This window comes from Medicago sativa, chromosome 6 (assembly GCF_051527215.1).
Source record: "Medicago sativa cultivar Bolivia chromosome 6, Bolivia_mono, whole genome shotgun sequence".
Classification (NCBI taxonomy): Eukaryota; Viridiplantae; Streptophyta; class Magnoliopsida; order Fabales; family Fabaceae; genus Medicago; species Medicago sativa.
Window position 1 is genome coordinate 81,318,288 of NC_140754.1, and position 136,213 is coordinate 81,454,500.

The 136,213-nt window shown below is 33.8% G+C and overlaps 9 protein-coding genes and 1 pseudogene across 28 annotated transcripts; 4 read left to right on the top strand and 6 right to left on the bottom strand.

Moving 5' to 3' along the window:
- The first annotated feature begins 1,723 nt into the window (after positions 1-1,723).
- Positions 1,724-5,519, top strand: LOC146917321 (purple acid phosphatase 17-like). Its single transcript, XM_085719120.1, has 8 exons — positions 1,724-1,972; positions 2,274-2,518; positions 2,850-3,006; positions 3,301-3,408; positions 3,513-3,637; positions 4,299-4,427; positions 4,524-4,591; positions 5,087-5,519. The coding sequence occupies exons 2-8, from the start codon at positions 2,324-2,326 to the stop codon at positions 5,298-5,300; spliced, it is 996 nt and encodes a 331-aa protein (XP_085575246.1). The 5' UTR covers positions 1,724-1,972; positions 2,274-2,323; the 3' UTR covers positions 5,301-5,519.
- Positions 5,520-14,532: 9,013 nt separating this feature from the next.
- On the top strand, positions 14,533-18,944 carry LOC146917322 (type IV inositol polyphosphate 5-phosphatase 9-like). 5 transcript variants are annotated; one of them, XR_015015554.1, is made up of 9 exons: positions 14,533-14,642; positions 15,142-15,284; positions 15,398-15,505; positions 16,080-16,419; positions 16,735-16,919; positions 17,398-17,506; positions 17,593-17,744; positions 17,861-18,005; positions 18,383-18,944. XR_015015554.1 is itself a non-coding variant. In XM_085719128.1 (9 exons), exons 2-8 carry the CDS (start codon positions 15,145-15,147, stop codon positions 17,969-17,971), a joined length of 1,080 nt encoding a protein of 359 aa, XP_085575254.1. In that variant the 5' UTR covers positions 14,533-14,642; positions 15,142-15,144; the 3' UTR covers positions 17,972-18,005; positions 18,383-18,833. The 5 variants fall into 5 exon arrangements, 3 of the variants coding, with proteins under 3 accessions (XP_085575254.1, XP_085575252.1, XP_085575253.1); XM_085719128.1 differs by having other exon boundaries at positions 17,926-18,005; positions 18,383-18,833; XM_085719126.1 differs by lacking the exon at positions 17,861-18,005.
- A 72-nt stretch (positions 18,945-19,016) lies between these two features.
- On the bottom strand, positions 19,017-36,765 carry SEH1H (Transducin/WD40 repeat-like superfamily protein). 3 transcript variants are annotated; one of them, XM_085719131.1, is made up of 8 exons: positions 36,408-36,676; positions 21,397-21,508; positions 21,158-21,258; positions 20,888-20,965; positions 20,614-20,769; positions 20,090-20,202; positions 19,471-19,597; positions 19,017-19,367 (listed from the first exon to the last, which is right to left on the bottom strand). In XM_085719131.1, the coding sequence occupies exons 1-8, from the start codon at positions 36,570-36,572 to the stop codon at positions 19,236-19,238; spliced, it is 984 nt and encodes a 327-aa protein (XP_085575257.1). In that variant the 5' UTR covers positions 36,573-36,676; the 3' UTR covers positions 19,017-19,235. The 3 variants fall into 3 exon arrangements, with proteins under 3 accessions (XP_085575257.1, XP_085575256.1, XP_085575255.1); XM_085719130.1 differs by lacking the exons at positions 19,017-19,367; positions 19,471-19,597; positions 20,090-20,202; ... (2 more) ...; positions 21,158-21,258; positions 21,397-21,508 and adding exons at positions 32,047-32,367; positions 32,470-32,596; positions 33,047-33,159; ... (2 more) ...; positions 34,147-34,247; positions 34,385-34,496 and having other exon boundaries at positions 36,408-36,765; XM_085719129.1 differs by lacking the exons at positions 19,017-19,367; positions 19,471-19,597; positions 20,090-20,202; ... (2 more) ...; positions 21,158-21,258; positions 21,397-21,508 and adding exons at positions 32,047-32,367; positions 32,470-32,596; positions 33,047-33,159; ... (2 more) ...; positions 34,147-34,247; positions 34,385-34,568 and having other exon boundaries at positions 36,408-36,672.
- On the top strand, positions 27,058-31,769 carry LOC146917324 (type IV inositol polyphosphate 5-phosphatase 9-like). 4 transcript variants are annotated; one of them, XR_015015553.1, is made up of 9 exons: positions 27,058-27,414; positions 27,927-28,069; positions 28,182-28,289; positions 28,814-29,153; positions 29,485-29,669; positions 30,297-30,405; positions 30,492-30,643; positions 30,727-30,870; positions 31,292-31,769. XR_015015553.1 is itself a non-coding variant. In XM_085719125.1 (9 exons), the coding sequence occupies exons 2-9, from the start codon at positions 27,930-27,932 to the stop codon at positions 31,295-31,297; spliced, it is 1,119 nt and encodes a 372-aa protein (XP_085575251.1). In that variant the 5' UTR covers positions 27,058-27,414; positions 27,927-27,929; the 3' UTR covers positions 31,298-31,431. The 4 variants fall into 4 exon arrangements, 3 of the variants coding, with proteins under 3 accessions (XP_085575251.1, XP_085575250.1, XP_085575249.1); XM_085719125.1 differs by having other exon boundaries at positions 30,792-30,870; positions 31,292-31,431; XM_085719124.1 differs by lacking the exon at positions 30,727-30,870.
- Positions 36,766-38,345: 1,580 nt separating the features above from the next.
- LOC146917325 (uncharacterized) lies at positions 38,346-44,193 on the bottom strand. 5 transcript variants are annotated; one of them, XM_085719136.1, is made up of 9 exons: positions 42,698-44,193; positions 42,554-42,606; positions 42,133-42,461; positions 41,487-41,541; positions 41,351-41,388; positions 41,107-41,249; positions 39,635-39,868; positions 39,268-39,552; positions 38,346-38,901 (listed from the first exon to the last, which is right to left on the bottom strand). In XM_085719136.1, the coding sequence occupies exons 1-3, from the start codon at positions 44,049-44,051 to the stop codon at positions 42,150-42,152; spliced, it is 1,719 nt and encodes a 572-aa protein (XP_085575262.1). In that variant the 5' UTR covers positions 44,052-44,193; the 3' UTR covers positions 38,346-38,901; positions 39,268-39,552; positions 39,635-39,868; positions 41,107-41,249; positions 41,351-41,388; positions 41,487-41,541; positions 42,133-42,149. The 5 variants fall into 5 exon arrangements, with proteins under 5 accessions (XP_085575262.1, XP_085575261.1, XP_085575259.1 ...); XM_085719135.1 differs by having other exon boundaries at positions 42,133-44,193; XM_085719133.1 differs by adding an exon at positions 39,017-39,151 and having other exon boundaries at positions 41,351-41,541; positions 42,133-44,193.
- Positions 44,194-45,838: 1,645 nt separating this feature from the next.
- On the bottom strand, positions 45,839-52,225 carry LOC146917326 (uncharacterized). 5 transcript variants are annotated; one of them, XR_015015557.1, is made up of 14 exons: positions 52,041-52,221; positions 51,862-51,964; positions 50,658-50,737; positions 49,595-49,924; positions 49,270-49,346; positions 48,495-48,537; positions 48,357-48,419; positions 47,231-47,302; positions 47,049-47,158; positions 46,869-46,940; positions 46,693-46,764; positions 46,563-46,594; positions 46,369-46,460; positions 45,839-46,160 (listed from the first exon to the last, which is right to left on the bottom strand). XR_015015557.1 is itself a non-coding variant. In XM_085719137.1 (14 exons), exons 1-13 carry the CDS (start codon positions 52,128-52,130, stop codon positions 46,400-46,402), a joined length of 1,167 nt encoding a protein of 388 aa, XP_085575263.1. In that variant the 5' UTR covers positions 52,131-52,222; the 3' UTR covers positions 45,839-46,160; positions 46,369-46,399. The 5 variants fall into 5 exon arrangements, 4 of the variants coding, with proteins under 4 accessions (XP_085575263.1, XP_085575264.1, XP_085575265.1 ...); XM_085719137.1 differs by having other exon boundaries at positions 47,049-47,120; positions 52,041-52,222; XM_085719138.1 differs by lacking the exon at positions 46,869-46,940 and having other exon boundaries at positions 47,049-47,120; positions 52,041-52,225.
- Positions 52,226-57,000: 4,775 nt separating this feature from the next.
- On the top strand, positions 57,001-61,730 carry LOC146917327 (cysteine--tRNA ligase 2, cytoplasmic-like). Of its 2 annotated transcripts, none has more exons than XM_085719142.1 (8): positions 57,001-57,346; positions 57,819-57,882; positions 58,355-58,516; positions 58,839-59,009; positions 59,090-59,371; positions 59,452-59,577; positions 60,862-61,020; positions 61,136-61,730. In XM_085719142.1, exons 1-8 carry the CDS (start codon positions 57,078-57,080, stop codon positions 61,484-61,486), a joined length of 1,584 nt encoding a protein of 527 aa, XP_085575268.1. In that variant the 5' UTR covers positions 57,001-57,077; the 3' UTR covers positions 61,487-61,730. The 2 variants fall into 2 exon arrangements, with proteins under 2 accessions (XP_085575268.1, XP_085575267.1); XM_085719141.1 differs by having other exon boundaries at positions 57,002-57,346; positions 60,721-61,020.
- A 15,875-nt stretch (positions 61,731-77,605) lies between these two features.
- LOC146917328 (uncharacterized) lies at positions 77,606-81,045 on the bottom strand. The gene has a single exon (XM_085719143.1). It carries the CDS (start codon positions 80,769-80,771, stop codon positions 77,739-77,741), a length of 3,033 nt encoding a protein of 1,010 aa, XP_085575269.1. The 5' UTR covers positions 80,772-81,045; the 3' UTR covers positions 77,606-77,738.
- Positions 81,046-126,002: 44,957 nt separating this feature from the next.
- Positions 126,003-127,055, bottom strand: LOC146917329 (cysteine--tRNA ligase 2, cytoplasmic-like). Its single transcript, XM_085719145.1, has 2 exons — positions 126,769-127,055; positions 126,003-126,645 (listed from the first exon to the last, which is right to left on the bottom strand). Exons 1-2 carry the CDS (start codon positions 126,934-126,936, stop codon positions 126,295-126,297), a joined length of 519 nt encoding a protein of 172 aa, XP_085575271.1. The 5' UTR covers positions 126,937-127,055; the 3' UTR covers positions 126,003-126,294.
- Positions 127,056-128,736: 1,681 nt separating this feature from the next.
- Positions 128,737-130,365, bottom strand: LOC146917330 (disease resistance protein RPV1-like; annotated as a pseudogene). Its single transcript, XR_015016662.1, has 4 exons — positions 130,362-130,365; positions 129,108-130,287; positions 128,796-128,934; positions 128,737-128,749 (listed from the first exon to the last, which is right to left on the bottom strand). The product of XR_015016662.1 is annotated as a disease resistance protein RPV1-like (transcript).
- Positions 130,366-136,213: the final 5,848 nt, after the last annotated feature.

The window sequence follows — 136,213 nt, forward strand, 5'->3', positions numbered from 1 at the left end:
ACCATTCAAAACCATCACCAATCACAAAAATAACATTTATCTTTCTCTCTTTTTTCTCCATAATTACAATAATTTGGTGTTCTAAGAAATGTCTTGTAAATATCAATTGATATTGATCCCTTCTTCAATATAAGATATCGCATATAAACATCGTGTTCTAAAGGTTCGATTTCTCACCCCTATTTGCCTTCAATTTTATATTGTTCCTATGAAACATTTATAAGTATCATAATCATTTACATTACAATTTCCACCATATTTTTTGCAAGATCATATGTATTCGAGAGAAGAGATTATTGGAGGTTAGAATTAGATGATAGTTTTTAAATGTTCCAAGAGTTCATGTGATGGCTCAAATATCATATCAAACTTTTTTTTTTTTGAAAGAAAGAATATCAAACTTTCTTATCTACTAGACATTGGAATCCTTAATTATGATTTATACGAGTATTTAACAATATTATTTTCTGACAAGTAGAAATGTTTCTTATACTGAAATTTAAAACATGTGCATTAGTGCATGCATGCACATATTATAATTATGAGTAATGATATTTTGACATCCATTTGATGACAACTTTGTTGACAACGTTGTTTTTCTCACTTCTTATTGGTCAAAAACAATGGAGAGAGAAAAAGGAAGAGAGAGGATAACAACATCATGTGAGTATGAGAGAGAAAGTTGTCCAAAAATTGTCAAAAAGTGGTTGTCAAAATATCATTTCTCTATAATTATTCCCTCCGCAATTGTGACCAATCATTTGACAACAAAAGGTAAGAGTTGTTAATCTTGCTTGATTATGCTACCCAATAATGTCCTGGTACATTTGATTTTTAATATATACTGAGAAACAAGAGTTGGGAACAAAAGAAAAACAATGTTTATATTTATATACTTCTTTATTTATTTTTAAATAATCTAGTGTCTGAGGCTCACACATTTTGAATGTGAAAAAATGCAGAGTACAAGGTTCAAACCTCGACCCTTGTATAATATTGTTCTTGTAGCTATCAACTGAGTTGTGCTTCTATTTATAAGACCTCTTGATATTTTTTAAACAAATTGAGAAAATTTAATTAATTTTATTAGGGGAAGAAAATTTGATTGCGTAATTAGTGTGTATAATTTGTGTTAACTATTATTAAATTACCTTTGTATAAATACATTTATGGTTTATTTTACATATTACAAAACAAAACTTGTAGCAATACAAGACAAATTGGTAGCATTACATAGTCACATATTAAAAAACAAATAAATATTCCAAAATTGTCTAAAGTGTATTTTTTTTTTTCAATAGTTCAATGGCTAGAATTTTATTTTAGTGTAAATAAGTGAAAAATTTAAAGTTTAAACTTCGACTCTTACATATACAATGCAGTGTCTCTGTCAACCAAAAATAAGTGTATTTTTTATTAGTACCTAAGAAACCAAGTATTATGTAGAAGTAGGAGAACATTACACTCTGCAGCGGCAGAACAAGTATAATTGAATTGATATAAGAATATTCTAATACATATTCCTTCAATAAACTTTACCATGCCTAAAATGAAAAAGAATATGCTGTAGCATTTAGCATATGCCTCCTAAATGAACCGTAACACATACAACTGCACCCATAATATCCACTAGTTTTCATTTATTGCAACTTTTGTTTGTGAAACAGAGAATATTGTGTGAAACCCATCACTATTTCTCTTTCATTTCTGACATATTTTAGCCAATTGCAAAATTAACTGACACATAAAAAACATATGTGTGAGTTTCATTCAAATCTCATAAATTATTTACAATTTTTTCCTATTTCAGAAAACTATATTTCTTCTTTAAATGTCGTAAAGATAACACTAATATTTTAAAAACCGGATCGAACCAGATGCTTAAACATAGAACCCACCATTCTGTTTTTCGTTGTTGAATGTTGATTGATCTCGATTGTAGCGCATTCTAGTTGAACTAGATTGATACGCGGTTAGTTCTAACAGTTTTTATTTTTTTCATTTACTTATTTACATTTATATTTTTTATTTATTTGTCATTTAACGTAAACGTGATTGAATTAATTGAACCATGATCTAGATATCTAATTCTGACATCTGATTCGATCTTCGGTTCGGTTTTTAAAAATTGAGTAACATATACAATTCCTTTTCAAAATACTAGTTTATATTAGTTTTTTAAAATCTATAACAATATTTTACACTTTCACTTTATTACTATATCATATCATTATACATGCACATTATATATAACATTGTCTTATTGATTATAGGAGACACACCAACAAGTTTGAATCAAGTGCTATCAACATCCACTAGAGCAATGGCAAGTTTCAGTGCAAAATCCATGACAATGTTCTTTCTCTTCACAATTATCTTTGGTTTTGGATTTCTTCATGCATCTGCAGAATTGCAAAGATTTACACACACACCAAAAACTGATGGTTCTCTTAATTTCTTGGTTGTTGGTGACTGGGGAAGGAGAGGTGAATACAATCAATCCGACGTTGCTTTCCAGGTTCGATTATTTTTTTTTCTTATCTTCGATTTAATTTATATCATGTGTGTATCAAAATTAAACTGCGAGTTTCATTCGAGCATATGAATATATAATGTTTGATAAACAACGTAACAAAATATAAGCAAAAATGAAACCAAGTGTATCTGATCAAATTTTTTGATCAGATACATAGATACACGTACTTTTTTTGCGTATGTTTGTTACCGAGGAGTATTAAATAAGTTGTTGTCGTATAAGCTATTTTTATAAGTTATGATCATTCATTCATATTCATAATCACTTTTTGTACAAAATAAAAACTTACAAAATGAAATTTCTTTGGTTACAGATGGGAGTAGTTGGAGAGAAGCTTGACATTGATTTTGTTGTTTCAACTGGTGACAATTTCTATGATGATGGCTTAACTGGTGAACATGATCCTAATTTTGAGGAATCATTCTCCAAAATTTACACAGCAAAAAGCCTGCAAAAGCAATGGTACAGTGGTAAGTTCCTAAATTAAACTCATCAATGATAGATAATAGGTTCTAAATTGTAATTCCGTTCTATGAAACACAGACACCAGACACGACACTAACAGTGACACGTGTCAGATATCAGACACGACTTCATCTGAAGTGTTGGTGCAGTTAAAAAGCAGCCGCAATTACAGTTGTAAAAACCTTCAAATCTTTACATCGTTGCTGCAATTGTATACCGCAATTCAGAACTTTTTCTGTAATTGGTATTCTTGATTATAAATTACAAATGTAATAACATGGTTAATGTTTTGCATGCAGTGTTGGGAAACCATGACTACAGGGGTGATGTAGAAGCTCAATTGAGCCCATTCCTTAGACAAATTGATAGTAGGTGGCTTTGTTTAAGGTCTTTCATTGTAGATTCAGGTATTTTCTTGTTCATAGTCAATATTTTCTTTGTTGCATGTTATTGAAATGCTTAAAAATCATGTTCATGTTCATCTTTAATGTATATTTTTGTTCTTGTGTAGAGCTGGTTGAGATTTTCTTTGTTGACACAACCCCTTTTGTTGAAGAATATTTTACTGCACCAGAACACCATTATGATTGGAATGGAATTAACCCACCGAAGAATTATCTTGCCAATTTGCTAAAGGTATGAATAGATTGCTTTTTCACATCTAAATTTTTCTTGGTATTCATATTAATGTAGCGCTGACACTTTAGATTAAATGTGAGTATAGTGTTTGACATGTGTCAGTGTCGGACACCGACCCAACACAGACACACATATAGTGGGTCACATATAGTTATATTCAATTTCTTCTATTTTTCAAAATATTATTATTAGTATCATTGCAATTGTCGTTTTAAGGATCCATATTAGTGTCGGTGCTTCATAAACTCGTATTATTCTACATTGTGGAGCAGGGCATATGATATCCAAATTTGAGTTTGACAGTGTTTCTGAAGCATCATTCTAATTTGCAAAGTTTTATATTTCAATTGGACTCAAGCTAACAGCATTGGTTCCTAGTTTACTTTGTTATGGCATTTTATTACATCAATTGAGTAAAAATGGTAGATGGTGCATTCATCTGGCATTAGTGGTAGATTATGAATTATTGGTACATGACATAGGCATTAGACATGTCACTGACGCGTAGACACTAAAGTTACTTAAATGTAATGACATGAGTTAGTGTTGTGACACTGACACGAGTCGGACACCAGACACACCTTTAATCCAAAATGTCGATTCTATATAGTTAGATTAGATCATATAGATAACAATATTTTGGATTATTATGTTCCAGGATGTAGAAATTGCATTGAGAGAATCAAGAGCAAAGTGGAAGATTGTTGTTGGTCACCATGCAATTAGAAGTGTTGGTCATCATGGTGATACTAAAGAACTTGTTAACCTGCTTCTTCCAATTCTTCAGGTAAAGATAAAACTAAGATTAAGATGAATGAATAACATGATCCTCCATTTCTCTATTCTTATTTTAAATACTGATGAATTTACTATCAAATTTCAGGCAAATCATGTTGATTTTTACATGAATGGGCATGATCATTGTCTTGAACATATCAGTGATACAAACAGGTAAACCTTAAATGAAAGCATATAAAGTTTAATTTAATTTTGATCAATCAATTATAGATCATCTTGTGCATGATATTTTAAAGTACCTAGGAACAAAATTAAATAATTTTTTTAAATTTGACAATTATGATCGATCAATAATGTAAACTCTTTATATATTGACGATTCATATGAACAAAGACCATGTTTGGATATAAGTGCTTATGTATAAATTATTTCTATAATAGAAGATAAAATAAAATCAAACCATTTACATATACACTTAGCCGTATATGTATTTGATGGATGAATATGGATCTGGTGGATCATATTGGCACCCATATGCGGCTATAAGTTGTTTTTGTACACTCTCCCAAATAGTCTCACTCTCACAAGTCTCCATGTCAATATATAAACTCAAATAAGCCGGTCCAAACAAAGCCTAAATTCGTAAAATATTTATACAAAAACAAAATTTATATATTTGTCTAATATAGGAGCTTGTTTTGTCTGCAGTCCTCTTCAATTCCTGGTTAGTGGGGCAGGATCAAAGGCATGGAGAGGAGACGTTCGAGACACTACCGGAAACGATGTAAATTTCTTCTATGATGGACAAGGTTTCATGTCTGTTCAATTGACTGGAACAGATGCAAACATTGTGTTCTATGATGTTACTGGCAATGTTTTGCACAAAATCGCTTCATCAAAGCAGCTACATTCTTCCATATAAAGTCTAAAACATGTATAAGATAGAGAGAAAATGAGATTAAAAAGGTTTTGGGGACTATAGGATTGGTTTTCAAATTCAAGTCACCAATTCTTGAATACATTACTATAACTTTTATATATATTTCTATTGCTTAGGATTTTCATGATTTGAAATATTGAACTTCTATTTCTTGGTATATTGTATTTTGTAAATATGTTGAATGGATGAGTTTTACTAGAAGTTCATGTGTTCTGTTATGGATTTTAGAATTATAAGCGTGTGTGTGTGTATTTTGAATCAAATTGGCATAACAATCACTATGTCAAGAAGTTTCGTCATAATCTTGGTGTTCTAAATTTTGTATAGATCAAATCAAAATTTAAATATATATCATTATTTTAGATGAGATGAGGTATCATTATTCTTCTTTGGAAAGTAATTACATGGTCACATTTGAACCATCTGAATACCAGAAAGTAAAACATATTGTGTTTGTGTTCACATTGTTCACTTGAAAATGAAAATAAAGTGGAAAATTTGTAATTTAAAATAAAAATCTTTTGCGCATTTGTGAGGTCAAAAGAGCAACTATCTTTTTTTAGGGATGAATATGTTTTATGGTCGAGGTGTTGAGGTATTTGGCAGAAAAGTTATTGGCGCTTGTGATGGAGTGTGGGGAAGCATCACACGAGATGGATCACTGTTCGATTAATCTTATAGGGACTTGATTAGTTGTTGAATCACTATCGATGATGGATTGAGATTTCCATGTTGAGTTCGAAAGGAGTCAGGAATAAGTTTAGGGGGGACAAATTTATAAATTATAACTTAGTAAGCAAAAGATTAATTTTCAAATGCATAACTAATAAAAGAATTTTAAGAAATTATAAGATAGACCAAAGTTAATATTGTCAAACAAATATAAAAAATTTCTTCTAATAAATTAATCTACATGTTTGTTTTATATTTTACTTGGTTAAAATGATTTTATGTGGCATTTACCAAGGTCTTTTGATAGCCAAGGAACATAGATTTCATTGTTTGAAGTGTTTTTCATCATTTGTTGTCTCATATTAAGTTGTTCTGTCTTTCGTTGTATGTTATTCGCTGGCAACAAATTTATCATAAAGATAATCAAGTGTCTAGCCTTTCTAAGTATGGTCTTGGTCAATTTGCGATATGCTGCCTTTGCTCATCCAATTAAGTTTGAATTTCATTTCCTAGAGGTTTTTAGTTTGCTTTGAGCCTATTGCTCCTTTTGTTCACCAAAAAATTCTCAAAAAGACCCAATATATAATATCTTACAAAGTACACAAAAAATATAGACTAAAATTTATAATAACATACTAGTATAAAAAAAATTAGTCTCCGTAAACTTAACTAAATTGGTAAAGACAATGTATAATATATACAAGGTTCGGGGTTTAAGCCCAAAACCCTGAACACCACCAAAACGTATAAAAAAAATTAAAAAAAAAATCTTAAGGAGGATCGTGACCTCGGTTGATCTCTCTTCTAACTTCATCGCTAGACTTCTAGACCCTAGCCAACTACCTTACAGTATATTTTTTTTATCTTTCTCAGTTATTCTTTATCATATAAACAAGTATCTCATGTTGTGTAAACAAATCTTTTGAGCTAAGCAGGATCGTGCAACTTTAACTTTGCTACAATCTCGTAGTTGTATTTGAATTCAAGACAAACGGTTAAGTTGAAAGTGATTGCAATATTAAACTATGTGATGTTTCAATACATAAATATATATTATTTTTATCCATAATTAACGATGAGATTTTTTTTTTTTTGAGAAGTCCCACAAAGTAGTACTGTAATTAATATCTAATTCAACATTTATAGATGGTTGTTGTGCTTTCAAAAGTCGAATTAAAATGCTGGCAGAATTGTCAGATATATGGTTGTGATCAGACCCCAGGTGAGACTCCATGTTGTAATGTATAGAACTTATGTGGAAGTAGAACATTTCCAAATACAACGAAGCCTATGAGCTACAGTATAGACCATAGCATAACAAATTAACATGTGGTGACAATGACCTAAGTGCAAACTTCATAATATTTTTTTATTTGAACCTCGGACCTTGCATATTTTATGCATTGTTTTAACCAACTGAGCTAAGTTCACGAAGATCAAACTTCATAATATAATATAAGAGAGAGAGAGAGAAAACTGCACCTAGCGTTTAATTTTTTTTTGACAAATGCACCTAACGTTTAATAAATATAGAATATATATTAGCTATTTTAAAAACGGTTACAAAATAGAAAAATAGAGAAAAGGAAATATACACTATACAAAATATGTATGAGTATATATGGTAAGATGATGAGTTTACAGTGTCTTCGTAAAAATGCACTATTGTAGATGCTACACGTCATCAAACGGTTAGACATTATTACCAATTTGTGATCATAATATGACATGACCATAGATGGAGTTTTCCCTACACCATGTTATTGCACTTGATATTGTAATTATTTTTCTATTTTAGCTATGAAATTGAAGGCCGAGGAGCTCTTGAGTGGACAAGACACTAATATAGGTAATGGGTCAAGTTTGTGTTTCTTCCATCTTGTCAAAGTTGATTATGAGTGATATTTCATGTTTTATTGATGTCTAATTTTTTAAAATGTGTCAATTGATAATATTTTTAAGAGAAATGCTAAAATATCCATCGAGTGTTTGTTAAGGAAACGAATATAGAAATATTGTGTTAGAAAATGGTGAAAAATTGTATATTCAACTTTTTAAATAAGTAAAAATGTAGTGTGTTGATACCTTAAAACAATTAACAACGTAGAATAAGATAAACTATCTGAATGAGTTTTCAAAAAGGAATAAAACATAAACATTTCCTTTAAAAAAAAAACATATTATCCGTTTACTATTTTACACTTACTACCATCTCTTACTAACTATGATATATTTACATTCATCTTACACTTAATAGACCATGCTTTCATACTAGTTCTTACTTATGTTTTCTCACTATATTTTTCATATTCATGAACTAAGCATATATCTTTACATTCCTTATACTAATGTTGCCTAGTTGCTTAATTACACAACTAGAAATCTTGACATCTTATCATTTGCTCGTGGTTTGACACCTCTTATTTGCGTCAATGATAACACATTAGCATAATTTATTTTTATTGAACCACGTCAAATAAAATTCTAAGACTTGTAACCAAACCAAATATATGTACCAATATATAAAAAATTATGCATGTGTCGATAGAACAAATATCAGTTGAAAATGACAAAGTTGAGGAGGACTTAGTACTAGTAGTTCAACAACTTGATGCACTTGGAATAATAAATTCTCTCTTTAACCTATCTAGAAAAGAAAGTATAATTATTATATAAGTATGATATGAATCTGATGATTACAAGTCGTTATAGCTATAAGAAAAGGGTTTTAGTGATTGTGTCATTTCCCATAATCAAGACTTCCCCTTTGTCTTTTATATGAAGAAGATGTGTATGGTCGGTCCATATAATTCAATTCTATCATATATGGATTTATTTTAATATAAATATCAAAATAGAGCTCTTAGTGTGACATTTGTACTTAGAACATTCGATGGCTAGAGCAATACGAGACTATAATAATGTATCATGTTCAATAATTTAGTATTATATACTTTATCATTAAATTAGAAGCAATAATCTACACCTAACATTGAAGGACTCACACTTTTCATGTTAGAGCAATCACTTTTAATTTTTTTTTTAGGCAGTCACATTAAGTCTTAACAAAATGGAAACCCGTGATCTATAGTATATAATAGAGGTTATATACATTGTTTTTAAGCAACAAATTTCTTGTCCCAAGAGGAAGGACAATGATATCAAAATTATAAGATGGTCAATAAATTATGATTAAAAGTTGAAAGGGAAAAGTATCTTTTTTTTTTTTTTTTTGGTATTTTACCATGTACAAACTCAAAACATTGATATTTAGAATAGAACTTTATTGCAAAATTTCTACTTAATCTAACATAGATTTCACATTGAATATTTTGTTTATAAAAATCTAGCATCTGGGGTGGGAGGGAATCCTAATTAACCTGTTCATAAATTTTGTTAAGATCAATTCTTAATTTAAACTCTATAGTCATCTTAGAAACATAGGTTGTTAATGTTGATCAAGTAATAACTACACCACTTTTTAATGAAAACTTAACTGTTTTAGTTACTTAACGTCTTAACCAATGCTTCTAGAACACTATTAGCATTCTCAAACCTTTCCTTTTCACGATGTAGACACGGTGGTGGGTGGTGCGATGATCTGCGTTTTGCCATCTACACCACTACGACACCAGTTCTTCCGGTGGATGTGTCGGTGGTTCGTGGTGGGGGTTAGATCTCGTTCTGTGCGTTATGCATGTATGTTCAGATTCGAGATGAGTTAAGTGGGGTTCACGTTCGTGGGCTTTGCTGGTTCGCGATCCGACGACAGTGGACTTTGAGGAGGTGGTGTCCATCGCTTCCAGTTGTCTTCATAATGGTGGATCTGGTTTGGTTTTGAACGGCGACCGTCTCTTCGTGTACAGTGTGGATTGACAGTGGGTTTAGATATATCTGAGTCACTCTGTGTGGCTATGGATTGTTGCGTTCTTTGAGCTCGGATCCCGGTTTTCCGGGTTTGAGTTGTTGATTGAAATTGTTGTTTGTTCCTTCCACGATCTAGATTTCGATTGGTACTTTTTCTGATACAAGACCTACGCGTCATGGTCGTCCAGATCTGGTGAAAGATTTGGTTTGTTGCGTGCGAGGTTTATTTGGCTCAAAAGAGCGTCAAAGCTTGTTGTATTTTGAATGGGGGTAGTGGTACGAGAACCTATCTGTGTTGGCGTATGCTTCATTCACTTTTACAAATGAGAACACTCACCAAACATATATTTGTTTGCTATTTAGTTTTGCGTCCGTACACAAGTTCGCTTGGTACGTAGTGCATGTGTTATGTGGATCTTTGTATTGAAGTCTCTTTAATCATCTGTTTGGGTTGCTTCTACAATCACTTTTGTTATAGTTAGACGTTACACTTTATTCTCGTTCGGATTGTTTGCTATGGGATTTGTCTGGTCAGGTCTTTAACCCTAGATCTTTGTATTTTTGTCTTTTTTTAATATATTTAGGGTTGCAAACGGTTTACCATCTGCCCTTATGCTTAAGAAAAAAATATTTAGCATTCTCCATGATTAATTTGGATATTTATTCGGCATTTTCCTTAATGCATTTTTTTTTCAAATACAGAAATGGATTCTCCCTCGGATTCAATGAATATGAGATTTGTGTGTTTTTTTTTTTTTTTTGATTACATGATTTGTGTTCTTCTGTTCGAATTGTGCGTGTTTCTTGAATAAATTAGTACTCCCTCCGTTTCAAAATGAGTGTCACTTTAGCCAAAAAAATTTGTTTCAAAATGAATGTCGCTTTACATTTCCAATACAACTTTAATTTTTTTCTTTCAACTTTACCCTCTCAAACTTTTCTCTCACACAATTTTCAATGCAACTTTAAATTTGTCTTTTTCTAATAAAGTAAGGACAGTTTAGTAAAAGCGTTATATCCAATGATTATTTCATTCCATTTCTTAATCTGTGTGCCAAAGCCTAAAGCGACACTCATTTTGAAACGGAGGGAGTATGATTTAAGGATCTTAAATCTAAAACCAAACATATGTTTGACCAATCAAAACCAAACACATCATTAATCATATCATCATAAATTATGATTTGTGGTTTTTGCTTTTTGTCTACATTAGTTTGAAGATTTTAAAAGTAAAACCACATTAATCATTGACCATCTCGTCATACATGAAACTCCGTATGTCATGGTTTGGCAAATGTAAAATAAATTAATATTAATATTAATATGCTTAATCTATAAGTACTTTTCGGCTTAATCATAGCTTTAGCATGAGCCTATGCATTACTTGCTACCATTCAAATTCAAATGGGATTTTATCTTTAGGATGAATTTGATCATTTTCTGGGGTATGAGGTATGAATATTTATGCTAGCTTGCACATGGGTCAGAATTGAAAGGAGTGTAATGAAAATTGACCAACAAATCGATGTAAAACGCCAAATAGAGTCTAGTTCCACTGGCCATGGGCAGGGCCGGCCTTGAGGGGGTGCAAACAGCTCAACCGAGCTGGGCCTCCCCCAAGGATGGGCCTCAAAAAAAAATTATACCCAGTAGTATACTATCCTGCAATAAAGGGGGTGCAAACAGCGCATGACTTTTGATTGTTTTGTGCAGGTTTAATTTTCCTCTTGCTTTTGGTGTTAGGTGGGGATTCCTCATGTATACGGTAGTTATTTTCATCTATGGGTGTACCGCATATATACGGCACGTTGTATTTATCTTTTAAAAAATATAAATAGAGCATTGCTCTTTTAAAAAAAATACGTTTTGATTTTATCACTGGCCTCTTTTCATTCCCAGAGCCGAGCCTCCGAATTCTCAGGGACGGCCCTGGCCATGGGTGTGGCTGAGTGAGTGAAAACATTGGAAAAGTTTACCACCGCCACATAGTTTTGATATAAAAAAATGTACTTTGACATATAGGAACATGATTAAACTTGCAATTGGTTTCATCATTTCATGGTAGCAAATAAGCTCAAAGTTTTATTATTGGTGTTTAATCTTCGAATTCCTTTCAAATTCACACCAATGTTCCATCTCATGTATCGACAAAACAATCATTTGAAGATATGATAAAGTTGCGGAGGACTTTGTAGTTTCCTTTAGGTTTTGTCTGCGAGTTTGGAGGGAAAAGGAGGGGAGGAGTGCAAAAAAAGAGTAAGTAGAATAAATGGATGACGTTGAGATGAGGAGGCTTTAGAAGTTCGATTTTTTCATAATACAAAACCCTCCTCATTTTATGGAACTCAAAAATTGTATTGAATGAGTGTTTTGGATGGTTTACATGAATTATTCAAATTTAATCTATGTAATTATAATATTCTTAAAATTAAAAATACAAGTTATTTGCCTTTTGTGCGTTTGGTTGGTATGGAATGAAAGAAACAACTGGTTATTTAATAATTCTCACACATCAATTCTAGAACTTATGGATAAAGTTAAGTTTTATTCTTACTAGTAGTTGAATTGAAAGGAGTGTAATGAAAACCAACACATCCATGTTAACGTCAAATAATCACTAGATTCTAGTTCTCCATTGGCCATAGGTGTGGCTATGTGAGTTTAAAAAAATGGTATGAAAGTGAGTATGAATTTGAACCGACATTAGTTTAAAATAAACTCTCTCGATCTTATAATAGATGACCTGTTTTCGTTGGTTGGAAAAGACCACGGGATGGGTGGGTTAAACTTAACTGTGATGGAGCATACAAAGATTCGTCAGGTCTTGTTGGTTGTGGTGGACTCTTTCGAAACTCAGATGGCAGATGGATTAAAGGCTACTCGCAAAAAATTGGAACCTGTGACACTCTCTGTGCTGAAATGTGGGGAATGTACTTGGGAATGCAGCTTGTTTGGAGACAAGGTTTCAACAATCTTCAAGTGGAAAGTAACTCAAAAACTTTGGTTGACATGATCACAATGAAAGTTAAAATTAATGGGAACCCACCCACCTTGATACACCGCATACAAGACCTTTTAAAGTTGAACTGACAGGTGCATTTCAATGATACCTGACGGGAGGGAAATAGAAGTGCTGATTGGATGGCTAATTTTAGCTTCTCTTTGGACTCTTTTAACATTCATGTTATGGAGACTCCTCCTAGTGGGATCTTAAATCTCATTTTTGATGACTTTGCTGGGGCTTGCATGTCTAGAAATATTCGTGTAACTTATTAGTGTTTTTTCGTTTTTGGGCATAAGCCCTTTTTTTATTACCAAAAAAAAAAAGGATAAACTGTTTTGACAATGTATGTTATTGACTTAACATACTTTGATTATATTTTTCTACTAACATATAAAGATAAATAATATCATATAAGATGTTGTTGGATTCGTCTCGATGAATATTTTTCAAATATTAAATTTTCATAATTTTTACTAGCAGAGAATCAAAGATAAAAAAATATGCATTGATATGTGTGACTTAATATATGTCACTTAATATAAAACGGATTTGAGTATTGGAAAGTTTGCCACCGCTACATATGTTAAAATGTAACTTGACATTGTAACATGATTGAACTTGCAATTGGTTTCATCATTTCATGCTAGCAAATAAAACCAGTGGAACATGGGACTTGAAAATATTGATTTGGCTTCTTATAAAGGTAACTCCCAAATAGACTTCAATGAAAGTGACGTAGGTTCAAAGTATACTATATATTAGACTATATTTGGAAAAATGGTCTAATCAAATTCTTAATTCAATAATCCAGCCAATTTCATTTTGGAAAAATAGTCTAATCAAATTCTTAATTCAATTATCCATCCAATTTCATTTAAGCAAAATAAAGAAAAACTTCTTCAGAAAAATAGAGTTACATATAATTTTATAGTAGAAATACAAAAGTAATTCAACTTTTTTATCTAAAAGAATTGAACTTTCTAAATTTCCCATTAAATTAAATAAAACGTGTGTAAAAACTTTAAATCAGAATTTATTTTGAAGAGGGGGGAATATATCATAAAACAATCTATGCAAAAGCCTAAATTTAAGAATTGTAGGTGAAACTCTTTCTTTAACCTTAGACATATCATTTTCTGACATTAATCTCATTTTTTCTCTCTCATTTTTTCTTCCATATTTATCTACATTTTTCCATGTTATCTTTTCATTTTTAACCTAAAGTAACTCTCATATTTTATCTCTCATCTTTTTCTCCATATTTTTCTAAATTTTTCCACATTATCTTTTCATTTTTACCTTAAAGTCATTCGTAGTTAGAGAATCTAAATTTATTGAATAATTGAATGCTATGTCAAATAATAACACATTGTCATTCCATAGTTTATACTATCATGTCAAAATTATTTCACTTTGATAAAAGCATAGAAGTGTAAAATAATTTTACACAAAACAAGAAATATTCAAACAAGCATAACACAAAAATATTCCTCCATAGACCAAACAAGCATATGAAAAAAGACATCAGGTTTTTTCTGTTTGTCCCTAGCTAGATAGCTAGACCCTATAACTTGTCATAAAAAATTGTCAATCAATAAAAATGCAATCATGATACTCATTTGCATGTGCCTATAAATCCCTTTCCTCCTCCACTGATCCATTCCTCTTGATATCTTGTGCAAGTCTCTTTCTTCCTGGCCATTCTTTAGTTTGGTATTTACATTTTTTATACTATAGTAGAAAACCACTGGTGAGGAAGTAAAGATTGTTATTAACAACAAGTAAGTATCTCTTTTCTTCTATCTGTCTCTTTAGGTAGTCTTTACATGATTCGGATCTTCTTCCACGATGCAGCGATGTAGGTAAAAGAAAAATGGATGCGTCGCTGTAGAATGAAAGAAGATCCGAATCCGTCTTTTCAATGTTAACTTCTTCCTCTTTCTATTTTGGTTTTTATTTATATATCACTATTTTTAAAACTAGACCGAACCGGTCAGTTCAACCGTTTGAACAACTAACTGGCTAGTTAGACGGTTGATTTGGTCACGGTTACATGTGGTCTAGTTGAACCGAATTGGACCAAAGTTGAACCGGATTAAACCGGTTCAACTTGCTTCAACCGGTTATCATTTTTTTACATTCTTTTTTTTTTTTTAATACGCATTTATTTATTTGTCATCTGGTTAAATCACGATTGAACCATGAGTCGGAGGTCTCATCGGTTCGGTCTAACATTACTATATAAATGCATCATGATTCATGAGTGTATTTTGTCCAAAGATCATGCAGGGCTTCAAGCTAAGTGAGAGCAAGGTCCTAAGGAAGATATTAAGCAGGAACTCATCTCAGACCAAGCAGGAAACTATTAGTTTGAATCAAGCATCTGAAAACTCAACAAGACAATTCTATCATCAAAACAAAAAGTATGAGACCATATAATATCATACATTCTTTTGAACAATTGTTTATGTAACTTTTTGTAGTATATTTTTATTACCTTGATAGTAAGTATGATATGGATATTATTTTGATTTAGGATCTTTGTTGGTTCCTGGAATATTGGAGGCATTGCACCACCTCAGAATTTGAACATTGAAGATTGGCTTGACACACAAAATGATTCTGCAGATATTTATGTTCTGGGGTAAAATTTTCTTCTATTACTTTACATTATTTGTAAGAATCAACTTCATAGACACTAAATTGTTGTAAGATTGATACCTTTAACTATTAAATCATATACAAGTCCTTATGCATCTCCGACAAAATCTTAACCCTTAGATTAATCTAATATCTCAAACAGTTGGATTAACGGTTGAGAAATCAATACACTCATCCGATTCCAATAAATCTCAACCGTTAGATTAATCTGGTGATTAAGATTTGGTTGGAGACTCAGAGGATTATTTTTTTTTTTTTGACAAACGGAGACTCAAAGAGGATAGAAGCCTATAAAGTCCCTCCTATTCACCACAATCATTGACTAGCGATTTAGATTTGACGTAGTCACAAATCTCACCGTTTACATAGTCAACACATGATGACCGTAGGACTAAGATCAGACGATCCATATTTCAAGTTCAGTATTTTAGTGTTTAAAAAAAATCAAAATTAGTTTATTTTATACATCATCCGATCTCAATCCATCGATGCTTTGAATTCATGAATGCGTTAATTTGTTTAGTTTAGTAGTATTTGATGTGATAAACTTGTAGCAGGTTCCAAGAAATTGTACCTCTAAATGCAGCAAATGTATTAGGTCCTCAAAACAAGAAAATTTCCATGAAGTGGAATTCCCTCATTGGGGCAACCCTTAACAATAAAAGACCTATGAAGGTAGTTGAAGAAGATAAAAAGGCAGAACCTCAAAAGATATATCCTTTGAAGGAACAAACCTGTGAAGAGGTTGAAAATGTTGATGATTTTCAATGCATCATAAGTAGACAATTGGTGGGAATGTTCATTACTATTTGGGCAAGATGTGACCTTAATCAATCTATCAAGCACTTGAATGTCTCATCTGTTGGATGTGGAGTCATGGGTTGCTTGGCGAACAAGGTCAGTTTTGGCATAGCATATAAAAATTAATGTTTTAAGAACTGAATCGAAACCAACAATTCAACCGATTAAATCGTGAATTGGTATTGTCTACGGTTTGGTTATTTGAGTAGTTTGATCGCAGTTTCATTCTGGTATGATCATGATTTAGAAGTCTCGCAAGCTCGATTAAGTTTTTAAAACATTGAGAGAAATAGAAAGCATTTTTTTTTATTTTATTTTGGTTTTTTTGAATAAGTTAAGTTTTAAGAATTTATTTGCTAATTTTGAAATTTGAAAATAATTCTTAAATTTTTTGTTGATCTTAAAATGCAGGGTTCAATATCAATTAGATTTTTCTTGCATGAAACAAGCTTCTGCTTTATATGCAGTCATCTAGCTTCAGGTGGGAAAGAAGAAGACAAGAGACAAAGAAATGTTAATGCAGCTGATATTTTGTCCCAAACAAAATTCCCTGCTGGTCCTCTGCATGATATGCCTCAAAAAATTATTGATCATGAGTAAGATATATATTTCAATTATATGTACAACTTTAATCATGCACAATTTCATATATTAAATTATACAAAATTAAAAGATATCATTTAGAAATTAAGGAATAAGCCACTAACTAGATGATATGTGTTTGATTACAATTACAATGAAAACTAACACTTTTATTATGTTGTGTATGTAAATATTTTCATTTCCCTTAATCCCCCTAGTTGTTGCATTTATATGGTTTCAAAGATTTTTTATTTATTAATTATGACTTGCATACTAAAATTACTTGGTGAATATTTGGATTGATGGGTAAGTTTGACCAAATCACGGCCGTGATTTTGACAAAGCTACACTTTAAAATTTTAACAAATTTTGTGTCCATGTGATTTTGCTAAACTCACCGACAATTTAAACATGCACTTAGACCATTATAAAAGTTTAGTGAATTTCATTTCATAGAACTTCATCTGAAATTTTGTACTTGGTAACATGCAGCCGAGTTGTGTGGCTAGGAGACTTGAACTACAGGATAGATATGTCACACTCTGCAACACAATCATTGATCAAGAAAAGAGAATGTGAAACCTTATTGAAACATGATCAAGTATGGTTTATAAGTTATGTTCTTGCATAGTAATATTTTTAGATGGGGCAGTGTTCATGATTTAAAACTCTTTCCAAATTATATAGCTGAAGATGGAGCTGAAAGAGGGTCATGTATTCCAGGGTTGGCATGAAGGATCTATAGAATTTCCACCTACATACAAATACCTACCAGATTCTGATGATTACATAAATTGTAATCAGCAGCACATGAGCAAAAAGAGACGTTCCCCAGCATGGTAATCATAGCAACATATTTTCAATATATGCATTTTTTTATCAGCTTTAACTTAGTGTATAACCAAAAAAAAAGAGTCTAACTTAGGTTTGAAGGCATTATCATTTTGCCTAGCAGTAATCGTCCCTGAAATACCAAGGTTTGAGTAAAGGTTCAGAAGCTCTCCTTTAAATCTCCAACAGGTTGATCTACTTTCAAAGACACATAGCCTGTTTGGAGTCGCAGTAGGAATGGCCTGACTAACGGTGGCTTCCAAGTGAAAGTGAGTTGTCGCCATAGTTTGTTGCTTTTCCGAACACATGCCAAGTGTATGTTTGATTCTGAGTTCTCTCAACCAAACAATCAAAGCTAGATACATGTTTTGTAAAGCTACATTTTTGTAACATAAATGCTTGCAAATTTTCTCATATGAATCATCTGTATATACGCCACTAACAATCCATTGAAGGCTTGAAGAAGAGCTTTTTCGCCTTTACTCGAACATTTGTATTTTTATTAAAATCGTGCTTAACGAGGGAAAAATAAAATAGATTACCCTCCACAGTGTAACCAAACACATAATAAACAAATTCCTACTACAAATGCTTTCATTTGAACTAGTACACAAGGATATACTCTAATCACATGAAAGTACTGCAGGTGTGATAGAATAATATGGTTTGGAAAGGGAATGAGGCAAATTCAATACAACAGGAGTGAGTCAAAACTTTCAGATCATAGACCAGTACAAGCAATGTTCACAGCGGATATCAAGGTGGCAGCAACGAATTATAAATGATTCAAAGTACTACAAAGGCATTTCATCCAAGAGATTTTAGTTCTCATTGTATACCATTCTTGAAAGAGGTTTTAGAATCCAAGAAAGGCATGTATATGGTAGCTGAAATCTTTGAGTGATGTGATTCTTTTGCCTTTAAGGATAAACATTAGTATTTGTGTTTTCCCACTTCTTGTACAAGAGAATGCATAGGGAAGCAGCAGAAAGAATGATTTGCTCTACTTTTTTGAGAGGGTTGTCGTGATTTATGAAGCATTCCCCTCAAATTGTTACTTGGTGATGCATGATATTAGAACATCAAATTCATCAAAATTTAATATCCTTATGTAGTATTAAAATGTAAGAAGTTCTGGTATCAGAACAATAAAGAGCATATTAAAAAGTTAGTGGTAATGCTTAGAAACTGCAGAAACTTATACGAAAGTTGTTCGGCTGAGCAAGCTCAAACAGAAATAAATATCAATAGCTACCCTACTGTTGCAAAAGCAAAGCGTGTTATTTCAATATCACGTTGCAGAAAATCTTAACATGTCATTAGAGAAGTGAAAGTTATCTTCATCGTATCTTTCATGTAACAGGAGAATGTTGTCAATCTAGCCTACAACAAAATAAATACAAGTCTTCCTATTCAATAATTAATACCGGTGGTGGGGAAAATCCATGCCAGCTTACTACTTACAACAAACAATGGCTGCATGCAACAGGAGTAGGTGGCTAAGAAGTAGGTTCAAATGCAGCTTGTTGATGCCAAACGCCGTTGAGATTAGACTGCCATAACCGGACCATTCCATCGTTACCTGTAGTAGCCAACGTCATTCCACTCATATCCCACTCCATTTGCCACACCTAAACAACATTTAATGAAAATTTAATTCAAGCATCTATATGATGTTTGAAAGAAGACAACGTGAAAAGTAGACCTAAACCAAAAAAATAGTCAGAATCATACCGCGCCTTCATGACCAGATAACACTGCAACTCTATCTACTGGAAGTCTCCCATTATGATCAGGATTCAATCCTAGTCGCCATATTGCAATTCCTTTGTGAGTTGCAACAGCTATGATCTCATAGGGTCTACAAGAAATTCATATTAGTAAGTAACAACTCGTCTTTCTTAGACTACATAAAAATATAGTGCTAGAGTTAATTACAGCCTATGCAGTGCATAACTGCATACTTCCTTGTGTTAATGTGTAATTGGTTTTACAATGACAAAAATTTATTTAAACAGAATTGATTTTGTAAAATAGATTTTGGCGAAAAGTGAGTTGAATATAAACTGGTTTATGTGTAGATACATTCATATAAACGTGGGTGAAACAATAAATTTGAGGGTAAAAATTACTTGATTGTAAAGGCAAAAGTTCAAAATTCTAGCTTCAAATTAGAACTAATCCAGGAGGCAAAATTAGATTTACACCCCTAGAATCCATTTTGCGTCCACTTAACTGACACGAAATCATGTCTACACAGCAGTACAACATTTTGATGCCGGCAGCAATGCCATATAAGGAAGGGAAACTAATAGATATGACAGAAATGTTTCTAACTTTATGCAAATTTTACCTGCCAATATTTGGTGCCCATGCGACGGCATAAACCTGATCACCCTTGTCCTCGGGCAGTGATAATTCTGCCACGGGAAGCCATCTTTGATGAGCTTGGTCAAACTCCCATACCTGCGCAAAAAACGTACTATACGTCAGAGATGTGGAAATAACCCAAACCTAGAAAGAGAACGATGTGGAGAACATTCTTTGGCGATTTTTCAGACTATTGTTTCAAACTATTTGCAAAATCAGAATTAAACATAGATGGCGAGAAAATAGCCATACCAAGGAAATTTAAGATATGCGGCTCAAATAAAATTGAAATAAACAGTGTTATCAATCACAGATTGCAGAAAATAGCGATTTGTTCGGGACTCTGCTACACTATAGTGCTATAATGCCGCTATAGTTGCTATGGAACAACACTTTGTACTAAATAGCATATTATGGAACAATAGCGATTTGTTTAAATTCCCCTACGACGTAGCCACTACTTGACAACACTGGAAATAACAGAGACAAAATTTGGACTAGGGTTACCTTGGAAGAATTAAGCTCTGGCGTATTTGAATTGAAACCTACAAGGAAGCTGGATTCCTGGCTTCCACCCTTTTGTGGATTCAAAGTTATGGACGCAGAGAGACACAAAGCCTTTCCAAATGAAGACACTGATTCAATAACATTTTGAAATTCAGCCTACAAAGAAAGAACAGAATGAAAAATAAAAATATGTTAGTTTATTGTAAGAAGAACATTAAGTACTCCTATCACATTTCATGAATTGGGGAGAGAAGGTAGAAGAAGCCAGTTTCACCTGAAGTTGCCAGTTTGTCAGTTCCAAAGGATCCAAGAGCTCAAAAACTCTCATGTGACCATCTGAATATGCAGCAACCTTCGGTGTTCATAAAAATGTAAATCAGTGTAAATCAATAGTATTTACTTTCAAGCATTCTTACAGGATTTCATAAGCACATAGATGAAAAATGTTACAATGAACCAAATGTATGTTATTACTAATGAGTAATGGTCATTGGCCACATTTGAAATTCAGCTTTTTTAATAAATAAAAACTTCAAAAACTAACCATTTTCAAACGAGCCGAAGAGATTCCAAATTGAACATCAAGAACTTTGCTTGCACTGCTTCCTAAGGTTTTGCGAACTTTCCACTGAAGAGGCTGTGAATCTATATAAACAATTTCAAAAATTAGGTTTTCAGCATTGACCGAATAAAACCTATGAAAAGCTGTGAGCTTTTAACCGAAATTTTAATGAGGAAAATGTAAAACAAGACAAGAAGATGAAGAAACCGAATCAATGATACCTTCCACGATCTCTTCCAACAATGAAACAATTCCATCGGTGGAAATACATGCAACTGCATCACCATACTCTGGAGGAAGCCAAACTATCTTCAGGATGTTTCCTTCATGAACCTTCACAGTTTCAGGGGAGAAAAACATAAATGTAAAAATCACCAAGAGAAGCACAAGAGACTTAGGCCCTGTTTGGATAAACAGCTTAATCAAGCGCTTATAGCATAAGCACTTATCATATAAGGCCTGTTTGTTGCAACTTTGTTCTTAGAAAAAACACTTTTTGTAGGTATTTTTTAAACACTAACATCATTTGACTAGAAAAGATCCGTAGGTAACTGTCACTTTCTCATGAGCTTATAGCTTATTTTTACTAACTTATTGCGTTTTTCGATAACCTAATTCAATAGCTTAAAGCTTAAAGCTTATCATCTTTTATCGCAATTTTAACCCTATAATCTTAATTCAAAAAAAATAAAAATATTATTTAAATATATATCTTTTATATCATTTCATATTTATAAGCTAGTTCAACAACTAATTTTATCAAACACTACAAATTCAATCAACTAGTTTATCCTCTATAAGTTCATCCCATGTAAGCTAACATATTAGTTATTCACTATTTTTTTTACCAGACACACGAAGAGCTTATAAAAATATTTTAAAAACAACTCAACAATTTGAAGTTGTTTGTTCTCGAATAGTTATGTAGCACGGATACGGACACGGACACGGAGACAACTCGGACACACCGACACCGCTAACAATTTGAGAAAATAACATAATTCAATGTAATTATATGCGTCCGACACATGTCCAACACCGGGACAAGCCTAATCCTGAATGTGTTTCATATTCAGAAGTGTTTATGCTAGCAAGAACGGTGCAGATTTTGAAAGGGGGTTAGGTTATTTGGTGAGGAGTCAGCAAGAATGGACAACAGAAAAACAAAATGGTTCAACCCGGCCCGATCGAATATTTTATGAAGTTTCTTTTTCCATTTTTTTAAATAATTCTTTTCTGATTGGTTTTTTTTATTTATTTTTTAATCTAACAACTAAAGTACTAACATTTGTCATTGCAAAAAATTGAAGAGGAGTGAATTTTAAGAAAGCAATGATATTGTTACGCTAAATTGAAGAGGATAAAAGCAAACCTGATAATTTATTTAGACTAATTAGGTCACGCTAAAAAAATATGATATTGTTTGATCGTGTTTTTATAGTCTAGTACTAGTACGTGCTAAAATACGGGCTAACCTCGTTGACAAAAACATGTCTTAAAGCATCTACAATGGGAGAGTCTTAAACATTTAAAACCTGGTATCTAATAGGTACCCCCATTGTGGGGAAAAAATTGAGGGTCTTAAAAGATGCAAGATCTAAATTAAGACCTCATTTTTAAATGGACCCACATCACATTTTTATTAAAATAATAATTAAAAAATGTATTAAAATAGATAGTGTATTAAATAAATAATATTGGTGGGACCCAATTAGACCTTTTGTTAGAGGGTCTCCATTGGAGTGGTTGAGTACCTATTAGGTACGATTATTAAAAAATTATTAAAAAGTGATGTGTCAATGTGGGACTCATTTAAGACCTCAAAGATGAGAGTCTCCATTGTGAATGCTCTTAGCTCTCTGATTTTTAAGGAAAATGGATTCTGTTCACGTATGTAAACATGAATTACATTAGATGAGATATTAAGGGGAGCTGCCTATGAGGAGCTCCAAGAATACTCTAAAATGACTAAGGTGAAAATACAATGTGTAGGCTAGAATGAATGAATCCCTCTTTCTTTCTAAGTGCCATCTTTTATAGTCATCACTTTCTTGACCTAATGGGCCTCTCTATGGATGTTCAGGCCCATTAGCAGAGTTGGCTACTCATTCTCCGTGCATTTCATCCGTACATGACACATGGAGCTGGAGTACGTGCAGCCTACGTCACTTGTCTGTGCAGGACGCATGGCACACCATGAAACACTTCTTATGAGGACCACAACTTTCACTTGGACAGTAACATGAGGAAGAAGTGGACCTCTAGTTGACCTGAAGAGTAGAGTTGAGCTAGGCATGCTGAAGGGACGAACTGAGCTGGTCATGCTGAAGAGACGAGCTGAGCTGGTCATGCTGAAGGGAAGAACTGAGCTGAGTTCAACATGCTGAAGGGACGAGCTGAGCTGAGCATGCTGAAGGGACGAGCTGAGCTGGTCATGCTGAAGGGACGAGCTGAGCCGAGCTGAACATGCTGAAGGGACGAGCTGAGCTGAACATGCTGAAGGGACGAGCTGAGCTGGCCATGCTGAAGGGCATAGCTGAGCTGGACATGGTGAAGGGTGGAGCTTTCTTGACCTGAACACTCAAGTTGAGCTGGATATGTTGAATAGTCAATGTATAGTAAAGTTCATGTGGTATGGTCCTCTATACCAGTCCACAGCCCACCAAGCGTCAAGCCTGTTAAGGCGTAGACGTTTGTTCTTCGTAAAGTCAACCTGCATCAGTCCAGACCCTAATTATCAGAAGTTGGATTGAGAGATAGATCAAGTCTTGTAAAAAATTCTCACCAGACGATTGATTATGCAAATTTTGCTTTAAAAAAAATTACAATACTGTGTATTTTGCTTTGTAGTTACATAGTAAGTGGGTTGGAATAGAACATACCGCTAACACAACTTTAGACGCATGCCAAACTAGACTTGATTAATAAAAAAATCATGTTTCAAACCAACAAAAAGACTTGTTATAAAATAAAGTTTTTAATGATTACTTCTTTTTTTTAAGAAATCTATTTAACTAAAAACATCGTGTTTCATAGCATAAAAAAACCATTTTAGGCCTGCTTTCATATAGGTAAATTTTGGTTGTATATGTTTAAGAATGTGAAAATGCTAAGTACCTTCATTATCAAAAATATTTCTAACCTGCTTCTTTTGATTTTTGAAATTCAAATGATCAATGTGTAAAAGTGTGTTAGAAAGTAGAGTTAAAAGTGTGTTTTTCAGGGTAACTCATGTTTACTTATTTTGAGACGGAGAGAGTCATGATTTGGTACACAAGTGATCAAATAACTCAAGGCATAGTCATGATTGAAATCCATTATAGAGAAAGTCAAACAACATTTCTGTAGAAACAATAGCAGTCTTTAAAGTATTTTTTGTTTTTGAGAAATGTGTAGACGATCCATGAAAGCTATTAGTAAGCAGATAGACTAAGCATATAAAAATCAAATAATTACATGACAATTTAACAAATAGTATAAATCAAGTCATCTAGAGAGATTTAGAATAAAATAGTCTATATACTAATTACAGGTACATCATTTTTAAGGCACAATAATGATTCCATAAGTTATGCAATGATATCAAAATCTACCTCATCGGCTTATTGAGAACATTACTAATCAAAATGCATGTTTACTTGAATAGTAAGCATCCGATACATGAGCAATGGAGAACTTCTTTTTCCACACTGCCTCAATAACTTGTGAGGAAAATCACATTTTACAAGTTACAACCATGACCTCTAATTCACAATGTTAGGAAAACATATGTTCATCAAATACAGTTCTCTGTTACAAACTATATAAATGCTCAAAATTGGCAGAGCTGCTGAAGCTATGCACGTTGCTAGTTATACCGGAACGAACATGAGAGCAATAAGTTGCTGTTAAACATTTGTAACTTGTACGAAGCTTCCATAATCTTCTGATTGGTTGTCTAAGTTTCCTCAGGGGATATATAGTCTATAAATTCTTCATGTCTGCAAATCAAATTGAGAAGAATGAAGTAAGAAGCAAAAAATATTGCAAAAAACGCTGTTGATTCACAATTTGACAGCAAGGCATAGAAACCTAGTCACCATGCCTAATGTCAAATGTATTATGTGTGAACAAAACCTTGAAAAACCTTGAAAGTGAGTCTGAATCTGAACTGACATTAGTTAAAAATATATTGGAAAAGTTTACCAACACTACATATAGTTTATGTCAAAATGTAACTTGACATAGTAACATGATTGAACTTGCAATTGTTTTCATCATTTCATGCTAGCAAATATAGGACTAGTGGAACATGAGACTTCAAAGCAAATATTGATTTGGCTTCTTATAAAGGTAACTCCCATATAGACTTTCATGAAAGTGACGTAGGTTCAAAGTATACTATAGCAGATCATTTATATGACTATATTTTCTGGGTCTTAAATTATACGACGTTTTGGTCTTTTCATACATATTAAGAAATGTAATTAATTTTGTATTTTTTTTAAGGAAATTAATTTTGTATATTATGAGTTGTTTTACAATTTAAAAATTGAAAAAAGAAAGTAATTATTAGTTAAGGATATAATAGAAAAAATAACATTAATGCGTCATTGATAATTTTTTTTTTGAGAAATATTTTATTGGTATTGTAAAACGACATATAATCTGGGAGAAATTTCCAAAACGACATATAATTTTGTTTCTTTTAGTCAAAAAAAAAATGTTAAGCTATATTTTTGAGGGAAAAAAAAAGTTAAACTATTCATAATTTTTAAATAAAATTAGTATCTATAGGACAAGGATTCTCTAACATTAAAGAGCAAAAATCACCTGCATTTCTTTCTATCATTCATCTCATCTCTTCTCTCATCTTTTTCTCCATATTTTTCTACATTTTTCCACGTTATCTTTTCATTTTTAACCTAAAGTAACTCTCATATTTTCTCTCTCATCTTTTTCTCCATATTTCTCTGCTTTGTTTGGATCCGAAAAGAAAGTGTAAGGAGAGAAAGTAAAAGGAAAGATTGTTTAAGGAAAGAAAGTAAGAAGAAACTGAGTAAAAAGTAAGATGATTTATTGATTGTTTGGTTTGAGTGAAAGTGAATAGAAAGTGAAAGGAGAGAAAGAATTTTATTTTGTAAATGACAATATTGTCCCTACATAAATTATACCATATATTAATTTGAATACTATAAATTTTCTTAAAAATAAATAATAAATACATATCATAACACATATGTATATTATATATAGATAACAAGTATATATTATATACATTTATATATTTATTATATATTTGTATATATTATAAGATAGGTAAGGTTACGTTTAAAAAATAGTACTATTAAAGTGCAGGTTTTTTTTTTGTCTTTTTATTGAAATCCTTGCTTCCCGAGACTTTCTCTACAATTTGGAGGTGATCAACTTTATACGTGGGACCCACCAAAAAGCAATCCTTCCTTCACTGTTTGCGGAACAACCAAACGATGGAAAGATTAATTTCTGTGAACTTTCCTTGCTATCACAATCCGTCCGCTCTACTTTCTGCGGTACCAAACAGCCTCTAAATTTTTCCACATTATCTTTTCATTTTTAACTTAAATCACGTGTAGTTAGAGAATCTAAATATACTGAATAATTGAATGCTATGTCAAATAGTGTATACTACCACGTCATAATTATTTCACTTTGATAAAAGCATAGTAGTGTGTCCCTTGAGCATAGCTCGGTTGGTAGGACAATGCATTATTATATGCAGGGGTCAGGGTTCGAACCCCGGACACCCCACTTATTCACCTTATAAGGTGAATTCTAGCCACTAGGCTACCTGACAAAAAAAAAAAGCATAGTAGTGTAAAACAAGATATATTCAAACAAGCATATGACAAAACTATTCCTCCATAGACCAAACAAAACAAGCATATGAAACATCAGGTTTTTTCTGTTTGTCCCTAGCTAGATAGCTAGTCCTCCATAGACCAAACAAAACAAGCATATGAAACATCAGGTTTTTTCTGTTTGTCCCTAGCTAGATAGCTAGACCCTGTAACTAGTCATAAAAAATTGTCAATCAATTCAAATTCAATCATCATACTCAGTTGCATGTGCCTATAAATCCTTTTCCTCCTCCACTGATCCATTCCTCTTGATATCTTGTGCAATTCTCTTTCTTCCTGGACATTCTTTAGTTTGGTATATACATTTTTTACACTATAGTAGAAAACCCCTGGTGAGGAAGTAAAGATTGCTATTAACAAGTAAGTATATCTTTTCTTCTATCTGTCTAATTTAGGTAGTCTTTGCATGATTCGGATCTTCTCCCACGATGTAGCGATTCAGAAAGAAAAAAGAAAAAAAAAAGTGAATGTGCCGCTACAGCGTGAAAGAAGATTTGAATCTGTCTATTTAGTGTTAACTTCTTCCTCTTTCTATTTTGGTTTTTATTTGTATATCAGTGTTTTTAAAAACTAGACCGAACCAGCCAGTTCAACTGTTTGAACAAATAATTGGCTAGTTCGACAGTTGATTTGATTTCAGTTACATTCGGTCTAATTGAACCGAATTTGACCAAAATTGAACCAGATTAAACCGGTTAAATTTGCTTCGACCGGTTATCATTTTTTTTACGTTCTTTTTATTTTTTAATACGCATTTATTTATTTGTTATCTGGTTAAATCATGATTGAACCATGAGTCGGAGGTCTCATCGGCTCGGTCTAACATTACTATATAAATGCATCATGATTCATGAGTGTATTTTGTCCAAAAGATCATGCAGGGCATCAAACTAAGTGAGAGCAAGGTCCTAAGGAAGATACTAAGCAGGAACTCATCTGAGACCAAGGAGGAAACCACTAGTTTGAATCAAGCATCTGAAAACTCAACAAGACAATTCTATCATCAAAACAAAAAGTATTTGTCCATATGACAGTAAAAATTCTTTTGAACAATTGTGTGTGTAGCTTTGTCTAATTTACTACCACAAAAGCAACACTGATATGATATGTTTATAATTTTGAATTAGGATCTTTGTTGGTTCCTGGAATGTTGGAGGCATTGCACCACCTCAGAATTTGAACATTGAAGATTGGCTTGACACACAAAATGATTCTGCAGATATTTATGTTTTGGGGTAAAATTTTCTTCTATTACTTTACATTGTTTTTAAGAATCAACTTCATAGACACTAAATTGTTGTAAGATTAATCTAACATCTCCAACAAATCCTAACCCTTAGATTACTCTAATATCTCAAACAGTTGGACTAACGGTTGAGAGATCAATACACTCATCCAATTCCAATAAATCTCAACCGTTAGATTAATCTGGTGATTAAGATTTGGTTGGAGGCTCAAAGAAGATTGAAGCCTATAAAGTCCCTCCTTTTCACTACAATCATTGACTAGGGATTTAAATTTGATGTAGTCACAAATCTCACCGTTTACATGGTTAACACATTGATGACCGTAAGACTTTCAAGTACAGTATTTTATAGTTTAAAAAAAAAAAATCAAAATTAGTTTATTTTATACATCATCCGATCTTGATCCAACAAGCATCGATGTTTTGACTTCATGAATACGTGAATTTGTTACCACGGAAAATCCAAATGCGTTGATTAGTTTAGTAGTATTTGATGTGATAAACTTGTAGCAGGTTCCAAGAAATTGTACCTCTAAATGCAGCAAATGTATTAGGTCCTCGGAACAAGAAAATTTCCCTGAAGTGGAATTCCCTTATTGGGGCAACCCTTAACAATAAAAGACCAATAAAGATAGTTGAAGAAGATAAAAAGGCAGAACCTCAAAAGATATATCCTTTGAAGGAACAAACTTGTGAAGAGGTTGAAAATGTTAATGATTTTCAATGCATCATAAGTAGACAATTGGTGGGAATGTTCATTACTATTTGGGTAAGATGTGATCTTTATCAATCTGTCAAGCACTTGAATGTCTCATCTGTTGGTTGTGGAGTCATGGGTTGCTTGGCGAACAAGGTTAGTTTTGGCATAGCATATAGAAACTAATGTTTTAAAAACTGAATTGAAACTAACAATTCAACCGATTAAATCGTGAATTGATATTGTCTACGGTTTGGTTATTTGAGCAGTTCGATCGCATTTTCATTCCGATTCAATCGTGTTTTAGATGTCTTACAAGCTCGACGTCTGATTAAGTTTTTAAAACATTGAGAGAAATAGAAAGCATTTTTTTTTATTTTTTTTGTTTTATTTTTGTTTTTATAAATAAGTTAAGGTTTGAGAATTTAGTTGCTAGTTTTGAAATTTGAAATGAATTTTAAAATCTTTTGTTGATCTTAAAATGCAGGGTTCAATATCAATTAGATTTTACTTGCATGAAACAAGCTTCTGCTTTATATGCAGCCATCTAGCTTCAGGTGGGAAAGAAGAAGACAAAAGACACAGAAATGTTAATGCAGCTGATATTTTGTCACAAACAAGCTTCCCTGCTGATCCTCTGCATGATCTGCCTCACAAAATTATTGACCATGAGTAAGATATATATTTGAATTATATACACAATCTGATATATTGGATTATGTAAAATTTGAAAAATATCATTTAAATTGAAGGAATATGTCACTAACTAGAATAAATTTGGTTGATTACAATAAAATATTTTCATTTCACTTAATCATCTAGTTTTGTTGAATTTACTGTTGCAAAGTATTTTCTGTGATAACAAAATCTTCCAAGCTGTGACCTTTTTATGATTGTGACATGCATACTAAAATCACACAATAACAATGAAGCATGGATACGGACACTGACATGCTGACATCTCTAATCTATATCTATAACTCAGTGTGATTATATGTGTCGGTGTCGTGTCGGTGTCGGACACGACACGTGTCCGACATTGGGGCACGCCTAATCCGAAGAGTGTTTGTGCTTCATAAATCAGCAAATAGTTGAGTTGACGGTGAGTTTGGCCGAATCATGGACTGCCATCCTAATTTTGACAAAAACTATACTTTAGAGTTTCAATAAAATCGTGTCGCTATAATTTTTCTAAACTCAGATTTAAACATTCACTTAAATCATTATAAAAGTTTAATAAACATTTGATTTGAATATTTCATAGAACTTCATCATAAATGGGTACTTGGTAACATGCAGCCGAGTTGTATGGCTAGGAGACTTAAACTACAGGATAGATATGTCACACTCTGCAACACAATCATTGATCAAGAAAAGAGAATGGGAAACCTTGTTGAAACGTGATCAAGTAAGGTTTATAAGTTTTGTTCTTGCATAGCAATATTTTTAGATGAGGCTGTGTTCATGATTTAAAACTCTTTCCAAATTATATAGCTGAAGATGGAGCTAAAAGAGGGTCATGTATTCCAAGGTTGGCATGAAGGATCTATAGAATTTCCACCTACTTACAAATACCTTCCAAATTCTGATGATTACATAGGTTGTAATCAGCAGCACATGAGCAAAAAGAGACGTTCCCCAGCATGGTAATATATTTTCAATATATGCATTTTTTTTAATCAGCTTCAGTCTAACTTAGGTTTGAAGGCATTATCATTTTGCCTAGCAGTAATCGTTCCTGAAATACCAAGGTTTGAGTAAAGGTTCAGAAGCTCTCCTTTAAATCTCCAACAGGTTGATCTACATTCAAAGACACATACCTGTTTGGATTCACAGTAGGAATGGCCTGACGAACGGTACCTTCCAAGTGAAAGTGAGTTGTCCCCGTAGTTTGTTACTTTTCCGAACACTTGCTAAGTGTATGTTTGATTCTGAGTTCTCTCACAGCCAAAAAATCGAAGCTAGATACATGTTTTGTAACTTAAATGCTTGCAAATTTTCTCATACGATTTTTTTCATGTACCAATTGGATTGTCTTCTGTATATACACCACTAACAATCCATTGAAAGCTTGAAGAAGAGCTTTTGCCTTTACTCATACTTGTGTGTTTCAGGAAGAAACAATAATCTAATATTTGTATTTTTATTAAAATCACGTTTAACGAGGGCAAAATAAAATATATTACCCTCCACTGTGAAACCAAACACATAATGAACAAATTCATACTTCAAATGCTTTCATTTCAACTATTAACACAATGATATACTCTAACCACAAGAAAGTACTGTTGTAGGTGTGATAGAATAATATGGTTTGGAAAGGGAATGACGCAAATTCAATACAACAGGAGTGAGTCAAAACTTTCTGATCATAGACCAGTACAAGCAAAGTTCACAGCCGATATCAAGGTGGCAGCAACGAATTGTAAATGATTCAAAGTACTACAAAGGCATTTCATCCAAGATATTTTAGTTCTCATTGTATATCATTCTTGAAAGAGGTTTTAGGATCCAAGAAAGGCATGTATATGGTAGCTGAAATCTTTGAGTGATGTGATTCTTGAAAGAGGTTTTAGAATCCAAGAAAGGCATGTAATTGCTTGAGGTTTTAGTATTTGTGTTTTCCCACTTCTTGTACAAGAGAATACATAGGGAAGCAGCAGAAAGAATGATTTGCTCTACTTTTTTGAGAGGGTTGTCGTGATTTATGAAGCATTCCCCTCAAATTGTTACTTGGTGATGCATGATATCAGAACATCAAATTCATCAAAATTTAATATCCTAATGTATTATTAAAATGTAAGAAGTTCTGGTATCAGAACAATAAAGAGCATATTAAAAAAGTTAGCCTATATAAAAATTGTTCGGCCGAGCAAGCTCAATCAGACTTCAATGCGAATTGTTAAACACCACAAACAGAAATAAGATAGATATCAATAGCTCCTCTGCTGTTGCAAAAGCAAAGCGTGTTGTTTCAATATCACATTGCGGAAAATCTTGTCATTAGAAAAGTGAAAGTATGGTTTGTGTGAACGTCAAGGGATTGCAATTGTCGACAACCACAACGAGTGAAAAGTTATCTTCATATCTTTCATGTAACAGGAGAATGTTGTCAATCTAACCTATAACAAAATAAATACAAGTCTTCCTAATCAATAATTAACACTGGTGCTGAGGAAAATCCATGCCAGCTTACTACTTACAACATCCGTTGGCTCCATGTAACAGGAGTAGGTGGCTAAGAAGTAGGTTCAAATGCAGCTTGTTGATGCCATACGCCGTTGAGATTAGACTGCCATAATCGGACCATTCCATCGTTACCTGTAGTAGCCAACGTCATTCCACTCATATCCCACTCCATTTGCCACACCTAAACAACATTTAATGAAACTTTAGTTCAAGCATCTATATGATGTTTGAAAAAAAACAACATGAAAAGTAAACTTGAGCCAAAAAATAGTCAGAATCATACCGCGCCTTCATGACCAGATAACACTGCAACTCTATCCACTGGAAGTCTCCCGTTATGATCAGGATTCAATCCTAGGTTCCATATTGCAATTCCCTTGTGAGTTGCGACAGCGATGATCTCATAGGGTCTACAAGAAATTCGTACTAGTAAGTAACAACTCATCTTTCTTAAACTACATTACAGCCTATGTAGTGCATAACTGCAGACTTGTGTTACTATGTATTTTGTTTTACAGTGACAAAAAATGATTTAAGCAGGATTGATTTTATAAAATTGATTTTGGCTAAAAGTGAGTTGAATATAAAGTGGTTTATGTGAAAGTGGGTAAAACAATAAATTTGAGGGTAAAAATTAATTGATTGTAAATGCAAAAGTTCAAAATTCTAGCTTTCAAATTAGAATCAGTCCGGGAGGCAAAACCAAACTTACACCCCTAGAATCTATTTTGCCTCCACTTAACTGACACGAAATCATGTATACACAGCAGTACAACATTTTGATGCCAGTAGCAATGCTATATAAGGAAGTAAAACTAATAAATGTGACTGAAATGTTTCCAAAATTATGCAAATTTTACCTGCCAATATTTGGTGCCCATGCGACGGCATAAACCTGATCACCCTTGTCCTCGGGCAATGATAATTCTGCCACGGGAAGCCATCTTTGATGAGCCTGGTCAAACTCCCATACCTGCACCAAAAAAGTACTGTACGTCGGAGATGTGGAAATAGAATCGCCCAAACCCAGAATGAGAACGATGTGGAGAACATTATTTGGGTGTTAAGAGACTGAAGTATTCCCTATTGTTTCAGACTGTAACATTTGCAAGTTCAGACTTAACATAGATGGAGAAACAATTCTAGAAGATAATAACCATGCCACGGAAACTTAAAATAATGCGGCTCAAATCAAAATGAAATAACCGGTGTTATCAATCGCGGATTGCGGAAAATAGCGGTTTGTTCGAATTCTTCTACACTATAGTGCTATAATGCCGCTATAGTTGCTATTAAACAACACTTTATACTAAATAGCGTATTGCGGAACAATTGTGATTTGTTTAAATTCCGGTACGATGTAGGCGCTATTTGACAACACTGGAAATAACAGAGACAAAATTTGGACTGCGGTTACCTTGGAAGAATTAAGCTCTGGTGTATTTGAATTGAAACCTACAAGGAAGCAGGATTCCTGGCTTCCACCCTTTTGTGGATTCAAAGTTATGGATGCAGAGAGACACAAAGCCTTTCCAAATGAAGACACTGATTCAATAACGTTTTGAAATTCAGCCTACAAAGAAAGAACAGAACGAAAAGTAATAATATGTTAGTTTGTTGTAAGAAGAACATTAAGTATCCAATTTCATGAACTGGAGAGAGAAGGTAGAAGAAGCCAGTTTCACCTGAAGCTGCCAGTTTGTCAGTTCCAAAGGATCCAAGAGCTCAAAAACTCGCATATGACCATCTGAATATGCAGCAACCTTTGGTGTTCATAAAAATGTAAACCGGTGTAAATCAATAGTATTTACTTTCAAGCATTCTTACAGGATTTCATGTGAAAAGCATGCACACATAGATGAAAAATGTTATGATGAATCCAATATAAGTTATTACTAATGGTTATTGGCCACATTTTAAATTCAGTTTTTTTAAAAAAATAAAAACTTCAAAAACTAACCATTTTCAAACGAGATGAAGAGATTCCAAATTGAACATCAAGAACTTTGCTCGCACTGCTTCCTAAGGTTTTGCGAACTTTCCACTGAAGAGGCTGCGAATCTATATAAGCAAATTTAAAATTTTGGTTTTCAGCATTGACTGAATAAAAAACTTAGGAAAAGCTGTGAGCTTTAAACTGAAACGTTAATGAAAATGTAAAACACGACAAGAAAATGAAGAAACTGAATCAATAATACCTTCCACGATCTCTTCCAACAGTGAAACAATTCCATCAGTGGAAATACATGCAACTGCATCACCATACTCTGGAGGAAGCCAAACTATCTTCAGGATGTTTACTTCATGAACCTTCGCAGTTTCAGGGGGGGAAAACATAAATAAAATCTCCGAGAGAAGCATAAGAGATGAGCCACTTAGGCCCTGTTTGGATAAACAGCTTAATCAAGCGCTTATAGCATAAGAACTTATCATATAAGGCCTGTTTGTTGCAACTTTGTTCTTAGAAAAATCATTTTTTGTAGAAAAACATAATCACTTTTGGAAGTTTTTATCCATTCGTCACAGCTTGTTTAAAAAGAATGAGAATATGAAAAGCAATCTAAAGACTGCTTCAATCAAGAAACTGTTTTAGTATCTTCTCTTGAAAATCATTCTTGGTGCGTATTTTTTGAAAAGGTGAATTTTACTACAGTGTACAAACAACAGAAGAAGCATCTGATTTTATTAAAAATCTCTAAATAATAATCTATAAATTATTGAACTTTTAAATCACTTTTTCATATTTTGTAACAAACGGGCCAAAGTTCTTATGTATGAGCTATTTATATAATATAAGAGCTTATAGAAATAAGCTGAAAACAACTTACGGACATGCCATAAGTTGTTTGACTCTCAATCAGTTTCACGAGTACTTATGCAAGTAGATAAGCTCAAATAAGTCTGTGGAGCGGGTAGCTCAATTGTTTCGACCTAAGTGTTGAAGGAAATAAAAAAAAAACTAACATAACAGCTAATTACTATTATTTGCCTATCAAAAAAACTAAAATAAGTCCATCAAAACAGTCCCTTAAAATGAAAAATAAATACTTATGTAATTGAATATTCAAAAGTTCTTATATATAAGCTATTTTCATAATATGAGAGTCGGGTTATAGATATATAATAAGCTGTTTTCACTCAATCAGTGTCACAAGTTCATACCGGTATATAAGCTCAGATAAGTCCACCCAAACATGCCATTAAAATGAAAAATAAAGACTTATGGAGTTGAATCACTAGCATCAATATAAGCCATAAATTGTTATCATATAAGCTATCCTAGAGAGCTTATGAAAATTAGCTGAAACAGCTCTTATCACATAAGTACTTATGATAAGCTATTTTTATAACAAAGATAAAATAAAGTCAAACCATTATCATTTGAGCTATAAATTGCTTTCATAAGCTATCATGAAGAGCTTACGGAAATAAGCTGATAAATATTTTCACATAGGGTCTGTTTGGCAAGGCACTTTTTTGAGCCTATAGCTTATAACTTATGCCTTATAAGCTCATTTGACTAGAAAAGACCCGTTAGGTAACCGTCACTGTCTTATGAACTTATAGCTTATTTTCACTAACTTATAGCTTATTTTCACTAACTTATAGTGTTTTTCTATAACCTAATTCAATAGTTTATACCTTAAAGCTTATCATCTTTTATCTAAATTTTTACCTTATAATCTTAATTGAAAAAAAAAATCAAATATTACTTAAATGTATATTTTTTATGTCATTTGATATTTATAAGCTAGTTCAACAGCTAATTTTATTACAAATTCAATCAACTAATTTATCCACTGTAAGTTCATGCCCTAGAAGCGATTTTATCCACTATAAGTTCATCCCCTAGAAGCTAGCATATTAGTTATCAGTTATTTTTTACCAGACAGATATAAGCTATAAGTTGTTTTCATAAGTTATCACGAAGAGCTTATAAAAATAGTTTAAAAACAACTTAGGTGCATGTAGCATGGATATGGACACGAACACCGGACACACGCCGACACAGCTAACAATTTGAGAAAATCACATAATTTAGTGTAATTCAAAGTGTTTATGCAGGTAGATAAGCTCAAATAAGAAAAATTAAGTATGCCCTTAAAACAAAAACAAAATGCTTACAAAGTTCACAATTCACATTCACTAGTATCAATGCAATTATAAGAAAACCAATTTTATCAAGAAAAAAAAGAGAATTGAGTTGAATATGAAAGTAACCTTAGATTTGAAAGCAGAGCGAAGAGAGTTAGAAGAAGAAGGAGGATCCCCAAAATCGAATATTTGAAAAGTGCCATCAGTGGAACCAGTAGCGAGTCTCGTAGAAGAGTAATTCCATGATGAACAAGTAGTGCCATTATCAAGACTCAACAATTCCTTCGCCATGGTGAAGAACAAATTTCAAATGAAGTTATTAGGGTGGTGGTTGAAGAGGGTTCGCAGGTTGGAGGCTGAACAGTGCAGATTTTGAAAAGGGTGTTTTGGGTTGAACACTTGAACTGAAGTTAGGATTTTTTGCTAATAAATGGGTCAACCCGGCCCGAGAATATTTTACGGGAGCTTCGTTTTACATATATATATATATATATTTTGAAAATTTAGTAAGGGTCTGTTTGTTACGGATTAAAATAAAAGTGATTTTGACATAAAATAATTTAGAGATTATTTTTTAGAGATTTTGTGAAAAATCAGAATCTATTTTACGTTTGTTTACCGTAATAAAAATCATTTTTTTTAAAACAAATAATCTAGTTTGTTTGGATCCAACTATATAAAAGGGATTTTTTGTTACAAAATTAGTTCAATATTTTAAATCATATTTTCTCTCTCCTCTAAAAAAAATCTATTTTTTGAGAAGTTGCTCTTAACAGCTTCTCATTTGAAGCTGTTTTTAGATTATTTTTAGATTCTGATTTTTTTAAAAATCTGTAACAAATGGATGCAAAACCCTTAAAAGTGATTATTTTTTTAAAAAAAGTGATTTTTTTTTTAAAAAAGCTATAACAAACGGGCTCTAAATCATCCTATAAATATTTATAAGTTCGTTTTTAGTCTCTATGAAAAAAATCAATCTTTTTAATTCAGTAACATTTTTCTTAGGGTATGTTTGTTTCTTGGTTACAAAATTTATTCCCAGATTAACATCCATAAAGAATATTAATGATGGGAATCCTTTTTCAAGGAATTTTTTTTTTTTTTTATGGTGGCCGGGGTTCGAACCTCGGACCTTGCATATTTTATGCATTGTTCATACCAACTGAGCTAAGCTCACGAGGAATGTTTAAGAAAAGTATTTGGATAACAATTTAAGTTCCTCGGAATAATCTTTTTAAAATGTATATCAATTATAATTATAATTATTTTAAATATTTATAAAAATTAGGGTTCATCGTTTGTATAAATGGATGTTCATTTTCCTAATTAGATAATACAATATGTACCAAATAACCGAGGAGTGAAGTTTCCCATGCTGACCACTCGGGAATAAAAGCACTGTCTTCATGGGAAAAAAGTATTCCTGGGTATAATTTTTTCCTAAGAATATATATATTATTTTCCTTTGTAACAAACATGGGTATAATTGTTTCCAACCTCCCATTCCTAGGAATAAGTTTTACAACCCTCAAACAAACGCACCCTTAGGATTTTAGGGATAAAAAATGTTCAGGAAAATTTTTATGAAGATTAAAAATGTTGATGGAAAATTTCACATAGATTAAAATGTGTGATTTTTTGTATAGAATAAAAACAAAATTTTAATAATTCTCGTCTTATCATGGATTCTTGAAAATTTATCCATTAAGACTGTTTTGTCCCCAATTTTAGCAATTTAGAGTGTTTTTCTCGATCTAGATTGGTAAATATGAAGAGGAGTAATTTAAGTTCGATGAATATGTGAAAGCATCTTAGAAAATATAAGTTAAAAGGGTGTTGTCCACACTCCACTCTAGAGTAAGTCATACTTATTGTATGAGACGGAGAGAGTTGTATTTTGTTAGATAAGTGATCAAATATCTCAAGGCATAATCATGATTGAAATCATTATAGAGAAAGTCAAACAGCACTTCTGTAGAAACAATAGCAAGCATTTTTTGTTTTTGGGAAATATGTGGTGACGATCTATGAAAGCTATTAGTAAGCAGATAGACTAAGCATAGAAAATCAAATAATTACATAACAAATAGTATTAATCAAGTAACATAGAGAGATTCAGAATTAAATAGTCTATATACTAATGACAAATACATTATTTTTAAGCCGCGATAACGATTCCATAAGTTATGCAATGATATCAAAATCTACTTCATCAGCTTATTGAGAACATTAATCAAATGCATGTTCACTTGAATAGTAAGCATCCGATACATAGAGCAATGGAGAACTTCTTTTTCCACACTGCCTCAATAACTTGTGAGGAAAATCAAGAGTTACAAGTTAAAACCATGACTGCCAATTCACAATGTTAGGAAAGCAGATGTTCTTCAAATGCAGTTCTCTTTACAAACTATATAAATGCTCAAAATTGGCACAGCTGTTGAAGCTATACTTGTTGCTAGTTATACCGGAACGAACATGAGAGCAATAAGATGCTGTTAATCATCATCAGAAGACAATTTTTGCTTCTTCCGTTTGTAATTTGTAAGAAGCTTCCGTAATCTTGTGATTGGTTGTCCAAGTTTCCTCGGGGGATAGATAGTCTATAAATTTTTCAATTCTGCAAATCAAATTGAGAAGAATGAAGTAAGAAGAAAAAAATATTGCAAAAAAAGTTGTTGATTCACAAATTTAACAGCAGGACATAGACAACTAACTGGCTAAAGTCAACATACCTAATGTCAAATGTATTATGTTATAAGTGAACATCAGGAAGAAATTTCAAAATTTTGTCAAAAAAAAAAAAAGGAAGAAATTCCAAAGAATAGCAGTGACTAGGTTGCAAACAAAATAAACTTCCTCAAACACCCCTAAAATAGGAACAAAACAAAGTCTAAAGGGAATTATAAAATTATTCCAATGCAGTTCAAACTTAAACCATACAATCATGACAATAGCATATGAACATAAAACCGGGATCACATACTTCTGTTAATGCATTGCTGATTTTGTTCTTGTTCTGAATAAGTTTAAACTCTCCTCATAAATTTCTGTCAAGTTAAGTATTTAACATCTTGGATTGAACAAAGGATGGCACATTCTTGACCAGACACCGCCAACCAATCTTTATAATATTATTATTAACAACTTTCACTCCAAAACACTTGCCATTTCTGTAGGAATTGAGACATTGAGGAAAGAAGCCAAATGGCCCTTGTCAGCATATATGCTGCTTTGACAAGTTTTTAATCGCTTTCTTCTTGGTGAGTAACTGCAAAAATGGACCTAATTAAATTTTTGTTCAAAAACTACAATCAGGAATTGGGCCAAAAGCTGAAATGATGGATTTTCACCTTTCCTCAATGCATTTCAGCTTCTTCCCTCAAATAAGGACCTTGTTGCTCAAACTGCATGGTAAGAGCATCACATCATCAGAGGGTCTTGGGGTGCATAGCCAGTAATCAGTGAAGAACCAATCCAGCAGAATGGTAAGAGGGCAGGTTATACTCGGCAACATTAGATACTTTATCCAAGGGACCAATTTTACCGGCTGTGCAATCAAGATATCTCTGTGACTAACATATTTCCTGGTAGTAAAAGACGTAAATATTAGATAACTTGAAAAAGAATAGGGCAAAGATAAAATAAACATTGTCAATTTCTACTGGCTTGTTGCACTATTAATTATTGAATTATGCTAGCAACACACTCTCTAATTGGCTGAAAATCAAATGAGACCCACTAAATCTATGCGGGGCCAACATGATTTAGTGGGACCCATTTGAATTTTGATCAATTAGAGAGTCTGTGGTAAAAAAAGTTGTGTTAGAGAGTGTGTTGTTAACTCCTCTTAATTATTTATTCGACCAAATAACAAAAGGTTACTTGCATCCTATTCAAATAGCAGAAACACAGTAATACACTGGAAATGAATAAGGATCAAAGTTGTGTCAATGTTAAAAATATTAACGGCAAATATTAACAAAAAGTCAAAAACACACTTCAACGATATAAAGGTCATTGCAGTCCAACTTTTCTGACAGACGGAAAAGAAGCATTTGTCAAACATTCTAACTAGTTCAACATTAACCACTATATTTGAAATCAAGACAAAAGTAATTGGACCTCATTGTATCTTCTTACATTACCTCTAGAGACCAATTCATGAATAAGTTTCTCTACTTAATATTCTTATTTTGTTTTTCAGAAGAGCTAGAATTACTTTCTCGAAATTTTTTAGCATTTCAGAAGCAGACATTTTACAACCTTTTAAAGCATGGCCATTGCTTCATTGGTCGTGGTGTCATATCTTGACAGTCAGGGATTTATAAAACCCTAGTTCCTTCGGAACACAACAAACACAATGACAAATCCATTGACAACAATTGTCATTATTATTATACTGACATATATTGGTTAAAAATTGCAATTATTTAGCTCAACCATTTAATATTTCTTAAAATGTCCTAGCTCTCTTTTCTCGATTGAATGGTGGATACACTACTATAGATTGCCCATAAGTGTAAAATGAGTCCCAGATCTTCATAAGCAAGTATATGAGCACTGTAAGATGAAACTGAAATCAATCTTAAACTTTGATTTGCATTATATCACTACAGAAAAAGGAAATAGCAGCCATGGGGAGCTGATACTGATAGCTCATGTAACATGGTATTTACGTGTGCTACTAAGCTTAATATCATAGATACTGTCCCTGCCTTTCCCTCTTCCCTGGTCTATAAGGCCTATTACATAATAAAAGGAAAAGGATACAACAGTTTTAATACTATGTATTTTGAACTCTAAAGTAAGAACCAAAAAGTACCTTTCATCGGAAAAAAAATTGCATATGCTGCACTAGTACTTCATTCCTGGCAGTCCGTTGCACAAAGGTGATAATCATAAATTAAAGGCCGAACTGGGTGAATAGCCAGACAGTGCATATACATCATTTCCATTGTTGCTTTTCTGCATTTGTCAAACAGATACTTATAAATATGAAGCTATTATGAAAGGTTAAGCAATGTCAAAAGAAATGATGATCTGAAATTAGATGTAGTATGTCGAACCCCAAGCATGTGTTGACTAACTGATGTCTGCAGAGCTCCTGCGCAAGATGCGAACTCCTTCAGAAAACTTTCATCATTTAAATAATGGAAGACTTTAACAGCTCAAATAGATAACAAAATATTAAGTTTTGCCTGCCTTGTGTTCAATTTGTGCTGCATTCTTCACAGTTATCTAGATCTGGAAAAATCACCTACATTCAATAACAGGTTGCTGTCAGAATTGAACGCAGCAAAAACGCAGGATGCTTGAATCATACCAGAAAAAGAAAAAAAAAAAAAAAAAAAAAGGATTTATAGAGCCAAATTAATAATAAAAAAATTGATTTGAGAAAGTAGGAAGGACTCAGTGGCAAGGCATATAACATATAGCTTAAACATCATTGTAAAAACAGTCATTGGATCCTATCAAGAAATGTATAGTTTTGTTACAAAAGATAAATCAAATGCAAAGGAGGGACTTATAATTTCAATCTACAATTGACGAAGTGCGCAATTTTCCTATCAAAATGGTTCATTTCAAAAAAATTGTTGCAGGTCTTTTAAGTTACATTACATTTGAGGCCAAACTTTATGTGCAGAGATGGACCACTCATTTGACATCAACTATAACTGGAATAAACTTATGTGTCCCTACATGTTCGTTAACTGCATTAAGCATGTATGGAAAATCTCAGTACGGTATTTAGTATGACAAGTTGACAACATCCTTCAATCAGAAGAAGCATAGAAAATCATGTGCACTATATATTCCAACTTCATACATAAAATCAGTAAGTACTTACAATAACAAATTCCTCTGCTAACAATTGGCTGCAGCAAGGCACTTGTAGTCAAGATGCTCACTTTTGCAAAGTGCGGCTAGGTATTTGAGAACACGAGGAGGTGGATTAATGTCACGAATCACATTAACAAACTTCCATTCATACGAGTTGCTCCCAGATTTGAACACAGCATTGAAAAGTATTGTGTAAGTTACAATATCAGGAACCAAATTTTTCATATGCATTTCTCTGAAAAGGTTTATTGCTTCGTCTATCCTTTCACTCTTGCAATATCCATCAATCATGATAGTATAACACATAACGTCAGGTTCCAAACCCCTTTTAATCATCTGGTTAAATAAGAAAACTGCCTCGTCAAGATGTTGCTTTTTCCATAAAGCATCTAACAAAATACTATAAGTTATAGTATCTGGGGGTGGACCTTTAACATGCATCTCGTTAAGAAGCCTCCATGCATTCGAGATTCTCCCAGATCTGCACAAGCCATCAATAAGACAACTATAAGTTACAATATGAGGAACCAAATTCTTAAGATGCATATCTCTCAATAGATTCATGGCCTCACCCATTCTTCGACCCGTGCAACACCCATGAATCAAAATGGTATAACTCCAAACATCAGGTGTCAAGCCACTTTCAACCAGTTGATTAAATAACAAAATCGCTTGGTCAAGACGCTTGCTTTTACACAAACCATCTAACAAGATACAACAAGTAACAATGTCTGGTGTCAAACCACTCCTATGCATTGTCTTTACAATCTCCCAAGCATTTGAGACTTCACCAGATTTACACAAGCAGTCAATCAAAGTATTAAAAGTAACAATGTTCGGAACCACACCCTCACGACACATTTCATCAAAAACTCTCACAGCATCACGCACTCTCCCAACCTTACAATATCCATGAATAAAAACATTATAAGTCCAAACATCAGGCTTAAAACCCCACTCACCAATCACATCAAACAACTCCCTCGCCATATCCACATTCCCCTTCAAACAATACCCACCCATCAAAGCAGTACATGTTACAATATTCGGCTCATAGCCTCTTTTCACCATCTCATCAAACACCTCATGCGCTTCCACCAACATCCCATTTTTACACAACCCATCAATCAAAACAGTAAAAACATAAACACTAACATCCAAACCCCTTCTAATCATCTCATCCACCAATCCAAAACCCTCCAAAAATTTCCCCACACCACACAATCCCCGTATCAACGATCCATACGTAAACTCATTCGGACAAACCCCATTACCCACCATCTCATTATAAAACTCAAAACCCTCATCAACAAATCCATTTCTACACAAACAATCAATCACAATACTATACATAACAACATTCCCTTTCACAAAAAAACCATCTTTTTCCTTTTCTTTCTCCTTCTCGATTATTCTCAACAAATTCACAGCTTCATTCACCCTCCCATTTTCACATAACCCATTAATCAAAATCCCATAACTAACCTCATTCAAACTAAACCCATTATTCACAACCTCGTCATGAAACTCCAATGCTTTCAAAACACCACCATTAACACATAAACCTTTAAAAACAGTGTTTAATGCAACAGTATCTAAACCATAACCGCGTTTAAGAATCTTACCGAATATCGAAAACGCAAAAGAGACATGACCCAGATGGAAAAAACAAGTGATAATAATAGTGAGAGTGATAATACAAGGTGTAATGAAGTTATTGTATTCGTTTTGGTTGAAAAGTGCAATGGCGGTTGAATGTTGATTGGTTTTCATTAAGCAGGTAAGGTGTTTGTTGAAATGCGTGAGAGAGGAATGAGAACGAAAAGAGTTTATGAAGCGAGGGATTGAAGAGGTTTTTGCAGCGGTTGAACGATGGAAGAGTGTTGTGTGGCGTAATAACATTCTCTTCATGTTTTGGTGAAACATGAAGAGAATGGAGAACGGTTTTATGTTATGTGTAGTTGAAGAAGGAAGAGGATGAAGATGAGTTTGAATGATTCGGCGGCGGGGTGGGGACTTGGAAGGTCTCGGTGTCCATGGCTGGTTTGGGTTTTTTTCACAGCTTATTTTCAACTTAGTCACTCAAGTATTGCAAATTTTTTTAAAAAATTTACCCATTTATTTTTAGTAAATCTTTTACCTTTTCTTTCTGATTTTTTGCAAGAGATTTTTTATTATTTTTTTTTAACAATAAAGCTAGTTTTATTCAAATGTTGAAATAATAAGAGTACAGTTAAATTGACTATTTGTTCGGATATTCCTCATCCATATTTTGAAAGTCAAGTACATGTTATCAATGCACATCGAAATTTCAGAAGTCAAAAGTGCGTTAAGAAATCAAACTCTTAATACCAACGACCAAACTTAATTCTTCCACCTATGATCAATGGTGAAGAATAATGAAAGATGCATCGTTTTTGATTGCATTCATCCTCGGGAAAAAAATTGTTATTGGTGTTTGCTTATTTCGACCATAGGTAGTTTTTGGATGACTGATTCAACCACATATTGACAAGTTATTTGTAAGGACGAGAGAATGTTAAATTTGGTGATAACCACAATAAGCTCTACTAAAAAAATGGTATCGACACAAGAAAATCATAAAAACTTCAACACAATTATCAAATCTCAAACCATGAAGTGGTGGACTGATCAAAACACCATTTCCATGACGGCCTTCTAGGAGGACGCTTGGAGGTGCTTTCTTCATTGAAGTTGTGATCACATAAGTTAGGCAGGTATAGAGGCAATGGGGCTGATCAACCGGCAAGAGACTTCTAACAATGAGGTTGACACATGGAGCACAAGAAACAATGGTTGTCGACGAAAGAACTAGGTGGAACGGTTACCAGGGCTGGATGTGGGTTGACAAGACACAATGGTTGTTGTCACAAGAACTAGGTGGAACAAATTAACATAGTTTTTGATAGATAGACAAAATGACAATATTTATTGAAATTTGACACACACAAGTGGAGAAGTCGGACTTCAAACTTCAATCATGACGTTTGACCTAATCATTTCTACATTTTTACCGGTTAAACTATGATTTGTTGACAAATTAACACAAATGTAACCGCTACAAATGATTTTATCACAAAAATCATTACAAGCTACTCAATGCGATATATGAGATAAAACTTATATTTTGAAAAATAGCATGTAAAGAACAAATCTAAATTTCATTTTAGATTTGAATTTTAGTCATTTAGTTGTTCGCTGAATAAAAGATCAAACAATCTATGGTTTAAGTCCTATTATAAATTTGATTCAGTTAAGTCATTTCTGTATGATAAGGAAAATACAAAAAGAAAAGTAGAGAGACGTGGATGATAGTTTGAGGCTCTTAAATTCAGACAACAAAGTTTTATATCCCTCCTCTTAATTTCTATCTTCTAGTTATGCAATTAGGAGCAACTTTTTTCGGAAAAAACCACACAGATTCCAGAAAAATGCCCTTCCGGACAGAAAAAATGCGTAATTGTGTTTTCGTCCGAAAATACACATCCAAACGGCAAAAAATATTGTACCTTGTTTGGATGTATGCTTCCAAAGTGACCTTGGAGTGTGAAAAGTGGCTTCCATACAATTATAGTCTCATGCCCACATGGATTAATTCCTCTTAAAATAGGTCCTCATGACTGGAGGTCAATTACTAATATATTGTCATTTTGTTTCATATTCTTATCAATGCAACCCATATTGCAAGCACATTCAACAAAAGTAACATGAAGCGCTACTAAGCATATTTTCGATTGCGCGACAGTTTTATCATTCTTATGTCCCAATGCAGTTAACATGAGAAGCTACAATTTACAGTTTTAGCTCGAACTTGCAGGAGTTAGGCTTTACTTCCCTGCGATATCAAACATACTATAAAAAACAAAAAATTGTTTCCTTGGGAATTTGAGATAAATCCAAAATAACCAGATGTAAAGGAAAAGTGCAAGACACAGAGCCACTCAGTAATGTGACGAAGGAGCCATAAAAAATGACCAAAAAGTTGAGCATTCTTCCTCCAACTCATTCACTATCCTGCAAACAAAACATGAGAGGTTTTATTGGGAACAACCGATGAATGAGAGATAGCGGTGAAATGTGCGTAAGCGAAAATTTTCAATTTGCATTATATTTAATTCACTCTACTAGAGTCAATTGAAATACTATCATGTAAACGTGTTGATGTTTTACAGAACATAAATCTTAATGTGATTAATGCTTGTGTTGGACATAAAATAGCTACCTTCAGCAACGACATCATTAGCTTAAGAGCTCTATTCAGGAATTCCGAAATACATCCTATTGGCTAACTTCCTCATGTCCGTTGTTTCAATCCTGATATATGAATCAACAGATAAAGAATTAGAAACAAAGCAAAATTAAATATACCCTCAATCCTATACCCTGATAAAAAGTACTACAAAAATCAATGCTAACCTTTCGGCATCGGCATCAACGTCATCATCCGACTAAAATAAAAATAAACTAAATTACTCATCAATTATATCACAAAAAAGTTTCCTTCAAAATTTTAAAAAAGAACAGTAATAAAATCAACTATACTCACAGGAATTTCAGCCTCGTCGTCAGTTGGTTCGTCGGGGTCACCTGGAAAAGTATCAACGCCAGAAGCCGTGTCCTATGAGAGGTTGTGAAAATTGACATACGAATCATGATCTATATCACCAAGGTTTTCTTCAAAACTTTAAAAAGAAACATAGCAATAAAATCAACTATACTCACAGGAATTTCAGCCTCGTCCTCGGTTGGTTGGATGGGTTCGGCAGGAAAAGTATCAATGCCAGAAGCCATGTCCTACGAGAGGTTGTGAAAATTGACATATGAAGCATGATCTATATCACAAAAAGGTTTCCTTCAAAATTTTAAAAAAAGAAGCATAGTAATAAAATCAAATATGCTCACAAGAATTTCAGCCTCGTCCTCAGTTGGTTGGATGGGGTCGGCAGGAAAAGTATCAATGCCCGAAGTCATGTCCTATGAGAGGTTGTGAAAATTGACATATGAAGCATGATCTATATCACAAAAAGGTTTCCTTCAAAATTTAAAAAAAAAAGAAGCATAGTAATAAAATCAAATATACTCACAGGAATTTCAGCCTCATGCTCAGTTGATTGGTTGGGGTCGGCAGGAAAAGTATCAACGCCAGAAGCCGTGTCCTATGAGAGGTTGTGAAAATTGACATGCAAAGCATGAGAAATTGACTTGTTGTACACCAAATTTAAGTTGAAAGTCGAGATAGAATTCCACCAGGTATAAATTTTGATAGGAAACTCTAAAAAAACCATCCTATCTACACAAGAAACACCTTCTCTGTAGATATGATAGACTTAAATTGTGCATGGAGGAGAGTAAAATCAAACAGTCATGCCATTAAATATCTTAATTTCCTTTCTTTATTGTTTTTTTTATTTTCCTGAGTCCCCAGACTTTTCTTTTCTTTTTTAATAATAAAATTTAAGCTCATTAAAAAAACAGTTACGCCACGATCTGGTGTGATATCTATTACCATGAATCTAAATAAAAATTTGCAAATTTATATAAAAATTGTAATCAAGAGCTTTTTCTCTCAGTCACCTACAAACAGGTGTGTGTAACAATCAGAGGAGTTTAACTGAAATAGACAATGCCTCATCCCACAAAAAAGTAGAAGAAAAATGATTTCTTTCATTTAACAACCATCATCATGTTCACATTGGACAAGATATAATTGGAAATATAATCATCAGAGAGAAATCGCGGTAATTCCAATAAAAGAAAGATAGTAGAGTTTGCGAGGAGAAGATCCTTAAGTATTGATAAAGAAGGGTCAACAAGAATGCGGATGATCCAACAGTTATAGATCAATGGAGATTTAAAATTAACTTGTTCATTTTTAAACTTAATACATCCAAGATATCATGGTTTTGGTTGTTACATGTAATGTAACAGACCCGAACTAATAAAAAAGGCATTTGTTGTTACAATTTTTGTCTGCATCATGTTGCCAAAAGTACTACAACATGGAACAAACATGTTAAAAATGAATATTTACCGTCTAGAGTAAGAAAAACGTAAAAAGTGCTGTAAAATAATTTAAACAAAAAATATTAGCCTAGATGGTCAACACAGATAGCTCAAAGGGGAATATGTTTTATGGAATTCAATGCAGAATTATGAAATTTGTTGATCTTATTATAGATAATCAATCTAATGGTGCAGTGAGTGGTTTACCTCAAAAATAGTTTTAGCTTCATCATTAAATATTCTGCAAAGAATTTCATAACTCTTCTCCATCTGCATATGAGAACGGAAAAATTAATTTGTGCATAGAATTTCATAACACTTACAATTTTGCAGGGGGGTACATACCATTGGATCAACTTTAGAAGGTGACGTGGCTGATATGATATATCTGTAACAGACATATTTCATCCGTCAACAAAACGAAGACTAAACATAAAAAGGGAGGGGAAAAGTAATATAATAGAAAAATCTAGAAAGTTATTAGGATGATATCTTGATAGATAACCTGGGCTAAAACCAAATATTATGAGAATTATGAAAGTAGAAAATAGGAGAGTTTATGAAAGTAGAAAATAGGAGAGTTTATGCAAGTAGAAAATAGAAACAGTTACAGGACCTGCAAAGATCCTTAAATTTTTATTTTGAGAATCAAGATACAGCAATAACTCTAACCATAATATTGTTCTTACTTCAAGTTCATGTATAATCATCACATATACCAACTAACATTACCATTACAAATTTATAAATTGAAATTAGAATTGAAACAGTGATTGACATGTCGAGGATTTGTGCAAATAACCACGTGATGCTAGGGTAAACATAGCCTTATATATAAGTCTATTACACATAGAATATAGATATATATGCGGATTCATAATGAAACTAATGAATCGTCTCTTCTTGTAGACATATATGTGGTTCAGGAATACCTGCTCAAAAGCAGAGAAATATTTTCTGGAATGCATTAAGGTTGAAATACAATTAAATTAATAAGGCTTATACAAAAGCAGTTAGGGATATAACATACTTTTTTCCCTTCCATTCATATCAAACTTGACATGTACATTTCGTAAGAGATAAAAAATTCAATGATGGCATACATCTCTGAAAATATTACCTTAGTTTACTAGTGTAAAAATTCATAGCTGATATGTTCGCCCTTTGAACAGTTAGCACGACAGCACCCATGCAGTTCTACAAAAAAAGTTAAAATAATATCAAAGATCATATTAGATGGGTCATTAAACTCAAGCCTGTAAAAAAATCAATAAATTGAACAGTATAAATCAATCACTTAAATGAAATTAGTTTCTTCAAAGATCACAAATTCATAATTCAACAATTCATCATCTTTTCCTAGACTATAAGTTGTGTCCTTTGCAACATAATAATTCTCTATTACCATCAAAAGTCAGAATGAGTTTAGAAAAACAATTAAGCACCTTTTGGGCGATAAACTCAATAAGTTCCATTAGAAGCTTTCCCAATCCTTTCCCCTGGACACGAGGCTCGAGCTGTAGTTCATACACATAAAGTACTGGTACCTCTTCTTCCAAAACAAAGCGGTAATGTACAAATCCAACCAAGGGACCACTATCTTCTTGACGACTAGTTGAAGGATCTTCCTCAGTCAACACTGTTGTCATCTCGTCAGCATTTGCATTAGTAACCTCGTGCACAAATATATAGCGTGCTTCAGGATCAACCATTTCTCTACGCTTCACCTTTTCTTCCTCTTGCCACTCAGATCCATATGGCCCTTCCATGTTAAGCTGTAGATTTAGACAAGTTAATTTTTTTTGTTAGCCCGCCCATTTCAATGATTAAGCTAACACAGGCCTACCAAGAACATAAAAAAGGAGGACAGCTGTTCTGATTTATGATAGTATAAACAAATAAAAGGTGGCCAATGCTCGCCCTCGTGATAAAAACAAAATTCAAAGCTTTGATTAACTAATTGTCTGATTCTTCTTTCTCTTACAATGAAGGTGAATTTTTGGAAAAGAGCACAAACCAAATAGGACAATCATGAACAATGGGGAAAAACGATAGATATCTCTCGTGACTCATGACTATACAGGAAACCCAACTCTACACAAACAGATAAATAAACGCAGACAAGAACAGACAATGGAATTTGACCAATTGTGCCTAAATCTCAGACAACAGAATGACTGTTGTACTTTTCCAATAATGTAATGCTGGAGGCTACATATCACAAAACTGTGTTTAAATACCACCCATTAAATTACAAGTGTTTACCCCTAAACTGTACCAAGGGGTATTTGCTGCCACACTTGCAACCGTCATAGTCATAACCCTATGAATGATCGATGCTCAAAGTCATGACCTCTCAATCCGCGACGTTGCACTTTCAGATCCACTCACTATGCTCAAGCGTCTGCCCACTTATCCGTTAATTTGAGCCATACTCAACAAATATAACTGTAGCATTTGTTTAAGCTTGTATACATTTCAGTTAAGTAACTCTAGTATTATTTTTACCTTAAGAAGTCTCTGAATATATTGCGTAACAGGAGAGGAAAGGTTAGTGCCATGTCCTGACTTTAAACACACGGAGAGACCTGGAAATAAGGTAAAACTTAGGCACATTGAAGGAACAAACAAGAAGTTAAATATAAACATCAATATCATCACATTACCATAGCTATGTTGAAATATTAACGATTATTATAGCCTTATAAACTATAGGTTACTATCACTGCTTACTCCTGTAATTAATAATGTAGTAAGTAGAAGTTGGGTGTAGCTTAATTTTGGGGGAAAACCTTTTTAATAAGCAAATATCATACACAAATTTAGATTAATTCTAAGTAGATAGAAAATCAGACTCAGTTAAATTTGTTTATTGAATTAGCGGTTTGTTACAGTTCAGTTAGAAAATTAGACACTCGTCATTTTAGGCTCTGGTTGGCAAGACCAAACTGCTATCTTTTGACGGATAGTTTGTAGCATGTAAGTTTGTATAACTCTTTGGTAATGGTCATTGTCTCACGATCATATAGTATTTTTTTCACGAGTTTATAGCATTTTTTGAGATGCTACATCAAGTACCATTTGAGCTCATACTTTATAATTTTTTCCTCTCATTTTTACCTTCATTATCTCAATTTTAAAATATTAAAATTATTAATTCTTTTTTAACTCATTTTAAAATATTAATTAAAAATATCATTTTATATTTATCAATTAAGTTAAACGCGATTGTCATAAAAAAAAAACCTAAGTTAAATGTTAATTTTACCAAACACTTCAAATTCAGTTAATTTACCCCCTATCAGTCAGCTTATCAGTTATCTGCTATTTTTTACCAAATAGTAACAAAGTCTTAGGTCCTGTCTGGATTAGCTTATTTGAGTTTATCTATTGGCTTAAGCACTTGTGATACTATTTTGAAGAACTTGTGGAAACAGCTTATGACATGTTTATAATTTGTTTCCAGCTTATTTTCATAAGCTCCTCATGATAGCTTATGAAAACAACTTATAGATTATACAATATCTTATGTTATAGAAATAGCTTATTCATAATTCATAAGCGTTATATGATAAGCCATGATCAGTGTTTATGCTATAAGCCATGCGAAATAAGCTGTTTATCCAAACAGAGGCTAAATGCGTAACTAACTGCTGAGTGAGAAAATAACATAACTAATCTAACTACATTTAACAAACTCAAAAGCGGTTACCGTTGATTTCGAAGCGGCGATAATCGGGAAAAGAATCGAGGTGATCCTTTATGCTATAAGCTGCTTTGATGAGTTGTTCATTTGCGTTCTTCTTTGCGAGAAGCTGAAAAACGGAACGGTTTTGTTTGAATTCAAAAACACTCGTGAATGAAGAAAGTTTGAGGAATTTTTGAACTTACTTCGCTGCGTGTTAACCTTCTCTCTGTTACGACGGCGTTGTTGTGAGTTGCATTGGTTCCACGGTCACGTTGGAGCGTCTCCGAGTTCATTGCTGGTGAGTGTGGATCACTTTTTCATTTTTTTTAGAAGACTAAACTCTTTTTCTTTACTTAAATAGTTGAAGTTCACAAAAAAAAAAAAAGTTAAAATTCACCAAACTTTAGGTGTCATAAAAATAACAATTTTTTTGCTCAAAAATAAATTAACAATTTTTTGAATAATAGTCACTTTGCTCCCTCAATGTGTAACGAGTAGTCACAATAGTTCTTATTCTTAATGTATCAAAATTTCAAAATAGTTTTTGATTGTGCATTTTGTTACGCTAAAATAATCTTTGAATACTCACAATAATTTTTTATGTATTAATGAAGCATTTTAATATCAAGGACTATATTGACTAACGAAGTGCACAATTAAGGATTATTTTGAAATTTTGATATATTGAAGGATTATTGTGGCTACTCCTTACACATTCATGGACTAAAATGACTATTAACCTTTTTTTCTTTCTTTCAATTAACTTGATGGCTAGAATTCACCGTAAAAGGTGAATAAAGAGTGATGTTCAGGGTTCGAACTCTACTCCCTGTATATTACAATGTGTTGTATTTATCAAGTAAGTTATGCTCACATGATAATAAACTAACAATTTAATTTACATGTAACACTATTTTATGTGCATTTTCGCATTTTTCTTTTTAAATTCAAAGATTGTGATTAATGGTAAAATGATATGTCTTATGTACAAAAAAAAAATGTTTTAAGTTTGGAGGTTTTGTGTTCGAGCTATGAAGTAGGTATATGTAAAAAAAAATCGACGTAAAGGTGTTTACCGTTTCAGAATCGGTAAAATGATGAAACACTCATTGTCACAACCCTAATCATCGATGCACCTAAAAACTAATCACGGTTAAACCATCATCATAACACTGCTCCGTCCTCCGATTATCTCAAGTTATATTTTTCCTCTCTAATTCCAGCCACAAAATATGATTTTGAGTTCACGACGTTGTGGTGTCATGTGTTGTTCGTTTGCTCGTGGATTGCTCGATTCACGCTCCTTGTGACCCTTTTGTTTTTCATATCATTCACGAAATCTTCATCTGTTATAATCGAACTCCTAATATAATTGGTTGTTTGTCTCCCATGAATTTTATTTCTTACTTTGTTTTTATCTGCATCGGTACTGGTTCATATATTTCTTGCCCGTTTAAAACAATCCAATTTGAAGAATTTGTTTACACTCTTTTAGTAACTCTAGTGTAATGGAGGGAATTAAAAACATTCTCATTTTGAAATGATGCTTAGTGGTTGATAGAATTGGGAGAAGTGGTGGTTTAGCTATGCTTTGGAGGAGGCAAAAAACTTGCAATGTTGTTAATTATTGTCAACACTTTATTACAGTGATTGTTCATGACAACGAGTCCAATCCTTGAGGCAAATTATTATGTTTACATAAAATAACATTCTAAATTTAGAATTCTTGGCTCGTTAAGCAAAGATTTTCTAGACGCAAGATGGCTATAAGAATGTAAGTATTTTCCATGCAACTCAATTAGAAATGGATAAGTTTTGATGAAAATGTGTCTTACTATGACATCTTGTTGTTTATGCTAGAGGTCTTAAACAATGAGACATTTTCTCCCTTTGCTTATTTATTTTGTGCCGGTGGTCTAACTCCAATGCTTCATCGCACCCAAACTAGTGGAAACATTCGTGGAGTTAAGGTTTATCATGGAGCTCCCACCATTAGCCATATTTTGTTTGCATATGACAATTTTCACTCTTGTAGAGCTAATGTGGGTGAGGCCAAAAAAATTATTTAGGCTTCTAAATGATAAAGCCATATATAAAAGAATTAGTTAGGTTTCTAAATGATAAAGCCAAAAAAATTGGCTTTTTAGAATGTCACACATTTCCTACGTACTCATACGATTTTTTTTTTTTTTTTAAGGATCATACGAAATTAGTTAAGCTTTTAAATGATAATGCCAAAATATTTAATTAATTGACGTTTTAGAGCTTAGCGGAAAAAATGGCTTTTACAACGTGACAAATTAAGAAGATCATGCATTTAAAAAAGATAGTTATAAAATTTTGCTGGAGCATCGTTTTTATATAGGAAAAACTTAGGTCCAATTCTTTAGTTGTTTTTCGTATGATTCTTAACTAAATTCACCATGATTTTCTCAAATCCATAATTTTCTCGAAGTTTGTTATATCAAAAAATATGTATTTTTATTTAAGAACCATACGAAAACACCAATATCTTGTTACATTATATATTGTTATATATTTTTGAAGAATATATTGTTATATATATTTTTTGAAACAATATCGTTATGTTTATTTAAAAAAAAAATATTGTTGTGTTATATATGTTAGGAGATATGTTGATTTAGGCCCCGTTTGGATTGGCTTATTTTGAGCTTATATGGGCTTATCTACTCCCATAAGCCTTTTTGAAAGGTGTTTGGGTAAATAAATAAAAATAGCTTATCGTAGTTTCATAAGCTGTTTATGCCATATTTTAATAAGCCTAAATTTTCAGCTTACCCTCCGGCTTAACAAGGAGCTTATGAATTTATGTAACCTCCTTCGATTCTCTCTAGAACCACTTTTTCAAAACATATATTTTAATTATAATGTTATTATCTTTGGCGGTGCATGAATAACAAAATTGCTATATACTTATCTTACTAAAGTAACACACGTAACTTTTGGTCAAAAAAAAAAAAGTAACACACGTAACTAAGTTTTTTTTTTTAAGGAAGATTTTTATTATTTTTTTGTTACGTAACAAAATGAAACTGAATAAAAAAAAACAAACTTAACTTATCTTTTTTGGTAACAAACTGTATTTTAATATCTATATATTTTTTTAAGGAGGAATATTGATTATACTATATATATATATATATATATATATATATATATATTTTATATTATTCCCTCAAAAAAATTAATATATTATAATATTGTTTTTTACAACTTGATTAATTTTACCAAATTTTTTTTTATAATTGTGGTTCGATTCTTTGATTTTTTTGTTAAATTAAAAATATTTAAAATTTCAATAATTGCTTATGTAATGTCACATCCAAACACTTCAATTTATGTAAGTACTTTTTAGTGTACATATCCAAACGTAAATAGCTTATTGAGTATAAGAGCTTATGATGTAAGCTCTAGTGCCATAAGCTCTAATGCTATAAGCATCAATATAAGTTGTTTATCCAAATGGGGCCTTAATATAAAATTTCAAATTGTATAACTTAAAATTAAAACTGAAAACACGACAAAATAAGAATAAAATAATTAACAATTCTCATTGCAGAGATCTAGTTTTCTAGTGAGAGAAACTCCAACTCCTCTCTAAACTTTCTTTCAACTTCGTTCATCGATGAGGGGTAGTTTTAGGTCATTTTTTTGACCTATAATCACCCCTCTACATCTTTTTTCCCCTTTTCTTTCAATATAAATAAGTGGTATTCACATATATCAAGTTTTTGCTTGTGTTTTAATTTTTATTTTTATTTTGTCGTCTAAGTGCGGCGTTGTGTTGTTTGTTGTCTTGTGCGGCGTTTTGATTTCACGTCTTGTCGCGATATTCGTTTAGTTCCTATTGAAAGATCGACATCAGTGAATTACAAATTCAACCAATGATTTGGGCGTCAATGTTGCAGATCCGAAGAATGGGTATTTCGGTGATTTAGGTTTTATCGTATTATTTGTCGGCATTGGGTGTTGTGAGTTTGTTCGCAGATTCACCCTTTACGTTTTTAGCGATGTTTGCATCTGATGTAATCTATCAATTTGAATGAATGAATATCATTTTGTGAATGAATGAATATCATTTTGTTTTTGTCAAAAAAAAAATAAAAAATAAAATAAATACTCTATAAATGATAAATAAAAAATAAAATAAATACCCTATAAACGATATACATAAAAAGGAAATCCAATATGATAAAATTGATAGGAAATTTTTTTTAAAAGTACATGAATTTTTTAAGGTATCAACATTAAAGTAGCGTTTTTATTAAATATATTTTTATTTTATATGCAAATTAGTCATATTAAAAGATTAAAAAAGATCTAGACAAAAAAAAAAAGATCAAAAAAGATGACCGTAAAAAAAAAGAAAGAGAGAATTAGTTAGGCTTCTAAATGCTAAAAAAGAAAGAGAGAATTAGTTAGGCTTCTACAAAGAAAGAGATTATCATGGCTCTTAAGGGTTTGTTTGGATTGTGCTTATTTTGAGCTTATGAAGAGAGAATTAGTTAGGCTTCTACAAAGAAAGAGATTATCATGGCTCTTAAGGGTTTGTTTGGATTGTGCTTATTTTGAGCTTATGAAAAAGAGCTTTTATATTAATTCATAAGATCTTATTATCGAAAATTGTATATTCATAAGTTGTTTTTTCATAAACTACCTTAACAAACTTATAAATAATACATTCATTCTTATTTATTTGCATAAGCTACTTTACATAAGCTCTAAATAAGGCAATCCAAACAGACTTCTAAATGATAAAGCTAAAAAATTAATTAATTAGTATTTTAGAGCTTATCGGGAAAAAAAAATTGGCTTTTAGATTGTGACAAATTACGAAGATCATGCGTTCATAAAAGATAGTTATTTTGCTGGAGTAACCATTTTTATATATTGTTATATATTTTTCGAAGAATGTATTGTTGTTTATATATTGTTACATCATATATATTTTTGAACAATATATTGTTATATTCCTTAAAAAAAAAAACAATATATTGTTATGTTATTATGTTAGTAGATACATTGATTTAATAAAATTTAAAATTGTTTAAAATTAAAACAGAAAAAAGAGTATAAAAACCGAAAGAAAACAAAATTGAGAGACACATAACATCCAAAGTCCAAACCCAACTCTTTCTCTTGCTCTCTCGTCGCAACCCTATTGCCGGCCGAACACGTTCTCGACTGAATACAAGTTATTTTCTCGATTAACTTAAACTATGGGGTGTTTTCTTTCTAAAGTTGATAAACCACAACCCTTTGCTTCTACCGACTCAAATAACGGCGGCGATAAGCGAAGCGAACCTCCTGATAATGGTGTAGTCAATACAACAACTTTGAAGTTATACAATTCCATGAAGAACAAGATGGAGAAATTTAAATCTAACGTAGACGGTAAGGTTTCCATGTATGTCTGTGGAGTCACAGCTTATGATTACAGTCATCTCGGTCATGCACGTGCCGCCGTTTCTTTTGATATCCTCGTTAGGTATCCAATCTCTCTCTTTTTCTTTCTTTTCTCTGATTCTTAGTTTTTTTTTTTTTTTAATGGAAGATTTGGGGTTGAGGGTTTTTGTCCAAATACTATTATTGTTATTGCACCGTGAAGATAAAAACATAATAATAACAATAGCTTGCGGCACAAGCAATCTAGTTAGAGGGCTTTTAGGTCTTTTTGCTTCTCTGTTATATATATGGTTTATGAGGGGGTAACTTTGGCATAACTGGTAAAGTTGTTGCCATGTGACCGTAAGGCTACGGGTTAAGTCCTGGACTGTTGCGTAAAACCGAATGGTGGGACCCCTTCCCGGACTATGCGTATGTGAGAGCTTTAGTGCATCTGATTGCCCTTTTTTAGTTATTATGTAATTCTAGATATTTGAAACATAAATTTTTTGTTGTTTGTACTTTGCTTAGTTGTTGTCGTTGTTTGTACTTTGTTTGATTGTGAAAACATGCAGGTACCTTAAACATTTGGGTAATGAGGTGACATATGTGCGGAATTTCACTGATATTGATGACAAGGTAAGACCCTAACTTGCTGCTGTAATTATTATTATTATTATTATTATTATTATTTTTTTGAAGAAGCTAAATTAGCCCCCACTCAAACTGACACCGAGGAGAATCGAACTTGATAGCTTAAGGTTTTGTTTGCGAGTTTGGAGGGGAAGGGAGGGGTGGGATTTGAAAAAAAAAGAAGGAGCAATTGGAAGAAATAGAGTACATTGGGAGGGGAAGGGAGGGCTTTGGTGGGTTAATTTTTCTTCATAATACAAAACCCTCTTCATTTGGGAAACTCAAAAATTGTATTGGAGGAAGGTTTTGAAGGGTTTATATGAATTCTTCAAATTTATTCTATGTTGTTATAATATTCTTAATATTAAAAATATATGAATCATAAGCATTAGTTTATCATTCTCTAAAAAAACACTCTTTTTAAAAATATCAGTCCTTTTGAATTTATTCTATGTTGCTAATATCACCATTACTGCAGATAATTAAACGAGCAAATGAGAAAGGTGTGGATCCTTTGGAGTTAAGCAGACATTTTTGCGATGAATATAATGTTGATATGTCTGATCTTATGTGTGAGAGACCGACGAAGGAGCCTCGTGTCTCTGACCACATTGATGAGATAAAAGACATGATAACCAAGGTTTTACTCTTCCATTTTGATTGCCTTCTTTTGATTTTGTTCGAAAATTTAGAGGAATTGCTGAAGTGAAAATATTTTTTTCTGCATCACTTTCATTTCAATAGAATGCCAATGTTGACAGTGCATTTATAATTTGTTAATTACCTGATGACTGCGACAGATAAATGTGAAGGCCACTTTTTTATGAAATGATATGTATATTCTATGATGTGTCATGTACATTTTGTTAATGGACTTATATTGTACTCTGCTCATTGCTCTAGTGTGGCATGTTTTCCTTTAGTTTGAAGGAATTAATTAAGATCATTAAGGTACTTTTCAGATTATCAACAATGACTATGCTTACGGGGTTGACGGAGATGTTTTCTATTCTGTTGAGAAATTTCCAAATTACGGCGCGCTGTCTAGGCGAAGGCTAGAACATAATAGAGCTGGGGAACGAGTTGCTGTTGACTCAAGAAAGCGTCACCCATCTGATTTTGCGTTGTGGAAGGTGCGAGAACCCTTGCCAGTTTTGTTAACATATTCTCAGTTATAATTGGGATATTACTCATTTCATGATAATAATTGCAGGCTGCTAAGCCAGGAGAGCCCAGCTGGGACAGTCCATGGGGTCCCGGAAGGCCTGGATGGCACATTGAATGCAGTGCAATGAGTGCGTGTTATTTATCTCATAAATTTGATATTCATGGTGGTGGAATTGATTTGATCTTTCCTCATCATGAAAATGAGATTGCTCAAAGCCGGGCTGCTGACAAAGAGAGTGACATCAAGTATTGGTTGCACAACGGGCATGTGACTAACAACAATGAGAAGATGTCGAAATCCTTGGGCAATTTTTTCACAGTTCGCGAGGTTAGACCGTGAAATACTTTTTGATATTCATGTTTTAACAAGTGTTGTCAAATTTTCACACGATTTTGTTTCTATTGCAGATCACTGAACTTTACCATCCACTTGCTTTGAGACATTTCTTGATTAGCACTCATTATAGAGCTTCAATAAATTACTCCATCGCACAGCTGGAGACTTCGTCTGATGCTATATATTATATATTTCAGGTATGCAGCCTCTTATAATCTGTTTCACAAATTCTGCTTCGTTTTTATATGGAGATGTGTTCATCGAAATGTTAACAGCCAATGTGTATTTTCTGCTACACATAATTTCTAGAGACAAAATATTTGCTTATACTCTATGACCAAAATTGTTTTCACTTTCTGTATATCTGGCCTTGTTTCAATTCAGACTATCTTACATAATTTCTAGAGACAAGATATTTGCTTATACTCTAAGTTCTGATTTGGATCCATGGCAGAAGCAATGTCAGCAGCCATGTCTGCTGCCAAATATGGGCCATTGGATTGGCTAATTCATTGGATTAGGAATAATAATAATAATAATAATATTAAAAAATGGAATTACCCTTAGTAACTTATTCGGCACAACTTTCTTTTTTCTTAGTAAATTTATTACATTTTTTTTTTTGTGTTAACCCTCCGGTTGCTAGGGAAAGGGACCATAGTATCCCGGAGTTTGGCTGGGAGGTAAGTATTAGTGCAACACTTGTTCAAAAAAAAGAATTAGTGCTGGCGTGATTATAAATTTGTATTACTTTTTTTTTTCTTCTTAACAGAGATAAATTTGTACTTCAATATCGGCTAATCCATTATATTCACAGATGAGTAGTGCTGGCGTGAATATAAATTTGCTAAGATTTGTCAAAAAATATTAATTTCCTAAGAAAAAAAGAAAGTGGCGCTGAATAAATGAGCACGCTGGGATGGAAAAATTGTATTGTACGTGTATATAATAATTAATAAGGGTAGGTTCCATTTTTATTATTTTTTAGTATTGTTCATAATCTAATGAATTAGCCAATCCAGTGGCCCGTATTTTGCTGCAAAAACGGCTGCTGACATTGCCGTTGCCGAGGATCCGAATCCAATTAAACGAAGAAAAATGTACTATTACGCAAACCTGAGTCTTTGCCGAAAGAACAAACAATCTTTACTCCATCACAGTCTTGTTATTGTTTGGATCTATTTATCTAAACATTAAAAGCTACAGATACCTTACAGTATTGAAGCTTTATTTTTTATTTTTTTCGATACAGAAATGCTTTATTGATATCGCTAGAGAAATTGTTTTTAGCTATTATGATGTACTTGAATTTAAGAAGGATTTTGTTATTTGTTTGTTAGACTCTTGAAGATTGTAGAGACGCTTTATCTTCACCTCTACAAGAAGACACTGAGAAGAAAGATCAAATTAATGTTGCTGCCGAAAATTGTATTAAGAAGTTGAAAGATGAGTTTCAAACAAAAATGAATGATGATTTGCAGACACAAGCAATACTAACTGGTGCTCTCCTAGAGGCCTTGAAATTCATGAACCGTACTTTGCAATACAAACAATCCATATTGAAAGTTGAGATTCTTGAGAATGAAGTTAGAGAAGTTTTGAAAGTACTTGGATTATTGCCCTCTTTGTCCTATGCCGAGGTAACACGTTTTACTTAAGTGAACTTGTCTGTCGTGCATTTAATCTTTAGAGATGCCTATTCTTTCGGAAAGCCATCACGAAAAGGAAGGATAATAATTTTTATTGGTGCATCAGGTTCTGCAGCAGTTGAAAGATAAGGCGTTGAAGAGAGCAGGTTTGACAGAAAAGGAAGTGCTACAGTTGATTGAAGAAAGAAAGCAAGCTAGGATTAATAAGGATTATGCCAAAAGTGATAGCATTAGAACTGATCTAACTGCAAAGGGTATTTCACTTGAGGATGTCGACAACGAAATGATTTGGAGGCCATGCATCCCGAGTAAACCACTTGTTGCACAAGCTGTTTCGACAGACAACAAGGTACCTGAAGTAGAAGAAAAGCTATCAACACTTGCGGTGAGTCAAAAGGTAGAGGAAATACCTGCTGATCGAGAAGGGAAGGGATCACATGCATCATCATCAACATGAAGGTTGCATTAATACCCCTGTATAGCTATATGATTAATATAGAACTATGTCATAACTTATCATTGCTATAACCCTAAGCTTCAAGATTGTAGATAAATTTGAGGTTACCACCAGTTTTATTCTTTCTTTTTTTGTTAGTATTTTTGAAGTCCTAACTCAGGGTTAGTTTTACTGGCTGTGACAATTATATGGATAGTTTCCGCCTTCATTTACGTGAAATTTCATTTTCTAGTTTGCGCTTTTATTTACATGAAATTTCAAAAAGCAATAGTCACAGGAAACCTAAACTTATGTATACAAATCAATATAACCTTCAACTTTACTGTATTGTTTGTTACAGTGAGGAGGAAATTGTTGAGTTTAGAGTAGGGATTGGAAAGGTTAGTTGATTCGTTGGTCCGATTTAAGGTTGTACATTTTTTCCCACATGTTCTTTTAGATTTGAGATGTGTCAAATGTCAAATTTGAATTTATCTTTTAAGTTGGATTTGAAACTTTGAGACTTTATTTGAGAGTTTGGAGGGGAGGTGAAGGAAGGGCTTTGGGGGGATAAAAATATAGGAGAAAATTGAGATATCTTTCACATTTTTTGGAAGAGTGCTTAATTAATGCTTATGATTAATATATTTTTAATTTTAAGAATATTATAACAAGATATATTAAAGATATATTAAATTTGAAGAATTCATATAAGCCCTCCAAAACCCTTCTCCAGTACAATTTTTTAGTTCCCCTAGATTAGGAGGGTTTCATATTTTGATGAAAAATAAGTCCCCAAAGCCTCTCCTCCCAATATCTTCTATTTATTCCACTTACTCCTTCCTTTTTTATTTTTCCCAAATTCTCCCCTCCATTCCCCTTCAAACTCGCAAACAAAGTCTGAGAGTATGACCCTTCGTTGGACCCAATTTTTCATAAACCAAGAATTTAAAATTTTTATTTTTTGGAGGTCGATTTATCTATGATGAGGTATGTTATTTGAACTTTTAGTAAACTTAGGGGCCGTTTGGTGCACATAGGATATAATAAAATTATCCTATCATATTTAAATCTTTTTCCTATCATATTTAAATCTTTTGCTTCGTACAACAATAGGAAATGATAAATTAAACCTATTGTCTTTCCTATCATATTGACTCTGTAATTTTAATCTTGAGTTTATGCTGAATTAACAACCTTATAGCATAAACCTATGTCACACGCACGCGTATTTTTTCTATTCAACCCATCTTCGACTCCCAGCAACCATTGAACTTCACTCTCACTATCGTCCATTCTCTGTAATCTTCACAATTTGTGTTCCTAATTTTGAGTACCTTTCAATTTTCTCCAAAAATTAAGTATCATGTGTTCATAATCTTCCACTCCCAAAATTATTCTCCTAATTCATCGTTGCTTCAGTTTGCTTCTCGATTGGAATTTTTTAAAGGTATACTCCCTCCGGTCACATTTATAAGCAAAAAACACCTTTTTAGGTTCATTGAATAATTAATGTATCCGGTCACATTTATATGTTAGATACATTAGTTATTCAATGTACCTAGGGCTGGAAATGAGCCGAGTCGAGTCGAACCTGTCTGAGCTCGACTCGACTCGATAAGAATTGGTTCGGCTCAAAACTCGACTCGAGTTCAAAACGAACCTTTTTTTAAGCTCGAGTTCGGCTCGTTTAAAGTTCACGAACCACTCGGTTCGGCTCGTTAGGTTCAACTCGTCCACTCAAATTGGATACTTCCAAAGCTTCTTTTTTTTCTCAAGGAAAAAATAACAAAATATAACTAAAATAAAACTATGAAGGTAGAAAGGTAGTAACACACTAACACTTACTACCGTCGTGCATATCATGCCTTACAATATAATCATCATGCACCTCTTATATATATATATATAATCTTCCTCTCTAATATTTGCAAAACTTCCGATGTGGGACTATTTTTGTGCACATGTTTGTTTAAAAGTCTTCTAATGTATTAACTTTTTTCCTCTATTATTACAATTTATCATTGATTTTTAATCAAATTAATAATAATTTCTATAAGAAAAGCACATAATTATTAGAAGAAGCTTTACATATATTATATAAAAACATACAAAATAATATTTTATATATATCGAGCTGGTTCATGAACCAAACGAGTCGAACCATACTCAACTCAAGTTCAACTCATTTATTTAACGAGCTTAATTTTCAACTCAAATTCGGCTCATTTGGTTCATGAACCAAGTTCAACGAACCAATTATCGAATCGAGTATCGAACTATTTTCGAGTTGGTTCGGTTCATTGCCAGCCCCAAATGTACCTAAAAAGTTGTTTTTTGCTTATAAATGTGACCGGAGGGAGTACGCAATATTTGTTTGTCCTGATTGCTTCCTAATTTTTGTTGTTTGTTTATTTTCTACGGAAAGATTGTTTTTTCTAATGTTACAATTCTCAGAATACTTATAGGTAAATATGGATGCAATCCTCTTTCTTATCTTATCATATGTGCACCAAACACATGACATACTACACATTTATCATGTTATTATCCTATATTTATCTAGCTTTTTATCATATCTTCTTTCTATACTATCATCGCACTAAATAGACCCTTTTGAGACAACCAAAAAATATACAAAAATGTAGTTATTAACACGAAAAAGAACAATATCGAAAGAAAGTAAAAACACAATAGTATGAGAGAGAGTTGTTTAAAAAATTGTAAAAAAAAAAAGTTGTACAACTAGCATTTTTTTTATATAAAATGGGATGACTATAGGGCTGGAAATGAGCCGAGTCAAGTCGAACATGCCTGAACTCGACTCGACTCGATAAGAATTGGTTCAGCTCGAAACTCAGCTCGAGTTTGACACGAACTATTTTTTCAGCTCAAGTTTGGCTCGTTTAAAGTTCACGAATAGTTCGGTTCGGCTCGTTAGATTCAATTCGTTTTCTTTAATCGCATTACTCAAAAGTCAAAAAATTTTGTTTAGATCAATTTCTGTTCAAAAATTACTTATTTTCACCAATATTGTCATGTTTAGATCAATTTCTACAAAAGCATATTATCATGTTTAGATCAAATTATTCACACGGATGCAATTTCTACATAAAACCATTGCTTATTTCCACCAACATTCATTCCTACCTTCTTTTTATCCATTATCATTGATTAACTTAGATCACTCAAAATAAAATGAAGAAAGTAATGAAATGGAAAGAAAATATTATGAAGAGATTATAAATTAGAGGTAGAGCAAAACTTTACCTATGAATTCAAGCGACCAGTGAAACCAGAAAATGAAAAGAAACTGTTGGAACATTAGTGCGATGTTGGAAAATAAATTGGAAGATTAAACACGAAGTAATTATACTTTGATCTAATGTTGTGTGAATTGAAAAAATAGAATGTGGGGTCCCACATAAAATAGAACTCATACATTAGTAGTGTTTAAATTGCGGTATTTAATTTTAAATATTTAATAATGATAAAAATAATAGTAATTATTATTTTTATTCGAGAATATCACTTCCCATAAATTTAGCTTATGGTGGTTGTGATAAGAATAAGAATTTAATTAAATTTCTTATATTTCCTTCATTCAAATCCAATAGTTTGTTTCCTCCACTTTTGTGGATTTGTTTCTTTTGATCCTATCCACAAGTGTTGTTGAATTGATTAATGGATAAACTCCATTTTAATCTTATCCACAAGTGTTGTCGGAAACTCTTTCTCTCTTCTCCCTTTCTTGACTTGTGTTGACGAGTCTTTCTTCTCTTCATCTTTTTTTTTTTTCTTTCTGTCCTTTTGGAATTAAGAGTGTTCTTAAGACCATAGTCCCTTTTTCGATTTAATGTCCCTTCGGAATTAAGAACGGTCTTAAAAACATAGTCCCTTCGATAATATAAGTCCCTTCAGGAATAAAGAGTACTATTAAGATCATAGTCCCTTTTTGGAATAATAATGTTCCGTCGGAATTAAGAATGATCTTAAAAGTATATAAATATTCTTTCAATATTTTTCTAATTGAGGAGAAATTAAAAAGTGGAAATGGTGATATCACCATATTTGAGTGGTCGTAGTGCCATATAGATACTTTGGAGAAATTAAAATTAGAATGGTGGTAACACCATATTTGAGTGGTCTCAGCACCATAACAGAGTGGTAACAATATCATATTAAAGTGGTTTCAGTATTAAAGAGTGGTCTTAGTACCATATTCGAGGGTGTAATTCTCAAACGGTTTTCTACAGTGCAGTAGTTAATCGCATAGTTGTAGCTGAACTTGTTTTATCCTGGAGGCGGCGTGGTTGATAGTCTGCCTTGCACAATTTTGGGCAGTGCCACGAAACGTCTTAAAGAGAGCGACTTGGTCGTGACTCAACCTAGTAACAACTTCGGTAGATAATAGAATTTGGAAATCCAAATTCAACAGTTTGGAAATCTATAAACAACAATTTTAAGACGTTTCGATCTGCTATGTCTAATGAAGAAATTACTTATTGAGATTTAGTTATCCCAAAATATAACAAGGATAAATCAAGCTATAGAAATACATCTTTCGACTGAAACAATGAAGTGCTTGTTGTTATAACAACAACACTAAGAAATTCACATACGCAAGTGAATAAGAACTCCAACAGTACCTGATTATCATTGATAATGATAAAACTGACAAGTTTGTTACGGGAAAAAAGTGTTGGATCGAAAAAGAAAAATAATAAACTGATGATGGTTGCTTGCAATGGATTCGGTTATTACTTTAAGTGGAAACGGCAAATCCTGTGATCAAGTATTTAAAATCTTTGTACAGTGCGTTGGCAAAAGAAAAAGATGCTAGCTTCTAAATTTGAAGGTTGAGTGTACACGTTAGAAACATGTTGTGCCTGCTTTACCAAATCCAACTCCAATTCGAGCACAGGAACTCATTTTCTTTGGTAAATTAAAGCATTAGCATATCTTTACGATTTTAACTATAAACTCGAGCACTCAATTATTGTAGGATTTTGATCTTATAAGAACAGTCGAGTGACTTGTACACCATGCATTCTTGTGGAGAAAGATTGCAAGGTTCAAATTAAAATTCTCCTTCTATTTTATTAGTTGTGTGATTTTAATATTTGACATGTGAACAAACTTTTAATTTTAAACTTGAGTAATTTGTACTTAATTCCAACGTTATATGATTAGACAATTTTATTTATTCCAGTCAAGATTAATGAGCCAAAAGTTCATATAAATCAGAATTTAGAGAATATGAATCTCTAGACATAATAAATTATGATATGTGTGAATTTGATGGCACATAAATTAGAAATGATAAAATGATATTTTTATCATATTTATTGATGACTATGACTGCGAATTTTGAAAAATAAAATTGATATGTTTGATATGTTCAATTTTTATAACGAAAATTGAAATTTATAGAGTACCCAATTCTAAGAACAAAAATTCTAATTAATTTTTTTTTGAAGAAAAGACAATCCAACTTGTCTTATTTTTGAACTTGAGATTGTATGGACTATATTTTGACTCTGAATCCCAAGAGAGTTGAACTCACTATTAGAGTCTATGAATGTGTATTCATTGGGTATGCTATAAATAACAAAACATATAGGTTTATGACCTAAATGTTAAAGTGATCATAGAATTAAAAGATGCTGATTTCTATGAAAATATTTACCCCTTTAGCTAAAGAATAGTGGGGGCACTAGCGGGGGCTCTAATGGGAGCACGACATTAGTGGGGGTTGTTTTATCTTGGTTTTCGGGTGTCAAACATTGATTACGTTTGAACCTTTTAAACCGGTGATATCTTATTTTTTCTTGGGAAGGGAAAAAGTAAGCAAAACCCTTGAGAATCGAGGTCCGGGAGTTGTTTTCGCTACGGGAAGGTGTTAGGCACCCATAACGACTATAGTATCCTATAGGAACCGTCTTTACTTTCTACGCGCGCGCTTTATTTTTAAATGCTATTTGAAAATATTTATTTAAACCTAAAGGTATTCTAAGTGAAGAATTGGAGGGAGAAGAATGTGTTTGGATTTTTATTTTAGTTGAATTGAAGGAATTTTGTTCCTTGCCTACGTACCCGTTTAAGGGATCAAATCCACTGTAGTTCTCTTCCAAAAATGTTTTTGTTTTTGTTGGTTGATTTTCAGTTTGAAAATGGGATTTTGAAGAATGAGAGAGAGAGGCCTCAAGGGCATGAGATTATGAAATTGTGAGGTTGAATTAGTCATTTGCAAAAGAAGTCAAGTATGATTATTTTTCATTGAGATTTGATTAAGAAAATGAAAAGGAAAATCAATGGGGTTTTGACCCCAAGGTTTATTTGGAAAATGGTTTGAGTGAAGTTTGTTCATGTTTTTTTTGGAAAAAAAATTGATTTTTATAAGTATGAATCCTAGGCATTCATCTAAACATACAATCCTAAACATACATCTAAACATGCATATTCTAGCTATATACCTAAAGTGATGTGTGTGCATGTGTCGGTGCTTGTGTCGGTGTACATCATTAGAGTCCATTGTCCTTATTACATCATTGGCCTAGATACATTCTATGGCCTCTTTGCCAAGAAATTAAAAGCATAGGAATATTACAAAATTCCTAAGTGTTACATTCTAACTTTGGTACAAATTAAATTGCAAGAAAAATAGAGATGAATATGGGATGAAATGGAGATGCTTATGATGAATATGAAACATGAAATGAAAAGGTTAGTAGCATAAGGCAATATCAAAAGGAATAAAGCAAGAAAGACACTATAACATAAAGGATGGAAAACAAACCAAAATAAAGGCAAAATGAGTGCAAACATGACTAAAAATTGTTCATAAAGTGCAAGGTCCATGTGACCTATAATTCTCACATTCCAATACACTTTTAAAGGTTTAGAATCAAATTTTGGAATGGGAACTTAGGCAACATGACTAACTTGACATTTTAGAAACAAACCTAAGCACATTTACATTATTTATTTACATAAGTGACTTGTAAACTAAGTAACCTACCAAGATTCACAATTATGCAACAATATCAAACACAAACAGCAGCTAAAACCCTATGAAATCAAGTGGTATAGGTCACGAATATTCATCAAGCAATTTGGGTTAAAATCAAGCAAATTTCATTCATTTTTAGCACAAAATACCTCAAAATAGTAAGAAAATTAGCCACATTATGTTCATCAATTTTTTAATATGCAAGATTATCACAAGAACACCACAAAGTTATCAAGAAATGTGTATGAAAATTTTTAGAATTCTTAAGGCATTTTTAGACACAAAACATATAAAATTTCACAATTTTTAACCAAAATAGTAAACAATTGTCAAGAAAAATATCACACACTTTTTTAACCAAGATTCAACATATGACAAAATCACAAAAATATCAAGAAAATGATTAAGAACACATAGGAATTTTTTAGGAATTTTTAAAGGATTTTTTAGGCTAAAAAGTGCAAGAAAATTACTAATTCTAACAAGAATAGCAAAAAAATGCTTCAAATATTTTTCTCAGGCTGCAGCACAAAAAATGTCACAAAAATGTTAAGAAAAATATCAAGAAACACATATGAAAAATTCTAGGATTTTTATGAACAATTTTGGACAAACAGAGGTGTAAAAAACAAGATCCAGTGGTGCACATAGCAGAAAATAAGCAAAAACGAAAGATCTGTGAAGAACAGACGTCCAGGCCCAAACAGAGATGGATCCTGGATCATCCAAACGCACCAGGGGCGTTGGATTGATCCAGCCCCTCTTAAACCTAGATCTGATGGTCCAAAGGCCAGGGGAACACGCTACTATGGTGTACGCGCGCGCGTGGGATGCACTGGCATGGTATAAAAACGAATTTTAGAGAGAAGTCACACAAAACACACATACATTTCTCTCTCTAGGTTATCCTAGAGAGAGAAGCTCTGCGAACAACAAGACGAGGAAGACGATCGGAGCTTGCTCCGGTGCGGTGGTTCGCCGGCGGCGCCACCGTACCGGAGCATTTTTTTTAACGTTTTTCAAGTTTCTTTATACCAAAATAACCGTCTCATCTTCCTCGTCCCCATTCTGGCCTTGGATTTTCGAGGAGCATACTCAAATGTCCTAGATCTAAACTTCTAACTTCTGGACATTTCAAACGAAAAAATGAACGGTAGGAGATAAGAGTCAATACCTTTCGTTCGTTTGGACTGGCAATTTCCTTCTCCTTCTTTGTGATTCACGAATCCTTCTTTCTTCTTCTCCTTTGCACTTCTGAGTAACCGAATTGGTTACAAGCTTGTAACGAACTCAGGTTGTGATTTCTTGATTCGAGCTTGTGATGTGCTTGCGTTTGATTCGTGATTAGAATTGAACTCAGATTTTGTGATTTTGATGCTGGAATTTGAGTTTGAATTCGCGAATTGTTGTTGTTGATGAACAATTTGCGAATTGATTCGCAATTGATGTGATTTCTGGTGTTTTCGTGGATTTTGTGACGTGAATTGTTGATGATGACTCTGTATTGATGCTGGATTGGAATCTGAGAAAGTTTGTTAGGGTTCTTGGATGATGAAGTTCTTGATGAACTTCGATGTGTTCATCCCTTTTTTCTGTGTTTGATCTGTTTTGGCAGGAGAGAGAACCGTGATTGTGTTTGTGATGAGTTGGAATCTAATGAATGGATCTGTGATGAGTTGGCCTGTGAGTCAGCTTTTATAGCTGATGACTGTAATGCCTGGACCAATAACAAACTGCCATGTGGCGTAACTAACTTTTGGACAAATAAAAGACTGACATGTGGCACTGGACTATGACTTGGACAAAAATGGACTAAAATGCAATTTTTAGGAATTTAGGACTAAAAAATAAAATAAAAGGAATTAAAATTGGTAATTGGAAAATAACGTAAAGTGAAACGATTAAAATTGACAAAACGGACTAAAACGAACCAATGGCCTAAATGAGGTACTTTAAAGTAACCTCTCTCAGCCGAAATTTCGTGTGAAATGACCAAAATGCCCCTGGGGCTAAAACGACTAAAAAAGACTCAAATGCAATTTTAAAATGATTTTTTTAACAAGGGATTAAAGCAAGAACTTATACAAGCAAAATTAAAAGACTCAGAGACAAAAATTTTTTAGAATTTAAACAGGGCTTTAACACATGAAAAGACTAAAATGCCCCTAGGGGCAAAACTGACTCAAAATGACTTCAAATGCAATTTTTGAACTGGATTTTGACATGGAATTGAAATGAGGACTTATTCAAACTACTTGAAAGGACTCAACCAAATTTTTAAAAGACTGAAAGAAATTTTAACACAGGAAATGACTAAAATGCCCCTAGGGGCTAAAATGACTAAAAAATGACTCAACTGATATTTTTGAAATGAATTTTGACATGAGATTGAAACAAGGAAAGACTCAAACAATTTTCAAGGATTAAAATGAGTTGGTTGCAGGAAATGACTAAAATACCCTTCTATGTGAATTTTGCAAATAATATTGAAATAAAATGCAAGGAAAGATGTAATTGATCAGAGACAGATCAAATGACTTATAATGCAGGAAAAGAAGGATTGAATAAGTATTTTTAGGTCCAAAATTAGGGTATAACAGCTGCCCCTATTTAAGTTTCTTTGTCCGGAGGGTCAAGAGACGAAGTCTTTGAGTTGACGGGACGAAGATACTTAAATATTAACATTTGCACTGCTTTTGGACATAAAAATACGTTTTCAGATTTGAAAATATGAATGCCATGCGATACTTTGATTATGAATGCAAGACAAACAACTGGAGTCTATGGAACCTGTCATGTCACTGGGGATTCAGGTGGACATTGACAGGGTAGACAAACCAGGGAGCAGAAAATAAGGTACAAGTTGTTCTTTGGGTCGAACTAGCCACTTGCCCAAGGAATACAAAACAAGAGATAGGTACAAGTTGTTCTTGGGATTGAACTTGGCACTTGACCGGAAACATAGACATATAGGCAGATACAAGCTGTTCTTTGGATCGAACTTGACACTTGATTGAAGATACAAACAGATAGACAGACACAAACTGTTCTTTGGATTGAACTGTCTGTTTGGCTGGAGACATAGACAAAAGGGTTGATACAAGCTGTTCTTTGGATCGAACTTGCTTGTTGGATTATTATCACGTCATGTGGGAAGGTGCAAACTGTTCTTTTAGATCGAACTTGCCGTTTGACCGATAACAAAGCATAAGCTGGGTACAAACTGTTCTTTTAGATCGAACTTGTCGTTTGACCGATAACAAAGCATAAGCTGGGTACAAACTGTTCTTTTAGATCGAACTTGCCGTTTGACCGATAACAAAGCATAAGCTGGGTACAAACTGTTCTTTTAGATCGAACTTGCCGTTTGTCCGGAAGCATAGGTATATAAGCAGGTACAAGTGGTTCTTTTTTTGGATCGAACCTGGCACTTGACCATTAACAAGATACAAATTGAAAGTCTGGTTTAACAAGATACCAATTGAGGGTAAATTGTCATTGACTTGATTTGAGGATAGACATGACCATTTTTGTTGGCCCAAGAGTAAATTGAGAGTGAATTGACATTGATTTGAATTGAATTGAAAGTTGACATTGAAAGAGAGATTGAGAATTGAGATTGATTAGAGGCATAGACATAGACACTGGATTGAGAGTTGAAATTGAAAAAGACATTGGACATTGAAATTGGATTGAGACATAGACATTGACATTGAATTGAAGAGTTGCAATTGACATTGAGATTGGATTGGAATTGAATTGAAAATTGACATTGATATTGACATTGAGATTGGATTGAAATTGGAGATTAATATTGACATTGACATTGACATTGAGATTGGATTGAAATTGGAGATTGATATTGACATTGACATTGACATTGAGATTGGATTGAAATTGGAGATTGACATTGAAATTGAAATTGAGATTGGATTGAAATTGGAGATTGACATTGAAATTGAAATTGAGATTGCTTCGAATTTGAATTGGATTGAAATTGAGATTGCTTCGAATTTGAAAGTTGACATGATTGGAATTGAAATTGGAGAGTTGAGATTGCATCGAATTTGACAATTGAAATTGAATTTGATAGTTGGAATTGAAATTGAGATTGAAATTGAGTTTGACAGTTGAAGTTTGGATTAAATTTGGCAGTTGAGTGTTGGATATGCAAGCATGTATGTATGGCATAACAAGATCATTGAATGTATGAGCACATAAAATGCATGATTATGCATGTATGAATGCTTGAAATGCATGATTGGTTTGTAACTTGACAGAGAAGTTTCACAAAGGCAGACAAAATATCGGAAGATTGGGCACGCAGTGGCTCGTGCTGCAACATATTCACAGGGGAAAAACCTCTTTGGTGAGACCGTCGTTGAAAGACGTATCGAAACCATGGCCGAGGGCAATAAAACTTGTAAAGGAGGGAACCTTGGAAGATTCTTGGATACAGGTCGCCGTTGCTAGGCGCGTCAGTGCTGGGTAAACAGTGGATGTTCGCATCTGTGGTCAATGCTTTTCAATATTTCATTCTTTCATTTTTCATTTCCAAACCCCACTCTTGCCTGAACCGCCCTTTCGGGTTTTCGATTCACCAGGGAATAATATTCTTTCCATTGCCCCATTTTTGCCTGAATTGCCTTCATAGGTTGTCAATCAGCGGGGTGCTCATTTTTGCCTAAGCCGCCCTTTCGGGTTTTCAACTTAGCGAGCTTTTCATTTTCATTTTTCAATTTTTCATTTTCATTCTGTTTTTTCATTCTTGCCATTGACCACAGATCATCCTGGGGAGTAACCTGCTTGTAACATGTATTGAAATAGACATTGACATTCATTTATTCATGCATGTTTCATTGAAATGTAACTTGTTGCTCAGGTTTGCTTTCAAAATGGACAGAGATTTTTCAATTTTCAAAAATGTTTGTTTCAGATATTGACATTATCAAATGGAAAAGAAATGTTTTGTATATAGCATTGAAAGTAGAAAGAAAAGTAGAGTTTCAAACAATAGAAAGGCTCAAATTGATGTGGAAGAGTGAAAGTCAGCCAAAGGCATGACTTCACGGATTTACAAAGCTTGGAACATGGTAATCTTATTGGTTGGTGATACATTGAACACGATGACCGCTACATTTCATAGAAATTTTGAATTCACAAGTACAGAAGCTTCTGATGAAGACGATCCTTGACAGTTGCAGATGCCCCAAAGGGGTGATGGTGGTTTGCCAGATATAGTTACTTGTCTTTTATTGTCAACCTCATTTTTGCATGAACCGCCCTTTCGGGTTTTCGGCTCATCGAGGCGCTCATTCTTGCCTGAGTTGCGTACAATCTCAGCGAGCTTTTTCATACTCATTTTTTGTCCCTAACTTTTGCCTGGATCGCCCTTTCGGGTTTTCGATCCACCGGGAAGCGCATTTTTGCCTAGGCCGCCCTTTCGGGTTTTCGACCTACCGCGCTGTTCTTTTCTTTTTAGACAAAGTATTTCTTGACTATATCAGCATTAACAGGATTTGGGAGTTCAACACCATCCATGTGTGTAAGAATCAAAGCACCACTAGAGAAAGCCTTCTTGACAACATAAGGACCTTCATAGTTAGGTGTCCACTTGCCCCTTGGGTCGGGTTGTTGACTTATCCTTCTTTTCAATACAAGTTCGCCTTCCTTGAATTCTCGAGGTCGGACTTTCTTGTCAAAAGCATTCTTCATTCGCACTTGATACAACTGTCCATGAGCCATAGCATCCATACGTTTCTCTTCAATCAGATTCAATTGGTCATACCGTCCTTGACACCATTCAGCCTCAGTTAATTTTGCTTCCATGATTACTCGAAGAGATGGAATCTCCACTTCCAGAGGGAGAACTGCTTCCATACCATATACCAGAGAGAAGGGAGTTGCCCCGGTTGAACTGCGCACTGTAGTACGGTAACCATGCAAGGCAAATGGTAGCATCTCATGCTAGTCTTTGTAAGTAGTGACCATCTTCTGAACAATCTTCTTGATGTTCTTGTTAGCGGCCTCAACTGCACCATTCATCTGAGGTCTATAAGGAGAAGAGTTGTGATGTTCAATTTTGAATTCTTCACATAAAGCTTGCATCATGCTATTGTTCAGATTGGAACCACTGTCAGTGATAATTTTGTTGGGAACACCATATCGACAGATGATGTTATTCTTGATAAACTTCACTACCACTTGCTTGGTTACATTTGCATAGGAAGCAGCTTCAACCCACTTGGTGAAGTAGTCAATTGCTACTAGAATGAAACGATGTCCATTGGAAGCTTTTGGTTCAATTCTTCCGATCATGTCAATGCCCCACATAGAGAAAGGCCATGGGGAAGATATAACATTGAGAGCGTGCGGAGGCACATGAATCTTGTCAGCATAAATTTGACATTTGTGGCATCTTTTGGCATGTTTGTGGCAGTCACGCTCCATAGTTATCCAGTAATAGCCGGCTCTTAACAGTTTCCTCGACATGGCATGGCCCGAAGCATGAGTCCCAAAAGTACCATCGTGTACGTCATGCATCAACCTCTCAGCTTCTTGTTTGTCAACACACCTCAACAGGACCATGTCATAGTTCCTTTTGTATAGGATTTCTCCGTCCAGAAGGAATCTGCTAGCCCATCGTCTCAAAGTCTTTTTATCTCTGTTGGAAGCACCAGGTGGATATTCACGATTCTGCAAGAACTGCTTGATGTTATAATACCAAGGCTTTTCATTATTCACATCATCATCAACTTGATTGGGCATATTTTCAATAGTAAACACATGAGCGGGTCTATCAAGACGCTGCACTTTGATTACAGGCACATCATTCCAGTGATTGACACGAAACATAGAAGACAAAGTAGCAAGAGCGTCAGCCATTTGGTTTTCATCCCGAGGGATATGGTGTAGCTCAACCTTGGTAAAGTATGTCAACAGACGTCTTGCATAGTCACGGTACGGGATCAACTTCTCATGATGAGTCTCCCATTCACCCTTTATCTGATTAATAACAAGTGCAGAATCTCCATAGATGTCAAGATGCTTGATTCTCAGGTCAAGGGCTTCTTCAATGCCCAAGATGCATGCTTCATACTCAGCTATGTTGTTTGTGCATTCAAAAGTTATTCGAGCAGTGAAAGGAATGTGGTGCCCCTGCGGAGTTACAATGATGGCCCCAATCCCTTTACCGTAAGCATTAACAACACCATCAAACACCAATCCCCACTTGCTATTGGGATCTGGCCCTTCATTGATCAGTGGCTCTTCACAGTCTTTTGCTTTCAGATACATAATCTCTTCATCAGGGAAATCAAACTTAATTGGCTGGTAATCATCAAGAGGTTGACAAGCAAGATGCTCAGCAAGGACACTTCCTTTGATTGCTTTCTGAGCTTTGTACACAATATCATATTCAGATAACAACATTTGCCAACGTGCAATCTTTCCAGTGACAGCAGGCTTCTCAAAGATGTACTTGATTGAGTCCATTCGGGATATCAACCAAGTTGCATGATTCACCATATAATGACGCATGCGTTTGGCAGCCCAAGCTAAAGCACAACAAGTCTTTTCAAGCATTGTATACCGAGTCTCACAGTCGGTGAATTTCTTGCTCAGATAGTAGATAGCATGCTCTTTCTTACCAGTCTCATCTTGTTGACCGAGAACACAACCCACTGAATCGTCTAACACTGATAGATACATAATCAAGGGCCTTCCTTCCACTGGTGGGACAAGGATAGGTGGTTCCAACAGGTATTCTTTAATGCTATCAAAAGCTTCCTGACATTCATCATTCCATACAACAGGCTGATTCTTTCTGAGCAATTTGAAAATTGGTCCACAAGTAGTGGTCATGTGAGATATGAATCTTGAAATATAGTTCAGACGTCCGAGGAAACCTCTGACTTGCTTTTCAGTTTGAGGGGCCGGCATCTCTCTGATGGCTCGGACTTTGTCAAGATCAACTTCAATGCCTCTCTGACTGACAATGAAGCCTAGCAACTTTCCAGATCGTACACCGAATGTGCACTTGTTAGGATTCAACCGTAGCTTGTACTTTCTCAGTCTTTCAAACATCTTTTTCAAATACACAACATGCTGCTCTTCATCACTTGATTTCACAATCATATCATCAACGTATACTTCAATCTCTTTGTGAATCATATCATGAAACAGAGTGGTCATACCCCTTTGATAGGTAGCACCAGCATTTATCAAGCCAAACGGCATCAACTTATAACAGAACGTTCCCCACGGGGTGATGAAGGACGTCTTTTCTCTATCTTCAGGTGACATTCGTATCTGATTATAACCAGAGAAACCATCCATAAAGGAGAACACTTTGGATTGAGCAGTACTGTCAACAAGCACATCAATATGAGGCAATGGGAAGTTGTCTTTTGGACTGGCTTTATTCAAATCTCTGTAATCAACGCACATTCGAACTTTCCCATCTTTCTTTGGCACTGGTACAATGTTGGCAATCCACTCAGGGTATTCAGCTGTCATGAGGAAACCCGCATCAATTTGCTTATGTACCTCGGCCTTGATTTTAAGAGCCATGTCTGGACGCGACCTTCTCAATTTCTGTTTGACAGGAGGACATTCAGGTCTTGTCGGTATTCGATGTTCCACAATCTTGGGATCTAGACCCGGCATATCTTCATAGGACCATGCAAAGACATCTGGATAATCATGGAGAAGCTGAATAATCTTCTTTTTCACTTCGGGCTCAAGTGCATCACCAATCTTGATCTCTCGCTTGTTCTCTTCAGTACCCAGGTTGATGAGTTCAATCTCTTCCTGGTGAGGCTGAATGGCTCTTTTTTCTTGCTCAAGCAGTCGAGTGATCTCATACGGTATCTCTTCATCATCATCATCCTCATCTTCAGCTTCATATACAGGGAATTCAAAATTTGGAGGAACCATAGGGTCACTGTGTTCAACGGGTTTATTATGGTTCAATCTGCATAATATGATTGGGATGATTTTTAGAAAAATGTTTTCTATGCAAATTTTTGAAATTAATAAGAAAATACAGATGTTTTTGGTTTTTTCTGGCATTACCATTATTTCCAAGAAAAAGGCACTAAAAGGTAAAAAAAAAAACAAAGAGTCGTGAGAAAAACGACAACTTTTATTGATAACGGCAATGCCGAAACAAACACGCCCTTACAATGATATCACTTTCGCCTTGGGCAGAGCGAAATGATTGTTATTTTGAAAACAAAAAAACATGAGCAACAAAACACATTACATGGAAGCATGCATGACTAAGGGAACATCAATGGCCTCCCAATTTCTCACAGTGCCTCCTGGTATAACAAATGTGGGCACATAACTACTTCCAGCAGCATCTTCAGTAATAGCATTGATGAACCCAGCACTGTAGAAAGTTCCCTTTGAAATACCAGAGGTTGGGGAGAATCCAAGGCCCTCTTTACGCTTGTTTTCCAGAATCTGAATCACTTTGCCCCAGCCAGCAGCTTGTCCTTCCCGAACAGCCTTCTGGGCATCCTTCAATGAAGCCATGCTAGCACCAGCCCTCCGGGGTTCTGCACCGTCAACAGTCAAGCCTTGAAATGACGTCCCTTCAGCGGACCCTGCTTCAACACAAGAGAAAGATGACACTTGGCTAACCAGATATGCTTCTTCACCATGCACAGTGACAATCTTACCATTCCTCATGAACTTGAGCTTCTGATGCAGAGTAGAAGTTACTGCTCCAGCGTCGTGGATCCACGGTCTTCCAAGGAGACAACTGTAAGAAGCATTGATGTCCATGACTTGGAAAGTAATCTGAAACGTCTCAGGACCAATGGTAATGGGCAAGTCTACTTCCCCGAGAACATCCTTGCGGGATCCATCAAAAGCTTTAACCAGATAGCTGCTACCCCTCAGAGAAATTCCATGATGACTCAATTGCCTTAGTGTGGACTCGGGCATTATATTCAACGATGATCCAGTGTCCACCAACACGTTGGATATCATATCAGACTTGCAGTGCACCGAGATATGTAGAGCCAAGTTGTGATGTTTCCCTGCTTCAGGGAGTTCATCGTCACCGAATCCCAAGCTATTGCAAGCGGTAATATTACCCACTATTCCATTGAATTGCTCCACAGAGACTTCATGATCAACATAGGCCTGCTCCAGTATCTTCATCAACACCTTCCTGTGAGCTTCCGAGCTCATGAGCAGAGACAAGATGGATATCTTTGATGGGGTTTGTAGCAGCTGGTCAACAATCTTATAGTCACTTTTCTTGATAAGCCTCAGGATTTCGTCCAGATTGGACTCTTCAATAGATTGGCCTGATGGGCCGGGGTTCTTATCAACAGGAGGAGCAACTGGTGGAGTTATCGTGGCAATAGGTGTAACCACCTTCTTTTGAAACAAGGGTGGACGGATTTTTCCGCTTCTCAGAGTTGTAACTTCACCGGCAACATTATCAACCATAGCTGGGGATACCAGAGGCACCTCCACTCCATTCTCAAGCATGGTCGCATTGTACTTGTAAGGAATTGCTCTCGTAGAGGCGTAAGATACCGGACCAGGTAACCTGATCACCAAAGGCTCAACACTCTTTGTCTGAGATACACTTTCAACAGGAGAGTCATGGAACACTGGCACAATGACACATACGTCACTGGCAATCAAGTGTTTGTCATCCATCAAGCTCTGGATATCACCTTGCACCACACAACAGCCCATAGGATTCTGCAGACATTCCGAACAAGAAGCATGATCATGTTTGAACAGAGAAGCCTGGCAAAGTTTGACATGTAACGGTACCAAGGGAGTAACAACATTGCGGACATCCAACATGGGATCCTCTTGAGGAACGGGGACTCTTTCAAAAGCCTCAATCATGTTAACAGCAGCATGGTTTGGAAGCGGATTGTCAAGGACATGAGGAACACTGTTCTCGAAAGTCAATCGTCCTTTTTCTATCAGGTCTTTCACGATATATTTCAGAGCAAAGCAACCTTCAACATCATGGCCTTGAACACCCTGATGGAATTCACATGTTAGGTCCTGTCGGAACCTGGGAGGCAATGGATTAGGCGGAGGCTTGCCTGGTCTGGTGACACAGTGTCCCTTAGCCAGTAGAGTTGGGAGCAGCTCACCATACCGCATTGGTATTGGTGGAAAAGAAGGTTTGGGTCGGGGACCCTGTTGTTGCTGCCGTTGCTGTTGAGCAGGAGGCTGTTGTTGTACTTGTTGAGCAATGGCATTGACGGGCACTGGTGGTTGACCCGGTGGCAGAGGATATTGCTGGTAGAATGGTGGGAAGAAAGGATGTTGAGAGTACTGCATGTAATGATAGGGCAAAGGTAATTGTGTAGCAGCTGTAGATGGGTTACCAGACACCATCCCTACATCAGATTCTTTCCTCTTATGATGACCATTACCATACTTCTTCGGTGCACTGTTTGAAGATTCACCCTTCTCAAGGACAATAATACCCTCTCGGACAGCCTCCTCCAGACGAGTTCCCATTGTAACCATATCAGAGAAGTTGTTTGGAGCAGAGACTATCATTCTCTCCTTATATTCCTTCTTCAGAGTCTTCAGGAATGTCTGTGTTAATTCTTCCTCATCAGGTCGAGGAGAAACACGGGCAGCTGCCCCTCTCCATCTCTGAGCATATTCACGGAATGTTTCATCTGACTTCTGAGATAGGGTTTTAAGAGAGTCCCTGTTTGGCTTCAGGCGGGTATTGAACTCATATTGACCTTCAAAAGCAGCAGCGAGTTCCTCAAAAGTATGAATGTTGCCTTTGCTCAGGCTAGTGTACCAATCTGCTGCATCATCTGTCAAGCTACTCTGGAAGCAATGGATCATCAGTGCATCATTATCGGCGTAGTTAGCCATCTTTCGGACATACCGGATAACATGGTTGTGTGGGCAAGAAGTTCCATTGTATTTGTCGAATTCTGGCTCTTTGAATTTCTTAGGAACCTCAAATTGGGATACCAAGCATAGATCGCGAGCTTTAGCAGGAGCACCATTGCTTCCCCGGCTAGCCTTGACCTCACGGAGTTCTCCAGCCAACTCCCTTAACTGTCTCTTCATAGCTTCCATTACGGGATCTTGTCCACGCGGAGTGTCAACATCAATCACCTGTTGCACAGTGTGTACAATAGGGTCGGTAACAACAGTAGTCACCTGAGGCATAGCAGTGGACACAGGAATCTGTCCTTGACCAGCAAAACCAGAGACACCAGCAGCAGTATTAGGAGAATAGAAAGGTGGGAGTCCATAAGGACGGCCGTTGGGCATAACAAACCGAGCATCAGTAGCCACAGTAGATAGTGGATAGAGGGAATCACCTCAGCAGTAACTGGTATAGAAGTGGCTGGTGGTTCTTGTGCAGCCATCATAGTGGACATAGCGTCATGAGCCTTAGCCAAGTCTTCTTTCATAGCAGTCAATTCGGCACGGAGCTGAGCATTTTCTTCTTCAAAGTTAGCCATAATCCTTCTCTTGTGAAATCTTGTCTGATGAATTCTATCTGGTTGGTAGACTTTGCGAGTACGAGCCACTTTTCAGACTGCGGCGGACAAAACCAGGAGGCAATGAGCACGAGAGAAGTTTTTTGTGACCAATGAATGCATATGATGCATGAAATGTGTTAATGCTTATGCAAAAAGACTCTTTTTGTGTTATCGAAGGGTTTTAGACAAATTAGAAACTTGTAAACATTACTAACAACAATTAACATGAACGGGAAACAAACAACCAACATATAGTTTTACAAGACAATTCCGACATAAACAAATGGAAATAACAACAAGAAAAAGAAGTCCTCAAGCATAGGAAGTGGAAGCATCATCCTCAGACTCAGACTCATAGCTGCAGTATCGTGCATAGAAGTCACGGGCACTCCTAGCCCTCTTGGAGTCCCTCATAAGCAACCTATCTTTCTCCTCAATCTCTCTCTCTTAGCCTTAGCTAACTCTTTCTTCAGTGTCAAGACCTCATGGGTTTGCTGCTCATCCTTTCCATCCAAAGTCATGATCAAGTTCTCAGCCTCATAGTATCTAGCTCTCCACTGATGCTTCTCCCGACTCTCCATAGCTAGATGTTCCTGATACATCTCCTGGGTAGGTGGGAGTAGAGGCAAAGGCATGGTAGGAATAGATGCAGACACATATCTCATAGAGGGGTAAGGCATACCAATCTCCTCAGCTTGGTTTATCACCCACTGTGTATAGGCCTCATGAGCAATACCGGACCTTACACCCATATGCTTCACCTCTTTCTTCCGAAGCTTAGACCAAGCTTCCATGAAATCCTCTCTAATTCCGGTGGGAGCACTGGAGTAGTGAAAGAAGTAAGGAGCTGTAGCAAGATTGATGGGCTTATCTTTCATCGGGAAACCAAATTGTCGCAAGGCGAGCTCCGGGTTATAGTTGATTCCACCCCGGGTACCAAGAAGAGGTACATTAAGAAACTTCCCACCACCAAAGATGATTTCCTTAACCCTAGAAGTGGGAGTAAGCCAAACCACTTCATTAGGAGTGAGAGCCATAATCCTCTGTGAAATAGACCAATTCTCCGGATTGTCGTGGAAAGATTCCGGAAGGTGCGAAATAAACCACCTATAGAGGAGAGGCACACAACAAAGAATGTATCCACGACCCTTGCCGGAACGATCGTGAATAGCATGATATGTGTCAGCTAGCAAGGTAGGAACCGGATTCTTGGAGTGGAAGATCATAATAGCATTCATGTCCACGAAGTCATCAAGATTCGGAAAGAGAATAAGCTCATAGATGAGAAGTGCAAGAATAGCCTCGAGAGTGTCCTGACAAGTGGTATTGAGGTTGGCTTTCCCAAGAAGATACTCTGAAGTGAACCCTCGGATACGTGCCTTAGTGACAAGATTCTTGGAGACATCGGAGGTTGTAAGGTGGAGATCCTTAGCAATAACCAAAGAAGTTGGAGGATGCTCAAGTCCCGCAAAGGGTACCCCCTTAGCAATAGCTAGACCCATCAAGTGAGAATAAGCCTCTAGAGTAGGCACCAACTGAAAGTCTGGAAAAGTAAAGCACCGATACCCCCGATCATAGAATTGCACTAGAGTGTGCACAAGCTTCTCATCCACATTAGTCTGGAGAATAGGAAGTAAAGCCCCATAACGGTGTCGGAAACCATTCGGATCCTCGACCTTGAGTGCCAAATCTCTCAAACTAGCCAAATCCACTTCCTTGAACTTGTAGGACTTAGTCATCTTCATTCCTACAATGTTTACAAATTCAACTTGTCTAAGCCCTTCGATAACAATGCATGACAAAAGTTTATGCATGTATGCATGTATGCATGAATGCATGATTATGTTCAAGTTCGGAGAAAACATGGTGGGTTGAAGTTCAAAGTCGAGGAGTCATGGGTGGACACGGCGTCCGGTGAAACTAGGGCTTTAGGATAATAGTAACCGGGTTCTAAAAAAAGTTCCCAAGTTGCAACCTCTCCGACGTATATCACGGTGTCACGAGACAACACTCGCTCCATGATTATCCGTGGAAGGTCTAACTTGAGTGTAGTATCGCGTGACGACTAAAACTCGAGACAACACTCGGTTTAGCCTCCGCACTACATCCTAGAAAATGGCCATGGATGGGTTTGGTTATCTACGGTTCATAACGTCATAGAACAATTAGAAGTAAAGTGCCTAAACGCGACAACACGCGCCGACAACATCACCCCCAAAATGCCTCAGCTATGTGGGATTGATCGCATAATCCAAAACACGAGGCAACCCCCGGAATGAATTGTCGATTATATCCCCCCTAAATCCTAAGTTCACTCAGCCCGGGTGCAGGACTTTTGATATTCTCACCCCACACGTTTTGCAAGAATTTAAACATTTATTCACATAGGAAAGCAAGTAAAGGAAGCAAGTAAAAAGAGCGCAAGCGTGGAAATAAAGACTAGGCGTAACTCTCGAATCTCCCCAGTGAAGTCGCCAGCTGTTTTATCTTGGTTTTCGGGTGTCAAACATTGATTACGTTTGAACCTTTTAAACCGGTGATATCTTATTTTTTCTTGGGAAGGGAAAAAGTAAGCAAAACCCTTGAGAATCGAGGTCCGGGAGTTGTTTTCGCTATGGGAAGGTGTTAGGCACCCATAACGACTATAGTATCCTATAGGAACCGTCTTTACTTTCTACGCGCGCGCTTTATTTTTAAATGCTATTTGAAAATATTTATTTAAACCTAAAGGTATTCTAAGTGAAGAATTGGAGGGAGAAGAATGTGTTTGGATTTTTATTTTAGTTGAATTGAAGGAATTTTGTTCCTTGCCTACGTACCCGTTTAAGGGATCAAATCCACCGTAGTTCTCTTCCAAAAATGTTTTTGTTTTTGTTGGTTGATTTTAAGTTTGAAAATGGGATTTTGAAGAATGAGAGAGAGAGGCCTCAAGGGCATGAGATTATGAAATTGTGAGGTTGAATTAGTCATTTGCAAAAGAAGTCAAGTATGATTATTTTTCATTGAGATTTGATTAAGAAAATGAAAAGGAAAATCAATGGGGTTTTGACCCCAAGGTTTATTTGGAAAATGGTTTGAGTGAAGTTTGTTCATGTTTTTTTTGGAAAAAAAATTGATTTTTATAAGTATGAATCCTAGGCATTCATCTAAACATACAATCCTAAACATACATCTAAACATGCATATTCTAGCTATATACCTAAAGTGATGTGTGTGCATGTGTCGGTGCTTGTGTCGGTGTACATCATTAGAGTCCATTGTCCTTATTACATCATTGGCCTAGATACATTCTATGGCCTCTTTGCCAAGAAATTAAAAGCATAGGAATATTACAAAATTCCTAAGTGTTACATTCTAACTTTGGTACAAATTAAATTGCAAGAAAAATAGAGATGAATATGGGATGAAATGGAGATGCTTATGATGAATATGAAACATGAAATGAAAAGGTTAGTAGCATAAGGCAATATCAAAAGGAATAAAGCAAGAAAGACACTATAACATAAAGGATGGAAAACAAACCAAAATAAAGGCAAAATGAGTGCAAACATGACTAAAAATTGTTCATAAAGTGCAAGGTCCATGTGACCTATAATTCTCACATTCCAATACACTTTTAAAGGTTTAGAATCAAATTTTGGAATGGGAACTTAGGCAACATGACTAACTTGACATTTTAGAAACAAACCTAAGCACATTTACATTATTTATTTACATAAGTGACTTGTAAACTAAGTAACCTACCAAGATTCACAATTATGCAACAATATCAAACACAAACAGCAGCTAAAACCCTATGAAATCAAGTGGTATAGGTCACGAATATTCATCAAGCAATTTGGGTTAAAATCAAGCAAATTTCATTCATTTTTAGCACAAAATACCTCAAAATAGTAAGAAAATTAGCCACATTATGTTCATCAATTTTTTAATATGCAAGATTATCACAAGAACACCACAAAGTTATCAAGAAATGTGTATGAAAATTTTTAGAATTCTTAAGGCATTTTTAGACACAAAACATATAAAATTTCACAATTTTTAACCAAAATAGTAAACAATTGTCAAGAAAAATATCACACACTTTTTTAACCAAGATTCAACATATGACAAAATCACAAAAATATCAAGAAAATGATTAAGAACACATAGGAATTTTTTAGGAATTTTTAAAGGATTTTTTAGGCTAAAAAGTGCAAGAAAATTACTAATTCTAACAAGAATAGCAAAAAAATGCTTCAAATATTTTTCTCAGGCTGCAGCACAAAAAATGTCACAAAAATGTTAAGAAAAATATCAAGAAACACATATGAAAAATTCTAGGATTTTTATGAACAATTTTGGACAAACAGAGGTGTAAAAAACAAGATCCAGTGGTGCACATAGCAGAAAATAAGCAAAAACGAAAGATCTGTGAAGAACAGACGTCCAGGCCCAAACAGAGATGGATCCTGGATCATCCAAACGCACCAGGGGCGTTGGATTGATCCAGCCCCTCTTAAACCTAGATCTGATGGTCCAAAGGCCAGGGGAACACGCTACTATGGTGTACGCGCGCGCGTGGGATGCACTGGCATGGTATAAAAACGAATTTTAGAGAGAAGTCACACAAAACACACATACATTTCTCTCTCTAGGTTATCCTAGAGAGAGAAGCTCTGCGAACAACAAGACGAGGAAGACGATCGGAGCTTGCTCCGGTGCGGTGGTTCGCCGGCGGCGCCACCGTACCGGAGCATTTTTTTTAACGTTTTTCAAGTTTCTTTATACCAAAATAACCGTCTCATCTTCCTCGTCCCCATTCTGGCCTTGGATTTTCGAGGAGCATACTCAAATGTCCTAGATCTAAACTTCTAACTTCTGGACATTTCAAACGAAAAAATGAACGGTAGGAGATAAGAGTCAATACCTTTCGTTCGTTTGGACTGGCAATTTCCTTCTCCTTCTTTGTGATTCACGAATCCTTCTTTCTTCTTCTCCTTTGCACTTCTGAGTAACCGAATTGGTTACAAGCTTGTAACGAACTCAGGTTGTGATTTCTTGATTCGAGCTTGTGATGTGCTTGCGTTTGATTCGTGATTAGAATTGAACTCAGATTTTGTGATTTTGATGCTGGAATTTGAGTTTGAATTCGCGAATTGTTGTTGTTGATGAACAATTTGCGAATTGATTCGCAATTGATGTGATTTCTGGTGTTTTCGTGGATTTTGTGACGTGAATTGTTGATGATGACTCTGTATTGATGCTGGATTGGAATCTGAGAAAGTTTGTTAGGGTTCTTGGATGATGAAGTTCTTGATGAACTTCGATGTGTTCATCCCTTTTTTCTGTGTTTGATCTGTTTTGGCAGGAGAGAGAACCGTGATTGTGTTTGTGATGAGTTGGAATCTAATGAATGGATCTGTGATGAGTTGGCCTGTGAGTCAGCTTTTATAGCTGATGACTGTAATGCCTGGACCAATAACAAACTGCCATGTGGCGTAACTAACTTTTGGACAAATAAAAGACTGACATGTGGCACTGGACTATGACTTGGACAAAAATGGACTAAAATGCAATTTTTAGGAATTTAGGACTAAAAAATAAAATAAAAGGAATTAAAATTGGTAATTGGAAAATAACGTAAAGTGAAACGATTAAAATTGACAAAACGGACTAAAACGAACCAATGGCCTAAATGAGGTACTTTAAAGTAACCTCTCTCTGCCGAAATTTTGTGTGAAATGACCAAAATGCCCCTGGGGCTAAAACGACTAAAAAAGACTCAAATGCAATTTTAAAATGATTTGTTTAACAAGGGATTAAAGCAAGAACTTATACAAGCAAAATTAAAAGACTCAGAGACAAAAATTTTTTAGAATTTAAACAGGGCTTTAACACATGAAAAGACTAAAATGCCCCTAGGGGCAAAACTGACTCAAAATGACTTCAAATGCAATTTTTGAACTGGATTTTGACATGGAATTGAAATGAGGACTTATTCAAACTACTTGAAAGGACTCAACCAAATTTTTAAAAGACTGAAAGAAATTTTAACACAGGAAATGACTAAAATGCCCCTAGGGGCTCAACTGATATTTTTGAAATGAATTTTGACATGAGATTGAAACAAGGAAAGACTCAAACAATTTTCAAGGATTAAAATGAGTTGGTTGCAGGAAATGACTAAAATACCCTTCTATGTGAATTTTGCAAATAATATTGAAATAAAATGCAGGGAAAGATGTAATTGATCAGAGACAAATCAAATGACTTATAATGCAGGAAAAGAAGGATTGAATAAGTATTTTTAAGTCCAAAATTAGGGTATAACAGGGGTAAAATAAATTCCCTTTTAAAAATTATGAAATAGTTATGAAAACATCGTACGAGATGTTATAGAACCTCGAAGAGGTAAGAAAGCTAGAATAGCTAAAAAGTATGAACTTGGTTTATACATTGGAAGAAGATCCATTAAGCCTTAAAAAACTATATCCTTAATGGATGTTGAATTATGGCAAGAAGCAATAAACGATGAAATGGATTTTCTAGAGTCTAACAAAACATGACTCTTGATTGACTTGCCTTATAGTTGCAAAACTAATCGGTTGTATTTGAATTTTGGAAAAGGAAACTAAAACCTGATGGGACGGTTGATGAATACAAGGCTCTCCTTGTAGTCAAAGGTTTCAGAAAAAGAAAAAAATATAGACCTCTTCGATACTCATTCACCAGACACTAGAATCATATCCATAAGAGTACTAGTCCCTTTAGCCGCCGTTCATAACTCGATAGTACTCCAAATGGATGTGAAAGTTGCTTTTTTATGGTGAACTAGAAGAAGAAATCTATATGGAACAACCTGAAAATTTTTGCGATTCATGGACAAGAAAACAAGGTATGTAAGTTAGATAATTCTTTGTGAGGTCTAAAATAAACTCTTAAGGAATGACATGAAAAATTTGACATTCTAATGCTATCGAATGAGTATGAAGTGAATGAAAGTGACAAATAATATTTGCAAGATCATATGTCTCTATGAAGACGACTTGCTCATATTTGGTTTAAAGATTCATGTTATGAATTATATGAAATCATTGTTTATCAACAACATTGATAAGAAAGACCTAGACAAAGGTGAAGTAATTCTTGGTTTCAAGATTACTAGATCAGAAAAGAGAACTTTTTTTGGTAAATCTCACAAAGTTGAGAAGATCTTACGGAAATGTTATTATTTGAGTGTAAACTTGCAAGCATATATTATGATCCAAGTGTAAGAACACTTGAGATGATGTTAAACAAATAGAATATGCGAGCATCATTGGCAGTCCTTAGGTAAGCCATCGAATGTATTAGACCCGACGTTACTGATGTCGTGAAACTATTGTGCAAGTTTACTAGTCGACGGATGAGAAGCATTGCTATGCTATTGAAAGAGTCACGAGGTGCCTTAAGAAGACTATGACTCTAGGATTTCTTCATTAGGAGTAACCTATTGTACTTAAATGGTACAAGATATAAAATAGAACATCTTTCAGATGAGTATTAAAGCGACCAGTGACTGCACATTGAGCATCACTATAGGAGTTGTTTGTTTAAACAAATGATATTGACTCAGTCCACTATGGAATGAATCTGAGATGAGAACACTAGAGAAAACTAGTGGAGAAGCAAGTTGATAAGATGCTTGCTAGTTGAGATCCCTTAGTGGATAAAACAGTTTCCAGAAGTGTTAATTTATTGTGATAGTACTACAGCTATTACAAAAATTGAGAATCGTTAGTACAATGGAAAGAGACGATAATTAAGGAACGAACACATAAAGGGTTAGAGAGCTAGCTACTCTCAAAAGGAACGGTTAAAGTAGATCATGTACTGATAAAGAATTAGTCAATCCTTTGGCGAAAGGAATTACTAAAAAGAAAGTGCTAAACACATCCAATAGGATGGGACTAATGCCCAAAGGTCACAAGTGATGGTAACCCGACCTACATGATTGGAGATCCGAAGAAATGGGTTCAATGGGTAATAACAAGTCACAAGTGATAGAACATGCTATGATAAAAGTATGAAATCATGATTACTGCAGCGACAGAAGGATGAGATAATAGAAACTCTTAATGAGATCTATAATCTATGTTGAGTGGAGTACATAGCTACAGGAGTACTCCTGATAGACTCACCTATACGAATGTGGAACAAAGGCCGGTTCCTTTGGTATTCGGGGCAGAATACCTAGAGCGTTCGTTAAAACCGGGATACACGTGCATGTCCATAAACGCACGGGCTTTTAGAATACACCTTATGAAAAGGTTTGTGTGTGGGTTCTATGTCTTAGATAGAGTTCAATGCTGGAAGCAACTCTTGTAAATCGGAATATTATCCGTTATGCAAAGGTTCAAGTTGTAGGCGACACCTTTGTTTATTAGCAACCTTATAGAAACGTTTTGGCGTTATTATTGAAACCATTTTTTAAATTCAAGTGGGGGATTGTTGGAACATTAGTGCGATGTTGGAAAATAAATTGGAAGATTAAACACCAAGTAATTATACTTTGATATAATGTTGTGTGAATTGAAAAAATAAAGTGTGGGGGTCCCACATAAAATAGAACTCACACATTAGTAGTGTTTAAATTGCGGTATTTAATTTTAAATATTTGATAATGATAAAAATAATAGTGATTATTATTTTTATTCGAGAATATCACTTCCCATAAATTTAGCTTATGGTGGTTGTGATAAAAACAAACTATTGGTTTTGACTCCAAGAGTAAGTGTAATTTCTTACTCCAAATCTTGATCTTTAATTCCAATTTTGGTTAATGGCTTAGATTAATTGATATTGTAGGCTTTAATTCCATTCTTTATTGTAATCAACACTTATTTCCACAAAATAACAAAACAATAAATGTATTTTAATTGATTGATTTTTTTTCCTTCTTCCATAGCTTTTTATTTTGTTTCACGCTAAAAGAATGTTTGAGGTTAACTTAAAATCCTTTCCTTCAATTAAAAATTTCAAGATTCACTCATATACTTTTTTTACGCTAAAAGATTTTTTTTTCCCCCATTGATTTTTTTCTTCTCGCTTTACTTTTTTTTACGCTAAGAATTTACGCTAAAAGATTTTTTTTCTCCCATTAATTTTTTTCTTCGCCCTTTAATTTTTTTTTACGCTAGGAAAATTGCATATATTTTTTTTTAAATAATAGCATATTTATTCTTCTTCCGTTACTATTTTTTATACGACATATTTTTTTTTTTGCTTTCTTCATTATAATCCTAATCTTTTCTTATATTTTTTGTAAACACACATTTTTGTACTAATCTGTCACTGAAAAAAAAAGACGATAGAGGAAGTAACCCTGATCTTTTCTTATATCTAATTCATTTACAATAATTGCATAAAAAAATAAATAAATTTGTGTATTTTCTTATATAAATAATGACAAATTAAAATAATCATCTCCATTGTAGTTAGTTTTTGTTGTCATGGACATACATAGATGATGATGTTATTTGAGAAATAAAATGGAAGAAGAAGAAGAAAAATCAATCAATTAAAAGACATTTATTGTTTTGTTATTTTGTGGTGATAAGTGTTGACTACAATAAAAAATAGAATTAAAGCCTACCATATCAATTAATCTAAGCCACTAACCAAAATTGTAATTAAATGTGATTTGGTGTAGGATATTACACTTACTCTTGAAGTCACAATATCCCCACCCTATATATATATATATATATATATATATATATATATATATATATATATATATATATATATATAGGACTGTTAACTTGCACCCACCTAAAAACACTAAGGTGCAAGTTAACAAGCTACACCTACTAGTTATTTACCAAAAACCCACTACTATCCTTTTCAAATATGTTTTAAGTAAAGGATAAACTTATAAATTTGCTTTTATTTTATTTCTTAAACAAACAAAATATTGCTACCTCACTGTACATGTTTTTTTTTAAGGAAAATGCTAACAAGTGCCCTAAGGGCATTGTTTAAGCATCTAAAAGTAGCAATTTTTGCATTGAAAATTGTACGGTTATGACTTTAAAAAGTGTTTGACTTGTATTTTCAAGACATAGTTTCTTTTTTTGGGTTCCTTAAACAATGCCCTTAGGGCACTTGTTAGCAAGACCCTTTTTTTAAGGATGTTTTGTACATGTTCTAGAGCCATGACTATTAACAAAAAACAAAAAACGTTAACCACTTATCAGTGAAGGCTTTATTTTTTCCATCGTTACCCATTAATTACTGAAGCCTTTTTTTTTTTTTCAAACTAGTTTTTTTTTTTTTTACACTTTACGTTACCCATTAATTAGTAATTACTGAAGGCACTTTTTTTTTTCTTTTTCAAACTAGTATTTTTGCTGGTGCTTTTTACGTTACCCATTAATTAATGTTTATTGTTTCCTCAGTTTTCAATTTGTTGAGTTTTGTTGATCACTGCATTTCGTTATTTTACAGGCCATGTTTTTTTGGATCATAGTATATTTTCTAAGGAAGGAAAAAAAAACCCATGAAAAACTAGAGTAATTTAACACAACAGGTAAATGGAAAATAAATGGATTCAACGTTGTTGGAAAAACGGTTACAACATGTTTCAAAAAATTATTGTTTTTTTAATCAACTAAATTTACAAAACTATCCTTCTATTTAAAATTGATTTGAATAATGACAAATGGGCTTTTTGGTAAATAACTAATAGGTGTAGCTTGTTAACTTGCACCTTAGTGTTTTTAGGTGGCTGCAAGTTAACAGCCCCCATATATATATATATATATATATATATATATATGGGTTATGATAGAAGACACCTTTTGTGAAGGTGTCTTTTATCAAGTTACTCTATGAGCATTTGTTAAAAGACACCAACTACTTTTTATGAAGGTGTCTTTTATCAAAGTTATAACTAAAAAAGTGAAAATCACACCTTGAGGTGTGACTTGATAAAAGACACCACACTACTTTTTATGAAGGTGTCTTCTAACATAACCCTATATATATATATATATATATCAAGTGAGAATGCCTTTCATATATGAGAATGATAGGAATGATTTTCAACCTTTGGATTAAAAGCAGATGTCTGAGATTAAAATACTTAATGAAAATAGCATGTGCCTCTTCTTTTCTTGCTCACGCGCGTCTCTTCTTCTTCTTCTTCTTCTTCTTCTTCCTGCATGTGTCTTCTTCTTCCTGGCATGGCAAGATGGATGCAGCAAACAAACCTCTTTGTGGCAGTTTTCGTTTCTCATCAAATTATTTTATTTTTTATTTTTTTCATTACACACAAACTCCCTTGTATCCTTTTTCTGTAAGCATGTGTTAGTTTCTTTCCCTATTTTTCTTTCACCCATTTTTTTGTATTTCAAGTAAACATAAACAATGAACTCATCAATTCTCTATTCAAATTAGTTAGTTTTTCATATTTCTAAACTCTTAAATTCTTTGATCACACAATCTTTTTTTTTCCTTTACTTTTTTCTTATGTTGTGGAAGAACCAATTCACGATTGACGGGAGAGATCACCGTTTCATTCCTGCAAAGATGAATCGGCAGTTTTTGACTGCGAGAAGGTGATGTTGAATGTTTTCTGAATGTATTTGATACACAATCGTTAACACCTCCCTCATTAATTTTAAACACAACACTAAATCCCAAAATCAAAGATTGAAATTAGAAGAAGAACTTTCAGGAACTAATTAGATTGAAGAAGAATTGAACACAAATCCTTATTCCAAAAAGAAGTCAAGGGAGAAGAAAATGAAGAAAGAAAGGCAAAACTGTAAACGACGAAGAAAGGGAGAGAAGAAGAAGAAAGTCAAGGGGAGATAGTAGAGTGTGAAGAAGTATGATGGAGAAAATTTGTACAACGAGAATGAGGAAAGAGAGTAACTCACGTGACTGACTTAATAGTTGTTTTAATCTCAGCCATAAGCTTTTAATCCAATGGTTGAAAATCATTCCTATCATTCTCACATATAAAAGGTATTCTCACTTGATATGTTGATATGTCCCCTATATATATACACCCTCCGGTCACTAATATAAGCAAAAATCCACTTTCTAGGTTCATTCAAAAAATGATGTATGTAGCCTATAATAAAGACTACATACATCATTAATTGAATGAACCTAAAAATTTGATTTTTGCTTATATTGATGACCGGAGGGTGTATATATATGGGTTTGTCAGAATATACCCACTCATTTTCATGAAGGTCTATTTTAGCAAGATGCACCTTTTATTTTGGACCACAAACCCCATTTTTTGTTTTTTGGAAAAGACAAAATCAAAGGACATGATTGTAATTGGCTTCTGTTTGGGTCCCACTCCTTCTCTTTCTTAATTGTTTTGGCCACTATTATCCTCTCTCTCAATTCACGTTCTCTACTTTGCTGGGTTTTTGTTCATCTTCCCAAATTTTTCAAAAGCACAAAACCAAACTAATTTCATTGGAAGGAAGAAAAAAGAAATTCTGATTCAAATAAAAAGAAAGTTCGTAAAAAAAGAAAGAAGAGGAGGCATCTATTTTCTAATTATAAAACTTAATGTCTACCAAAAATACAATCTTATCCCTTTTTAATTTTTTGACACGTCATCAAAATTATATCCTTCTGTGTCTTTTACTTCATCATCCCTCTATTTTTTCTCTTTTAAAACCAAATTAAAACAAACTCATTCGATAAAAAACACTAACTTAATCTTTTTTTAAATAACAAACAAACTTAATCTTTTTTTTTCTAATTATATCTATTCTCTAATTATGAAACTTAATGTGTATCAAAAATACAATATTACCCCTTCTTAATTTTTTGAGTCGTCATCAAAATTATATCCTTTTGTGTCTTTTGCTTTAACCTCCTCCTATATTTTCTCTCTTAAAAAAAAATTAAAACAAACACACTTGATAAAACACACTAACTTAATCTTTTTTAAAAGAACAAACAAACTTAATTTTAATCTCAATCAAAATAAATTTTTCTATAATTCAACTTCTAAATATTTACAAAGTTAAAAACAATTTACAATCTATTATCTTGGTCTAATTTTTAAAGTTAATCTTTCTCTAATTATTAAAGATGTAATTTTGTAACAAAAAAACTATTTTTTATAGTTGTATCCCAACAAATTAAATTATTTAAAACATGTGATTTTAATTACAATAACCAAACAAAATAAATCGTGATTTGTGTTTATAAATTTTCTTGATTAATAGATATCAAAATCACTTTTATTTATTAGTAACAAAACGGGTCTGACTCTTATGGGACCTTGGGTATCGATTTATCATCATGGAACTGACTCTCAGACAACTTTGGATCTTATTGCGGATACTGATCAGAATGACTTTCATCCTCATGCAAACTTGCTTTCTCTCATTAGAAAGATTTCTTCTCTTCCTTGGTCGGTCTCCCTTAATCATACTTTGAGAGAAGGCAATGAATGTGCTGACTGATTGGCCAAGTTTGATGCTAAAAATGTTGATTCCTTGAAGAGGTGGTTTTTATCATGATAAAAAAATTCATAAATTATTGAATGTCGTTTTTTTAATTTGTAACAAATTTGTCATATATTTAATTTACATTTTCTAAAAATAAACTTTATGACATGTGATTTCATCTCATCGTGTGTTTCTAATAAAAAAACATTAATAAATACATTTTATACTGATACTTAAAAAAACACGGGAAAAAAGGGTAAATAAAAAAGAAAAAAGCATAGGACTATTTCTCACTCATTTTTACATATAAATTTATTCAATTATATCCAATTGAATGATCATAAATAACATAATTTTGGAGAGTTACAAAATCTTTCTCATTTATAAATTATACAAGGGTTTTTTTTAGGGAAAATTATACACGGGGTTAGTGTTTATTATGAGAAATACAACTACTTTACATAAAATTACACATCTTCAAGATTACTTCTTTTGTATAAATGATTTTCATACGTTTTTTTGTTTATCTTAATGTCATATTATAAAATTATTATTTTTAATCGTTATTCATTATTAATCATTATATCATTTTATAGAATGACTATAAAAAAACACAAGACAAACGTTACTCTCTAATTAATTAGACACTAACTAATATTGTTGTACTTCCTCCGTCCTAAATTATAAGCAAAAAAAAACCCATTTTCTTTATCCCAAATTATCAGCAAAAAAGACCAACTTTTATCATATTTAATTATGTTTTTTCAAAAAATTATCTTTTCCAAAGGAAAATTAAATGCAAAGTGCATTCAATTTGCTCTCTTTTTAATTTTCTCTGTAATCAACTACCAATGAAAATTATTTTTACATCTTTCTATAAAACTTATTTCAAAGATAACACAAAAAATTATGTTTTAGTTTTCTTAATAAGTGTGATTTTTTTTTTTTGTTTATAATATGGGACGGAGGGAGTACAGATCATACATGGGATAACAATCAGTCACATATTAATTAGTTAAATTGATTTTTTTTTATGTATTGTATCTAGGCATGACAACAAAACCCATACCTGCGAGTATCCATCCGAACCAAACTCAATTTAACGGGTTTTTCCCCGCTTTGACTCAGTTTGGGTTTTCCCCGATTTCAAAATACGGGTACGGTAAAGGGGATATAGGTATACCTACCCCAAACTCATACCCAAACTCGTCCCGAATGTAGAAAATCATTTTATGCCCTTTTTATATAAAAAGAAACTCAAACCCTAAATCATTTCAGTCACATAATCAGAGTCTATGTCTATCAGATGACACCCACTTCTCAGAGTTCTCTCTATTCTCCATCATAATAGCCATGATCTATCGTCGTCATTTCTTTGCAGGATAATGCAAAGCAACATTGCGCATGAGAAAGAAAAATACTTCTATTTTATAAAAAATAAAAAAAATATCCATTGCAGGGATGAGGCGGGGATACCCGAACGCGTCAGAGAAGGGGATGAGATTCGATTTCTTATCTCTGTGGGATATGGGTAGGGCAGCAGATATGTATATGGTAGTAGGGTATGAGGATGGGGAAGGTAAAACTTGTCCCCATCCGCCCCATTATCATGCCTAATTGTATCTTCTAAATAATAGTGGGAGTAATTATAATATACTAATTATAATTTGATATAAGAATCTTGCACGATACACATATTTATTGTTTATAAATTCATATAAAAATAAAAAGAAATGCTAAAAAAATTATAAATATTTTTCAATGATAAATAAAAATCATGGGGCTTATTAACGCCCCCGTTATCATTATTGTGATTTTATTATTTATAATATTTTCACATATTTTTGGTCTACCACTTTATATTATTTAATAACAACTATTTCAATATTTTTATTATTATCTTCATTTTTATAATTAATTTTTTTAATTTCTCAATGTAAATAATGTTGTAAATGCGTTTTGACGCATAAATCGTAATTTAAGGATCAGCCCGTGCGGAGCACGGGCCCGTGCTTAGCACGGGTCTGTTGCTAGTTATGTTTTAAAAGAATACAAAGTGGGTGTTTTTTAATTGGGGACCTTCATGTATTTTTCCTACAGACCAGTAAAAGAAGAGGAGGCACCAAATAATTGTATCAGTATCCTAGAAAAATTCTCATCTCTGAACAGTTCTAAAACACGCACAACGGACCCCAATCCGCAGCCGCCGTTACTAGGAGAAGTTGCTCGACCTTGCTGAAATTGCAGTGCGAGAAAAAGAAAGAATACTCTTTAATCTTTGAGCAGCGATGACATGATTGAAGAAGGAAGAGAAGCATGGAACAACAGAAAAGCCAGAGAGAGAATCGATGAGAGAGGAAACAAATAGGAAATAAAAAACAATAATGATTAAAATATTTGAATTACAGATTTATATGTTTTAAAAGAATACAAAGTGGGTGTTTTTGTCCAAAACAAAAGGTGCACCATCCTAAAATAGACCTTCATAAAATTGAGTGGATATATTGTAGCAAACCCCTATATATATATATACATATATATACATATATATACATAGATATATACATATATATATATATATATATATAGGGGAATGCTACAACACACCCACTCACTTTTGTGAAGGTGTGTTTTAGCATTGAACACCTTTAATGCTTGGACAAAAAAGTCCTATTTTCCCTTTTCAAAAACAAATAAGCCAAAGGGCAATTCTGTAACTCAGCAATTTAATTTTAATTTTAATTTATTTATTTATTTGTAATTCGACCTGTTCTCCCCCCAATTTGTCTACGCCATTATTGCCGTGCTCAATGTTACGACGCGTAGATGCCGGCTCTTCAAATCACCACCAGTCCACCACCTTGTCCAATCTTGTGCCGGAGAAGCAATTCCTTTTTTTTTTTCTTTCAAAAGCATGATGCAGTTTTCAAATTGTTTCCAAATCGCAGAAACAAATGGAAGTCGTCGGAGTCTTCGTCGGCGACGGAGGATTCGTCAGATCACAATCAAGTTGTTTTTCATTTCTCTCATGGCGGTGAGGTTGAATATGATAGAAGATGCATTTTCACAGCTTGCAGGAAGGCAATGAAAATGGGGAATGAGATTGGGAATAGAGTAGGGAACATAAATGGGTAGCAAGAAACCACAATAAAGTCTGAGTTGAAAATAAAAAAAAAAAAAAGAATGAATTTGTAATGGTGTGTGGTGTAAACTGTAAATCCTAAAAAAAAAAATGGCTTAAACCGTAAAGTGGATAGGTAGAGAAGATGAGTAGAAAAAAATTAAAATTAAACTATTAAATTACATAATTGCCCTTTAATTTATTTGCTTTTGAAAAGGAAAAAATGGGTTTTTTGTCCAAGCATTAAAGGTGTTCAATGCTAAAACACACCTTCACAAAAATGATTGGGTGTGTTGTAGCATTCCCTATATATATATATATATATATATATATATATATATATATATATATATATATATATATATATATATAGAGATATATTGACTCCAAGAGTAACTCTAAGGAGTTACTCCACATCTCCACCTTTAATTTTATCTTAATCTAATGGATTACATTTAAGTCTTATCAATAATCATGTGTCTCACCATTCTTGATCATTTTAACAATATTAGGTTTCCTTTTTTGCTTTGAATCAATATTTATGTTTCATTAACACAATTAATAATTGATAACAAGAAATTATTTTTATGTTTCATCAAATGTTTTTTTTAGAATAAATTTCAAATATTAAACTATGATTAAAGCTCTTAAAAAAAAAAGAAGCTCGCTGGTAAAAAAACATCACACTTATTTTTATTTTTATTTTGACAAAACATTACACTTATATTTAAATACAACTTTTTTTAATACAGCGATAAAATAAAAATTAATAAAAATATATATACTTTTTTTAAAGAAAAAAGTGTATATATAATTGTATTAATTATTTTTTTGTCAATTTATATTTGTACAAATATATATACTTGAAAACAATTTATTTAATATAGTTTATTTATATATATAAGGGTGGACCGAAGCCCTGTTCTAAATAAACATTAGATAAAATATAAGAATATTTTTTTTCACCAATAACTGATTGTCTTAATAAGACATCTTGACCAAAAAAACAATTGTGTTAATAAAACATGATGAAAAATAATATATTTTTTTTCACCAATAACTGATTGTCTCAATAAAACATCTTGACCAAAAAAATTTGTGTTAGTAAAACATAAATGTTGATTGAGTATGAAAAAGGAAAATTAAATATTGTTAGAATGATCAAGTATGATGATGCACATGATTATTAATAAGACATAAATATAGTCCATTAGATTAAGATAAAACTAATGGTGGGGATGTGGAGTAACTCTTTAGAGTTACTCTTGGAGTCAAAATATCCCTCCCCATATATATATATATATATATATATATATATATATATATATATATATATATATTTATATTTGGTTGTGGCCGGGGTTTGAACCCGGACCTTGCATATATTATGCATTGTCCATACCAACTGAGCTAAGCTCACGTGGACATATACCGGACCTTGCATATATTATGCATTGTCTATACCAACTGAGCTAAGTTCACGAGGACATATATATATATATATATGTGTGTGTGTGTGTGTGTGTGTGTGTGTGTGTGTGTGTGTGTGTGTGTGTGTGTGTGTGTGTGTGTGTGTTTTCAGGGCTTTATATTAGAGCTATAGTTTAGTTACAAGTAGTATTAGTCCAATAGTAGTATATATAGTTGTAACCACCCCATTAGTGGGACAATTCAATCATTTGTAACATTACTCTTTACTATCAATAATATACTTTCATAAGCTTTTCTCTCCTTCATCCATGAATGTGATGTTTACTAACATGGTATTAGAGCTAATCTGGTATCCACCCTGAAGGATATTTTTCGCTGCATTTTCTCGAGAAAATCCAATTTTCTCATCTCCCTTGTTTCTTCTCTCATTCACCCTCCTTTTTCCTTGTTCGAAGAGAAAATCTCAAATTCAATTTTTGTGGGTTCGGATTCAGTTCCTTTTCTTGATTTGTTCATCGATTACCTCTTACATCTATCATCTGAATATTTCAAATCTTTTTCCTTGTTCGATCAACATTGTGTGGTTCGTGATTCTTTCGCAATTTCATGTTCATTTGTCTCCTCTTCGAGCACTGTTTATCCTTCTCTGATTCAATTTTGGGTTCAATGTCATATTCAATTCGCATTTCTTGTTAGAAATCCCTTGTTATCGCAATTTTCCCCAATTCTTAGGGTTTTGCAATTTCAATTCAGATTCGCAGTTTCTGTTTTGTTTTTCATTCGAGAAAGATAATTCCATCGTATGTTCTCTGATTGAACAATGATTCATCTCCAATCTTTTCGATTTTGAGTTCACTTTAATGATCGATCCAGTTTTCTCGTTCGAATTCTTGATCGATCGAATTCGTCTCGCCTTTCTGAATTTTGGATTTCACAACTTTCAATTTCGTTACAATTTTGTTTCCATCATTTTCTCTAACTCATTGCTCGATTTTTTGTTTGCACTCTGTTCAGTTCGGGTTGTGAGTTGGTTCTTGCAATATTTGCATATTGCTACCAAGGTGTTTGTTGAAAGTCCTCAATTGAAAACATATTGATATTGTGTTCACATTGCTGTGCTGCTAACACTGCAGTTTGTTATGCTTCAGCTTTACATTGGTTTTGGTTTGAGATGTTGTTGCTGAACTGCTACATGATGCTGTTGATTTCTACACACACTTTCATGTGTCGTTCGTTCACCATGACTGTTTTCTACAATTCCTCATGGATATGTTTTGTGGTGCATGAGCAAATTGTAAAATTGATATTGCATTTGTTCAAGCTTGGATTCAATAATGGATTGCTAACAATGTTTTGTGGTTCATGAGCAAATTGTAAGATTGATATTGCATTTGTTCAAGCTTGGATTCAATAATGGATTGCTAACAATGTTTTGATATGGTCGCTTTTGGTATGTTGGGAGTATTGGTTTTGTTTAAGCAGCCAAGCTTTGTTGAGGTAAATTGTTTTTGAAACTCGCAAGTTGTTGAGATGGTTCTATGAAGAGTTTTGGAGTCTCACATCTGATCTTGCAATTTCCTAGCTATTAGATAAGATTGCAGACATATTGCGATTCCTTGTTGGCAGCTTGTGATTCTTTGCCCTATTTCTTATTGTCCTGGATAGTTGAAATTTGCTGTGATTTTGGCATTTTTTGGGTCTATCTTATCATGCTTTGTAAAGGCACTGCCTTCTTTTAGTTAGTGTTACTCGCTGCCATCGACTTTTTGCACAAATGGTGGTTGGCCCTAACACAACCCCACAATACCGACTTGTTAGGTGAGGATTGTCCCCACTTATAAACACATTTCCAAGCCATCACTTATTGGATGTGAGAGTCTTTAACAACTCTTATCATAGTGGTTCGAAGAGCTGCTCTCTCCCCTAGATTAGGTCATTTTTGGACCGAACTAGGTAGACAATATTGGTGTCTTGTTTTCTTCTCCTATTTTCTTATTTTATTGATTTGATTATACCTGTGGTTTTGATTCACACTTAGATCTAGGTGTATTTGTTGTTATTTGAGGCTACTTTACTCATTGCCTGGTTACCACTTCCTTTGCTCCACACATCTATGCTTTATTGGTGTGATTATTTGGTCCTTCGACCTGTATTAAGGCAGTTGTCCTTGGAGGACAGCTGTGAGCAAATGATTAGGATTCATCTTTGAATCCATCCTCAACGGCCGATATCGCTTCAATGGGGAATTATTGCGTTGTAGTCAAGTAACATGTCCATGTCATAGTTCTTTTGGACTTATGAATGGGAAGCCTAGACCGAAAAAAATTATAAAGCATTATCTTCCCTCACATGCCCTATTTTCTTTTTCAAAAATACCCATGTTCGGATTCTACAATCCGAAGCAGATTGTTAGATATTTTTGGATTTTATCATCCAAAATATACCCAAATAAATCGGAAGTGTGTCGTAATTGATATCAAAGGTCTCTGCTGACCGTCGTACAATTCCCGCATAAACTATCAAGCAATTTTAAAGATTGTATGAGCAGTGAGCATGATATCATAAACACTCTTAACTAAAAAAAAGATAAGGAAAACATATGAAAGGATGAGCAATGAAGAATGAATGAATATGTTAAATCATGCAAGGTTATTTATAGACATAAACATATCCTAGTCTATAACTGCAGTCAAAGAAAACGTATACAATCCATAAACTGACAAAAAATGCATTAAACACACCACAAACCGTCCAAACCTAGGGTGTAATGCCATAATCCACACATTCTGGGAAGTTTCAGATTATATAATCTGAAACTTTCCAAAACCTTTTGGATTGTATAATCCGAACCATCCCAACTTGTGTTTAAGTTTGATTTTTTGAGGATTTTCATCGTGAATGACATAGGAAAAAAAGGTACTAAACATAATTCAACGGCGTGAAACAACATAATAACTGAAGTGATGAAATTTCTGGCAAGGGGTTTGAATAGGTGCATTTGTACTTGATCCAGATGGCCTGTCAACTGACATATTTCCAACAGCAGGTCAACTGGATCAAGTTCACAACAACCTCTTCGTAATCAAATGTACAACATAATTGTGAAAGCAAAGGTGTTTCAAGAGGATCGTTTTGAGTTAAGTCTTGTTGTGTTGCCAACTAACATATTTCTATTGATTTAAGGCAACAAGATCTAACTCATTCCAACCTCTTGGTGTTCATATCTTTCGGATAAATTTTTAGAGTTTTTTGTTCTGTTTTAAAGCAAATGAACCGAGCATACTAATTTATAGAAGTTTTTGTGCATCGTGGACCATAAAACTTATCGGTGCAATGTGTTTCTATAATGTATTTTCATCGTTGGCCTTTCATACTAAAAAGTTACTCTAATGTTTTTCCATGATATCATAAACTCTCTTAACTAAAAAAAAGATAAGGAAAAGGTAAGAAATGATGAGAAATGAAGAATGAATGAATATGTTAAAGGATAAGCTGTTTTTGAAAAAGACGTGGTAATAAGCTGTTTTGCATAAATAAGCTGTTTTGAATAAGCTGTTTTTTGAAAAGAGGTCGTAATAAGCTGTTTTGGATAAATAAGCTTTTTGAATAAGTTGTTATTGAAAAAGAGATTGTAATAAGCTGTTTTGCATAAATAAGTTGTTTTTGAAAAAGAGATTGTAATAAGCTGTTTTGGTTAAACAAGTTGTTTTGAATAAGATGTTTTTGAAAAAGACGTGGTAATAAGCTGTTTTGCATAAATAAGCTGTTTTGAATAAGCTGTTTTTTGAAAAGAGGTCGTAATAAGCTGTTTTGGATAAATAAGCTGTTTTGAATAAGTTGTTATTGAAAAAGAGATTGTAATAAGCTGTTTTGCATAAATAAGTTGTTTTGAATAAGTTGTTTTTGAAAAAGAGATTGTAATAAACTGTTTTGGTTAAATAAGTTGTTTTGAATAAGCTGTTTTTGAAAAAGACGTGGTAATAAGCTGTTTTGCATAAATAAACTGTTTTTTGAAAAGTGATCGTAATAAGCTGTTTTGGATAAATAAGCTGTTTTGAATAAGTTGTTTTTGAAAAAGAGATTGTAATAAGCTGTTTTGGATGAATAAGCTGTTTTCATAAGTTGTTTTTGAAAAAGAGGTCGTAATAAGGTGTTTTTGATGAATAAGCTGATTTTGAAAAAGAGGTCGTTAAAAGCTGATTTGTATAAATAAGCTGTTTTTTGAAAAGAGGTTGTAATAAGCTGTTTTGGATAAATAAGTTGTTTTGAATAAGCTGTTTTTGAAAAAGACGTGGTAATAAGCTGTTTTGCATAAATAAGCTGTTTTGGATAAGCTGTTTTTTTGAAAAGAGGTCGTAATAAGCTATTTTGGATAAATAAGCTGTTTTGAATAAGTTGTTTTTGAAAAAGAGATTGTAATAAGCTGTTTTGGATGAATAAGCTGTTTTCAATAAGCTGTTTTTGAAAAGGAGGTCGTAATAAGCTGTTTTTGATCAATAAGCTGTTTCGAATAAGCTGATTTTGAAAAAGAGGTCGTTAAAAGCTGATTTGTATAAATAAGCTGTTTTGAATAAGCTGTTTTTTGAAAAGATGTTGTAATAAGCTGTTTTGGATAAATAAGTTGTTTTGAATAAGCTGTTTTTGAAAAAGACGTGGTAATAAGTTGTTTTGAATAAGTTGTTTTTTGAAAAGAGGTCGTAATAAGCTATTTTGGATAAATAAGCTGTTTTGAATAAGTTGTTTTTGAAAAAGAGATTGTAATAAGCTGTTTTGGATGAATAAGTTGTTTTTGAAAAAGAGGTCGTAATAAGATGTTTTTGATGAATAAGCTGTTTTGAATAAGCTGATTTTGAAAACGAAGTCGTTAAAAGCTAATTTGCATAAATAAGTTGTTTTTTGAAAAGATGTTGTAATAAGTTGTTTTTGATAAATAAACTGTTTAGAAAAAGTTGTTTTGAAAAGAGATCGTAATAATTAGGTTATATCTAAAATTGTCAATTTGAATTATTATGAGGGCAAAATTGTCAATTTGTATGCTTAACCCCCCAAAACCCCCCAATTTTGGGGAACTTTAAAATTGAACAAATGAAGCCCTTCTAAACCCCCCAAAACCTTTCCCTTGTTTTTTAAAACTCGCAAACAATGGTTTACCTCTCCATAAGCCTTTCCTTCCCCTCCCTTCCCCTCCAAAACCCAACTCGCAAACAAAGCCTAAGAGATGCCAACTGTAAAGGTGGAAAACTCTCAAGATTAATGCATTCCTTTGCATTTAATATTTCAAGTTTATGTAGGTACCTAACTGAGTTGTGAATTGTAATTAAACTATGACAATTTCGAAGTGAGAGCTTTTCTAAATTTGGAAGTCCCGAGACATCGGGTATATGAGTTAAATAGTCACTATTGTCCAATGTCAAGATTTTCATGTTGTTGAACTTCTGCATAAACACAAATAAGAAACAAACAAATAAAAATAAGATACTACACTCTTAGAGTGAATGTATAAATGTGCACAATTGCAGACTAGAATTATTTCACTTGCCTTGTTCGAAAAACAAGATGATAGAGACTCCGAAGTAAATCCTCTCCATTTCAATACTCTCAAACTACTCGGAAGATACTTGAGACCTTTAGAAAAATGGCCCTTTTCAATGATAAGTGTTTTGAGATTTGTCATCTTCTTGAAGGCCTTTTCATTCATGTCTATGGGTTCCATTGAGGGACAATTCAGATATATCATTTCAATTTTACTAGTTCCCTTTTAACAAAAAAAAAATTAATCAACCACAATACAAATAACTAATAGAGCTGGAACATGTACATGTAATTAAGTGTAAAAAGAACAAGTATGAGATGTTCAAAAAGAGCTAAGTCATTGTAAACTAAAATAACAAATTGTTCTTATATATCAATCTTACTGTGTTTTCTTGTAAGAGATGAACTATATCATCACGACACCACAACCTACTGTGTTCTCCAGGCTCTTTAATTTATTCTTGTCGGACGATTTTTCTTTACCCATGTCCTCAATCAAGTCATGCAATGTCACATAAATACCTCCATTCAGCGATTCACTTATCTTTATGAGAGATTTATCTGCCAATACTCGAACATGATGTTTTATGCAATGGTCGAAATGAGCATAAAGTATATCTTCGAACAAGCAATATCTAGAAAGACACTTTTCTGCTCTTCGTCCAAAGAATCATAGCTTACTTGTTGTATCTCTTTGATCTTATTGGGAATGTTTTCATGAAACCACTATTGGACATACGCTGTCAAACCCCCTTTAAAGACACAAGCAATATCCAAAAAGACACTCTGTTGTTCTTCATCCAAAGCATCATAGCTTACATGAGAATCACAATCACAGACATGTATTGCGACGACGACGATGATGATATTATGATACAAAATTTTTCAACATGCAAAGAACAAACTTTCTAAACATGAAAGAAAACTCAAAAAACATATATTTCCTTTTTAACATTTAAGTTTAAAATGAATTGTCAATTGAAATTGAAGACAAACAATATGCATAAGAAAGCAAAATAAGAGTGAAATGAAGACGCGTACTTGAAATGATAGCCAGATAAGTTAGAAGCTTTATTAAGAGCTATCTTCCATTTCTGCAACCGCTCCATGTTTTCCTTGTTATTTTGGAACCTTTCTTCAAACTCAGTAAGTGCTTCACCATACCTATTATTGTGATGTCGTACTTCAGAAGGTTCCACATCATAGAAAACTGGAAGAACAAGGCGACTATTTTCCTTGAAGTAGTTAATGATGTGGACAAGTTCATCTAAACAAAATGAAGAAGAAGCATAGTCTTTAGAGAAGACAACAATGGCAATTCTTGAGTTTTCAATGCTCTTGAGGAGCGAAGGTGTGATTTCATCACCTCTCTGAAGCTCCTTGTCATCAATGATAGGGAGAGTACTTTGGAGAAACAAAAGCATAAACAAGAAAATAAACTAAGATAAAATAAGTTTCACCTAAGAGTTATTTACAAGTGTCCATTTATTTAACATTAGTGGCGAAACTTTCTTCTCACTTTCCTAATCTGTGTGGATCAATTATTGTTCAACTTTTACTGTAGTGAAAATCACTGCAGAACCATTATCTTTGTTTCTCTCGTGGCATGTTATTGATTAGAGTTCTTAAACTTTTTCATTTTTACTACTGCAATCATTCTGTTTACTTCATGAGAGTAAAATAATAGTATAGTATATGAAAGATAAATAAATGATGTTGTTCTGTGAGCTCCAAAATCAGACAAGAATAGGAAAGTTTAAAAGCGGAATAATAGTAATAGTAGAAATGTTAGTATGCTACTTTCTTCATCATTTGTGTTCCAACATTAAAATCTCATATGATATCTGCTAGTGATAAGACTTTGACTATATATATATATAACTTTAAAAGACAGCTCAAATTTCATGTTATGCAGTTATAAAATGGCCATTATTGTCAAGTTTATTAATATTAATTTCCCATTAGCTTTTATAATAAAACATACATGTCATGGCTATCTATCTATCTATCTATCTATCTATCTATTATTATTATCTATCTATCTATCTATCTATCTTCTATCTATCTTTCTTCTATCTTTGTAAAGGAAACTTGAGTTATTTTCATGCAAATTTTATGATGATGTGGCACTCTAGAAAAGCTTCTTATCATCTCTCAAATTTCTTAATTTCATCTCTAATTAAACACATCCACTATATTTTATGTTTTAATAGTGCTTTATTGAACATCCCTTCATAGTCCAATCTAATAATCAATTAAATAAATGTCCAACCCCATTTAAAACCTTGCAACTCTCCACTTTTGTGTGCCCAAATTAAGATTTATGTTATGCAAAGAGATTAAAGAAACGGCTATACAATATATATTTTGAAATGCCATGCAATAATGATACTAAAAAAAACATGTATATTAACTAGATTTTATTTAACATTCATTTATTTAACATTCATTCCCTCAAAAAAAAATTATTTAACATTCATAAAATTTACGTTGTTCCATTTTTAACCTTTTTTTAATAGATTTTACATCTTCTTTTTTTTTTTTTTGGTTACATAGATTTTATATCTTCTATTAGTTAACTATCAACATTTATTTTAGTGGTAAAAAAAGACTATCAACATTTGTAACCGAAAAAAAAACTATTATCCTTCACCTTATTTAATTTAATGCTACAACAAAGACCAATTTAAACATAGGATAGCACGAATGTGGGATACTATTATTATTTTTTTATTCCATAACTGATATTTCTTAACTATGACCATTCATATACTTATTATATATATAACCACTAATATGATCTCGATTTTTTTAATTTCTACTGATGAGAATATTTGTCCTACATTGAGAAACATTGTGTGTATAAATATGTAATTTTGTGCACCAAATTCTGGGTTTTGTTCGTCACCACATTCAATTAACAATTGGTTAGGTCATCTTCAATTTTGTATTACTGTTTTTTCCACTCACTTTAACTCTTCATCTCTTGATTATTAATTGGTTTCTATGACATGTAGGGAATCAAATTACTCTTAGATTGGTCAAATATTTGAGCTCTATTTTTATTTTCTTATATGATGTTTGTTGTAACAGCCCGATTTTCGCTAGATTTATTTTATTATTTATTTATGTGTATTATATGTGCTCGTATATGATTATTTGCCTCTGTGTGTATTTTTGGTTGGGAATTGTAGAATTCGGTGTTAGAAGGGTATTTTAGTCATTTTGGACTTAGGGGCATTTTGGTCATTTTATGAGTGGGGGTAATTTTGTAATTTGGTTGAGAATTATTTTTAGTGCTTAGTGAGAGTTGATATTTTACTAAGTGCTAGGGAGTTGTAGTAATTTATTTGTTTACCGGTAAGTGACTGTTAGTATTACTTTTTACCGTTAAGTGAGTAGTAACATTTTTGGGGTTAGAATAGAAATGAGTTAGGCCCATTAAGGTGTTGTGAGTTAAGCCCAATTAAATAGGACCTATATATACTCTTGTTAGTAGAGAAAATAGGTTTTCACCAACATTTGTCATTGAGAAGAGATAGAGATAGAGAGAAATAAGGGTTTGAAGAGGAAGAACAAGAGAAAGGGGTTGGAGGCTAGAGCTAGAAGGGGAATTGTAACATCCCGCCTGTCAGTATCAGAACTATATCAGTCGATCGTCCCAGAGAACTTATTTTGAAAGAAAGGTTAATGGAGAATATTATTATGTAGTATCAGCTTATTACGGAGTAAGTATCAGAGATGGATATAACATGTTTAAGGCAAGGGCAATTTGGTAATTTCACAGGAGGAAGGATATTTATTTAGTGTTTGGCCAAATATCTTATTCTTCTTATCTCTTTCTCTTTCTAAGTTGGAGAAAGAGTTTTTGCTCTCTCTTCTCCTCCCTCCTCTCCATCGATCTCTTTCCTCTCAACATCAATCCTTTCCAAACTTTTTCCTTCCATAATAACTTCTAGATTCTTGCTTCTCTTGGTCTCTTAAGTTTATGGAAGCTTGGTCTTGTTTGGGTTCTCTATTTCCTCACCTAAGAAGAGATTAAGGTTAGGGTTTGGGTCAAGTTGGGATTGAAGCATGATCTTGTGCAAGTTATGGGTTCTTCATGGTTAAGAAACAAAGAGAAAGATGATTTGAAGATTGATTGGTGAGCTAAGGCCTTGGATGTTGGTCAATCAAGAACTAGGATTTGTTTCAGACTTCAGGATGGATTAGCAAGCTAGTAGCCGAATGGATGATGCGACAAGTGTTCGTTCGTACCCACTGCTGGATAATGTGGATTTTAAAGGATGCATTTATTATTCTTTAGAAAAGCTGAGTTGTAATATTATTGTACGAACGCCTTTGTTGTATATTATATTCTTTCGAAGTGTTATTGTTGTAAAATTTTAATGTATCCAGTACTAAACTAATGCACATGCTAGACTTTCTAGATACGTCTAGTATGGGTGTTACAATTGGTATCAGAGCAGGTCGAACCAGATCGTGCCTTGGGTCATTAAGTTACAACAAAGGTTGTGGGACCATTGGGTTCCGGGTAAATGTTCTAGTTGTTGATGTTAGTTGAGCCTGATCAACTCAATTTAGCATTCGACGATTAGGACGGATGCCTGAGAGCTGAATAGGACCAAGGAGGAACGAAGCATAAGATGGAGATGCACTGGAAAGTGTAAGATCAGAAGTAAGAACTCAGAATGAGTGCTAGTAAGAGGTAGATTGTGCCAGAAGGTGGCCGGCGAATTAAGTAAGTAGAAGTATGAATCCACCGTGAATGTAAGATTGGGAAGAGAAGGAACGTTCTGACGATGTTAAGGATAATTCGTATACCCATAAGTGAAGAAGTTGTATATGACTAAGCATGACCTGAAGCTTCGGCAAAAGTCATAGGTAGAAAGGAATTGATCCTGAGACGTAAGCGCAAGGCTTTAAGATAAGGAGAAGTCGACGTATGTTGACGGAGTTAGTGAGCTCCCAAGAAGTAGTTATGTGATGGGAATTAAGAGCTTGTAAGCTCAGAGTGGACAAGGTTCTAGTGTTCTAAAAGTGCGTTAAGTCGCAATGTAGCGAGGCAAGTTACTCGTAGTAGAAGAGGTTAAGGATTTAAGCGAAAGTTTATGTCATCAGGACTAAGGCATTGATTTCTGACGAGTTGAGAACTGTATTGAAATAGGTTGATGGTTGTCGTGCATATATTGTAGAATATTTTATGATGATAGGAATGAATGATATGCATTGGACTACTTGAGAAATAAGAATTTTCATGCAAGTATATTTATAAGGAAATTGAACTGAAGAAACTCGCCAATAGCGAACCTGAGGCGAAATTCCCAGTTTTCCGAAAACCGTTAGTTCGTCTCTAGGATTTGCAGTAATTATTGGAGATTTATCTTCACAATCTTTAAAGCAATGAAAACCTTTTATGACATCAAGTAATGAATGCATATCACATCCTAAGATTTTCAAAGGAAAAGGCATGAGCAACTATTAACGAAAATTGATACGGTTATGGTGACTTTAGAATTATTGTGTCAAGGGTCGAGAATGAGCTCAGACCAAGAATTTAGAGGTTCCGGTATCTTGAATGGATGCGAAGACACGAAGTAAGAAGTTAAGTGACGAAGAGTTACGTGAAAGCACAAGGTTCTCGGTTTCTGTGGAACTAAGAGTATCCCCCGAATCTATGTTTTCTTAATTGACTTGCTAAGGCTCGTTACGATGTTAAAGCGTAAAGTTTATATGATTTTAGAAAGATATGTGCATATGGGTGATAGAAGTTGACATTTTCGAAATTCAAAAGAAAATTTTGTAGGTACCAGATTGTTACGACTCACGTAAAGTGGGCTAAACTCACTAGAACTAAGATTTGATGGCACATATGTGTTATTGACTCATTCTATGATTTTAGAGTGACGACTGGGACCTAGATTCAGTATAAATATTATTTAGTGGAAAATCGTCAACGTCAATGACCCGTGTGCTAGTTTATGAAGTTTTCTTTAAAAGAAAAACCAACGAGCAAGCATAGGAACGATTAAGCAGAATATAGTATGCGAGAATACTATGATACAAGGTTAAATCATGAGGTAAACAGGATTGTGGTGTTTTACTCGTCACAGCGGAATAGAGTATCGGTTTAAGCTAACCGGTGGAAATCAGAGTAGCGCAACGAAAATCAATTGGTAGTCATGGAATGCGGATTTGATAAGAAGAATCTTTGTGAAGGATGTTTGAGATAGTAATGCAAATTCAGTGAGAAGTATTTAGAAATGAGCAAGGAGTTTTCAATATGATAAGGAAGAGTAGAGATATCACTAGTGAAGTAATCGGTTTGTCCACTTGGTAAAGTTGAATGTGTTCAGAAAAAAAAAAGTATGTACTATGTTAAGAGAAATATGTCTCACTAAGGAATCAGGTTCCGTGTACTCGGAGCAAAGAAATGAGTTTTGGTCAAGGAATCTTATGTGGTTTATGTATTTAGAGAAGTGTACCTGAGATATACAAGTAAGAAAAGAAAGGATTGGGGAAGCATTAGCTTCTGAAGCTCAAGAGTTTTATTCCGTAAGGATACGGTTCATGAGTTAAGCATGAGGAAGAATATATCCTCTTGTACCATACTTGTTGAAAGATAACGATGCTTGCTAGAAAAATTTTAAGACATGATTTTTTTATAGCTTTAAAAGCTGAAAGGGGTATTAAGGAACTTGAAACGATGTTTAATCCAGAAATTAAAATATTTCTCATTGTTGAGACCGATGAGATACGTTTTAAGTGAACAAGCTCACCTAAGACGTACAGACTTCAGGACCGACTTGCTATAGTCAAGTTGAGGCGAGTTGTAAAACCTTTTTTAATAAAAATTTAGAGACTCGTCCTGTGGTTCTGAGGTACCATTACAAACTTGGTTTCAAAATGAGATTTTCTTTCAATCAAGTAATTGTTCGTTCCAAGAACCTATGTACCAAAGTTTAGAAATACTAGAACAAGTATCATTATTACTTAACAAGGAGTGGTATTAGGAGGCATGCAGATGCTATAGAGATGAGATTTCCTGAAGAGGCGGCAACGTTCGTGTTATGCCATTAGTATTCGGGATGCACGTAAATTTTCGCCAAGAGTATTCAAGTACCTGTGCAAATGGACTTGGCAAGTTATTGAGTGTTTTTGAGTTACCCGTGAGTTCGGGTGCAATGAGATTGTAAGTTCTCTTTAAGACTCTGAGAAAAGACGAGAGATTTGTAGCATCATTAAGATAAGTAACGTAAGTAAGAGGCTTGAGACTCGAGGTACAGTGAGAAAGGGTATGCATGCATAGTAAGATGTGTACATGATAAGATGTTTTGATGCAAAGGAGCACTGCAGGGTAAAGTCCGAGTATTTTAGTCGATGAGGGTTATTCAAATGAATGGTACATGTCAAGTATCTAAGTTATGGATCTGAGATGATCATCTACAAAAAAAAAAGGGGCAAAGATGTATTTCGAACACGATGTTCTGAGATAGCTCAGTGATTTGAGAAAGAAGTTAAGTACGTGTTTTAATGAAGGAAGTATGCTACGAGATCTTTCGAGAGGGCTTGGACAGAATTTGATATGAGGATTAGTAGGTGATCTCTAAATTTCGAGGACGAAATTTCTTTAAGGGGGGTAGAATGTAACATCCCGCCTGTCAGTATCAGAACTGTATCAGTCGATCGTCGCAGAGAACTTATTTTGAAAGAAAGGTTAATGGAGAATATTATTACGTAGTATCAGCTTATTACGGAGTAAGTATCAGAGATGGATATAACACGTTTAAGGCAAGGGCAATTTGGTAATTTCACAGGAGGAAGGATATTTATTTGGTGTTTGGCCAAAATATCTTATTCTTCTTATCTCTTTCTCTTTCTAAGTTGGAGAAAGAGTTTTTGCTCTCTCTTCTCCTCCCTCCTCTCCATCGATCTCTTTCCTCTCAACATCAATCCTTTCCAAACTTTTTCCTTCCATGATAACTTCTAGATTCTTGCTTCTCTTGGTCTCTTAAGTTTATGGAAGCTTGGTCTTGTTTGGGTTCTCTATTTCCTCACCTAAGAAGAGATTAAGGTTAGGGTTTGGGTCAAGTTGGGATTGAAGCATGATCTTGTGCAAGTTATGGGTTCTTCATGGTTAAGAAACAAAGAGAAAGATGATTTGAAGATTGATTGGTGAGCTAAGGCCTTGGATGTTGGTCAATCAAGAACTAGGATTTGTTTCAGACTTCAGGATGGATTAGCAAGCTAGTAGCCGAATGGATGATGCGACAAGTGTTCGTTCGTACCCACTGCTGGATGATGTGGATTTTAAAGGATGCATTTATTATTCTTTAGAAAAGCTAAGTTGTAATATTATTGTACGAACGCCTTTGTTGTATATTATATTCTTTCGAAGTGTTATTGTTGTAAAATTTTAATGTATCTAGTACTAAACTAATGCACATGCTAGACTTTCTAGATACGTCTAGTATGGGTGTTACAGGAATTCATCATCTAGGAGCTAAATTGAGGCTTGGGTTAGAGATTCTTGGTGCTAGAGGTAAGAGGGTTAGAATTCAACCATAATTCATAACTTTTCCTTTTTACCCATTTTGTGAAATTGATGAATTGAATCTAATTGTTGTAAATTCGTGCATAATTGTTGTTGTTATGTTTGAGAACATGATTTATATGATAACTGTAAGTTAGTATGTGAATTAATATGTTGAAATGCATAATTGTGGGTACTTTGTGTTCTTGAGCAAATTTGATGAAAAATGAGGTTGTGGTGTTGAATTGTGCATGAATCTGTGTTCCTTAGTTGTTATTGATGATTGTTGAGCTGTTAGAATTCAATTGGTGAGAAGATTTGTGGTTGTGTTGGTGTTTTCAGAAAATTTCATGATTTTAATGAAAAGAGCCAATTTGGTGTTTCTAATGCATGATTCATGTTTGTTTAGATGCATTATAACTATTAGAACCCATAAACACTTTCTGGAACTTGTTTTGGTGAATTGGGGGATTGAAAATTGGATTTTGGGATGAAAATGGGTTGGAACCCGAAACTGGATTTTTGAAATTCTGGGTAGGACGCTTAAGAGTGCAGAGGACGCTTAAGTGTGCTCACCAGCGTGCTGTAAGCATGTAGACTCAAACTTACGGCCTTCTTGGACGCTTAAGCGTGCGTTGGACGCTTAAGCGTGCTGGGTTCTGCACAACCATTTTTGACTTTTCATTTGTGAACCTTGGGACCTATTCGGACATTTTCTAACACTTCTTTTCGCCTCTATAAACAATGTTTGCATCTATAATCCTACTGGAGTGACATTTGAGTCGAATTGATTTGATTTTTGAAAGATTGAGCTTGAAACTTAAAAGTGGTCAAGAACGCGGACTTTCCAGAACTTGATTCTTTTCAAGGAAACCAAGTAGGATTATACTTGAATAATGTTTATAGGATTTTTAATGATGATTACAACTGGTTCCATGGATTAATTACTTGTTTTACCTTGAGAACTTAGAATTTTGGAAAAGTGGCAAAAGTGAGACGAACTTTATGATTTTCATGAATCCGTCATATTGGGCCGATGAAGTGCTTATGTAACCTCTACTGCACGCATATGTGACATGTGAGAATACATGGCATAGGCAATTGAGTTTGTTTACTTGGTTTTGACTTAAATGCTCAATTATTTTTTAATATTGTGACTTTGAGAGACGAAGTTGATTGAAATTGAGTTTTAAGAGCCAATTGTATATGAATCCTTTATGGAAAGTTGTTATACCTTATGTGAAGATGATTGGTGGTGTATATAGGTGACAACTATATGTTGCTTGAATTATGGATGTTGTTGGTGATTGTATATATGTTATGCGGTGGTGAATTGTTGTTGATTGCATATATACAAGTATTGGTGATGTTGAGGTGATTTGTTTGTGTGAACATATGCGTTGTAGTTGAGTCATATGTTCATGCATTCATGACTGATGGTGGTGAATTTTAAATCCAATTGAGGTGATTACGATATTTTTGTTGCATCGGAGGTGACGACCTTGAGGTGATATAGTACCGCATGCATCTAGATGAGTCTAGAGTCATTGCATACATTGTTGGTGAATTGAAATACATTTGAATTGTGCTTGATGGTTGAATTTGTTAATTGTTAATTGACATGGTTGAAATTATGATACGTGTATGATACACTTGTTGACATGAACTTGGAATGATGATATTGAATGATCTTGAATGGTATGAGAGTTGTGAATACTTATGCATACATGTATGATTTGTTATTCTTTATTCTTGAATATATCTTTCATTTCCAATGTTCTTGATTAAACTTATATGGATTATGATGATGTAATGCTAACCCTCAGTGGTTTACCACCTACCTTTCCGTATGGACGGGTAGATGGAGTGCAGGATGCTTAGACCGTTTGCTTGATGTTGCCGAGGAGTGGAGCTCATCTTTTATGTGCAAGTGTCTAGATTAGGGCTCTGATCTAGGATAGTACTTGCATGTTAGTTTTTTTGTGTTGACTATGTAGTTTGGTGTTGAGACATTGAAGTATCTGAGAGATGTATTTATTGTCATGAGATTTGGAGATGTTATTCACATGATTATATATGTTCCGCTGCTATGTTTATGAGACTTGACAATTTATACATATATGTCTTGCTTTTGTTCGATGACGTAGCATCTATTTCTAGAATATATTTGTATATTCGCGCGTTTTACCGCTTATTAGAAGTAGGGTGTTACATTTGTTAGTTTATTTTTCCGACTTTCTTTTGTATTTTCTTTTATTCCTTAATGTGTATGTGGAAATTTTTTATGTGCATTAGGAGAATAGGATAAATAATGACTCTATTTTTTATTTTGTTGCATCGTTGTTACACATGAAGAAGTTTATAAAAAATGGTTGTTCATCATTAATTTTTCCAAGAAACTACTGGATGGTACCTCTTCAATTTGGTATTATATTTTTTCTTCTATTTTTTACTCTTCATCTATTTGCTATTCATTGGTTTTATGACTTAATAGAGACTAAAGTTAATTTTAGGTTGACCAAATAGTTTATATTTCTAAAAAAAGTAAAAAAATAAATTGATTGAAAGTTAATGAAAGGTTGTAAGAAATGTAATGATAATTGTTCGCATCTTTATTATTTTCTTTTTGCAAAAACACTTCATTTATTTCACTTCATGCAAGTTGTACAATGAATGCATACTTATTTATAAATTTTGTTACGTCTGCAGTAACTTAACCTAATTTTTTCCCGCTCATTTGCTTTATTAGGTTTGCAATTATTTTACCTAACAAATTTCATCTAAAAAAATGCAATGCACACCAATTTCATTCCTATCTGCTTGCCTTTTTTTTTTGAAGAAACTATTTTCTACCATATCAATGATCACGTATGATCCTTCTATTTTATAGTTTTCTTTTTGTCAAGAATTTTACACTTTTTTTTTTGGTTTTTTTTTAATTTCATGTCTTTTTTTTGACATCCTTATTTATTAATTTTGTTACGTTTGCAGCAACTTAACCTAATTTTTTCCTGCTCATTTGCTTTATTAGGTTTGCAATTATTTAACCTAACAAATTCCATCTAAAAAAAAGCATTGCACACCAATTTCATTACTATTCGCTTGCCTTTTTTTTTGAAGAAAATATTTCCTACCATATCAATGATCTTACGGGTTAAAGATTATTTATTAGTCTCTATTATAGTCGAGAAAACCCGTGCGACGCACGGGTCAAAAGTCTAGTTATAATATATTCTTATTCAATCCTCTTACACACACAAGCTTACTACAAAGCTCTTCATTCTTTTTCCAAGCTTATATATATTTGTTGCTTATGTTATCCTTTTAATTTCTTCTTCCATTTCATTTTATGATAATTTTGATTTTCTCTTCAAGCTGTATATGTATATTTCTATCATTTTTTGTATTCTCTAATGAGTATACTTTCTTTGATTTCACATACATAAGTTTAGAGAAAAGGGAGGGTTTTGTTGAAAGTTCACTTCATATATGAAAAGGTGGTTGTTTTCATTGAAATTAAAGTCTATTTTTCCAACATTGTTATGAGATCAAGAGTCCACTAGAGATGTGGAAGGGAACATATTAAAAATGCATTAAAAAAGTAATATTTTTTTATTCATTTTCATCCCAAGCCCGCGTGTTTATGTTTTTAATTGAATAGTTTTTTATAAGAGTTGTTAACATCGATGTCTAGGTAACTAATTCTAGAAGCACACATCTACACAAAACTCTAATGGAATGCTCTTGATCTTTCTGAAATTAGAGAGACATTCGTGTTTTGATGATTTAAATGTGGAAATATGAAAATTTAACCCTTGACCATGAAATTGACTGACATTCATACTTTCCATCAAACTTGAGTCATTATTCCGAAGTTATGATTATGCATATGTGCCACCTCTAAAAATATATTCTTAAATATAGTATAACTTCCCATTCTTTCTTATTCTATCTAATAATTATAAGAATGCAAGTAATTTTAAGTTACAAAACTTATCATCCCTTCTTAATATATTTGTTGTGATTATTTATCATCTATTAAATTAATTTAATAAGAATAAATGAATAGATTAAAAAATATTATAAAAAATAAGAATAAAAAAATTATGCTTATCGTTCTCATATCAAGACCAATATATGTTGCACATTTTTTATTAGTATTTAGCTAAATTCTTTGTAAACTAAATTCAGTTAATCTTCAAAAAATATTCTCATAAATGTGTACGATCTAAACAAGTTTCACGACTCTATTATTCTATCTAATTAGGCATGGCAACAAAACACATACCCGTGGTTACCCACCCGAACCAAATCCAATTTGACGGGTTTTCCCCGCTTTGACTGGGTTTGGGTATGGGTTTGGGTTTTCTCCGATTTCAAAACACGGGTATGGGACGGGTAACGGGTATATAGGTACTCACCCCGAACCCATACCCAAACCCGTCCCAAATGTAGAAAACTACTTTATGTTGATATGCCATGTTAGTTTGTTTGATAATTGTCGTGTTATAAAATCCTAGCATTGATGTTTAAAGGAGCAACTAAATCAATCGGTCTAACAAATGTTAAAGTGAACATATTGTTGGATAATGCACTACACTATTTCTCTAGAGATTGCAAAAATACTTCTATTTTTTATTAAAAAAGTTTATTCAATGCGGGGACGGAGATGGAGCGGGGATACCCGAACCCGTCCGGGACGGGGATGGGGTTTAATTTCTTATCCCCGTTGGGTATGGGTAGGGTAATGGGTAAGTATAAGAGAATCGGGTATGGGGACGGGGAATGTAAAACCCGTCCCCACCTGCCCCATTGCCATGCCTATAATAAAGTAGCCAACAAAAACTCTATTATCCGATGCAACTCTCAGATGAATTTGGAAGTGGGTTTAAATGTTCATCAAGTGTAACTCCTTTTTGAAAAAACAATCTCACATAAAAAATCTTCTCACATATCTTATAATTTCTCACCCTTTCTTATTCTATCTAATTCTAATAACTATAATAATGAAAGTAATTTCAAGTAACACTTCTTAATATGTTTTATCCTCCACAAAATTGGTTAAAAAAGAGATATTAAAAAAAATTGGCATATGGCCATCCTTTGTGCTTATTGGCATGAAATTTCGCAGGAAAATTGAGAGTTTCTAGTAGTGTAGGACCCCGTGGTTTTTTTTTTTTTATTTTTTATTTGAATTTGCACTTTTACCAAGTTGGAAACTTCCTTCCCATTTTCTATCTTCTGTAAAATAACCACCACTTTTGCTACCTGCTCTTTCCATGTAATTTCTGTACAGCAATGTGATTATGAATGTCTTAAAAGAAGAAAAAATAAAAAGGTAAAACTTAAGGGAAGCATCAGCATGAATGGAGATATAATGTGATTGGATCTCAAAGTGATTTGTCGTTTTGTTTATCTACCAAGATAATATACACATTTTCTAAGGTCTTTATATTGGCATATCTATTACCCCAAAGCATCTTAATGGGGGGGACACGTTTCTATGCTCCCTATTTTACCCTGTCATCATTTCATGGAACCCACCTACCACAACTAGGCATATTTGCCATAAGTTTTGGCATATTTTCCCTACACACTCTATTGCTCTACCTTTGTAGTTTGAAGGGTTAGGTTACTATCAGGATATGTAAGAAGAAAACGTGAAGAAAAACTTGCATAAAAGTGGAGGGTTGTGTTTCACTTGAATTACCTATAGCCATGTGGACCAGTCACACAATTATTGTTAAACTTTTTCTTTAGTGAAAATCATTGCAGAACATTATTAATTTCACTTCTTAAACTTTTTCCTTTTTACTTCTGCGATCTTTCCTTTTGCAGAACCCTAATACTATGTCATATTTTTCATTGAAAATTTTACAGGTATAAATGTTTGAATACGAAAGGTTGTGTTGAGGGCAGCATCATAATTGAGGCAAAGACTAGGCAACAAAAATAAAATAACTTAATGTTTTTTAAGGAAAATGGGATAGTTTATCAAAGTACATGTGTTGACTCTCCTCAACAAAATGTGTTAACTCCACTTTTACAAACCTCAAACTTGTGGGGGAATCACCTATTACTTGTAGTATAAGTAACTACTGTGTAGGACAAATCTTAATAGCTTAGTAGTACATTTCCATTTGTATACATAAAGTTTTGTACTCATTCAATTCGTATTAACATACAATATAGTGTTTTCTTTCCTTACGATCAAAATAGAACAATGGCAGCGAGTTTAGGCTCCGTCATAGGTGACATTTTTATGTATGTTCTGGTGGCTTTACTTGCCATCTGCTTCATAATCTGGCTGCTCAAAAAAATCTTCATCAAGTGTTGTCATTCACCCTCAACGGCAGCAGTCACACCTCAGCCAATCAATTAAGTAGAGCCAGTCTAAAGAGACCATCCAGGTGGGTATTGCTCAGTCGTCTTTAACAGATCGTTATGAGTTGTTATAGTTAGTTAGTTAGATAGTTAGTTGGTTAATTAGGTAGTTTTTCTGTTTTAAGTTTGTTGCTTGTGATCCTCTGCCCTTGTATTCTATAATCTTTACAAGACCTGCATAGTCAAATTGAAGGCTTAAATTCATCAAGTATTTAGTAACATTGTCTACTTTGACATCACATAATATTATTTATATTATGTATTTTGATGAAGTATCACTTTGTAATTCAGTTAGCACATTATTCAGTAATGAAAGCTCTTTTCACCTATCATAAGGTTAACTGCAATATGGTATCAAAAGCAATTTTATGATTCCTGCTTCGGCTTTCTTCTTCATTCATTATCCTTTTTTTTCCATCAATCTCCCTTCAATGGCTCATTGCGACGATCCTTATTTCCTGCATTCTTCCTATCATCCCGGCGTTATCTTGGTGTCTCATAAATAACAAGTATAGTTTAAGAATAGTTTTGCTGTTTGTGATCTGCTTTTTCTCCTATTTCTACATCGAAAAGTTCGTGGGAGTCTCCATCATAGCTGGTGATATGGGGTTGATGGCGAATCGATGCAGAACTTTGGTTTTCGTGACCGCTTGTTTGTGGAGTTTTAGGATTTGTGTGTACACATGTTTTGAATTTTAAAAGATTGGTTTGGAGATGTGTTAGCTATAAAAGAACTGTAAATTGAAGAATACTGGATTTTTTATGCATTCTAAATGGATGTAGAAGGTCACTTATCAAACTGTTTTTGGGTTGATTCAAGGTTTAGAAGGGCTTACATATATTATGGTGATTTTTGACTCAACATAACAATTAAATACAAAATGCATTATTTTGGGTTGTACTCCACTGTGGGATGAATGAAGAGATTTTTGTTAAAAGGATTTTTTTAGATAAGATAATTTTATTACCAATATACTTTAATTAACGCATGTACATAAACTCTTTACAGTGAAATAGAAAGACAAGAAGTTAATTTGGTGTGTTCGACAATTTTTTAAACTGACGTGTCTCCTTCTTTGAAAATAACTAGTATGGACACCCGCGCCAAGCATTGACTAGAATTTTATTATATTTTATGTAAAAAATATTAGGATGTATCAAGTGTCTAATAAAGTCCAACATTAAATAAATAGCGTTGAGATTGACCAACAAATAAGTGAAAAATCTCATCTACTTAAGTCTTAAAATTTTGATTGAATATGTGATATCATTTTCACTTGGTTGGTTGCCCTTTCTCTAATTTGTCGATTCACACCAGTGTTAGCTCCTCCAACTGTGTTACCATATCACGGTGAAAGATAGTGGGGGAGTAAGAGTGGTCCTTAGTGGTAGACCACATAGACGAAGAGTCTCACACATAATAGAGAAATGCTAATGTGTCAAGTGTTAATTAAAATTTCACATTCGAGTCAAGAGTAGATGTTCAGCAACATATAAGTGAGATGACTTTTATACCTAATGTCTTAGGACTTTGGATGAAGATGTGATATCAATCTCAATTGTGTTGTTGCTCTTATCCTAGTGCGATGATACAATTCAGTGTATGCTCACATGGAAGTTCTAACATTATGATGATTTGTTTTGTTAGTTTTTAGGTGTCATTTGTTTAATTTTTATCTTAAATTTTAAATTTCGGATGTCATTCTTTTTCATTCAATTTTTTTATTCTACCTCTATTATTTCAAATTCCTTCACTTTTGGTCTTTGGTGGGATATGATAATGACAAATGTAGGTGTGTTCTACTGAGTTGACAAAATAAATGTTTATTAGATATTTTAAATTGATGTGTCTTTTTTTAATGAGTCTATGATTTTGGCAGCAAATTACGTAGTAATCTCCAACTCCTTCAACAAATTCATAAAATTACCAACACCTCACTCTATTCACTATCCTCTCTGGGTAAAACACACACTTCTTAGTTTTTTCCCTTGATATTTCTCTCATGTTTTCATCTACTTTGTTTTCCTAATTTACTCTCTCTCTTCTCATGAAAAAATGAACAGATACATCCCTCTATGAAACGGCTACCAACCCACATTTTTTACCATGTTGTGTCTCGAATTTTATTGACTATATCATCAAACCTTACACACACAGAGTCTCACACTTAATGTGAGTTAAACTTCTACATTGAATGCAATAGTATATATTGATCAACATATAAGTGAGATGACCAAATGTACCTAATGTCTTAAGGTTTGGGATGAGAATGTGGTGTCACTATCACTTGTGAGGTTTCTCTTAGTCAAATGTGATTATTTAACCCATATGTATGCTCCCTTCGAATTCCAAAGATTAAGATGAATTGTTTTGTTATTTTTTGGATGTCATTTGCTTAATTTTTTATATTAAATATAAGTTTTGGGGTGTCGTTCATTTTCATGCAATTTTTTTATCCAACATCTATAATCTATTATTTTAAATACCTTCACTTTTAGTCTTTGGTGGAATCTAGCTTTAGAAAAATGCATATGTGTTATGCTGAGTTGAGAAAATGATTGTGTCATTGTTTTAATTGACAAAACACATAAAATTGTTTTTTATTCCCTATTATTAGTAACTCACTCTATTCTTAATACTTCCACGAACAAAACACATAATACATTGTTTTTCTTATCATTTTCCTTATGTTCAAATTTCTTTTTCATATTATTTCTTTTTCTAATCTCACTTTTCTCATTTCTTGAAGGATAGAAACATAAACCTCCATCCATGAAACAAACATTAACCCACATTTTTTACAATGTTGTACTTTCATTTGACTTTATGTTGATATGTCACCAGATCACAAACGTAGAGTATCTTACACTTAAGGGAGATATGTTTGTGTGTAAAATGTGACTTAAGGTTCTATATTTGATGCAAGAGTAGATGTGGAGAAACATATAAATGAGATGAACAATATACCTAATACTTTAAAGTTTTGGGTGAAGATGTGGTGTCAGTCTCGCATGTGTGGTTGCTCTTAGTGTAATGTGATGATCAAATCCATTGTATGCACCCTCAGAACAATGAACATTATGATTTACTGTTTTGTTAGTTTTTAGGGGTTATTTGATCAATTTTTATATTAAATTAATTTTTTTTGATATCATTTGCTTTTCTGCAATTTTTATTTTTTTTTTGTTTTTCTGCAATATTATTTTGTTTTGTAATTTCATAATATTTTTTTTGATATCATTTGCTTTTCTGCATATTTGCTTTTCGAAAAATTGATTACGGTGACTCCCATTTTATATAAAAAATGATATTTGTACAACTATTTTTTTTTACAATTTTTTAAAAAACTCTCTCTCATACTATTGTGTTTTTACTTTCTTTCGATATTGTTTTGTTTTTCGTGTCAATGACTAAATTTTTGTATTTTTTTTTGTCCCAAAAGAGTCTGTTTAGTGCGATGATAGGATAGAAAGAAGATATGATAAAAAGTTAGATAAAGATAGGTTAGTGACACGATAAACATGTATTATGTCATGTGTTTGGTGCACACATGATAAGATAAGATAAGAAAGAGGATTACATCTGTATTTGCCTATAATTATTCTGAGAATTGTACATAACATTAGGAAAAAAAAATCTTTCCGTAGAAAATAAAAAAACAACAAAAATTAGGAAGCAATCAAAACGAACAAATATTGCTTATACCTTTAAAAAATTCCAATCGAGAAGCAAACTGAAGCAACGATGAATTAGGGGGAAAATTTTGGTGGTCGAAGATTATTAACACATGATACTTAATTATTTTGGAGAAAATATAAATGTGCGAGCTCAAAATTAGGAACACAAATTGTTAACTAAAGATTACAAAGAATGGACAATAGTGAGAGTGAATTGCCGTGTGGGAACATTTCCCTTTGTGTATTTGGGGCGCTGTCTATTGGGGGTGATTTCCGGAGATTGGAGTTTTGGCAACCTATGTTGAACCGTATTACTAGTCGATCGTCGTCTTGGAATAGCAAGTTTCTTTATTTCAGAGGCCACCTGATTCTCCTGAAATATGTCATGTCATCTCTTCCGGTTTACTTTCTTTCCTTTTTCAAGGCATCCACAGGTATAATTTGTTTTATTGCTTGGGTCGATTGGAACTCAGTTTGTTTACCAAAGGAGTATGGAGGGCTAGATGTGAGGAGGCTGCGCGAATTTAATATTGCGCTTTGAGGGAAATGGTGTTGGAGGATGTTGTTAGATAAGGAAGGGTTATGGTATCGAGTTCTAAAGGCTAGGTACGGGGAGGTTGGAGGTCAGTTGGTGGAAGGGTGGTGTGATAGTTCCCTGTGGTGGCGAATGGTCTCAGGCATTCGTGGTGGTGTAGGGTTGGGGATTGGAAGTTGGTTTGAGTGGTTCTCTTTTGCACGTCTTGTGCAAGATGAATCACTCTTTTTGATCTATTATATTCCATTTTGGCTTGTTAAAAAAAAAAAAAAAAGGTTTATGCTATCAGGTTGTTAATTCAGCCTAAACTCAAGATTAAAATTACAAAGAGTCAATATGATAGGAAAGACAGTAGGTTTAATTTATCATTCCCTATTGTTGCACAAAACAAAAGATTTAAATATGATAGGATAATTTTAGGCTTAATTAATCAGTTGATCCCTTAAGTTATTTGTTGGTTTCATTTTGGTTTCGTTAGTCAATTAAATCCTTGATGTGAACTTTTGTCAAAAAACGTTAAAATTTATCATCAAACTCAGAAATTCATCATATTCATCATCAAATCCAGAAAATTCATCACCTTCATCATCTCCTTTCAAGACCTTCAACAAACCTAGAAAAATTTAAAAATTTCAAGAAACCCAATAATCCAATTTAAAATTTGATATTAACTTTTCCCCAAATTTAAAACCCCCTTAACCCCAAATTCTCTATATTTTATGCAACTTCCTCAATCTCACCATCACCATTGTGTGAAAATTTTCATTTGAGAGAAATTCAAACTCCAATTAAAAAAAGCACATACAATATTTATTTATTTGAATACCATAAGGGATATACCCAAAAATTTGTGAATTTTGAGAGAAATGAAAGAGTGGTAGCCGAGCAATGGTGGAAATGGATATGATTTTGATTCCAAGCTAAAGATTCAAAGTAGCTATTCCTCTTCCAAATGGTGGTGGCGGTGGTGCTTGGAATGTTCAGAGATCCAAAAACTTTGCTTTTACGAGAATTATAAAGACTTTCAATTGGGCAAGATCTATGAATTGTTGTTGTTTTCTTTTGATTTTATTACTTTAAGTTTTTTATTTTATTATTTAAGTTTTGTTTGTCTGTTTTTTTTTATATTGTCGAGCAATGATGAAAATGAGTTTTTTTCTGGGTTTGTTGATGAAGGATATGAAGAGAGATGATGAAGATGATGAATGTGATGAATTTATGAGTTTGATGATGAATTTTAACGTTTTTTGACAAAAGTTAACATAAAGGATTTAATTGGCTAACAGAGGTACTAACTTAAGGGACCAAGTTGCAACTTTAATAACTTATGAGACCAAAATGTAACCAACAAATAAGTTAAGGGACCAAATCATTAATTAAGCCATAATTTTATCATATCCTATCTACTGTAATGTGCACCAAACGACCCCTAAGTTTTTCAGAAAAAAAGTTGTTCAAATAACATACCTCATAAATAAATCGACCTCCAAAAAATAAATTTTTTAAATTCTTGGTTTATGAAAAATTGGGTCCAACGAAGGGTCATACTCTCAGGCTTCGGTTGCGAGTTTGAAGGGGAGGGAAGGGTTTGGGAAAAATAAAAAAGGAAGGAGTAAGATGAATAAATAGAAGATATTGGGAGGAGGGGATTTGGGGACTTATTTTTCATCAAAATATGAAATTCTCCTCATCCAGGGGAACTAAAAAATTGTCCTGGAGAAGGGTTTTTGGAGGGCTTATATGAATTCTTCAAATTTAATATATCTTGTTAGGAGAATGCTAACCATTGAAATTGGGGCATTGGATAAGGGGATAAAAGTAGAAATATTGTATTGGGAAATGGTGAAAAGTGATAAATTTAACTTTTTAAAAGTCAAAATGTGGTTGGAACCAATGCAAACATGTTACTTTTGGCTTCCTTAACCATTGTCATGAGAGCAATGGTTAGCAAGACTCATCTTGTATAATATTATTAAAATTAAAAATATATTAATCATAAGCATTAATTTATCACTCTTTATTAAAAATACTCTTCCAAAAAATGTGAAATATATCTCAATTTTCTCCTATATTTCTATCCCACCAAAGTCCTTCATTCCCCTCCCCTCCAAACTCTCAAACAAAGTCTCAAAGTTTCAAATCTAACTTAAAAGATATGTTCAAATTTGACATTTGACACATCTCAAATAGAACTAAAAGAACATGTGAAAAAAAAATGTACAGCCTTAATTCGGACCATAAACCTCCAACAAATCAACTAAACCTTTCCAATCCTTACTCTAAACTCAACAATTTCCTCCTCACTGTAACAAACAATACAGTAAAGTTGAAGGTTATATTGATTTGTATACATAAGTTTAGGTCTACTGTGACTATTGCTTTTTGAAATTTCATGTAAATAAAAGCGCAAACTATAAAATGAAATTTCACGTAAATGAAGGCGCAAACTATCCATATAATTGTCACAGCCAGTAAAACTAACCCTGAGTTAGGACTTCAAAAATACTAACAAAAAAAGAAAGAATAAAACTGGTGGTAACCTCAAATTTATCTACAATCTTGAAGCTTAGGGTTATAGCAATGATAAGTTATGACATAGTTCTATATTAATCATATAGCTATACAGGGGTATTAATGCAACCTTCATGTTGATGATGATGCATGTGATCCCTTCCCTTCTCGATCAGCAGGTATTTCCTCCCCCTTTTGACTCACCGCGAGTGTTGATAGCTTTTCTTCTAGTTCGGGTACCTTGTTGTCTGTCGAAACAGCTTGTGCAACAAGTGGTTTACTCGGGATGCATGGCCTCCAAATCATTTTGTTGTCGACATCCTCAAGTGCAATACCCTTTGCAGTTAGATCAGTTCTAATGCTATCACTTTTGGCAAAATCCTTATTAATCCTAGCTTGCCTTCTTTCTTCAATCAATTTTAGCACTTCCTTTTCTGTCAAACCTGCTCTCTTCAACGCCTTATCTTTCAACTGCTGCAGAACCTGATGCACCAATAAAAATTATTATCTTTCCTTTTCGTGATGGCTTTCCGAAAGAATAGGCATCTCTAAAGATTAAATGCACGACAGACAAGTTCACTTAAGTAAAACGTTTAAACGTGTTACCTCGGCATAGGACAGAGAGGGCAATAATCCAAGTACTTTCAAAACTTCTCTAACTTCTTGCTCTACTTTCAATTGGGATTGTTTGAATTGCAAAGATCTGTTCATGAATTTCAAGGCCTCTAGGAGAGCACCTTTTAGTATTACTTGTGTCTGCAAATCATCATTCATTTTTGTTTGAAACTCATCTTTCAACTTCTTAATACAATTTTCGGCAGCAACATTAATTTGATCTTTCTTCTCAGTGTCTTCTTGTAGATGTGACGATAAAGCGTCTCTACAATCTTCAAGAGTCTAACAAACAAATAACAAAATCCTTCTTAAATTCAAGTACATCATAATAACTAAAAACAATTTCTCAGTTTATAATTATGATAATGATGTACCTGGACCAAGGAATTTAGCCTTGGTGTTATTTTTCTTTTGTTTCAGTAAGCACCAAGTTCTGCATTCCTGACAATAAAGCTGCTAGATGTTGCTGATGCAAAATTTCTGTCTCTGAAACTCCAATTTCCACCAATTTTTGCTTTTTCAGAGAAGGCTCAAATTGTGATAATGAAGTATTGCTATAATTTCCTCTGTGTTGCATTTTTCCTTCAACACGTGGATTCCCATTTGTGCACTCCTTAATATTTGAATCTCATCCTCTCTAAAAGCATCCACCATCGTGTAACTAAACTCATCCACAATCAGCTTTACATGAATCCATTCATTTTTTAGAGGTGCTTTGTCCATTTCCAACTCGAATTTAAGCTGTTCTTCCAATTTCAGATCAAACAAAAATGCATGTTCCGACTCCAAACTCGCCATCATGCCAGAACCACACTGTAAATAATTTGTTTGTCCATTATTTAATCTGTCATTTATTTCCAATTTATAACCATTGACAAACAAATTGATTCTTGGAATCTGCATAGATCTCGGAAAAAGAAGAATCGAAGTTATAGAAGGGATGTTTTTACGAAACGAGAAAGAAATTGTGTCTCCCTTGATTTGGTGCTCGAACCAATCTGGGATCCCCTCTGCTCCGTTTGGGAAACGAAAATTGGTGCCTCCAGCCACATGTAGTTTCTGTTAGTTTAGCATATGATATATTACAATATAGATTACATGAAATATTATATATCAAATAATAGTGCAAGCTAAAACAACAAACCTGACGCAATAACATTCTTCTACTTGAGGAACTCAATGATTCGCATCTCAATGCAGAAAAGTAATTTAGATTCGGTGGAATCCCTATAATATCCTCAAGAGACCAGCAGCACTCAACATTTAGGTTCCAAAGTTGGTGACACTCACTAAGGCACTCAGGAAGAGTTTTGAACTTGTTAACCGATAAGTTTAGATTTTTCACGTTAGCACACCACTTGAGAACTGTTTGGAGACATTCGTCTGAGAGGTTGCAATTGAAGAGAGTAAGTTCTGTCACATTTGAAAACACTATAAAATACATTTTATCATTATGTTTTGGGAACCTCAACATTCTAGCTAGAAATATTTGTAAGACATGAAGTTCACTGAGATTTTGAAATGAAAATGGCAATTCTTCTATGGATGTATCTAATAACACAATATATTTTATATTTATCATCTTGCATAACAATTCTGGAAAACTCTTAGAGACTCGTACAATGAGAGAGTTCCAATTTCTTAAGAGAGGGCAGCAGTAAGGGTGGAAAACTCTCGAGCTTGTAGCAACCTATTGCTCTTATGATTTCAAGTTTATTTAGGTGCCCAATAGAATTGTGAATTGTAATTAAATTTTTACAACCTCGAAACGAAAACTCTTCTAAATTTGGAAGATTTGAGACATCGGATATAATGGTTAAGTGTTGACAATGGTCCAATATCATGACTTTCATATTCTCGAACTTCTGCATAAACAAAAAAGGAGCAACACAGATAAATAAAAAGTAGACAATATACTCATTATGAATTTATAAAAATATACACAAATGGCAAATGAAATTATTTCACTTGCCTTGTTCGACAAACATGATAGAGACTTCGAAGGACATGGAAGATACTTGGGACCTTTAGAAAAATTACCATTTTCAATGACAAGTGTTTTAAGATTTGTCATTTTCTTGAAGGCTTTTTCATCCCACTCTATTACGTTTCCGTTGAGTGACAATTCAAATATATCATTTCAATGTTCCTACTTCCCTTTTAAAAAAAACAAAAAATAAAGAAAAGAATAAACCACAATACAAATAATAAATAGATAATTAAGTGAAGAAAATCAACTAGTATGAGATGGTCATATATAAGTCTAGAATGATCAAAGTCATGGTTAAATCTAAAATAACAAATTGTTCATGAATATTAATTTTACTCACCATATTTTCTTTTAAAACTTGAACTATATCATCGTGAAACCACAACCTACTGCGTTCTCCAGGACTGTTGGGTGATTCTTGTCGGACGATTTCTTTAGCCATGTCCTCTATCAAGTTGTGTAATGTCACAAAAAAATCATATTGGTATGTGATTCCAACATGATGAAATTTCAAAACACTGTCATATTCCCAATGGTGTATGAGAGATTTTTCAGCCAACACTCGTAGATGATGTTTTATGCAATGGCCATAACGAGCATAAGTATTTCTTTGACCTCCATCCATTTACACCCTCTGAAGCAACAAGCAATGTCTAGAAACACACTTTGATCCTTTTCCTCCAAAGCATCATAACTTACTCTAAGTATCCTTTGGATCTCTTTATTGGGAATCTTTTCATACTCATCCAATGTACGCTTCCAATCTTCTACGCTCCTTCCAAACAAGTTGGAGCCTATTGTTACTATAGCTAATGGAAGGCCAGAAGCATAACTAAGTGCACAAATTAAAATGTCATCATAACTGGAAGGAACATTGCCATTTTTAAAAGCCATCAACCTTAACAATTTAAGAGCTTCTTCCCCATATAGCCCTTCTACCGCATGCGTACTTTCTATCCCATGACAGGTTAGTAAGTGTTTGTCTCGCGTGGTGATGATTACTCTGCTTCCACATCCGAACCAATCAAGTCCTCCAGCCAAAGCCTCTAGCTGCTCCAGTCTGTCAACATCATCAAGAATCAAAAGAATCTTCTTTCTAGATAGTCTTTCCTTAATGATTGGAATTCCCTCACTAACATGATCTAACTTAATTTCTGATCCAGTTGTTTTTAAAAGGAGCTTCTCTTGGAGATGTTTCAAGTTATTTTTAGCTGAATTCTCTCTCACATCATGAAGAAAACATAAACCTTCAAATTGATCAGCAATGAAATTATAAATTGCTTTTGCAAGTGTTGATTTTCCCAAGCCTCCAGTAACATAAAGTCCTATCATGTTAGCCTTTTCATTAGATTCCTTATCGAGAAGCAGTTTCACCTGTTGTACTCGGGACTGTAATCTAACAGGTTATTTGGCTACATGTAAAATTACACGATTGATCTTGTCGGAGATGTCTTTGACTATTTTCCCAATAAATTCGTATTCATATCTATTTGTGTCCAATAAGTTAGTTAGTACGTACACTACAATTACAATCACATCATGTCATAAAATATAATTAATACTTGTTTACGAACATTATTAAAACATGTGTTACCCATTTAAGCTATAAGATGAGATTATTGGGAAATTGAAATTAAATAAAGAATATATAAAAAGTGTTGTGAAAGTGACTCAAAATTTGAGTTTGGAGGCCAACATTGATGTTTGCTGAAAGTACAAATCGGTGGCCGATTTGGAAAATCGGTGGCCGATTTTGGCTGCCTTTTGGGAGGCTTCCTGTTCTGGAAAAATTGGTGGCCGATTTTGCGTGCTGTTATTTTTCAGAAACGTATTTTTGGGCCAGATTTGTTACAATTTTATGGGAGTTTCTTTTACAATAAATATAGACATTGTATCAGTGTAAACCTTGAGATAGAGGGGGCTGAAACAAGGGTTTAGAAAGGCAACAACAAATCTAGGGTTTGTATAGAGTTTGTCTCTTTGGAACAAAGACTAGGGTTTGAGGGTTGATTCACCTTGGGAAACACTATTAGGATTGAGTCTCTTGGTTACGGGAAGAGGCTGGGATTTGGGTAGAATTAGGCGGGAGACTTATTCTTCTAACCCATTGAAATCTCTTTGTAACGTTACTCATCATATAGTGGAACGGAGGGCTGCTCTCTCCCCCAGACTAGGTCAATTTGGACCGAACTGGGTCAACAAATTCTTTGTGTTCTCTCTTCCTTTTCTCTCGCTGTTGTTTTCTACTTTTGGCTTGTGATTATAACTGTTCCATATACTTTGATTTTGGTTGCTTAATTATCCCTTGCTCCACACATCAAGTTGTTATTGGTGTGAGTTTTTCATCGAATTCGCAACAATTGGCGCCCACCGTGGGGCAAGGGTCAAAGGATAATCAATTACCATGGGTTCGAAGTGGGATATTGAGAAGTTTAATATTGAGAAGTTTACCGGAGATAACGATTTTGGGTTATGGAAGGTAAAGATGGAAGCGGTGTTAATACAACAAAAGTGTGAGAAAGCTTTGAAGGGTGAAGGTTCGTTACCGGTCACCATGTCACGAGCGGAGAAGACCGAGATGGTGGACAAGGCCAGGAGTGCCATTGTCTTGTGCCTCGGAGATAAAGTTTTGAGAGAAGTAGCAAAGGAAGCAACCGCGGCATCGATGTGGTCAAAGTTTGAATATTTGTATATGACAAAGTCTATGGCTCGTCGGCAATTCCTAAAGCAACAACTTTACTTATTCAGGATGGTAAAGTTAAAGGCCGTCATGGAGCTACTTGTGGAGTTCAACAAAATCATTGGTGATTTGGAGAACATTGAGGTGCGTCTTGGGGATGTGGGTGCTCTGATGGTGTGGTGTTGTTTGGAGGATGAAGGTGATGTTGGTCACCTTGGGATTGATGCCTAGTGGAGCGGTGATCGTCTGGAGAGACGTTAAACACTCAACATCAGCCTGGAGAGGCGGTGGTAAGAATACTCATGATCAGTCTGGAGAGGCGGAGGCAACAATACTCATGATCTACCTGTTGAGGTGGAGTTTCAAGGTTGAAGACATAGTGGGATGTACGTTGATAGATTTCTGGCAAGTGCACCAAATACTATCGAAGTAGTAAAAATATCGATCCCACGAGGACTGTGTTAATCTCAATTAAGCAATAAGGTAAAATATTTAGGATGTGTAAAAGTTATTTTTGGTTTGCCACTAGGCAGTAGATTTAATTGCATAAAATTAAATAACATAAAATAAAGATTTGGTTAGAAAATAGTAGAGAGATGAGATCAGGTCTTTCGAATCATCTATGTTCCCCTAATTAATATACTGCACCTATTCTTATGAATGATTTTCTAGTTCCACGATAGTTAACAAAATAGTCCTAATCAATCCCTTGACTTAGGACCCTCTTCTCACACTACAGCCCCTAATCCCTTAGGTGGTCTAATAATATTTGAAGGTTTAAGCACGTTAACCTAATATCACTAACAAACGATTATCTATTCCTAGACTAACCATGTTTATTAGAACAATCCAATTAGGTCTAAGTCGAAAGCTATGGTCAGTAGTCATTCGTTCTCACGAAATCATGTTTATATGGTGTCAATATATAAAAAGCATTAAGAACAATTGAATTGAATAAAAACTAGATTGTCATTCACAATAAATAGAGTTTCACAGCAACATGGTTCAATTAGGGTTACAAAGAATCATCTCAGACCTAATCTCTAAGAGATTTAGCTACTCATAATTGAGTTTACAAATAGCATAATCAATGAAAGAATTAAAACATACATAAACTGGTAAAGAATGGAGGAAATCGCCCCGTTCTTCAGTCTCCAGGTCTGCAAATCACACTTTCTCTCTCCAGAATTCGTAACCCTTGTTTTTGGAATAGACTTCAGCTTAAATAGGCACAGAATATCGCCCAAATCGTGTCACGTTTTAAGTGAATCGTGACACGTTTTTACCTTCTGGAGCAAGAAACTGAATTAGGGTTTCACCAAATCGTGTCACGTTTTACCAATCGTGACACGTTTCTTTAATGTCGAACCAAGAGTTCTGATGCTTCCCAAATCGTGGCACGTTTCTATGAAATCGTGACACGTTTTCTTCTTTTGCAATCCTTCAGTTTTTCTGCTCTTTTTGCTGCATAAGTCTCATTGTGAACTCCATTTTTGTGCTAAAATACATCTAAAATTACGTAATGACAAGCTGTCATCACAACCCCAAACTTAAACCATTCCTTGTCCTCAAGGAATTTAATTGCAAAGCTGACAATCGACAGTAAAATAACAATTACCTGATCAAGCAGTGATACCCAAAAGTTCAACACCTTACTAACTAAAGATGAGCTAGTTTGACTTGTATGCATCCACCAATTCACAACTCCACGCAAATATTTGAAATAGGGTTCTACCAGTCGACATGCAGGTCTACATATTACCATACGCTTGAAAAGTTTCTCAACATCAATCAAAGTCAATATCATTACACACTTTTGAGGTCTTTAGGGTTATAACGGGGCTTAGGTGAAAGGTGGGATACGTTTGGATAAGTAGGCTACACAAAATTTGAGTTAGGCATTCCTACGAAAGTTAAAGCACAAAATTCAATCCAACACATTCATTCACCTAATAGAACCACAGTTGCAAAGGTACTAGAGAATATTTATAACTTTAGGGACAATCGAGTTTGAAGTTACTCGTATGTTTCAAAGTTTGGTCCCTTTTTCATCATTCATTTCATTTTTTTTTTCATACACCAATTTTTGAATGTATTTTTGCATTTTGCATGACAATTCTTTTTCTTTTTGTTCTCTTATTCTCTAGTACCCCCACCCCAAACTTAATTGGTTGCAAATTCCAATAGCAACCCCAAACTTAATTTTAAGCAACATTCTACAATGCCTAACTCAGAAAACAATAAGGGACAAGTCCTAAAAGTCTCTAAGTTTGTAATGTAGTTTGTCACCGAACAAAAAGTTCTAATCCTACCGGCTCAAAGTGGCTAAGAAAAGGATAAAGTTTAACAATTATAATCAGGGTAGGCTTCAAAAGGCTCACAGGACCAAGCACTTTTGCCTCAGTGTGTAATTAACAAAGACCAATCAATAATAGAGAAACAATGCAAGTTCTAGAAATGTAGTTGCATGGAAAACTAATCTAAATATAAGTAAATTGAAAAACAAAATATGGTAATGAACCTTATGGCTGAGATTTCTGGGAGTTGTGACTACCTATCTTTAACTGCCGTACACTTCGCCTTTGAATCACAAGTCACTCCTCCTTTTGAACTTTTGGAATACCACTTGAACAAATATTTGTTACTAAACTGTAAAAAGTCAACAAACAAGCAAATTCATCAATAATAAACAAGTTCAGATTCAATCACATAACAGGGGGATACAACTGAGTTATTCAAACATACTGACAATTGTCTGACTCAACAATAAAAATAAAATACTGAAAACAAAAATATAATAAAAAGGATGGGTTGCCTCCCACCAAGCGCTTTATTTTACGTCATTGAGCTTGACACTTCAACACCCTAGTCAAGGTGGATATTTCCACTTTGATTCAACAAGCATCCTCTTTCCACTTTTATTTTTTTCTTGTTGTTCATTTCCAACTTCATCTTCACTATCCACTTCGTCAACCTTTCTGTTGGTACTCTCAAGATTCACCGGCTTGAGCACTTTTCTGGTTCTTAATTCAATGCCTTTGCCATTTTTATTCTTTGAATATTCAACATTCTCCTTATTTTTACTGAAATGGGGATAAGGCAACTTTACATAGTATGGAATCACTTGAGGCTTATCACCATCCTTGAGGAGATGACTTTTAGACTTTCTCAAAATGGAGCTTGCATCTATGAGTTTCTCTATTTTATCTCCCTCCTTCTTGGATTCACACTCAACTTTCTTTTTCTTACTCTTATCCACTCTCATAAGGATAGCTGCTACCCTCCCATCGCTCATTCCAATCATATTGCATGCATCATTCTTTTGATTGTTGGAAGTATTGCCACCAAAACCTCCCCTTGATTGTGTTGCCATTAGCTTTGACAACTGCCCAATTTGAGTTTCAAGGTTCTTAAAGTAAGCTTCATTGTCCCTTTGCACACTCTCTTGATATGACTTTATCTCTTGGAAGTTGGTTTGGGTTAATTTGATGAAACTAGTCAAGGCTTCTTCAAGTGCGGCTGGTTTTGTTTGTGGTTGTTGTTGGGATGGGTAGGTAATTGGGTTTAAGGTGTTGTTGTTTGAATATTTGAGGTCAAGATTTTGTGTCCACCCCATATTATATGTGTTTGAGTAAGGGTTCTCTTCTTGATAAATTCTCATATCGATGGCTTCCTCACTCACTCCCTCGGGTACACACTCACCATTAGCATGTCCTTCACCACAAAATTCGCACCTCAAAACTTGCGCTTGTTGAGTCTGTTGAACTTGTCTTATACTTATGTCTTGTACCTGTTTGGAAAGTGCTTCTATTTGTTTACTCATCAAGGCCTGACTAGCTAAGATAATACTATTCTCATTCACTCCAAGCACTCCTATCTCACTTTGCTCAATCTCAACACAACACTCATTCTGAGCCATGATCTCAATTAGAGTTTGAACCTCAAGGTCTGTTTTTTCTCTTATACTACCCCCAGCTGAAGCATCAAGGAGCATCCTAGTTTGAACATTCATCCCATTTGTAAATATTTGCATCTGTTCCAGTAAATCAAAACCATGTGGTGGACACCGCTTCAATAACAGTCTGAACCTCTCCCAAACATCATAGAGAGATTCTGTATCACCTTGTTTGAAACCACTAATTTCTGCCCTCTTCTTCAACAACTTCGATAATGGAAAGAACCGCTTCAAAAACTTCTCCTCTAACTCATCCCATTTTTGAATTGTACCATTAGGCAGGGCATGCAACCAATCTTTTGCTCTTCCAGTTAATGTTAAAGCGAACAATTGCAACTTCTTTTGATCTTCAGTCACTCCATCAGGGCAGCAGAACAAACAAGATTCATAAAATAAACTCAAGTGTTCGTATGGGTCTTGAAGTGATCCTCCATCATACTGATTTTCTCGAAGACCCACAAGAACTGAATTTTTTATGTTGAAGGCAACTGGGTTCGCCGGTTGAAACCCATGAGTGATAAGACATCGGTGTGTTCCTATACCATAGTCCCCTAAGGTGCGTCTAGATGGATTATCTCCCATCTTAAATCAAATAGTATTTTGCTTGACCTTGCAGAAACAACAAAAAGAAAAACATACCATCATAGCACCACACAAGATAAATTAAAAGCAACAAGAGTAAATTTTTTTTTTTTTATATATATACAAAAATATAAATGACAGAAATCCTAAATAAAAACAAAATTGCCAAACTGAAATGACTTAACAGTCCCCGGCAACGGCGCCAAAAACTTGATAGATTTCTGGCAAG

What these genes read in the sequence shown, in the direction of transcription:
- LOC146917324 (XM_085719123.1), top strand. Translation starts at nt 27,930, where the DNA reads ATGCAGGGCATCAAACTAAGTGAGAGCAAGGTCCTAAGGAAGATACTA. An exon ending in TTCTATCATCAAAACAAAAA is followed by an intron (nt 28,070 to 28,181) that starts GTATTTGTCCAT and finishes ATTTTGAATTAG; the next exon opens with GATCTTTGTTGGTTCCTGGA. An exon ending in CACAAAATTATTGACCATGA is followed by an intron (nt 29,670 to 30,296) that starts GTAAGATATATA and finishes GGTAACATGCAG; the next exon opens with CCGAGTTGTATGGCTAGGAG.
- LOC146917322 (XM_085719126.1), top strand. Translation starts at nt 15,145, where the DNA reads ATGCAGGGCTTCAAGCTAAGTGAGAGCAAGGTCCTAAGGAAGATATTA. An exon ending in CCTTATTGAAACATGATCAA is followed by an intron (nt 17,507 to 17,592) that starts GTATGGTTTATA and finishes CAAATTATATAG; the next exon opens with CTGAAGATGGAGCTGAAAGA. An exon ending in AAGAGACGTTCCCCAGCATG is followed by an intron (nt 17,745 to 18,382) that starts GTAATCATAGCA and finishes AAAGTACTGCAG; the next exon opens with GTGTGATAGAATAATATGGT.
- LOC146917328 (XM_085719143.1), bottom strand. Translation starts at nt 80,771, where the DNA reads ATGCCCAACGGCCGTCCTTATGGACTCCCACCTTTCTATTCTCCTAAT.
- LOC146917327 (XM_085719141.1), top strand. Translation starts at nt 57,078, where the DNA reads ATGGGGTGTTTTCTTTCTAAAGTTGATAAACCACAACCCTTTGCTTCT. An exon ending in TCTTTTGATATCCTCGTTAG is followed by an intron (nt 57,347 to 57,818) that starts GTATCCAATCTC and finishes GAAAACATGCAG; the next exon opens with GTACCTTAAACATTTGGGTA. An exon ending in TAAAAGACATGATAACCAAG is followed by an intron (nt 58,517 to 58,838) that starts GTTTTACTCTTC and finishes GGTACTTTTCAG; the next exon opens with ATTATCAACAATGACTATGC.
- SEH1H (XM_085719129.1), bottom strand. Translation starts at nt 36,572, where the DNA reads ATGGCGAAGGAATTGTTGAGTCTTGATAATGGCACTACTTGTTCATCA. An exon ending in CAGAGCTTAATTCTTCCAAG is followed by an intron (nt 33,160 to 33,603) that starts GTAACCGCAGTC and finishes TTTTTGGTGCAG; the next exon opens with GTATGGGAGTTTGACCAGGC. An exon ending in TATCTGGTCATGAAGGCGCG is followed by an intron (nt 32,368 to 32,469) that starts GTATGATTCTGA and finishes AATGTTGTTTAG; the next exon opens with GTGTGGCAAATGGAGTGGGA.
- LOC146917326 (XM_085719137.1), bottom strand. Translation starts at nt 52,130, where the DNA reads ATGAACTCGGAGACGCTCCAACGTGACCGTGGAACCAATGCAACTCAC. An exon ending in TCGCCGCTTCGAAATCAACG is followed by an intron (nt 50,738 to 51,861) that starts GTAACCGCTTTT and finishes CCTTATTTCCAG; the next exon opens with GTCTCTCCGTGTGTTTAAAG. An exon ending in TTGAGTTTATCGCCCAAAAG is followed by an intron (nt 49,347 to 49,594) that starts GTGCTTAATTGT and finishes CTTTTTTTGTAG; the next exon opens with AACTGCATGGGTGCTGTCGT.
- LOC146917329 (XM_085719145.1), bottom strand. Translation starts at nt 126,936, where the DNA reads ATGAATGATGATTTGCAGACACAAGTAATACTAAAAGGTGCTCTCCTA. An exon ending in CCTCTCTGTCCTATGCCGAG is followed by an intron (nt 126,646 to 126,768) that starts GTAACACGTTTA and finishes TTGGTGCATCAG; the next exon opens with GTTCTGCAGCAGTTGAAAGA.
- LOC146917321 (XM_085719120.1), top strand. Translation starts at nt 2,324, where the DNA reads ATGGCAAGTTTCAGTGCAAAATCCATGACAATGTTCTTTCTCTTCACA. An exon ending in GCAAAAGCAATGGTACAGTG is followed by an intron (nt 3,007 to 3,300) that starts GTAAGTTCCTAA and finishes TTTTGCATGCAG; the next exon opens with TGTTGGGAAACCATGACTAC. An exon ending in ATCTTGCCAATTTGCTAAAG is followed by an intron (nt 3,638 to 4,298) that starts GTATGAATAGAT and finishes ATTATGTTCCAG; the next exon opens with GATGTAGAAATTGCATTGAG.
- LOC146917325 (XM_085719135.1), bottom strand. Translation starts at nt 44,051, where the DNA reads ATGTTTCACCAAAACATGAAGAGAATGTTATTACGCCACACAACACTC.